This window comes from Camarhynchus parvulus, chromosome 5, assembly GCF_901933205.1.
Source record: "Camarhynchus parvulus chromosome 5, STF_HiC, whole genome shotgun sequence".
Taxonomy (NCBI): Eukaryota; Metazoa; Chordata; class Aves; order Passeriformes; family Thraupidae; genus Camarhynchus; species Camarhynchus parvulus.
Window position 1 is genome coordinate 5,985,666 of NC_044575.1, and position 144,179 is coordinate 6,129,844.

General features: G+C 42.8%; 2 protein-coding genes across 4 annotated transcripts in view; one reads left to right on the plus strand and one right to left on the minus strand.

Annotated features, from left to right (window-relative positions):
- Positions 1-14,514: 14,514 nt before the first annotated feature.
- Positions 14,515-94,759, minus strand: MICAL2 (microtubule associated monooxygenase, calponin and LIM domain containing 2). 3 transcript variants are annotated; one of them, XM_030950193.1, is made up of 27 exons: positions 94,681-94,759; positions 69,405-69,756; positions 49,900-50,107; positions 49,158-49,274; positions 48,106-48,207; positions 46,145-46,300; positions 44,810-44,910; positions 42,393-42,650; positions 41,475-41,590; positions 40,297-40,423; positions 40,018-40,108; positions 39,777-39,924; positions 37,176-37,375; positions 35,594-35,706; positions 32,367-32,438; positions 31,665-31,814; positions 30,436-30,540; positions 29,007-29,225; positions 28,694-28,795; positions 27,967-28,095; positions 22,350-22,448; positions 21,868-21,948; positions 20,336-20,522; positions 19,190-19,278; positions 18,766-18,865; positions 15,866-15,923; positions 14,515-15,099 (listed from the first exon to the last, which is right to left on the minus strand). In XM_030950193.1, the coding sequence occupies exons 2-26, from the start codon at positions 69,666-69,668 to the stop codon at positions 15,883-15,885; spliced, it is 3,375 nt and encodes a 1,124-aa protein (XP_030806053.1). In that variant the 5' UTR covers positions 69,669-69,756; positions 94,681-94,759; the 3' UTR covers positions 14,515-15,099; positions 15,866-15,882. The 3 variants fall into 3 exon arrangements, with proteins under 3 accessions (XP_030806053.1, XP_030806052.1, XP_030806054.1); XM_030950192.1 differs by lacking the exons at positions 14,515-15,099; positions 15,866-15,923; positions 21,868-21,948; positions 22,350-22,448 and having other exon boundaries at positions 16,644-18,865; XM_030950194.1 differs by lacking the exons at positions 14,515-15,099; positions 15,866-15,923; positions 21,868-21,948; ... (3 more) ...; positions 29,007-29,225; positions 30,436-30,540 and having other exon boundaries at positions 16,644-18,865.
- A 39,760-nt stretch (positions 94,760-134,519) lies between these two features.
- The window catches only part of DKK3 (dickkopf WNT signaling pathway inhibitor 3), a 26,031-nt gene continuing 16,371 nt past the window's right edge, over positions 134,520-144,179 (plus strand). Inside the window, exons 1-3 of the mRNA XM_030948538.1 lie at positions 134,520-134,826; positions 136,381-136,518; positions 137,021-137,104. Coding sequence (XP_030804398.1) covers positions 134,668-134,826; positions 136,381-136,518; positions 137,021-137,104 — 381 coding nt within the window. The 5' untranslated portion in view covers positions 134,520-134,667. The remainder of the gene's footprint in view (positions 134,827-136,380; positions 136,519-137,020; positions 137,105-144,179) is intronic.

Sequence of the window (144,179 nt, forward strand, 5' to 3'; positions counted from 1 at the left end):
GCTAGCATCACTGGTGACCATGACGCGAACAGCCAGGAGGTTGTGCTCGGCCATCTCCTCCTCGGGGATGCCCCAAGGAGAAAAGCAAACTGCTCTTGTAGGTTTAGTTGTGTTTGAGGTACCTGCTAGCATCACTGGTGACCATGACGCGAACAGCCAGGAGGTTGTGCTCGGCCATCTCCTCGTCGGGGATGACCCTGACGATGGCCCACTCGGGGGAAGGGGGGCACAACCAGCGCTCCAGCTCCTGCTCTTCAGGGATGCTCCTCGCCTTCTTGGGGGAGCTGGGCTCATCAGCCACGGGCAGCCAGCAGCCTGGAAGGCACAAAGGGGACAGCAGGCTGTTAGGGGAGGAGGGAGTCCATGGGGCACCTCATCCCTGCACTTGAGTGGTCCTTGGCTGGTTTCTGCCTGGGGTCCTGCACTGTCCCCAAAGGCACAGGCAAGGTGTGTGCACTGACAGCCTGGCATGGCAGAAACACCCCTCCAGCCCAGCACAGCCCTGTCTGGGCTCCTCAGCTTGGATCCAGAGAGAAGGAACCTTCAGGAGCAGCCTCAGCTTCAGCTGCAGGCCCTTTTTGTATTTGCTGGGACCCTCGTGGCAGGGAGGAATGATGGACCTGACTCCTTGTTCTCAGAAGGCTAATTTATTATTTTATGACACTATATTATATTAAATAATACTACACTAAACTACACTAAAGAATACAGAAAGGATACTTACAGGAGGCTAAAAAGATAATAATGAAAACTCCTGACTCTTTCCAGAGCCCCGACACAGCTTGGCCCTGATTGGTCATTGAGTCAAAACAACTCATATGAATCCAATGAAACAATCACCTGTGGGTAAACAATCCCCAAACACATTCCACATGAGCACAACACAGGAGAAGCAAATGAGATAATTATTGTTTTCCTTTTTCTCTGAGGCTTCTCAGCTTCCCAGGAGAAAAATCCTGGGTGAAGGGATTTTTCAGAGAATGTGAATGTGACAGGTCCTGGCGCTGCTCAGTGGGGTGGACATCAGCCTGGAGCCTGGTGGCAGCAGTGCCACACATGCCAGACACACAAGTAGGGATTTATGGGCTTTTTCCCAATCTCTTATGGATCTGTGTGTGCGGCAGGAGGCAGATGAACCAGCCTTGCTTGGATGGCTGAACCTTCAGCCTCACCCTGCAAGTTTAGGTCAGTTTAGGACAGCAGGAATGAGAAGAATAAACACAGACCCCCTCAGGTTATTTTTCATTGGGTACAGCAAATACAGAGCCTGGTTTGTAAAAAGAAGCAGCACATTCAGGCAGGGGAAATAAAGAATAAAGCCATGTTTCCCTCGCTCCCCCCAAGTGGTTAAGACAGGAGATAATTTCTCCCTGTGAAATCCTTCACTTCTGAGCAACTTTATCTACCCACAATCTCCCACCCAAGCAGATACAAACATATCAGCTGCAAAGTTCCCTGGGGCTGGGTGCAGAAGGGACAAATGAAAAGCTCCAGGAGAGCAGCTGTGCTTGGTTCACTGCCCATGTGTGGTGCTTTACCTGCATCCAATTCAACACTGGTGCTTCTAATGACTGAGGCAAAAATACCAAACTTGGGACATGGCTTATTTTCAGATCTACTGGAGCAAACCATCTAGTTAACATCAATTAAACTCCTATTTAACTTGCAGTGCCTCCATTTATTGCAGGAGTGCACTCACTCCATCCTTCTCTTTGCAGGAGTTTTTCGCTTGAACATGCTCAGGCCCTGCATCCAGCTCAATAGCACCACAGCAGCCACGTGTTTCTAGACTGCAGAGGTTTCATTTCCTCTGGGAGATGGGAGGAAATTCATACCTCTCTGATTTTTATGTCTGACTTCTAGTTCAGTCCAACCAGGCCACCCACCCAAGGATGCTGTGGGTTCCAGCAGCTAAGTAAAATTCAGTGTTTTGAGCCAATTTGTAAACCCCAAATCCTCCAACTCAACTTTCTCCTTAAAAGATGGTGCATTTTACATGAAAATCAGAGCAAGCAAATGCAAATAATATTTTGCCAGCTCTTTCTCTAAATTCTGCATCCATGCTGGCAATAAACACTGCCCAAGGTCAAGAAAGTCAGTTTTGCCATTGGCTCGCACACTCATGTGTTCCTTCCCACCCCACTCACTATCCTTTCCCTGCCACACCACCAGGAAAGAGGAGAAAACATGTTTATGACTAACAGACACACAGCTGGAGACCATCAAAACCCACAGACAGACAAACAGACAGACAGACTACCTCCAGTGATTCCTAGCACGGTTCCTGAATGTGAACACATTTCCAGTCAACATGTCCCTCTGCAATAGCTTGCTGCACATCCAGCTTCCCACCATTAGGGACATGTAACAGTCAGAGCTGGTGAAGGACCTCAGGGTGCCACCCAGGACACCGGATGACAGCGATGGATGGCACCATTACCTCTCTGAAGAGGTAAATTTCTGTGCTTGCTTTTTTTTCTGTTGCATTCTTCCCTGTTTTTTGTAAATTTCTTTCTAGCATCACAACGTCTCCGCTTCTTGAACTCTGCACCCAGGAGCTGACCCTCCCAGAAGGCTGCTGAAACAGCAAAGTCCTTTCTGAGCAAGTTAAGTTTACATCCACAGTGATGCCAAGCAGGTTCTAGACCAGCACCCCTGCCCATGGCAGGGGGCTTGAACAAGTCCTCTGTAGATCCCTTCCCACTCAAACCACTCTAGGATTTGAAAGCAAACCCACTCCTTACTAACATATTTCAGTATTTGTAGTGAGACATATAAATTGAATAAATTATGTTGCACTCAGCTCCACCAAAGCAGAGACTGGACCACCTTGGTGTTTCAGTGCATGGGACACCCACATGGGCACATGAACTCCAACACTGGCTTACACATCCTGCAGGGCATTTGGAAAGTTTCATGTCAGAACCTCTGTCCCTCATCACAGGGCTGCACCTTGGCTAAGAGGCTCAAACAGAAAGCAGAGATGTCCCAGATGTCCCACATCCCTGGGGGTTTTTGCAGGCTCTGAGGACGAAGCAGGAGAGTTTTCAAAGGGCTCCGCAGCGAGGTCAGGCAGCAGGGACGCGCTGCTGCCAGCTCGTGTAAGCACCATGGGGGACAGTGTGGCCAATCCAAACAAAAGCCCAGAGCTCCCCAGGCCTGGATCCCAGCTGGCAGTGATTCCCTGCTCGCCCTCAGCCGTGCAGGCACATCCAGGCAGCCACCACTGCCCCTGTGCCACGGGCCAGCGCCGCCACTCGCGTGTGAGGAGGGTCCAAAAGCAGAAGTTATGTTCTGATACAAACAAAGCATTCAAAAAGAAATCTGGGACTTCTTTACAGCTCTTATTATGCACAGTTAGAGAAGAAGGGCTACGTGAACTAATTTCTGCTGAATCAGCCCAGAGGCTGAGTACTTACACAAAGGTGAGGCACGCATTTTTGCTGCTGGACACATGTTAGGCTAAATTAGAAGCAGGTCATTCAGAAAGTTCCAGCCTCACTCCAGCTGGAGTTCCAGCTCCAGTTCTCCCTGAATCCTGAACAGCCACCCATCCTTGCAGCACCACCAAGCTCCTCAGTGAGATGTCAGCACAGCAAGGCTGAGCAGCAGGACCCTGATTTTCTGGAATTCTGACTTCAGGGTGGAAAGCAGGCTGTAAACCTCAGTGCCCTGATTCCCATCATAGTGCAGGTTGAGACTGCCAGGACCTCAGAATGCTAGTGAAGCACTTCAGGCTGCTGCTGCTTGAGTCCTTTCCTAAGTCTGTGCCTGGCTCTTGAGTATCTCCAGTGAGGGACACTCCACACCCTCCCTGGGCAACCTGTTCCTCTGCACAGCCACTGCACAGTACACAAGTTCTTCCTCATGGTCAGGTGGAACCTCCCGTGCACCAGTTTCTGTCCATTGCCTCTTGTCCTAGTGCTCAGCACCACTGAGCAGAGCCTGGCTCTGCCCTCTTTTCACCCTCCCTTCAGATACTGATAGACTTTGATTAAGTCCCTCTCAGTCGTCTGTTCTCAAGGCTCAAATCTCTCAGCCTGTCCTCATGACAGAGATGCTCCAGCACCCTAATCATTTCCTCCACAGGAGAGGAGATTTTTGACTAGAAGCCAAGAGACTGAGTCAGAGGAACTGAGCTTTATCTGCAGTAAAAGCTGCAGAGGGACGCCGCGTGCAGGGTGGGAAAGGCACAGCCCTGTTTCCTGCCTGTGCACAGGGGTGCCATGCCATGACCTCTGCACGGCAGCACGGGGCCTCGCCAGAGGAAGCCCCAGGCCTCAGGAAACAGTCCCTCCAAATAGCATTTGTGTAAGGTCTTACTCCATTTCCACCGTGCTCAGCCCACACTTCCCACTCCCTGTGCCTCAGCATCCTACAGACTTCCAGCAGGGAATTTGCCTGCTCCACAGCACACTTTGGGCTGCAGGCCCTGCTAATCCTTGGCCTAAACACCCAACTGACCCAGGGAAGGGGGCTTGTAATAGATGATATGTATAAATTCGTGCTGAGGCTACAGCAATCTCACCTGATGAAAATCCTGGCATACCAAAGGAGGATTCTGGGGAAATTCCCTCTGATGAGATTACAGCGATGTGCACCAAAATCCTAGCCTGAATAGTCATCTCCAGAAATGGTGATTCCAGAGGCTTATTCATCTGACCAAGCCCCAGCAATATGCATTGGATATGCATCATCAGTAAGATAAATATGTGTCTCCTAGCATGTATATTGCAGGAGATTTTCCTCTAACAAGGTGAATTATTTACCAGTTTCAGGAAAATCTTACCAAGAGCGACAGCAAGGAAGGAAAAACTACATGAATATGCTAAAAGGATAAGACCAACATAAGAAAGCAAGAAACCCTTCCCAGCAACCCTCAGAGCTTGGAAATGTATAAAAAAGACCTTGTGAGAGCTGTCTCTCTGTGATCCACAGAGGAGAGGAGCCAGAGTGTCCCCCTGTCTCACCCAACGCTGTGAGCCTGGGTCAGTGCTGATCTGAGCTTTGCTTGTGGCCTTTTTTCCACTGTATTTTAATTATGGACTAAATTCTCCTTATTAATCAAACTGCCTAACGTGACAGTGGTCACAATGGTTTTCAGGATGAGGGAAGAGACATAGACCTGACTCTGTGATCAGAAGGCTTGATTTATTATTTTATGATATATATATATTACATTATAACTATACTACAAAGAAAAGGAAGGAAAAGTTTCCAGAAGCTGCTAAGCTAAGAATAGAAAGGAAAGAATGATAACAAAAGCCGCTCTCTCGGACTCTGTCTGAGAGAGCTCAGTCTTAGATTGGCCATTAATTATAAACATCCAAGCTGGGCTAATCTAGATGGACCTGTTGCATTCCACAGCAGCAGATAACCTATTGGTTACGTCTGCTTCTGAGGCTACAGCTTCTCAGAAGGAAAAACCTTAAAGAAAGGTTTTTTCACAAAGAGATGTCTGCGACAGCCTAACACCTTTATAGCAGGCTGTAGGAGCAGGACAAGGCGCTGTGGGAAGGTGTGAGTGCTGTGCCACGGTCAGGGCAGGTCTGTCACAGCCGCACACCCCTGCAGAGCCCTCAGCAGCCGCTCAAGGGGAAACCTTGGCCACGACTGCTGTGCCCTTCATGGGTGCTGCAGCTCCCAGAGCCAGTGTGCTCATCCCAAACCCTGCCTGTGCTTCGGGGCACGGCTGAGGGCAGCCTTGGCTCTGCCTGGCCAGGAGCTGCAGGTGCTGCAGCCAGCACAGCTCGGGGTGGTCGTGCTGCTTTAGGGTCTGCGTGCACACAGCTCCAACTTGCTGATAGGATTAAAGGAATTTATGTTTTCCATTCCTTCAGCTGTTGTTAACTTCCTCCTGACTCTGCTGTCACCCACATATGATGATCCTTCTCATCCATAACCCTGCCCCAGTCTTTGGCTGACTTGCATTTAGAGCAAAGAACATGGGTTTAGAGTTTGTGGGTTTTTTTTGTTTGTTTGCTTGTTTGGTGGTTGGGGTTTTTTATTTTGTTTTTAATGCAAGCAGTGAAGCTTAGCTGCCTTCAGCTACTTAAGAGCAGCAACACAGCCAGTGATTTGAAAAGAACAATCACATATTCATCTGGCCTTCCCACTCAAACACGATGAAAAATGTGGATAAAAACAATTTCTCCTTTGTCTGCATTTCAAAACTCACCTCACCCTCCTCACATGGGCAGAGAAACGACTGTTTTCCTTACAGGGCAAGGATTTAGCCAAGCCCTGTGGTAACTGAGAAGTTTTCCTAAGGCTTCAGCTTGCAGGATTTGTACCTGGGCTGGCTCTCACCCAGAGGTCAGGGCCAGTCAAAACTGACTCCAATCCATGGGCTTGGCCAAAGAGCCCCTGCAGACCCCAAGGACAGACAGAGATACAAACCCCTTCCCTTTAAAACATAGTTTTTCTCTCCATTAAGTGTCATGCCAAGTGTTTTAATTCAATGTCGTGCCAGCTCATCTTTGCATTAGAGACAGAAATGTCTGCACCAGGCCTTGAATTAGTCAGAGATGCAGCAGTCAGGGACAAAGATCTTATAAAAGACCTTTTTCTCCATCTCTCTGGAGATGCTTTCCCTGGCTGAGCCCTTCAGGAAGCTCATGGGCTCAAGGCATTGTCTTGCTCACCAAAAGCAGGCAAATTCAGCACAGCTCTTCTGCTTGCTCAAAGTTCAGTGCAACCCCGATTCTCTCAATGACAGGCTTGTAAAATTCACATAGCTTACAGAGTGATTATCCACCATAACCTAAAAAGCATTTTTACCTTTCTTCTTTTTTTTAAATAACTTTTTGTAATGGCAACCTCAGTCTGGATGCATTTCAGCATCTAACAGGGCCTTCATGCAGCATCATTGTCCTGCAAAGGCTCGAGGTGCCCGAGGCAGGAACATGGCAATGAAACCTGATGTCCCCACAGTTGTTGCCCTTCCTAATGGAAATTCTTCCAAAACCGTGCCTTGGATCAACCCATTTGGAGAGCCAAAGTCATCCCAAGGCCCAGAAACAACAACAGAGAAATCTCCTGGGATGTGGGGTCAGGAACTCTGGCATCTCAAGAGGTTTTGCTAATACTTTGGGTTGCCTTTCTTCCCTGGGTACGAGGGCAAAGCTGGCAGTGCAGCACAGCAGTGGAGACACCTGTACTGTCTGTATTGTGCTGCCTGTTACAGACACAGCTACACGGATACTTTTACAGCCCTGAAAGCTTGCGGGGACACCCTGCTCGGAGGTGAGATCACAGTGGGCTTTGCCGAGCTGATGAAAACACCCTGGGAGTCCCTGGCGTGGATCCCCTTCAGAAACACGCCCAGCAGCAGTGTGCCACTGCAGCTGTGCCAAAGAAGCTGCCCTTTCCAAAGGGGCTCAGCTCTACCCACCCAGGACACCTTCTCTGATTCCCATGTGCAGGGCCTTGATCCCTGCAGCATCCCAGTGCCCCCAGTGCCAGGGCTGGCACCAGGCATGAGCAGGAGCTGCTGTGTGTGCTGCCCCACAAGGCAGCCTGACTCCAGCCCTGTTGGGGAAGATCAAACAGGAAAGTCTTATAGATATGATTGCTGGGCAAAAGATTTTGAGAAATATGGAAACTATAAATGAGATTGAAATGAAAGCAAGCTTTGAGATACCTCAGTTACTGAACACCTGGAAAACAATGGCATGGCTGGCTGAAGGTAATCCCCTTTTGATTAAACAACACCCTCTGCTTGCAGGCAGCTCCAAGGGTCAGAGCAGACCCTGCTAGCTTGGCAGAAGGGGCTCAAAGAGGAGTTTTTAGGGTTTAAAATGTAACACAGTATGGTAATGAAGTGATTCTTATAGGCTGTATGCAAATGCTATAGGATTTGTATCTTGTACTAGATTGGTTAGTGAGAATTAGAATATTCAACACAGAAGAAGATTTATTGTATTGTAATGGGAACCTCACTCTCTTACCCTCTCATCCTCTCTACCCCTCTCTTCTCTCAATCCTGCTCTGAGCTGTGGCTGGCAGCTCCCAGCAGGGCCCTGCACGCAGGCCCTTTGCAATAAACCCCAAGTTCCACGACCTGGCTGCAGAGATCTCTCATCTCCGTCCATCCCGTCCGTCCCCCGATGCCCCTACACAGCCTGGCTGCTGCTGCTGCTCCTGAGTCATCTGCCAAGGCAGATCACACTGCTGTGACCTGGCACGGAGGTGACACAGCCCTGGGCACCTGCCAGCTTCGGGCAGAGCCAAGCTCCTGCTGGGGCAGCTGGACCGGGTCAGCCGCTTCCTGCCCGCCTCAGGCAGAGCACGTGCTGCCCACAATGGCACAAAGCCTGGGCTCTGCCAAAAACCATTCCTCTCCCTGCCAGCAGCCAAGCAGCTCGGACACCAGCTGGCCCAGGGCAGCTGGCTTTGATCAGCTCCTCTCAGGAGTGGCTGCTCCCCACGTGCCTCTCTCCAGCACGGACAAAAATGGTCAAAGATGCTCCAGTGAAAATCCCCAACCAAGGCAGCTGCAGCCAGCTCCCCGTCAAGTGGATGCTGCTGGGCCACAAACAGCAGGAGGTGTTCCCATTTCTCCTCCCTCCTCCTCTTTAGTTGGCTCTAAGTCATGTGAGGGGAATTAGTTTTGAAGCAAATCCTGTGGGATTTCTTGGCTAAAATGAGTCAGACCAAATGGGAGCCCCACATAAGAGGAAAGGGGCAGTGAACCTCACCAAGTCAACCAAAGTATGAAAGCTCACACAAACCCAGAGAATATCCCTGAAGGCAGAAGAAAAGCATGAACAGAGCAGGAAACAACAAATTTTAAAATTATATCTACCTTTCTTCTTTGGCCTACAACACACCCAAGGTACTGATGGTCAGGAACAAAGTATTTATGGGGAGGGTGGTCCAGAAAACAACTCCAAGAACTCCTGATCTGCCCAGGCTGGGGGTCCCTACACACCAAACACAAGGTCTGGGGGAGATGCCCCGGCAGGGCCCTCAGAGGGGACAAGAAATTATCCCTCCCTGCTGCTGGCAGGGAAAGGGGACCCTGCCACAGCTGCCCTGAGGGCAGACAGCTCCACCCCTGCTCCACAGCTGTGGAAAAGCAGACAAGAAACAATTCCTTGTGGGCCTCGTTTGGGGGATAGGGAGGAAGAATTAAACCTCCTGAATTGGTTGTCCCAGCCTGAAGTGGGGATGTGACGTTCACATGAGGGCTGTGCAGCAGGAACAGTACAACAGTACTTACCCAAACAGCCCCAGCCACCCATCAGTGGCACAGGGCTTTCTGCTCCTCAGCCAAAAGGCACCACCAAAACGCAGAGCGCTGCTCTGCTCAGCAGGGTGTGGGTGCCTGGCACCCAGGGCTGGCAGAGGGCTCACCCTCCCTGCTGTGCAGCTGCCCCACACAGCACAGGGCCCCCAGCCCAGGCTCCAGCCTCGCTGGCATCCTGCGTTCCCCGCTGGCAAGCCCGAGGCTCCTGGCCTGCCATTGCACTGTGTCACCTCATCACTCATCCCCAGGGCAAGTGCACCCTGCCTGGCCTTGTATGGAGCTGCTGACTCAGGCACTGACAGCAGTGGGCAGCTCTCAAGCGGAGTTACTCACAAACGTGGGCAGCGCTGATGGTGAAAGCAAACACCAGCTGGCATCAAACACCGGCATTAGGGAACTCAGTCAGCAGACCACAAATTGATCTGTAGCACACCCAGCCCGCTTTACTGCCTGACTTCTTACTGTGCAATAAACCAAAAAAGCAATCTGAGTCCAGCTTACAAAACAGCAGTGCTTCAGGAGAGCTGTGGGGACAGAAGGAAGGTGTGGCAACAGCAGAGCTGTGCAAGCACAGCTGAAATGAACCCGGTGAGCTCAGGGGCAAGATCCTGAGCAGGAAGCACTGTCCAGGAAAGCACAGCCCACGTGGGACTGGCAGAGGGAATGGGAAAACAACTCCAGCTTGGTTAGACCTTGGTGTTGCTGAAATACAGGGCTCAGCAGCCCACATGAGTGAAACCCAAGCTCAGAGCTGTCAGAGCTTCAGCTGCATCCTGCAGCCTGAGCTCAAAACATGCAAGGCTGCATGGGAGCACTGACTGCGTCAGAGCTGGAAACTCTGAAAGATGACATCCCTCTGAGGTATCCCCCAGATCTGCCTTAGGAGGCTGTCAGGCTTCCAGCAGCATTCCCAAACTGATGTCCTGTCCCAACTTCGACTTTTCATCTCACCTGAGATACCACCAAGTAGGTTTTTGCCCTTGGAAAAGGATTCCTACAAAAGGTATGATGGCTAACATTTCACAGATTTCAGTTCTTGCCATATCTCCTCTTCTTCCTCCTCACACTTCTAACAGAAGCAATTTCCTCCACTTTGTTGTGGCCAACACGTGGCGAAGAGTGAAGGGAACTGCTGCTCCCATTATCTGTCGCAGACATCTCTTTATGAAAAATCCTTTCTTAGGATTTTTCCTGCTGAAGCTGAGAAATTTCAGCAACGAGATGTAAACAATGGTTATCTGCTGCTGTGGAATGCAACAGGTCCGTCTGGATTGGCCCATCTTGGATGTTTATAATTAATGGCCAATCAAGGACCGAGCTATCTCGGACAGAGTCTGAGAGAGCTGCTTTTGTTATCATTCTTTTCTATTCTATTCTTAGCTTAGCAGCTTCTGAGGAAACCTTTTCTTCCTTTTCTTTTTAGTATAGTTATAATGTAATATATATATATATCATAAAATAATAAATCAAGCCTTCTGAACATAGAGTCAACATTCTTGTCTCTTCCCTCAACCAAGAACCCCTGTGACCACTGTCACACATTATCCATGGGGTGGCACTGAGCGCCAGCTCACCTGCCTGCCTTCCAAGCTCCACTGCCTACAGAGGCTTTCCTGCCACCTCTTCTCCATCCCTGATGCAGGGATGAGCCCCCTCCTCCTGTCCCCATGCCAGGAGACCATCTCCTCCCACTCTCCTGTGAGCCCATGCCAGCACCTACACAAGTTCCTCAGCAGCAAAACACTTTCTCCAAGTCTCCATCACCTACCTGGTAAACAAACACTTCTGAATTCTGGCACAAAATAAAACCATGGGATTTGGAGCTCTAAGAGCCAGCCATGATTTTTAATGCATCTGAGGGGACAGTGCACATTTATGTGCTAATACAAACTGAACAAAAATTAACAAAGGAGAAAAAAAAGAAACTTAGAGGAAATCTATTAGATATACCGAATATGTGTCTTTAAGAAAATTGATTCTCAAACAAAACCTGCTATGATAGCACACTACTTCTATCATTTTAAGAGTAAATATATATTTAATTAGAGCAATCTGTGTTAGTCTGGTATATTAAGGCATTAATTATGAATTTGGAGTGCAGCAGCAACACTTTCAGCTTCCAGTGTCCATCAAAATAGTATTTTTGGACACAGATTCAAAGCACTAAAAACCTTAAAACAAAGATATGAATGAATGAATGAATGAATACCTGCAGAACAAATGCTGAAAGGGCAAATTCAATACTATAGCAACACAGAAATTTCATCATTTCACATTTCAAAAAAACAGTTCCGAAATTCCATCCATTTCAAACAAGTTTGGAGCCCACCACCTGATGAGATTAAAGCCTCCCTTCTTTTTATGTGAGCACAGTGCATGAAGAAAAGGAAAGAGACTTGGGGAAATATTTACATGACTAATATGTATACCTGCATCAGGCATTAATACATAATGTCTTCTTATCTTCAGTGACATGATCTTTCAGACAAAAAAAAAATCAAGTCATCTGATTGAAAGACACATCATGTCCTTGAAAACATAAATATTAATGCAGAACTCAGTGCATTTCAAAACTCAATGTTTTGATTGGAATGTGAGGAATGAGTGAGCCAGAAGTGAATTAAAGCCAATTATAGTAACTAATTGCCATAATGCTGTGGAAAAATGCAGATCATAGTTTTTGCTTGAGGTTGGAAGACACACAGAAGCAACTTTTACTGGCGTTTTACAGCTGTAGCAATTTAGAAGAAACTCAAGAGGAGCAGAAATTACTCTTCTTGGCAGAGTTAATGAAAGGCTGGTGTTTGAATTTGAGCAATTTTCAGAAGTTTTGTCTGTATTCTTCTATTCAAATCAAGTATGTTTAAAACCTGCAAGATCTTTTTAATTTTAAAGGCTTAGCATAATTATAATAAAGGTGGGTTACCTTTAGTGAATGCTGTCATGTTTGATTTTCATTAACAGACACCTAGGCAGTCAATGCTGCTTGGCTTTGAGGATGAAAGGTTAGCCTGGCTTTTCAAAAAACAGAAATTTAATAAAGAAAATAGGCACATCTCTGTACTTATTTTCAATCCAAATGGCCCTTGTGGCAACCAGAACCCATTTGAAGCAGTGTAAAGCTCAGAACCCATTTGAAGCAGTGTAAAGAGGAGGAAAGAGAGCAGTTCCTGAGCCTGCCGGCGTCACCTCTGCCCTTTTCATGCTGGAATGGCATCTGTGCCATCAGGTCTCAGAGGGCATTAACTGGGCCAAGAGGCATTGGTGTTGCCTGCTCCCAAACCAGGGGTTTTGGGGAGGCCCCCAGTGCCAGGGCAGGGCGAGCCCCGAGGAGCAGCCTGCCTGCCTCTCATGTAAACACCTGAGCTCTGCCAAGGGACACAGCAGCCCAGCCCTGGGGCACTGCTGCCAGCCCTGGGGCTGGGAGCACCCCAGGCTCTGCAGGGAACTCCAGGGCACAGCAGCAGGAAGATCCAGGTCTCCTGCTCACACGGCAAGAGGAGTCCCAAAGCAGCTGGTTCCATTCACACAGCCCTTAACCCACCAGGCTCTCCCTCTTCAGCAGCACCACCAGCAGCAAAACAGGGAGTCTGTGGTTTTATTGTGTAATAATTTTGACCAAGAGCGAGGGAATCAACACAATCTTCCTCCTCTCATGCTGATCATTTTGTCTGTTTTATTTCTTATCCATACACTGTGTCCTGCCTTGCCCACCAGTGCATGGGCTGTCTTCTGCAAGGGAATCCCCCTGCTGACAGGACTGCCAAGTGATGTGACTGCCTGGGCCTTCTGCACCTCTGGGAGAAACAAACCCAGGCTCTAACAAACCCAGGCTTTAACGTTACCCCAGTTCCAAGTTATTGCACTGATATTTTAGCAGGAATGAGTGAAACTTTAGGAGAACAGCATGAACAGCTGATGCCTCTCAACACCTCAGTGCCACACAAATCATCCCCTTCTGCAGGCAAAAATGCTCTTCTGACGTTTCCCTGTCACTGCCTCGGCCTAAAACTGTAAACTGTGCAAAGAGCAAATTCGGTTTTACCCCAATTGCTTTGTCTGCTACAATTAAGTGCCAAGCATTGTCCTCAGTGGTATTGGTTGCCCCATGTTTTCATAATGGATATCATCTTCCCCTCGGACAGCAAACTTTTAACTGTGCCTGGTGGCTTTTCCTTTGGCAGGGAAGATGGAATAGTTCATTGAGAATAACATTTGCTCTTCTTTGGCAATGATGTTGTGTTTAGCAACAATTTTTAAAAAATCGTTTCTGTCATTCAAACAACCCCAGTGAGGTTTAGTTTTAATTCACTTAAAAAAAATCACACAATCTTTCCATTAAACTCTTGGGACTATTCTTTCTGGGATTTGTTTGGGTTTTTTTCTTGAAATGCAAAGGAAGAGATTATAGCTTAAGAATTGCAGAGTAAACAAAAGAAAGAAAATGAAGGGGATGGAAGACTTAGGAAAGCTCTTTTGGAGAACCTGCTGTTTAAAAAGAATTCCACCAGCAGCTTAAAATACAAAAATTAAAATAAAATTTTCAAAGAGCAATTAAATAAAGCAAGGCAACTGTTAACAGGCAATGGGTCACCACCAGCTTCAGCTTCCAGGGGTCCAGCAGGTACTGGGAAGAGCACTCCAGAGCAAGTAGCAAAGGTAAAGATTTATCCTGGGTTATTACCTGCTTTTCCTGAACACAACAAAAAATCCAAACACATTAACTTATTACCTTTATGACATTTGTTAATATGTAAAATAACAGTGTAAGGAAAGGTAGCAGAGGCCAAAGAGAGGAGGACAGTGCTGTTTGTGTGTGCCCCATGCCCACCAACACCAGCTCCTCATCCCCAGGAAGGGTAAATCCCAGCACCCGTCACCCTGGACAACTCCTCGGGGACCTTGATGTGCATCACAAGGGACACACATGCAATGACACCACCACAGTGAAACTCTGGGGCCTCTGCTCGGGCCACAAGCAGGGTGACACCACAGCATCCACCACAAGAGGAAGGTGCAAAACCAGCGTGAAGTCACTACCAAGTCTCTGTACCCAGGAAATCTTTATAAAAGGAAGAGATGAAACAAGGAGACTTATAAAGAACTACATTTATTTTTGTTTACAGCAGATATCATAAATAAAGCTAAAACAATTTTCACCATGTGCAAAATACAGAATTTCCATGTGAAAATTTAAATACAGAGTTAAAAACTATTTAATAAAAATATTCAGTTAAGATTATAAAGTAAAATGAAGACAGAAGATTTAGGAGGAGAAGGACAGAATCCTCACTGAGCAGGAAGAGCAAGGAAGACTCTGCAACAGAGAGTAAAAAACACAGCAATAGGAAGTGGTTTGAAATGGCAGACCTTTATGTCATGACCTTCATATTAAAGCATGCTGAGCTTTGTAACAACACACTGCAGCCCTGAAATACACTGGGAGTCACATCCCAGCCATTTGTGCACAAAATGACGTTTGAAACACTGAGAGATTCTGTGTGTGCACAGCGTGGGGACCTTCAGAGCCATCAAGTCATTTTAGGATACCCACACAAATCAATACAAGTGGCTGAGTCGTGCAAATGTACGGAGCAGCAAGATAAGGGCTCTGGCCCTGCTGCCTTCCACATTCCTGGCTGAGGTGTGTGAAATGGAGCGGATGGCAGAGGATGTTTGGCCCCTCCTAAAACTGCTCCTAAGATCCATTCCCAAAGGGATCCCTTTGAGAGGGGTCCTCAGTAGGGACAGCTGGGTTATGACCACATCAGCCAGACCCTCAGTGTACTTGCTGGTCAGCCTGAGCCCTTGGTTCTTGCTGGGATTCACTTCCCCTTCTAGATTGTCACCTAGTGATTATACAAACCGGACCTTGTGTAAAAAATACATACAAAACAATGGTGGGAGTTGGTCATGGAGAGGGGGGCAGCAAAAGAAACCCAATCACCAGAGTGCCAGGCAAGGCCCAGGCAATAAAACCACCCAAACCAAAGCTCTCTGGCATGTTGATAGTTCAGCCTGAGAGCCACATGCACTTTTAACTTATTACCTTTGTGACATATGTTAATATGTAAAATAACAGTCAATTTTAGGCCTGTCTACAATGTCACTTGGGGTGGAAGACTAGAACTTGCACAGTTTAGGCTGCTTTGCCTACAGAACCTTTTACACCACACTTTTCCAGTAGGAAAGCAGGGAAGTGCTCAGGCACTGCTTGCTCATTGGGTGTGTGAGCTCAGTGCAAATAGGTGCTCATGTTAACCTGGAGAATCAGCTGGGCAATCACACCCTGACCTTATTTTAGATCTTTCCTGCAGTTCTTTGAAAGAAATAAGGCTTTAACAAGTTCTTTCAAGAAACCCTTTACTGCCTAACTTACCTTAAAGGCACAGGGAAGCGCACATGCACAGACACAGAGAGAAAAACATTACTTTTTCTAGAACTGTGAACTCAGCAACAGGTTAAATAATCATGCCAAAGCTCCATTAATATACCAGACACACAGATTGCTCCAACAGTTAAAAAAAAAAAAAAACAAACCAAGAACACACAATGAAATGCTTTCAAACAACAGGGTTAGTCATGTAATTTTGGAACTGGGAAAAAAAAAATCACCTGAGAGCAGAAAGGCTTCAGCCAGTGAGCGGGTGCAGCACCGGAATGTTGAATTGGACTAAAAGCAATGAGGGAGATGGGCAGAGAAGACAGCAGGGAAGAAAACACAGAACTTCACTTGGTTATGTAGGAAAGCATCAGGAAGATTACATCGGTACAAAGAATAACTGGCCAAAATGGAACTGCCCTTTTCATTCAATTATCAATGAGGACAAGCAGGTATGAGTATTACTAGCAGAACAGTAAGATGAAGAAGTCAAAAAATCGACCAATTGGAGTAATACCAATAAAATAACCCTCCCAACAGAATCACCTGCAAAATCCCAGTAGAATATACACAGTAATTAAGATTCCTCAGGAAAACATTTTCAGTACACAAGTTCCTGAAATCTGTTGTGGAAATGTAGGGATTTATGCCCCATTATATAAATCTATATATAATCAATACCATACTTTAATTTATTTTTTTAAATCTTTTTTTTACACTTTCTACTAGTAAGATTCATTTGGTTTAAGTTGATTGGCCAGAGATTTCCAAGTTTCTTGGAAATCTTCTACATCTTCTTGTACATCACCATTTTCCCTACATTTACCATTATGCTCTCTCTGCCATAGCAAACAGCAGGAGAAAACTTTAGGAAGAAGTGTTCCTAAAGACTCTCCTATTGACAAACTGAAACCAAAATTGATGGCAGCCCAAATTTGGAAACTCGACTGCCTAGCAGTTTGCTGTGTTGCAGGAGTAACTACACTGCAGACTGCCTCCTTTTTGGGGTGAAACAGTTTCTATCATTAGAAAATAATTAAAAATAGTACAGTGTTTCCAGGTCAGGTTTTTAAATGCTTTAAGAAAGGTACAGATACATTACATATATACAGATGGCCACCATGTAACTGTAATTACTGCTGTGTCCACTCAATGTCATAGTAAAGTTTGGCTGAATACATGTTTGAGCATTAAAGGCAATTTTTGTCAATGGAATGCTACCTTATATCTAACAATTTTCTTCAAGCACTTTTTCAAGTTCTGTGCATAAAAATAACATTTTTTCCCTAAAATACATAACCACTCTAAAATGTGGAAAGTTTATCCTCATAGTTTAAAGAAAGTCAAACTATCTAGAAGGAAGATCCAGTTTGTCATTTATTTTAAACAGCAGACATATTTCCTTTCCATATCTAAGAGGCAAAACAATTCAAATCATCTTTTCCCACATTATAGTAAATCAAATAAAATCAAAGCAAAACAACAAACCCCAAGGCCTGCCAGCCCATAGGCAGCACTGTCATTTGAGACCACTGGCAGGTGATTCTCAGTTTTGGTACTTACTGAATGCAACAGTATTTTCTATTGTTTATGCCACATTCTTCTGGCTACAAAGAAATGCTACAGATGCTTTTCATTTTAGGTTATACATATTGGATTTACCTATTTCCTGGTAAACTTCTGAATATAAATAAGTAATTGAAAGGCAGGGAGCATGCTTACCTCGCTAGCCAACTAGGCTGAAAGTAATGAGCATTGGGATGTCACTGTGTCCTTGCAGTTTAACAGATTAAGGGAGACCTTCTGATTAAGACTGAGGGACATCTGAAAGAAATTTACTCATCTGCTGCTCCAGATAATAGGATTTCACCTTTCTGCTACCAGCTGCACATGTTGAAATGAATTACCCAAGTAAGAAGTTATTGCCTAAGAATACATTTTTAGGTTTTTTATGTTTGTTCTAAACCTGCATTTTTAAAAAATTCCAAAAGAGACTGGGAGCAATGCCTGTCCAGAGGCACAACAGGAGTGACTTCAGTTATAGAGGAGTGCTCCATAAATTGATATGCCTCGTATCAGCCACCAAATGAGGAAGCCTTGACTTGAGGAATGTTTGGTCTCCTTCTTTCTACCAGTTTCTTTGACTTAAAATTTCAATCAAGCCTTCACTCAACTATGATTTGCTCTTCAAATTTATTGAAAAACTTCAAATAAATTAGTAGAACAGATAGTACCCACTATCAACAAAAGGTATCCATCACATGTAAAGCAATGTAAAAGGCATTTGACTTGGAACAATGTGAATTACGTACACTATTTTTTTGAAACATATTCATGCAAGTAAAAATCTCATAACCTAGAGCAAAGATGAAAGCAAGGAAAAAAAAGCTACGTGCTTTACTCAGGTTTCAAATCCCAGCCATTTGTCAGAAATATTCCTGAAAGAACACACATTTTTTCATGGTCTAACTGAAAAAAGAAAAAAATAAGCTGGGGAGAATAGAAAGAAAAATGGTTTCAAAATGTACCATCTTCTCCAATGGTCTGATCACAGAATAAAACAGGAGGGAAAATAATCTAGAAAATATCCTTCATCTGACTCCATGTTCTGGAAATGTGTTTGGACACTGTCCTTCATGCTCTAACATACAGTATATTTTGTGTTGAAAATTTCAATTGTACCTCGCTTCTATCAGAAGGAATCCACCATTCAATGAAGTCATGCGTCACATTGCACGAAGAGCAAAAACAAAGCCCTCCAAACCAAAAATTCCCCTCGAGAAAATAGCCAGGCTGTTAATTTCGAAAATTTGAAAGGCACAACTGAGCAAGACACACGGAAAGATTCAAACCCTACAGAATCTTTTCACCCATTCAAGCACGTTTTCAAGTGACAGCTCTGCTTCCTGGTACATGTGAGTGAGTACCTCTAGGAGAGCACAGAGGAATGGCACCCCAAGGCTCAGGAGTTCGTACAGGTAGGTATAGTTATATGCATTGTCCCTGAAATGGAGGTGGGTAGCGTGCAGGAAACCATGCATCCAGTTAGACAGGCGGCTGGGAATGTCAAGCAGATCCCTGGTCACCCGCAGGGGCCAGCTTAGCGTGCCCCCTAAGAAGGAAGTCAGGATACCTGGGGACCTGTCCTCTGGACTGCTAGCAGTGGACAAACTGCTTTCTGTGGTGATCTCTGTGGGTTTGGCTTCCACCTTCTTCCATGCGTCTATCGCCTCCTTAGGAAAAGCATTAAAAAATAAAAAGTGTTAAATATGTTTCTAAAGTATGTAATTCCAGTTTCTGCTACTGTCTTCAAGACTTTACATTTCCAGTTGCTCCTAAGTTCAACTTTACTTTGCATAGAAAAGCTAAATTCCATTGAGAACCAGATTATTATTAGATATGCCAAACTCACAGAAGGAGGAAGTTTGTATTTTAGCACTGATTTTACTGCATATGAGGCAGAAAACATCCACACACACACACACACACACACGTATTTCACCCTGCCCCAGATAAAGGTGCCTCAGTATTGCATTGGGAATAAAATCTCTCCATACCTTTCCATGGATCTGTATTGTTGCCCTTCTCTTTCTGTGTTTCGTACTCATTTTGCAGTGCGTAAAATGAGGTTTACAGTAAAATTTACCTACAAAAAGAAAAAAATCATCAGTTACAGGATATGTTATCTATACATATATGGAGTGAAAAATCACTGTTGCATCTATTCAAAAAATGAAACCAGGATAATGAACAGTTGGGCAGCAAAAGGAAAGGGAAACCTGGCACTGATTCTGACTAACAGCTCTGAATAGTTTTCTTTTACAGATTTGTACATTAGTTCAGTAACACAAGGTCATTTATCTACCTCTCAGGTGTAAGATTAATAAACAGCAAAAAAACAACATCCCATAAATACAAAGTTACAAACCAACACAAGATATCAAGCAGAAAAAAAAAGGTCAATAATCTGCTCAAAAGACATCTTTTCAGAATCTCCACACTGAAAAAGAACCACTTTGACCTTGAATCTTTAGTATTTTTGCAGAGGGAGATCAGGTTAATACTCTGATCTACTCAAATACTTTGGAAGAGACAAGGGAATTTCAATTCAGTTTGACAATTCCATTCCAAACTTAAAAAAAAAAAAAGAAAAAAGGAAGGAAACCCCCAGGATTTAGGTGGGATGAAGCACCCAAGATCTGAACCTCTTGTTCTGCAGCAGCCTGGAGCCTGGAATAAATCACACTGTGCTTGGTCAGTCCGACTGCTTTCAACTCCTGACCATAACATTGTAACAGAAATAACCTACATTCTCTGCATCCATGTAAATCTGCCACTGTTATGGCTTGTCCTTATAGATCATGTTATTTAATGGCCAGTTTTAAATGGAGATAAGAATAACTTTATATTATTGGATAAATCTCATCCCTTACTCTGACCTGTGATTCGAAAAAGTGCATTTTGGTCACTCAACTTATTTTCCACTGAGGATTTCTTCATTTACAGCTCAGGTCTGTCATAACTCAACTCTTCTGAAAAACTAGGACTGCATGTACAAGGACTCAAAGATCAGCAGGAACACATACAGCACACTTGGCAGACCTCCTCCTGACCATGCTACTGGGACAGATCTTTCTCCTTAGCTCCAGCAAGAGCACCAATCTCAGACATTTCAAAATACTCCTAAATAGCTCCCCCATTACCTTCTTCAACATCAAAGGCATAAATTCCTAAGCGGAGTGTTGTGGAACAGATTTCACACTTGAAGCACTCCCTGTGAAAGAAGTGGCCCTCTGCACTCAGCCTCTCCATGACATAGACCCGTTTCTTGCAGAAATAGCAGATGTCACTGCCCCCAATGGACTTGGGGAATTCTTTTCGCAGAGAACCCTGTTCAAAGATAAAAACAGAACATAAAGCTGTGGCTCCACACCCAGATATAAATCCTTATGAAGGGGGCAGCTGCTTTAGCTTCTTGAAGGGTTGCACAGCACCCTCCAAGCAAAATTACAGCGGGCATCAGTCAGATTTTTAATTACTCATTATTGCAATTCTGTAGGTTTATACAGAAATTAATAAATCAGACATCACAAGGACTTAAAAGGGGTGACTTTGATGCTGGACTTGCATCCAGTTTCCCTCTGGGAGTTCACCAACATTTTGATTACTCAGGTCCAAGAGCAGCATCATCCCTGAGTGCTCCCTTATCACCCTGCACCGTCCTGGCTCCAGGACTCGTGTCTCTCTCAGAAGGTGAGGACACACCTCACCAGCCTCAAACAGCAGACTTGTATCTGTAGCCAAGCAAAAAAACACCCTGAACTCAGTTCAGACACAATCTGGAGGAAAATGCAGGCTTGTGCTTTAAGTTCCAGGAGGAAAAGAAGTCTTCAAAGGCTCCACCCTTCCCATCATCACAGCCGTGCCTCCCCTCTCAGCCGTGCTCCTCCTGAGACCACAGCCCAACCTGGGACTTGGTTAGCTTTAAAAACCACTTGGTTTCCTACCATACACATTCAGAACATTTTTAATGTATTCAAAATACAGTCCATATTAACCACATGAAACTATTTTGAAAGTCTGCTGCAATTAGGCTGGTAATGAACATTCTTTAATTGCCACAAATTTCATCCTGTCTTACATACACATGCAAAAGGTACAGAAAAGTGAACTAGAAATTGATTAGATGCCACTGGACTTCCCTTTTCTTATTAGAGGCAGGTATGAGGGTGTTACTTTGCATTACTGTATCATGGTTGGGTACAGGTCAGTGTGCTGTGCCTGCCACGTCCATCACCATCTCCCTCCCCTTCCCCTATCCCTGCTGCCACAGGAGAGGTACCACACATGGCATGGAGGAGGAAAAGTTCAAGGCACATTCAGACAGTGACACACAGTCCACACAACTCATCTTCCATATGTGAGCAAAAGGCAGCCTTGGAACCATTTTTTAATGTTAAGTAGAACTCACAGTTGTCATTGTCATGTAGTCTTGTGCTTAAAAAGTATTCCAGATCTGCCATTAGTAATCCATTTTGCTCTGATGGATCATTTTAGAGCATGAATCTTTCCAAAGAAACAACCATGCAAATGGAAAACCACACAGATGTGCTTTTAAAACCATGGTGTTAATAGATCAGATCGTTACAGTGAAGCTGAAACAACTGAGTTTAGTGCTGGCTGGTAAGTAAAGTGTCATCAGCATAACACAACACCTTACTTGGCTTCCCAGTACCTGACAGCCCTGAGTGGTGGAGGCAGCAGATGGAAAGTGAGGAATGGGGCAAGAACCTGCAGCTTTGTCCAGAGACGGCTTCTGAATTCAACACAGAACAGTGTCAGAGTTGAGAAACAGCCCTCTTCAAAAGGAGGCACAGTGATTCAGCACTCGAGTGTTAAAAATAACTACATAAGCATGTACTGCACAAAACTTTCTTTAGAAGCCACCCTGAGTAATAATTGTCTTCTGTTACTAATTCTACAGTAATTACATTTAATAAAAGCCTCCTGAAGTTTTAATTCAGTAACAGAAATAGAAATAGAAGACGTGGAGAGCAACATTTCCATCAGCACATTGTGCTGATGTGCACTTGATTCTTTCGTAAAGTGTGAGACCTTTCATAAGGCTTCAAGTGCTCCACATCTGTGTCTTAAGTCAGGATGGCATTCTGGGAACATTTAAGTCAAGTTACTGTTTCTTTGTGGGTTTAGTCTTACCAGTTCAAGCTGTGGCTTGGGTCTGTGATCATTCACATACAGATTTACAAGAACTTCAGCCACAGCTCCAATTGCACGTGAGACCTTTCCTACAGTCATCTAACCAGGAAAGGGAGGAAGATGAAGAATAGAAGGAAGAGCTTTAGTTATCCTTGAAAGAGAATTTAAAGACAAAAAAGGACAAGAGTGATTTGGGCACATGCAAGCATCAATACAGGGAGGCAGGAGAAAGAGCAGAGGGGAAGCCCAGCAGAGCACAGGCATGTTCATGCGTGACCAGTGTGGGGCACGGAAGGCTTCTGTGCAGCCCACAGACTTTTCCCTGAGGATCACTGAGAAGATCCTGATGGGAGCAAATGCTTCTCCTCAAGGCTTCCTGCTGTGTCAATGAAAGGCTGAGCTGGGAGCCACTGCCTGGAGATCTGAGCAGGACATTCTGACATTAAGAAAACCCCTATTGTTCACTTCAACTTCTCTGGGACTTGGTTGTAACATTTCAGAACAGGGGGTGGGATTGAACTCCATATTAACACTCCCCAAACTGTGACATTTCAGGGAACATTCTGTGAAAATATATGAGCCAAGTCCCACACAGAAATGTTTTGTTGGTGCTCACAGGGCAACCATTTGCCCTCTCCCCCGTGACTCATGGCAATGCCAGAGAGAACTGGAGAAACCACGCTTGTGAGAGGGAAACTTCTCCTTTAATCTGCTTCATCACACTGCTGCAGCCATGAAAATTAGGCTGGTTTTAACCAACTGTATCAATCAGGCCTGCAAGGAGGCAGCAGTGGCTCAGGCTGTGGCTCCAAATGCACAGTAGACAGACTGATGGTCTGTGCTTCCCTGCCCAAACCCCTGGCACCGGAACAGGGGAAAAGTGTCTGTGCATGAGTGTGCAAGTGGCAGCAAGCAGGCACTCTCCTCCTGGAAAATAGACAGTAAAGGCTTCACAGATTTACAGAAATATCTTCTACTCTAAATCAAATTTCCTGTATTGATTGGGATTTCAGCTTTCTAGTCAATGTAAGATCCCACAGCCTCTCTGGCAGCAAATGCAGCAAGGGCCATCCTGGTCTGGCCAGGGGTCTGGTACTCTGCTTCTGAACTCAAGGCACTGCTTTTTTCCATGAGGACAGATACATGATATCGTATCTAACACTCCATTTGCCTCTCACAGAGCCCAAATCTCAAGGAAGTCACCCTCTTCTGAGTGAAATAATTTGTCTACTGCCACCACACCAAGTCCTGCTAATTGAAGATTTTAAAATACCAGATCGTTACCATGAAGAAAGGGAAAAAGATAAATGCAATGGTATTTGGAATACTTTAAAACGATTTTAAAGCATTTTATATCAAGTTTAAAAACACTTACAATGCACTGTGGGTGTGTTTTCAAAAATTATTATGGATTAAAAAATTCAAGGCAGTATGTCCAACCCTTTACAGCTCCCCTTATCTTTTGAGAGTTATCTCATAATTAACTTGATATCCAGGCAGGTACAAAATATACACATTAAGACTACAAAGGCCATTTAAGGGACAAATTTCTTTCCTGTTTGGTTTTATTTAGTACAAAAAGACTTTAAAATATTATTCAAAATCTGGATGACTTGTGGGTAACAACTGCAAAGTGAACTGCTAATTACATACCACAACACTGTCCCAAGTGGCACACCAATTTATAAACCCCTACAAGAAGTACTACTTGCTACTACAGGAAAACTATGTTCCTCTGATTTTTTTAAGAACATGGAACAAAAAAAAATTTCCTCCCCAAATTCTGCACCTCTGAATATCCTGAGCCATTTCCAGGCCATGTTGTACACGTACAAGTAATGTACATGTAAATGTACAAGTTCTTGTCCACAAGATCCAAGTTAAAAGAAAGTGTTCAAAGTCAATTGAAGCAGAAAGTTTTCCTTGAACTAGATAAATACTGGAGCAATCAGTTAAATAACAAGGCTGTGCTTAAAGTGCAAGAAGTTGAATTTCAGGAAAAGTATCCTTGAGCCTGAACTACACCTTGAAATTCATCAGGTTGGCTGATTTCTGTTCTTCATCCATTGGAACAACCTATGTCAACATTAAAGTAGTCAAAACAAATAAAATGCATGTTTATACACACTTTAAAAATGCTATTAAAAGGAAATGTTCCTATAACAAATGTGAATTGACATTCCAAGTAAAAGCAAGTGAGATTTCACTTTAATTTAGCAACAATGCCCTTAAAACCATGCTTTGACTTTTGGTCAGCCCTGACTTGGTCAGGCAAGAGATGCTTGTTGTACATCCCTTCCAAGAGAACTATTCTGTTCTGCTCCAGTGCCACTCAGTGATCAAAGAGAAGCATCAGGACAGGATGAGGATCCACCAGGGCAGCCCCAAGAGCACCTGCCACCCTCAGAGACACCAGAGAATGTCCTCAGTGCCCCTCAGGCTGCCCCTCTACTGAAGTCACACACAGCTTTGTAATGCTGGGGCTGCTGTCTGCATGGAACAGGCTCCTGCTCACAGCTCAGGCAGCTTTATGCCAGCAGCTTCAAAGCCTTGGCTGAACACGAATCCTAAAGAGTGAATTTCGGGGAACAAGCAGAAAACACTTAACAATCCCAAGAGTTTGTGATTTCCTCAGACTGTTGAGCTGTCAGTGGCATGCTGCTTTTCAGCAGGTTGACCAGGGTGGTTATTGCCATAGGAAGAGAAAGCTGCCTTCTGTATTTCCCTGTGTTATTATTCAGAACTGCACAGCCAGCCAAGTAAGCCTCAGTAGCATTCTCATAAAACAAAGGAACTATGCTCTCTGCCTCCAAAAGCATACAATGCTTTCCCTTTGTTCTTTCATATCCTTAATGATTTTCCTGGTCTTATTTTGCTTTGAGGGTGATTTATTTACTTTGTGTACAAGCTGCTACGTTTATTTTCCCTCTGAGATAAACAACATTTGAGTAATAAGTTACTGTGTGTAGGAAACACCCCAGCCCTGCTTACTGCTGGCAATTAGAGTCACGTCGCTGAAGGGAAGTTGTTGGTCCAAGCTCTGCAGGGAGTAAATTGATTGCAAAAACTCCCCAGTTCTTACGACACACGGTGTGGACTCACTCATGCAAAGCTCAGATGAACAGAGTTTTCTGAAGGTCAATCCAACCTTGAGCAGAAAACAGGAATAACCAAAGCCCAGCCTGTAATATAATATATGCTAACTCATTATTCTGGCTAGGTGAATTTTGACAGCTGATTGAAGTTAGAAGGTACTTTTGATTATTATTGACATATTGCACACAGAAGGTAATTCTTACTAAGCTGTAATGACTGCATGTCTTGAAAGAAACAATACATTCCCACAGCCTTCTTTTCAAGTGCTGTGGACTTAGACTTAATAACAAGTTTCTGTAATTAGACAGTATGATTTCATAGCCACCCTTTTCAATAACTGTGTCCCCATAACTAACACTGTTCCAAGCAAAACTGAACAGGTGCAATGGTTTGTCATGTCTGGTAACAACCTCAGAACTCACCTGAAATTAAAATGACAGCACTAGCTATTTAAAACCATGGGAGGGTGCTGATATTTATAGGTCATATATCATGAAGCCTTACAGAACTCAAAACACTTCTATTACCTTCTGTTTGTCTGCTGGGGAAAAAGCAGAAACACTGACAGCAACACACAGCAGCTCTTCCTGTTGGTTTATCAATCCTAAAACACTTTCTGATACTGAAGTCTACACTCAGCTAATGATAATTCTCAGAACAGCGAACAGAAATTCAAATTTTGAGACCCATAATCCCCCTCAAGATAATGGAGACATAGGCAGCTCCTGGCATATTCACAGCAGAGGTCCAAACATATTGTTGAACAGCACTTCAAAATGCACACTGGGCATCTGAAATACTGTTGAATTTTGGCTTATATAGCACTGCATATTTAGTCAGGGTTTTATAGAGCAGGATAAAATTTTCACATTCTGAAAAGTGTGCAATCTGTAAGGATAAAACACAGGGACAACAATTTGACCGTGAAAGGGCAGGGACAGATTCTATTACCACCTGTGCCCCTGACAGGAGGAGCAAAGATCACCTGGTCATTACCAGACCTGCTGTTTAAAAATTCTCCAAAATGCCACACAAAATGCACCACATTTACACCTATGAAATGCATAGTGTACAAGAGGCTGGCAGCCTGTACAACGCGTGGAGCTGGGTATGCAGGCATCAAAATGCTCATGCATGTAGATCTGCCAAAGTGTAAATGTAGTCCTACTTAACCAGCCAAATATTTACCCACTGAGATGAACATGTATTTACTGTGCTGGTGACAGAACTCGATTTTCTTGCTTCAGCTGAGCTGCATTCTGCCAGGATCTCTAGAGAGAGCACTTTTCAGCTGAAGTAAGCCCAGCCTGAGTGAAACCACGTAACAACAAACTATTGCCACACCATTTAGATACAAAGGCAAACCAATCAAGGCTGGCAGCGCACTTTAAACAAAATCCAGTTTTTAAAATATCCAGAAAAAAAGATTGGTCAGGACAAAGGTTCTCCAAGAAGTGATGTTAAAATCCCAATGAAATTATTTCTCATCGAGTTCCCATACGATTAAAAGCCTAGTTCTCATATCCTAAAAGGTTTTTCAGATAGCTTGGGTTTGGGTTTTGGGTTTTTTTTTATTCTCTTTGCAGAGTCACAACAGTCCTCCAAATCAAATGAACATCAGCCCCCAATCTTTTGGAAACCATGACTCAGCTTAAAACCCATCACATGCTATACCTCTTAGCTCATAAAAAGTAAGAGGTAAATCCAGGCAAAGGAATTACTTTGAAGCTGAATGAAGGGAATTAGGGGATTACTGCAGCAAGGCACCTGCTGAGCTCACAGTGTCCTTGAAGGGCTGTGTCCCCTGGATTTCCCAGGGGACTGGGAGCCAGGCAGTCCCTGCAACACAGCCCATTAGCATCAGCCTCAGTAATAAGAACTGAGTATCTCTGCCCCAAGTGTCACCTCCTTCTTTCCAAGTATGGATGTTTCCAGAAGTTCTGCTGCTACAAGGAACTGTATGCTACCTATTCACATGCAGAAGCAAGTTTAAAGTAATAATAATTAAACAAACAACAATAAATGTCTGTATTGGTAAATGCTCATACAATTCTAAGACATGTCCATTCTAAGACGTGGTTAAAACAGCCATCATTTTTCCAGGTTTTCCCCTGCAGAGTAAATGGATATTCTTATAAAAAGAAACATCAATTCTACCCAAGAAAACTAACCAACCTCACAGCAGACAGTTTGCTTTATAATGTGAAGCTTTCTTCAGCATGCCTGTGGTATCATCCTACAGCAGATAATTTAAAATAAGCAGCAACACAAAATTTTCAGAATTGAAGTAAAAAACGTTAACCATTTGCTTTGTTATTCAGCTTTTACCTGAGCCATATCTGATGATGACATTTCTCTTACAAACATGCAGAACTAACAACAGCAAAAAAGGAAAGTTTGATTTAAATGTGAATTACAACCTATACAACAGGTCTGCTGGCAGCACCTTCCATCCAAGCCATTTCTCAAGCAGCTTGAGTACAAGTTTGGGTTTTACATGAAAAATCTCTTAATAGAGTACCTGTTGAGAAGAAACAGCAGAGGAAGCTGAACCAACAGATGATGAAGTAGCAACAGCTGAATGATGAGGCGGAGGGCAAGAGGGAGCTGGGGGCTGAGAATGGGGCAAGCCTTTAGTAGGTAGCTTATTCTGTGTAGAGCAGAAACAGGAGAGTTATCCAAGAGACAGTGACATCAACACAGGTTAAGTTCACAGTCATGCATCAAGAAAACCAGAAACATAACAATGACAGATCTACTCTTCTTGCTACCTCTGCACAGTAAGGGCCCATGGAAATCATCATGGCATCTTCATGGTAAATGGTATTATTGTACTATTTCTTTAATAGAAATATTCACAGTGGGCAGTAAGGTAAGACAGTACTGGGAGAGAGCATAATGAAATCCAGCAAAAACCAGAGTGCACCAAGTACCACTGCTCAGCAACTGATTAGAAACTGTGAGCCAGCAGTGTGTGCTTAAGCACAAGACATAGTTTATTTGAACACATTTCTCTCCTGCTAAAGCACTCTGATTAGCTTTAGGATTCAGATTGTTTCACCTCAATTAAACTATGCAATAATATTTAAGCAACACTTTTACTAGTTTCAGTGGAATCCACATTATTTTTCAGATCCACACAGAATGAAAGGAAGTTAAAACCAAAATCACTGCAATTTCTTTCCCTTCATGAATTCTTATACACCTTCCAACTCAGCAGTTCTTCAGGTGCAAAACTTAAAATTCACCTTTGGAAACTCCATGTATCCAAACATTGAGGCGAGATGTGCTGCTTTCTCTTTAATGTTCTTTTTATGGAATTCCCTATTTGCTATGTTCTGAGCTCTTTTCTGCAGTGACAGCCACGGAAAGACAGCCAAGAAAAGAAAGAGAGAGATTTCAGTTAAAACCACATCCATCAACGAAACACAGAAGTTTGTAGAAAGACTTCTTATTGTCTTAATACAACCTACAGTCAACAGAGAACAAGCCAGCAAAACCACAGTACACAGATTATCACAGGCATTGAAGAGACAGAAAGGAAAAGAAGTTGCTTGTCACCTGTTTCATTTTTTCCTCCAGGTGCTGAAGACGCTCAAGCACTCCAGAAAGTACAAATGCAGCAGAACAGGCAGAGGCGAGATTTTCAGAGGTTTCTGACAGACTGGGCTGGGGATCTGTTTTGTGCACAGTCTTTGCTCTCCTGGCCATATGATCAGAACCATTTAAAGACTGTTTGGGTTCCCTGACCTCGTGTTCACTCCTAGCTACCACCTGAAACTGGGAAACACTTGAAGTGAACAAAACTCTGCTTTCTGCACTACCATGCAGGATATGCAGCTTTTAAGGATGCTTCCGAAAGAACGGCACAGTCATGCACATAACTGGAAATAAAACGTTCTCACATCACTCTTTGCACACTGTCTACTGCACTTCTGGTGCTTGTGCACATGCACTGAAATAAATCAGTCCTACACAACTTGTGCAGGCCTTGACATCCTTCTCTATGCTTCTGAGATTTTGTGAGTAACCTCAGACAGCAGCAGTGCAGAAGAATATCTTCCTCGAGGGTTTACAGCAAAGGTGGGTTGGGGTTTTTTAGCAGCACATCTGCATGAAACTAAGCTTGCAATTATATTTATGAGGATTTCAACAGTAATTCTTGTCATAGTTCTAGATCTAGTCTGACCCAAATCAGCATATAATGTATTTCAGATTTAAGGCATTTTCTGAGGAGTTCAGAACACATCTCTGAATTTGAGTTTTAATATAAAATAGCTTCTGGTCTGCCGATTTCCACATGCAATACAGATCTCATTTCACTGCAGACTGCTCTTGAAGTGCCATTACAGGATGTTTACTTCAATTTAAAACTCTGATGAAAAGTGAGTATCAATACTGTTTGACATGAGATTGCTTTCAGTCAAAGTACTAAGAGAAAAATTTAGACTACATTTTTCCCCATATATGTGATGCTGCAAAAGAGCTTTCAGCAGAAATTCTTATCACAAGTTCTACTTATAGGAATAGAATACCTGGGCACCAATATCAGCTTTTCCATGCTCAAGTTTTTATCTTAGATATTTTTTGCCAGGTTTCTCTCTTAGCCTTATCATTACAATAACCCAAAGCACTGGGTATATGCACAAATTTTTGGGTACTGCTGTACTTTTCTCACATGTTAAAAGCAGCTGTGAAATTACATTCATACAATTTGGAGTCTAGATATGGTAACACAGAAATCAACACTTATGTTTTCAGGGTTTTTCCACACTTTCAGAGAGTTTTCTCATCTGACAAAGCAGGTGTAAAATAGCCTTTACTTTCTACTGGTGTTTTCACAATTCTCAGCTAAATGTGTCTGTGAACTCTGCAGTTTCCATCCAAATATTGCTTTGTATCTCATGTAGCTCTGCAATAGCAGCAAGATCCCAGCAGTGAGAGAAATGCTGTGCCTGCCAGGTGTTTGTTACCCATAGGAGCTTCCTACCTGCCTTTTTGGTTGAGGTGGAAGAAGGCTTGGATCCATAGGTTTAGCAAAGCGAGGATTAACTGGAGGGTCAGAGGAGAGCAGGGCTGGTCTATCTGTTAGCTCCTTGTAAAGCATTTTTAAAATTGCAAAGACAGGGTGAAGGAGAAGAAAAAAAAAGGAAGACAGTAAATAGGATTCAAAGAATTTCTGAGGCAGAAAGAAATAAAAGCTTCTTTTAAAGATGCATTACTATGAAGCTTAACAATACATTTTGCATATTTTTGCCACCTACTCATTTTATTAGCAACTTCTACCATCAAAGATATACTTCAAGTTGAATACGTTCAGTACTTTTTAACAGAGTTTATGATCAAAATAACTCCCTTTAGCATGGCCAAGGAAATCTCTGGCCACTTACCACACACTGAAAGCTCAGGGCATTGACAAGTAGCCAGGCAGTGTGCAAACAACTTTGGTTCAAGGATAGACAAAGTCACTGGACATCTATAAAGCCTACACTACTGGAGGACCTAAGTATTTAAATAAACAAACGGATACAAGGATGAAGAATTAGGAATGCCACAATTTTTGTCAAAACATCCACACCTTGCTCATCCTTCTTTCAGGTCTTTCAGATGACAGGTCTAAACTCTGCTAATTCCAACTATTTCTGGCTGAAGTGCGATTTTAAGCTTCTCCCCTCTACCTTGGCAGCATGGGATTGCTTTTAAAATACCTCTAGTCACAATAACAACAAACCATGAAAATGCTGTACAATGCACAAATGTATTCCACTCTGCCTAGTTTTGGAATGGCAATGGCAGCCAGACATATCTTGCAAGAGATTAGGTTTCCTTTTAACACTTCCTAGATTTTCCATAAAAACAGACTCCACAGGATATGCAGTGTCCTTTATTTGAAAAACACAGGCCACAACAGGCCTTCTGCAATACTGGATGCAGCCACCTTAGACTTCCAAATAACACAAATTCCACAAATTCCATGACATTTCTAGGCACTATAACACAGCAATATGTTATTGTTAGATGCATTAGTCAATCTATATGACTTGTATTTGTTTACCAAGTATTGAGAGAAATTCTTTAAATTTGCATAAAGTATTAAAAAAGACAGCCCACTCCAAACACCTAAGAGATTCCTGTCTTCCCTGGGAAATCTGCATCACTTTCACAAAGAGGGACTACAGTTCAATTTCAGAGATGCTTTCATGTTCATCTCTGACCTACCTGTCTCCTCAGAACTGTATTTGAAGCATTCTCTTCGAACTTTGCCAGCAGCTGAGTTGCCATTGATTTGACTTTGTTCTGGTTCATTCCTTCTCTGCATTCACTCTGTTCTTTCCCATTGTTTGTTCCCTGGCTTGGAAAGCCTGAAGTCTGCAAGGAAACAACAAACTGTGTTTTTCTTGTGTTTCCTACAACACTCATGAAGGGAGAGGAGGAAAGAGGTAACATCCTTTTCAGCAAAGGGTGAAAGGAAATGCAGTCTGCAGCATACTAAAATGACATGTTTAGCATGCAAAAGTTACCAAAAAATAGTTTCTTGGGTCCCAGAGTACAGTAAAAGGGAACATAAATCAGTGCTGCTATTCATAAAGCAGAGTCACAAAGGTGACTAATCAGAAAAGGGCTAGAAACCAAGCTGCAATGCAAACTCTTCAAATAAAAAACTGTCTAAATAGACAATTAGGAAAAGGAAAAACAAACCAATACCTTAAATGTTCCTGTGTCGGAACAAAAACTAGTGCAATTTAGTTAATGCTCTACTCCCTCCCAAATGATTAAAATTAATTTAGCTCTTCTTGAGTGCATTTCAAGGGAGAAGTTTTTTCCATGCCATGCTCCAAAGGCCAAACCCTGGCCCCCCAGCTCCCACTGCTTCCTCAGCTCTGATGCCCATCAAGGAGCTGGGTACCACTGAACACCAACCTGCTCAAAGACGCCGAAGAGGCCCTTCCGACGCCTCTTGTTCGTCTCATTTTCTTCTGTTTTCCCTTCAGCCTGAAAGGGCAAAGCCAAAACAAGTGCCATGGGTTACTGCAGCAATTCCCAAGTTTACCCCAGCAGCTCCTCCCAGGAGAAGTTCCATCCCCAGGCAGGTGAGGTCTGGGCTGTGCTCAGCCAGGCACACACAGGGGGAGCAGTGCCAGCATCAGGGGGTCTCGCTGCCCCCCTGTCAGACCCCCCAGCTCACAGGACTGCTCCTTGAACAGGTATCAGGGCAGTAAAAGCTGTCACACAGCCCCTGACTGGGAGCTCTCACTGCACTCCAGTGCATGAGAACACATGCTTGTACACTGTGCTGAACAGGCCCTACAACTTGGTGTTCATCTTTCCCTCTTTCAGTACTGAGTTTACAATTCATAAAGTATTAACACATCCTTGAAGAAAAAGGTTTTACAGCATGAGTTATTCTGTGAATTTTCAGCTAGACTGCACTGTTTTCCAGAGAAGTAATAAAATCCAGAAACCCCTCAGTCTTTTACTGTAACCCCCAAATCTCTCTTGAACCATCTGTCTGCATGCAGATCATGAATTCATGGCACAGTCATACCTCCATTTTTGAGCAATTACTGGCTGCCTTAAAGGTCTGGCTCCCTCATAAGGTTCACCTCCCTGACTATGGCTGAACATTACAATACTTAAGCAACCAAACTGCTTCTTTTGTCCTTGAGCCATCCAAATATTTCATTATTTTACTCAACTAGAGATTACACAAATCAGTAATACTTCAGACTCAGTCTGCACAAACTTGAAAAGTAGTCAATGCTGGCAAATTTTTATCACTTCTTGTAACATTCAGTTGTGATGACTTGATATGGTGATAACTTATGACTAATAAACTATATTCCACTTATTGGCATTTGCCCATGCTGTAATTTAGTGCCTGCTCAGCCAACTTAAAAAACAAATAAAAGGAGTAAAAGGAATTCCTTAAAAAGAAATAAAGAAAGATCAAAGAATGCAGGCTTCCTTTTTTGTAAAAGACTGTATATTATATATATTATATAATATATATAATATTATATATATATATATATAATATAATATTATATATTATATAATATATATATATATTATAGACTGTAATAAATCATTATGCAATGAAGACGAGTAATCCCAAACAACTTGTGGGCAAACACCAAAGGAATCAGATGACAATATTTCAATTACTTTGCTTTACTACGTTGTCTTTCAAGCAGCAGCTCAGTAAAACCCAGCTTTGCACTACCTACAGTCATCAGTCTACCCAGAAAGGGTGAACACAGAGCAGCACAATGTATTCTGCATAATAGCCTGGGCCACATAAAAGCAGATTTTGCTTGAGTGAATGGAGCAAAGCAAGATGCTGCCTTTCAGAGATCGGGCAGAAAGGACTCTCATTAACATGCTGACAAAGAAGTGAAAGACAAAGCAATTTAATTGCTGAGCAGGACTCCAAAAGGGCTGCGCCCTGCATTGTGTAAACACCTCCCTTCATTTATTAGTCTGGAGCACAGGAAATCTCAGTTCCTCTCCAGCCGGGCTGACACTCCGAGGAGAATGGAAAACATGATCCAGCTCAGCACAGGCTGCCAGAACAGCCACAGCCACCCCAGCTCCAGGTCCCGCTTCCTGGTCTCTCACAGCCCTCGCTCAGATAAAGATCCCTCCTCCAGCCCAATCCAAGAACAAACTGCATGCCATGGAAGTTCAGTTAAGCAACACTCTCTGCTCTGCTAAAGCCTGGACAGAACATTTGATATATATACACCTTGATAATGCTCAGCACCACTTTCTGCCTGGGAAAGAACCCTAAAACTGAAGCCACAGCCAAACCCCAAACTCAAACAATTGCTTCCCAAGGAGCTTAATTTCCCAGCTAGTTTCAACTGGTTATGGCACTCCCAAGTCTGTCCTAATCCAAGAACCCAAACCCACCTTGCTTGGTTTTACAGCCCATCCGTGACAGAGCTGCAAAACCTTGCACACAATGCCTTGTTTCCCAAGCTGATTTGGGAAATAATACTTCCACTTCTCATTTCCAACGAGCTCCCATGGTGTGAAACCAGAGGGGCCCTTCAAGCAATCACCTTGTGCTTTCATGTACTGCCAAGAACTCCAGCTCCTGCTTTGACAGAAGGCTTATTTCATGACAGGAGGTTAATCAGAGGCTCTATGGCTCAGTAATGGAAAGCTCTCCACACTGCTAAAAGTCTGTTTACTTCTGCAAACAACTCATTGAAAAACAACACTGTGGTCATGATAAAGGTTTTCCTTCTAAAGAAGTCACCCACAAAAAAAAAGCAGAGTTTATTCTGCCTATTTGGTTTCTCACAGCTTGGCTATCTGGGAACCATGTCACTTAGTTTTGTGTATATGTGGGTGGCAGGAGAAAATCATCTCCTAACAAGGATATTTTCAGTTACTGGACAATTGACTGTCCACAGGTTTTGAAAAAGAGTTTGCAGGATGGAAAATATTCAAGACAAAAGTCAGTGTAGGAAGTATCTGGAAATTCTGCAGTAATTCTTCAGGTGAAAAAAACAGAAATCACATTTCTACAAGACAAGAGAGCAACAAATTTAAAAAGCAGTATATTAAAATACTGAGAAATGCAGTAGATGTGTACATGTGTTAACTCAGGCCTCTGCAAAGCTTCAAGGCTCTGTAGTCCTTAATCACAGCATGTATGGGCATGGATTATTTTACAATAAGGATATAACAGGGCCTGTCAGTAAGTTTTCATTAATAAGTAACCAAGAGAGAAAAGTACAGAGGTATGACTAAGAGATTGTTATCCCAAAGCTGCTGATCAACCTGCCCACTGTTGGTCACCACTGCAGGTTTCCTCTGTAGGAGTTGGATAGCTTCTCTTCAGAACCCTGACAGCATCCACAGACTGTGCAAATCACTGCTTTTTTCAAAAAGCAGCACTCCCTCCCAATCAATAAACAGTCTAGCATAGCACTGATTATTTGAACTGGTATATAATAAAATGGCTGTATATTTAAATCCAGGAATACAGAGCTACAGGACTCTTTTTCTTACAGATAGAAATAGCTCAGAAAATTATAGCAGTGTATATATAAACCCCTTATTTCTGAGCCTGAAAGTTTATTTTCAACTTTTCAGAAAAAAAATATTCATAGGGCAAGTCTTGCTTCACAACTCACCTTTGGTACTCGTTTTCTTGGTAAAGTTAAATTGATATAATTATTAAAGATGAAATTTGATGATTTTGATGAACCAGGATCATTATTTTCTCCATTTTGCTTCTCAGCAGCATCTGTTGAAAAAACAACTGCTTAGGATATTTACTTAGATTAGTTTATAAATTATTCTAAGCGAAAGCTTTCCAGTTGAGTGCTGGTAGCAATTATACATAAGAAACACAGACAAATAAAAGTAAATACATACAATGTAGGGTGGCTTTTTAAAAAAGGAAGGAGAGAAACACAAGCATGAATGTGTTACCAGGGAATCACACCAACAACTTGATACATGCCCTCCATGATGTCAAGCAGCTGCTCCTACTCCCTGAAACCACCAAGGACCCACAAAACCTTGGTCTTCAATCAAATTCTCCCCCGTTTCCTGTGTTAAGCCTGAGGTAACTGTTGCAGGCCAGAAGGGCTCTGCTGGTCATTTGTTGGAGCAAACAAACTCCACAACTTTTGTGGAAGTTGTAAAGCTGCTATGTTTATTACAGTGCTGGATGTGGGGATCATTCCCCTAACATGACATGCGTGCCTCTGGGAACTCCAGATCCTTTTTTATCTCCTTCTCAAACATATATGAATGCAATGTCACAATAAGTTCATACATATTCATTTTACTGATTTCATGTGACATTTGCTGCTAATTCTTCTTTATCATAAAGAACTCCTGGCTCATTTTGACCCTGCTCTCTCTGTCTGCCCCCTCCTTATCTCTGTCCTTCAGCTGAAGCAGTTTCTCTCAGCATAGGTTTTTGGGAGAACACGCAGTCAGACTAAACAGCCATGTTTGCAAACTACAGACTCAACTCAAAGATGCGCATTTCACCTAAATCAAAATGGATTTCTGTAGCAGACTCCGTAGAATTGTCTAAGACTCCATGGAGGGCTGAGGCTCAACAGTAGGAATGGCTGAGTCATGATGAGATAGCAAAACAAGCTCCTGTCTTCCGCCTCTCGGACCCCAGCTTATCTCTGTAACCCCATAGGTCACTTTCCCCTAACCCCTACTATTGGACAAGTTTGGATCCCTCTGTACCCTATAAAAAGGGGCTGGTTTAGCCCATTTGGCAGAAGAAGAGCCGTCGCTGGAACCCTTCATAGACCCCTCAATAAATCATCGCTGTGGAACCCCCAGGACGATTTCTTCTTCTCATCTCTCACGTCTGCTTCTTCCCCTAGCCCACAGGCACTTTAGCAAGCAAGAGCTGAAATCCTAAGAGAGTTGATAATCACTAAAGAGCTGAAATCCACTAAGCTTGCTTAAGGTAGCCACAGCTGTGAGCGGCCCGGGTATTTGGACACTCTGAGCTATCTGGATAGGACTGCCTTGCTCAGGGGCAAAGCCAGCTCTGCAGGCAGGGGACCTTTGGATTTCTACTCTTCAAAGACGTACATTTCACCTAAACCAATATGGATTTCCACTCTGGAAAATTTCTACTCTGCCTCACTGGGAAAAGCCTCTTGGCTGGAGAGCAGTGCCCATCAGCAGCCTGGATGAAGGCTGCCCCTTTCCCCCTGCCCTGCTCGGGTGCCTCACCGACTGCGCGCAGAGGGGTGCCGCGGAACAGCTCGTAGAACTTGGACAGGTAGAGCACCATGCTGAGCTTGTCGGGCTCCCCGGCCGAGCCCAGCTCCTGGCCCGTGGTCACCGGGGGGATCCCGAACTCCCGCTCGGCCACGTCGAAGGCCAGCTGGTTGTTCCTCACCACATCCTCTTCGTTCAGGGCCTCGAAGTCGCTGTGGGGACAGACAGACAGAGGCATCGCTCGTTCCCTGCTCCCCTCGGGAACGCACCGTGCTCCCGTGGCACAGCAGCAGCAGCATCTCACTGGGTCAAAGCTACAAGAGCCTCACACAAATCCCATTATTGCAAATACTAACTTTGCCAGAAATCCAATTTAAAAGCTTTTTCACTGAACTGGACCTTGATATGGTCCCACAAAAAATATTTTTATTTATTGGAGAGATGCAATTCTTCCTCATAAGTGCTAACAAACCTATTGTAAATCAAAGGTGACTCTGATGAAGGGGAGAGAGAACGATGCATCTGACTCCATCATCAGAAGGCTAAATAATTACTTTACTATACTATACTATGTACACTGTATCTAAACTGAATCTGCCATGTACTCCCTCTGCTCACAACTGCACAGAACTGCACTCATCTCTGATTCTCTCGTGACTGTCGCCTGACAGTCCAACACACACTTCTGGGCCTGACAGGCCAAGGGAACCAAACATCCTCACTTCGGGTAAAACAATCTCCATATTGCATTCTACTTCAGCACAACACAGGCACAGCAAGCGAGATAAGAATTGTGTTTTCCTTCTTCTCTGCTTGTCTCACAGCTTCTCTCTGTTCAGAAGACATGTGAATACCATACAAACCTTTTCCTTCTCCAAATACAGCTGAACTACTACAGACTTCATCCATTAGCAAGAGATTACTTAGGTTCAATTAGTTTTATAAATTATCAAAGCCAGGTGGAAGAAATTTAGGACAGCATTCTATGGAAGTAGCATATTATGTGTGTGCATACACATGCACAGGCACTACCTTTCCTTTTTTAATGTGTTACACGCACGGTTTGAGCAGGGACCTCCTGCCCAGGTCATAACTGAATTTAGCAGTGCACTAAGTAAGTGCATCACACATCTGGAACTCTGTTATCCACTCTCTGATCCATTTTCTATGAGACCTATTCTAAGACTCTGATCTTTTGAACAGCTTCCAAAATTCATGATTAAAATAAACATGTGAATAAATTACAAAGCTCCAGGCAGGGTAGTTTCTTTCTCCTCACAGTGGAATGTGAGTTTTTGAATTCCCAAAGAATTTCTCCTCTTCTCTCACCCACCCACTGCCCATTTCTGGAGCTGGGAGCTGTCACTGGCAGCCACCTCTCCTGCCTGCCTAGCTTTCATCCAGCCAAGTCCTTCTGCAGGCTCATTGAATACAAGAAGCCAACAAGATCCAAACACAACATTAATTGAACAGCAGGAGGTCTGTTAGCTCAGGAAGATAAATTTATCGACCTTGTAGAGAGCAGTGTACAGAACGTGTTTTCCACAGGCAGCAAAGATTACTTTGCTTTCTGTATCCTCTCTCCCAAAAACATCCAGAATTCTAATTCTTTTAAACCAACCCAAGGCCAAAAAAAATTCCTATTCTTAAAATCTCAGCTCTTCCTCTGGCAAAACTGTACAAACAACCACTCTAGGTACCACACCTATTTTTTTCCAATTTATCACACCTCATAAAAAAGTTCAATCATTCCTTTCATTTATCCACAATAAAGGGAAGTTGACAGTAATTCATGTGTGACTCCTAAGGCTCTGTAGGAAGATAAGAGAATGCATGCACTGCATTTTGGAGACTGGTGAGAAGAGAGTCACCCCACTGACTGCATCCAGCAGTGCCAGCAATTGCTATTTCCTGACATCTGTTACACACTGACCTTCTTGTATCTAACTATGGGACATTACAAAACATTCAGATGCATGGAGTTGGGGCATGCAGCACTAGGACCCCAGAAACTGTGCCAAAAGGGGAATGCTGGCTTACACTATACCCCTAGGGCAGTTCATTTTCAAGGCCTTGCTTTGGCCACATGAAAGGACTCTGTGCTCTCCTGGACAGAGTTGTGCAAAACCTCCATCTCCACGGACCAACATTTCCCTCTTTGACTGTCACAGCAACCAGTACAACACATGGAGGATGGCTCCTTCAGGCTCACCCAGCATTTCTGTAACTCAGGATTGTGCTTCATGGTTGTGGTTTCAGACAGACACCAAAACCTGTCTCCAGGGATCTGGGAATGCAGCTCTACACATTCCCCCAGAACTGCAAATTTCATTTTAAATAGACACATGACTCCCACAACACGATAAATCATCGGGTTCAAAACCCTCCTAGCTCTTTGAAAGCACATCTATTTCATTCTAAACAGCGTGCAAGGACATACAGAAGAAACACAGCAAACCCAACCCACCCCTTCCCCCCTCCACACCTGGCCATGGTGTGCACTTCCTCACAGAAACCAGCCACAGAAGGGGACTGCAGAGTGTCAGGGCTGCTCTGGTCTTACACTGCACTTTGCAAATGCCTCAGCCGAGGAGGTCCCCAGCTGCCACTTACATGAGGTCAGGCCTGAAGCGATGGATGATGGCACACAGAGCAAGGCCACTCCTCCAGGAGCTGGTCAGGTCAGTGACATGGACGTTTCGGTATCCCTCCGTCTGCTTCTGGCACCACGTCAAAAGCTTGTTAGGCCGAATATCTGACTCTGCAGAAAGGGGAAAGCAAACCTTTCAGTCAGCTTCTGCATGCTCACAAGGCCACAAATGTTAAGCCACAGCAAACAGGAGATGCCACTTACCCTGTCTTGTGAGGTTCACTGATCTTCTAATGGAGCTCACTCTTTCAAGAGGACACTGCTGTAGCTCATTAGTAACATATAATTGTCTCACCTACAAGGAAAAGCAATCACCAGCATAACATCAGACAAAAAAACAGTTTTGTTTCCAGGTTAACTTTATCAGCAGCTGGTTCTAAATTCAGGAGTCTCCTGAAGATTTTGTTTACACACTCCTTGCAGCTCTATTTACCCTTGATAAAAAAAGAACTGATTTCACAAGCAAGCCTTTTAAGTACTGACCTGGTGAGGTCGAACACAGCTCGAGTTCAAGTTCGGGTATCTTGTTCCCGGGTCAATGGTGTACTGGTCAAAGTTCTTATTAATGTTTTCAGGGGTCGTCTGAGGTAAGAGTCGATAAATGCTCTCCCTTGGAGAGAAAAAAGATGCAAGATTTATGTATTAAAATAAATATTTATTTATAAGAGATCAGGGTTTTTTTGCAGCTGCCTAAACTTCATTTTGGCTCTGCCAGGACAAGTGTTACGGACCAAATGCATAATGCATCCATCCCATTCCTTATCCCCACTCAACGGAAGGATGCCAGACAGAAAAAGGATAAGACGGACACTTAGAGCTCATGCCCATATTTTCCTGAGGCAGGAAGTGAGCAAGAAAAAGGAGGAAAAAAAAAAAAAGAAGGTTACATCATCTAGTCATCTGGTTTTGCTTTAACATCTACTCAAGAAGTAACTTTTTTACCACATAATAGCACTAAATCCTGTCATCATGCAATTCCTATAACCACCACAGCTTTTTTTACTATGCTGCTCAATTTTCCATTTGGGATTAGGCCGTGTTTGAGTCATCCCACAGGCTTCTACCTTAAAAATTCTCAAAGTGCAGTAGTTAGTAAAGCTCCTGCTTGCATTCCCACAACCACGACTCTTCCTATTACGTATCTGCCCCAAAACAGCCTGGGCAGCTGTAGGAGAGCAGGGTGGCTGCCAGCAGGATCTAAGTCATCAACTTCAACCATTAGACCATGGTGACACCAAGACTGCTGCTGTACTTAGCAACAGATTTTCTTTCTCCAGTCAAAAAAAGTTTCTGGTGCAGCATTATAATAATTCTCCACATATTTATCAGCCTAAAGAGAGCACCACTACGCCAAAATGCAGAGTTAAAATCACACAGACCAACTCTGAAAGCTGTTACTGTTGAAGAATTTATTTAGACTCCTTTCAGGATTTTTTTTTCATTTTTATGATAAAAAAACAGGTGAGATGCCTGGAGGTTCGGGGTTTTTTGATACAAGGTCTCTTTGGTCTATTTCTTTAAGGATCACACTTTAGCGCCATAAATCAGTGATTTAAACCCTAATACTATTTCTCCTGGTAGCATTCTGGAATCCACTGCCTTGTAGCCCTGCTGGGGCTCTTTAAAAGGCTGGAAATGCTGGGGAGCAGAGCAGCACTCACCGTTCAGCCAGGATCTCCAGCGGGGGCTTCCCCTGCGCCCAGCCCCGCACCATCCACGCCGTGTCAAAGGCAGCCAAGAAGCCTCTTGCACAGCCAGTGCCCATCGGCCAGAAGGGCTGCAAGGAGCAGGTACACTTTAGTTCTCTGCATTTCTTAACCTCTTACTACAACAGCAACTTTCAATGCGAATTTGGAGTCCGGAGTTTCATACTGTCTTGGAAAAATAGCCCAGAAAGAGTCAAAATGCAACACAGGCAACACTTGCAGGTTTTAAACATGCCTCTCCTTTAAATCTTAGGCAGGGGAAGAAGATTACTTTTTTCACTTTTTTTTTAACTTCTATATCAGATTTTTTAGCCCCAAAAGATACAGGCTAAGAAAAAAAAAAAGACTCAAGAATTATTAAAGGAAAAAAAAAAAAGATGCACTTTTCACCTCTTAAATTTGCTTTGGACTGCTCTTTTCAAATGCCTCAGGCTGTCAGCATGAATTAAAAAAAAAAAACTTGCAGCATACACTTTTCACTTCAGAAAGAAAAAAAAAGGGAACATACTAAGGCAAAGGGACTGCAATAATAATTTGGATCAAGTTTTTGTCTACGATGGAATTCAGTAAAATTATGCCATGCACCCAAGCTGAGGACACGGAGCTCACAGTTTTCAGACAGAAACACAACTTGCATAAAGCAAAATGGGATCTCAGCCACAGGCTGCCAGCCAAGCATTAGCTATGACAAACTATGTCATAATAAAGGAGAAAAGAAAAAAGGGGAAAAATCTATTCCAAACAAGGTACCACTGTTTCAGGACATTTAGAAGAGAACATTTTATTCTGGAGGCTAGATTGAATGGTTGGATTAAGGAAGTTAAGTGTAAAAAAACCCTGAAAATACTACTTGGAAGGCATTCCAAGATATACCTCAAGCAAACTATCTCCAACAAGAGCCACCAGGACCTGATGTCTGTGCCTCTCTCTCACCAGCGCAGCGTTTTCAGATGCATACATGGAGGTAAAATCAAACATTGCTACATCTGGTTGGCCATAATGATTAATTGCAAAATCCAAGGAAGGCAGCTGGTAGTTGGTTGCAAAGTCAGCAGCTTCTCTGGCGTAGGACAGCAAATTGCTCTGGTTCACATTTTCCCCACAGAGCAGCAGCTCGGTATCAACGGAGTCCTGCAAGGAGAGAAGGATGTGGGATGAGAGACTCCAATATCCTCTCTGAACTGGAATATTGCAGTCTCACAGCAGGACTGGGAGCCCCACACCTCACAGCAACAAGAAACGAGTGACATTTGTAATCTCCAAAAAGCCAATGCACAAGCACAGGTACTGCCCCAAACAGAAACTTTCCTTGCCCACACTGAACGAGCAGCTTTGTTTGCAATAGAAAATTATAGCTCCTCCCAGTTCCTTGGTGATGTGATCTTTTCAGAACATTACTTCCCTCACATCAAAAGATGTCATCCACATCACTGCAATGCTTTTCTGCACTCGTGGACCCCCCATTTGAAACCACAGGAGAGCAGAAGTACTGATGCTGTGACATGGGGACTCAGCCTCAAGGTTTGCCTCGACATCTCAGTAAGAACACCACACTCAAACCTGGACCGTAGCAGCTCTTCTGTTCATTTTTGGGCCAGGTTTTTCCTTGGGCAGAGTGGTAAAGGACCCTGCCTTTACAGGTCATCCTACTTAAAGGCAGTGATTATTAATGAGGCAGGTTCTATTTCCAGCCTAATCGTGGATGAGACCCCTAATCACAGATGATACCACAGAACCGCTATTAGCCCAGTTGCACCAGACACACTGGGGTGGTTGATTTTTTTTTCCACTCAGAGCTGAGTAGGTCAGGAAAACAGCTCTGATGAGCCACAGCTGCTGCTCCTCTGCTCCAAACTCCCCACAGATCCCCTGGGACTGCCCTCACCTACAAACACTAGCCCCACAATCTCAGGGCCTACACATATCAGTAGTGATGAATCATCTTGAAAACATCATCTTAAACAGACACCTATGTATGGAAATAGACACAAAATCACTGAAAGGAAAGAGGATTTCAGAAAATTGCTTGAAATGAAAAATACACATTTGATATTAGTCCCTCCATTTCCAAGCTGTTATAACTTCAAGTGGGGTTGAAATAATCTAGTGAGCCTGCAAGAAACAGAACTCAATGTCATAGGTGATCTTTTACAGTACCATAAGTATGTTAAAAATGCCACGGGGCTTTTATTTACTTACTTTATTTTATTTTGTGTTACTTGATGCATTTACTGTACAGTTGAAGTTACTTGCACTTAATAGAAAAGAAAAAGAAAAAAGAAAGAATAAAGAGGAAAAAAAATTGCCTATGTTTGAACAAAGCTTGAGGCTGATGAACTCTAGGAGGTAGAAGATAGTGGGTTTGATTTATCAAAACCCATTAACTACAGTTTAAGTTAGAATGCATAAAAACTTTATATAATATTTCCTCAACACCATCCCTCGCAAACTCTAGTGGCATTGCATTTAGACCAAGGGGTTTGACCCTTCCTCTCTCCCACCCTGGTTGGTCATGGACAGCAGCTCTGCCCTGGGAGCCCCTGGCCTCCAAAAGGGCAGGGAATCATGGCACTGAGCTGAGTGGTCCTATCAGAAAGCCAAAAGCCCTTCTGACAGTTCCCCACAAGTACTTCCTTCAGGAAATTACACTTGGCTGTTTTGGCACTGCTTTACTTTCCAAGAAAAATTGAACTCTTTTGGGTTTCCAGAAAGGGAAATTTAAGTGGTGCCATAACACTTCCTAGAAACAAAAGAAAATAAACCCTATATTTTACAGAAGAAGAAAAAAAAGAAGAAAGAAAAAAAAATACCTCAAAATCACACATACCCCTGAAAGGTCAGGGCATCATGTTTATAGCCTTCTTCTATCATGTTTCACCCACTTTAGAGAATTTGCAATTTAACCTAGGGTAGGTTTTTACACTTCCTTACTTGCCTGATAAAACTGAATATAGCTGTGCTAAGTTCACCCTTAAATAACTGAGGTTTTTATTTTCTGCTGTGACAATCCCACCATGTATTTCCAAGGCAAGTCAAGATCCCATTTCAGCCAGTTTCAAAATTGATTAATTTAGGAAGTATTGTTTTCAGTTCTCTATTGAAACTTTGAGCTGACTGAAGGGAAAAAGCAAATCCTAAAAATGTCAGAGTAAGATCCAAGTGGCCTGAGCTTGAATGAAGTGATTAAGTCTATAAACACCCTGTCTAACATCCAGCAACGTTTATGCAGATGTTCACGCTTACTCTGTGCCAAGTAAATAAAATAGGGTTTAACCAGCATTTTTACATACGTTAATAATCACTCCTTTGTCCAGAAGACTCTGCTTTTTTGCTGTCATCACAAAATAATGCGTGCTGTCTTTGTAGTAAACGATATTCTCCAGGTCAATCCCTGAAAAGAGAGACAGACACATTTGTCACTGAACGCAGCGCCCTGCCCGTGTCATTCACCAACAGCGCGGGATTGATCCCGGCAGGTGCCTTTCCTTCTTGGGCTGCATCCCCTCTCCCAGCTGGGATGAAGGATTAGTGGGCAGAATGCTGTGAAACAAAACAAGAGAGGACAGTGGTCTCACCCCGTCACTACAGGACATGAAATAACACGATGCGGACACGCAGCTCTTCCAAGGCGAAAAGAGAATTTTTAATTTCTGACTCCAACATTTATAGATTTCCAGAAGTGACAGTGGATTGGAGGGTGACAGTGCCACCTCTCCAATGACACTGGACAAACCAACAGTCCATCAAATTTCTCCTCCTCCATAAAAGAATGCAAAACAGTAAATTATTTACATAAAGTGAATGAGAAAATTTGTTACAAGAATCAGAAGGCTTAGAAAAACTTAAAAAATCAGGGTGACATCACACAACAGCAGTTTTTCTCAGCACAGTTTAAAGTTATTCAGCATTCTTTCAGGGAACAGCTAGTTAACTACAGCATTAACAGCTCCTGAGGTAGAACTGGGTGCCAAGGGAGCAAAGTGTTTTTCAGGTTGCTAGGGCTCTGGCATTGGGTCTAACCAGGGGGTTTGGTTTCAATTACAATAGTAATTTTTTTAAAAATCAGCTGTAAATCAAGAATAGAGTTGATTGTACTGACAGTGAATGCAACTATCCTGAAACTCCTTTCCATTAAGATGTTTTTCACAGTTTTTATTTTTAGTATTTATGGCAGATTCTAGGTCTTCTCAGTTTATCAGCTCCACACATCAAAAAGCAAGAATGAACTCCTCCCAGAAGGGCAGAGACTTTTTCAAAGGGTTTAAGCTGTTCAGCATGTGAACAGATAGAAACAAAATAAATCATGTCTTAAGGGAAAATCTCTGGGCCCTGAAAATGCTCTTCCAAATTTGTTCAACATAGCAGACATTTTTGCAGTTGAGAAAAATTTAAACACTAAAACAAGCCATGATGTGGCAGCACCCAAGCTAAAAAATTATCCCACTGTACCATAAATGGACACCTCCATCTGCAAGCTTCTGACATCAACAATATTTTATCACTTGGAAATTTTTTACACAGATTATTCAAAACTGATGTTACCAGTAACAAGAGGGTGGCCTGGCACATAGAGTTCCCCTGCTGCCTCTTGTATTTGGTAGTGGAAAAAATGAGGATGCACTCACCCGTTTCCTCCTTCAGGTCCTGGAAGAACTTCTGATTGAAGATGAAAGCAACCCCACTGATTTCTTCTACCTTGGCTTCTGCAGTTGTATTTCTGTTTATAAAATTGGCAGTGATTGCTATAGCCAGCTTTCCACGAAATTCCTTCCTCCTGAAGCCTGCGGAGCAAAGACAGGAATTAAAACCACTGCAAATTTCAGACTGGACTTTCAAGGAGGGTCAGCTCAAGGCAGCTCAATGTCTTTCCTACACTTCATCAAACAACATGCCATCAGTAGATTCCACCGTGGCTCCAAAATTCCTTTGAATGTAAAGAGTCTTTTCTCCCCATTTTCAGCTGCAAAACTAGAGCTGCACTGCATTCAAGATAAAGTCTCATTGAAAAATGGTTGGGTGGGGAACTAAGGGAAGAACTTCAGGAAAAACTATGACTAAAGAAAAACGTGGAAAAAATTTTTTTACATGTCTGGGAGTATAACAGGTCAATTTCAGTGGAGGAGGACATTTTTAACATGCTAAATGGCAAGTTAGGTATCTCTTATATAGGTAGTAAACAGCTCCTGAAAAAAATATGCAAGAGATCAGCAGTCAAAAAAGCAGCAGAGAATGATGTGAAAAATAGAAACCTACACACTACTAGCTAATGAGATTTTCCACAGGTATTTGGAATTGAAAAATATTCACTGGGTTAACTGTTATATTACCAAGATGAGACCAACTGAGAAGCTCCTTGCTCCATCTTTGCTTTCACTTTTCACTGATAAAAGGCCCCCTGAGCCACAATCTTGCAATCACACATTGAAGTTTTTCCATCTGTAACTAAATTATGAAGTAGGACAGAGGATCCTTAGTGTATTTTTGGCCCACTGCAGATGACATCATATGAATATGTTATTTTATAGCAAGAAATAAATTGGTTATGGATTTTTGTCTCTGTGCTTCTTGATAAGCTCTCATTATTTCATTGGGATAGATCTGATAAGACAACACCAGCTTCTGTACATATCTTCAGTGCACCAATCACTCCCCTAGATGCTGGTATGATGATAAACACTAACCTCTTGATAGAGTCTGCAGGTGAGGTAAGAATAATTAGGTTTTGATGGTACCTGACTATTTAAACAGTGTTTTATGGGGAGCAGCCAGACAACAGTGTAGGGACATTTCCAGTACAGCATTATAAGGAATTAACTGTAAGCACATTGTAGTTGGCAGATAAAAGAATACGCAGTCAAACTATGAAGCCAATTAAAAAAAAAAGGAAAAAGTGTACTTAGAGAATGGAAACTAGCTTGGATATAATTAGAGTTAAAAGGGAAATACATAATTAAGTAAAAGGTTTGCTCCTGTGATGCAGGAGCAGCTTAGCCAGTGTCTCTCTAAGAAACACAGCTAAGGTGGTCTGAATTTTCAGCAGCGACTCAAGTTCAAGAAACATTTACACCCTCTACTCCCACAAACCTTAGAGCTATTTATTAACTTTTGCTATTGTTTCTAAAGGAGTTGCTTCTGAAGTTCAGACTCATTTACAAAGAAGCAAAGCCTCTGTTGCCTTCATTAAATACCTGTCAGTCACCTTTTGGTCATGAGTTCAAGCACACAGGGCAAATTCACAGCACAACAGCAAAGGCTATGCCATTCCTGACCTATATCTTGTCAGCTTCCTTCAAGTTAAATCATCATATAATTACTTAACCTTGAAGCAAGCCCAATGGCACCACAATGCACTCTGTAGGCAGTGCAAATACACAGAGCTCAGAAGCAGTAATGACATTAAATGTCTTTTACTTTGAGCTATGACTTAACAACAAAACCAAAAGGTACCACATAAAATAACAGCTTTCACAGACTTCTGTAGATTGAAAAGTAACCTGCTGCTTTGTTTCTTTCTTTGCTCTGACTTTCAGATCTTTCAAGGTACCCTACAGACCAGTAGCAAGGCTAAAAACACACATTCACCCACCTTCCAATGTGTTCCTGCGGCCATCTGCACCAATGATAACATCAAATTCATACTCTGACAAAGGGTGATCCATGGGGAGAAACTCAGCTCTCCAACCCATCTCTGAAAACACAGATAATATTTATTAATTCTTCAGTATTACAACAGAGAAGTGATTTCAGAGTCTGAGGAAAGGGCACTGAGATAAAGGGAGCATTTCTCATTGTCTGGATCACCCAATGCAGTAGCTTCCTCAGAGCCACATCACGAGAAGAAGCTCAAGCACTTGATTCTCACAGAAATAACCCCCCAGCCACCTTACAGGGTAGTACATACATGTGGTTACTGCAAGGAAGAACTGGCTACTAAAAGAGCAAAAATAGCATTCCATCATCAGTGCTTTTGTCTTCTACATAGAAATTAAATGGAAGCATATTCACAAAGCTAAATTCATTCTTTTTACAAAGCTGATTATGTGAAAGTGTTTGTACTGTCCATGTTTTAAAATTATATATACTTTACTTCAACTAATATACTTGTTCTGCTGTCACTATGTGACCCTTTGAAGAGATACCACAGAGGTTTAATTAAAAATTTTAAAATATTTTAGTGATACTACATCCAAAAAACTAATATTTAATAAAAATTAGAGAACTAGAAATCTTTTTCTATTGTTTAAAAATCTTGCATAAGAATGCTGATAAGACTGTGTGTGCCAGTGGGAGTTATATCAAATGTGAATGCAAAAACAAGGTCCTGGGCACTTCATCCATCCTCAATATTTATATTATCAAGATCCTGAGAAGCCACACCAGACTCCCTACAAAGCCTCAAACACATGCCAGAAGGCATAGTGCAAAACCAGAGCTTCTCAGCCTGGGTTGTGTTTTAAGATTTATCAGTCACACTGATACTTATCACACCTGTAACTGCACAGAACAAGGCTGCCTGAGTGAGAAAGGCAAAAAACTCTTTATTTCTGTAAACAGTGTTCGACTGCCTTGTACAACTTCATGTAACACCTGGCAAAAAAAGAAGTTGCTGTGAATAGAATGTATTATGATAAATAATACTTTGGTTTTCTTGATCTTCAGGAGGCTCCAGGACTTTCACGAATTCCAGGTTCACGTGAATTTCCACTCCAAGGATAAGTGCAACTTTGAAGAGGATGAGTTGAAGCTGTCGAATACCTGTGGAGAGCAAGTGACAAAGATGAGTTTGATAAGTAAGCAACTCCAGCTGCCACCAGCCTGCTAGAGAACTGAAATTCATTGTTAACACAAGTGTGTAGCATTTCTATTTCCTATACTGTAATGAATGCAAACACAGCAACCACCAAAGGATGTTGTTCTCTTCCACCTCCTTTTCCTCTTACAGCACAATCTTGTTGGCAAAACTCATTTGAGTTTCTTAGAATAATTTTGTAGAGGTTTGCCTCTTGATATTTAAAAGATCTGCTAACCAGCGTATTCTAGAATACAAAATTTTACAGCATATTTCCCTGAAAATAGTCCACTCTGTTATTTGTGTCTACCTTCAACATACTGGAATAAATATCAATATTCTTCATACCTCATAATCAAAACGTGTTGTTTAACCATACCTGACTAACAAGAAAATTTGCTCCATAAGACTGTAACTTGTTCTATTTCCACCTTGCTTAAACAAGACCATTTTTCTTCCTCCCTGTGTGCACACATGCACTGGCACATGGTTAATGCAGATGAACTTTCCGCCAAACCAAGAATGTCTCCACTAATCTTTTGATCCGGGTAACCCCTTATCCAAACAGTGCCCATGCCCTCAGATACTTACTGATGTGATCAATAGATCCTGCACAGAACTTGCCATAAAATTTCTTTGCTCCCAGTCCCCGAAGGTCGTGGATGGTAAAGGGCCAGAGATGCAGCACATTGTTCCTGGAGAAAGTGTCCCGCTTCTCCACAACGACAACCTTGGCTCCCAGGAAGGCAAGTTCTATGGCAGTCCGCAGGCCACAGGGGCCACCTCCAATAATTAAACACTGGCAGAGAAAAGGAGGGGTGTGACACAGGGTTTTGTATTACTTCCACACAGTTCCCAACTTACTCTGTTGGTATGACTTGAAATACAACTGGACTTGCACTACTGAGAGCACAAACAAGTAATTTACTTAAATCAATGGAATTTTTCTTGCATGTGGCGTTCAGCCTATGTAAAAAAGAGGATAAACTGTGCTTAATGCAGACACAAAAGCATCTGATGAAGAGAAGTAAGAGAAAAAAAAAGAGCAAAAAGCAGAACATTTTTGAGCATCTGCTTGCACATTTCTAACCCTCATTTAACGTTTCTCAAGTGCTTGCAGCTGTTTCTCAACAGCATTACAGTTGTGTAAAAGGGAGGGGAGAGGAAATAAGTGGTCTTAGTGTAGGCTTTTTTTATTTTAAAGAGGAAATGGGTGTACATTTACTAGATTTGTTGAACAAACCTACGATAAGCCAGTAGCCTTACACTATTAGCTACTCTTTTTCAAGTGAGGGTGGATGTAACAGCCTGGCTCACCTACTGATGTAAGGAGGACATGCCAAGGGCACTCAGCAGACTTGCCCTCTGCCAGGGCTGGGGAACTCATCGTGTCCTATTCCACTTCACCCAGTGCTAAACATCCTCACTTTCAGGAAAATCACAATTCAGAAGCTTAAGTCTACGTTTGGGCACCCTTGGAAGAATCTCTTCCAAAACAATTACAGAGGATTCCTGCCCAAATTTTAGTTGACAGCTGTAATTTCTCACAGACCAACAAGGAAAGGATTTCCAGAAAGCAAACTAATTAAACCCCAAGCATATCTAGTGCTTACATTTCCTTGACTGATTACTAAAAACTGATTAGAAACAATCTTATAGCTGGACAATGCTGTTGTTCCGTATCTCCTACGAACCCCTTCCACTCCTCCAAACCCCCCCAGATATCACAAAATCCCTGCTGTGAGTTCCAGCTGTGCCGTGGCTGGAGCTGGGACAGCTAAGGTGGGTCTGGGAGGATGGGAGAGCTGCAGCACAGCCAAGCTGGGCCATGCTGCCAATCCAAGACCTTTGTGTCAGAGGCCAGACACGCTGCTGTGTGTCCCACACACAGAGGCAGGCACTGACTGCAGTTTCAAAGCAAGCACGGGCTCTGTCTGCAGGCTCGCTGGATTCCAGTCTGGTTCCCATTACATTGCAATTGCAGAAAGTAGAGTCATTTATTTATTTTGGTTTGGTCATCATTTGTTTTCAGATCTAACAACTTGAGCAAAAGTATCTGGTGCTGACTTCTGTCCAACCCAAATCACAGAAGTGCAAAAATGTCTTTTTTCAATTTAATAAATAATTCTAATAAATTCCCATTGAAAGAAAAACTCCTGTGAGGTGCTTTGGCTTCCCTTTAGGCAAGTGTTTTGTTAACCAGAGATATTAAAGTTAGGCTGTTGCCTTAGCCACTTGGCTTTGTTCCTTTTAAAAGAACATTTAATTCACAATTTCAGAAGAACACTCCTCACTGCATGATGAATATTAAAAAAAAATCAACAGATGTAACAATATAAAGGAAGAATAATAGAGGGCACACATAGCCTAGCTGAAGAGCATCACTGCTGGATCTGGGTCAGACTTTTTGCACATGCTTCTTGTGATTAGCATGGGAACTCTGAGCTCTGACAAGTGAGTGACTCAACTGAGCCTTCACAGCTTCCAGTCATGTTGAGCAGGCAGTCAGAAACATTCTACAAAGCAAGCCCATACATGGTCTGATAAGGTGAGGCCGGTTTTTTTCACTTACAAGCTGTATTATACATAAATAAATGCAACTTTAAAGAAAATAAAAAATAAAAAGAAACAGCAGTCTTTGGAGATTTAGTCATAGCAGACCCTGCCAAGTAACAAAACCCGCACAGAAAACCCTTCATTCCTCCTGGTGCTTTGCAACACACTATGTTAGCATTTTAAGGAGGATTCTGCCCTCTTCCCTCCTCCTATCACATTGACAAAGTATCTTCATAATTGCATAGAGACACCATGAAAAATGGTTGTATGTTTGCCACCACCCGTGGTTACCTCCAGAAACACATTTATCTACATCTCAGAGCTATTTGTTCTAAGATTTATTGAGGACGCTTCCTGCTGGTGTAGAATTTACTCTTGGCACTTCCTCATCTAATTTTGAAACTTCTGGGGTCAAAACCAGTACAAAATCCTTGCAAAAGTAATTCCTACTACATTTGTGTTCCTAACTTTATTAAGCAAGGGAAGGGCCCATGCCACTCCCTGGCGGTCTGCTTGCCAACAGACTCCCAGAAGAAACCTTCCTGCAGCCAGACTAGAAGGAACTTTGAATGGCATCCTATTTTCCCCTCCTGTTATCCCAGTCTCCTGGCTCGTCAGGGCCTGCTTTTGGAACTAATTTCTTGCAATGTAACACAAATCATGACAGCTGGCATCACACTGGGAGTCTCAAACAATCAATCCTGAACGAACAAATGCCAAGGGCTTCTTGACATCCCCATCACCATTAACACATCAACTGCCTTTTAACAGTGCCAGATCATCCCCCACAAAGCTAAAGGACAACTTGACTTTTCAAAGCATCTCCCACAAATTATCCCAAGTAACAGTTGCTGAAAAGAACAAAGAGCTTTTGCATATTTCTTGTTCAAGCTGGAAACGAAGGGAGAAAGTCTTGTTTAGTTTCATAGGGCAGCTTATGAAAGAATAAGATCATGACCAGACTTCTATGACCTGCCTGAAGAATCAGTAACATGTTGGATGTTACATCTTGTTTTACTACTGAGATAATAATACTGAGAGAAGACATTTTTCTTGGTGAAAACCTCCTAGTGCAAATGGCTGATCTTCTCCCTGCAGATGTGCATGAATATTTTCTGTCAAAAGAGAAGCTTCATTGAATTTAACATATTTCCCAAGAACAGCACCTATGTTAAGGCAAAATTACAGAAAGAATATGGGTTACAAAATTCCCACTGAATGAAACTAATGTAAGTTTCCAGGCAAATAATAATTGCCTAGTGACTAACTTAGGACTATTTCAGTTTAAATTCATACTTAATAAGTAAAGCATGGACATTTTTGCACTTCACAATAAAACACTAATAAGCCCATGCATATTTTATAAAAGTTGTTTATCCAAGTTGCTGAGTAAATAGTCTGTTTCTATGATACTGTTAAAAAGTATTGTACTCTTCCCTAAAAGATGATTGTTTCTGTATAAATCTTGTCCCACACTACAACCAAGCGCAGTACACAATGCATTATTTATCTTCAGACAGAAATGGAACAGAACTTCACTGATTTCTTTCTTGTGCAATTTAAATGTATCAGAAATTTTCACTTATATTTACTAATATAAATACACACAGCATGTGGTAAGCTTGATTCCACTCAAGGGTCAGTCTGACTCTAAAAGATGCTGCTTTCTCTCTCTATGTTTAGGAATAGCAGTGCCTTGAAAATCTCCAGGAAATATTCCCAGTGCTGAGCTAAATGGCAGAACAAGTCACCCCTCCAATAGCAGAATGTCTTCTGTGCCAGGCACAGGATTCTGATATGATCTCCTGTAGATAATGTACAAATATATGACTCAAAATAGGAGGGAAGGGAGAGGGATACAATAGAGGCCTCTTGCAATCCCTCCTTTCCCCTGCTATTAAATCAGCAGCCTGTGAATCCAGGCACCTGCATCCCCTTGTGGAAAAACCATATGCAGTTAAACAGCTGAACACCACCGTTGTGTTTAACAAAAAACACCCAAACAAACAAACAACAAACCAAAAAAAAACCCAAACCAACAAACAAAAAATCACCACAACACCAACAAAAACTAGAAAAAAACCTTACCTCAAAATAACACTCCACAATAACCTAGTCACAAAAATCTCATCCACTATAACTGAAAGGCTGAATCTATTCATTGACCTTGAAAAATTAAAAAAAACATTAGCTCTCAGCATTTAGATGCTCAAGGAATCTACCAGTTGGTAGTAGCATGGGGGTGGGAGATGCAACAAACAGCATCTCTTGGCATAGCTAAGAGCAGACAAATCCTGTTGTGGCCCAGGGCATTATCCCACTGCTGTCATCCCACTCTAAACCCCTCACTCCTCTCCTGCCCAAGGTACCCAAGTATTAAATTCATCTTGGAAAATAAGGGGGTGTTAAATGATGATCCACTCCCCGTATGTCCTTGGGATGAAGACAGAAGCTTCAATAACTCCAGGAATCCAAGATTTCCTCATTTCTGCCTTTCAGCTGTTTTGGAGGTGGAAAAAAGGGGATTATTTTTAGCCTCCAGCTCCACAACAGCTGGACAGACACAGGCACACCCTTCGTTGTCTAATGGCATGCCAAGCCAGAAGCATCACTGCTACTCTCCAGTGGAAATGGTGAAAAAACAGCAAAACCCATCTGCCCAAGTTACTGAACTGCCTTTAGCCAAACCATCAGATGGAAGTTGAACTACAGGCATGGATCATGCTCCCAGAAAGGAGCAGAAAGGGGTGGCTTTCCCCACAAGCCTCAAAGCCCCCTGATCCTCACAACCACAGGCGTCCTCAGCAGCTGTGGGCCTCCCCACCCAGTGACAGGAGGCTCTGCCTGTAGGACACAGAGGGACAGTTGTTGGGAAGGATGAAAGTTTGACAAGAAAGTCTCACAGATACGTATGCTTAGCAGAAAGATTTTTAAATGTAGAGTCTGATGAAAGAATAGAGATGAAAGCAAGTTTTGATATAGAAGAAAATAATTGCTCAGCCAGTCTTACTGGCTAACCAAGGAGGCAAAGGGTCTGTTTGTTAGTTAGAAGGGGTTTTTATGACTTAGAAAGGATAAACCCACCTCAAACAAGATGTTTTTACCAAGCAGAAAGATAGCACAGGCACACAAGGCAGCAAATGTTGCAGTAGAAAAAAGGTCTCAGAATTTTCCACTGCAAGAAAACTGAGAAGCATCTTCTACCTTGAACCGTAATGTACTGACTTTTAGTGATTGGAGAATAGTGACATGAATATGGTAATTATAGTAGTTATGATAGGCTATAGATAATAGTTAAGGTATAGATTGGTTCTACTGTATTAAGATGCTCAGCAAAGAAAAATATAGAATGCATTGTAACCAAAACCAAGGGTGCAGCTGGAGCTCACAGCTGTAGGCACAGGCTCTGCCACCCATGACCCCGGACTGCTGTAACCTCTTGGATGGAATAAACTGCATTTTGGGGAGCCCCTGGAGTCCCGCATCCCTCATTTTGGCTCTTACAGACAGTGCTTTGCTCTTCCATGGCAAACATTCATTTCCATAGTCAGCAGGTCTGGCACCATGAGAGAAGATAACTCTCACACCAGCCCAGGCCTTTGTGCAACACCCAGAGTGACAGGGGTGCACCAAGGACTAATTTGGCTGATTCCAGAGGGACACATCCTACATGGATTTGGACAAATGCTTATTGGTGATGGGGCTTAATGTGCTGCAACACGCGACAGGCACGAAACAACACATTTTCTGGAACAGCGGCGCCCGTTCCCCTGGAAAGGCTCCAGACAAAAACAGCTGCATAAGCGGCTAAGGCAGAGGCCACCAGGAGCTTTCTCCACCACGATGCTTTCCAGGCCATCCCCTTTATTAGATATGAAAATGCTTCTGGCAAAAATAGGACTGCTCAGCGGGACATTCCTGAGTTACTGACTTACAGTTCATCTCCCATTTGCAGCCCCAGATTTTAGCACATAAATCCACTGACAGCCACCAGATACAACACTGCAGCCAAATGCACCCTGAACCCACCGAACAATCAATTTAAAGCTTGAAACATCATCATGGAAGACACTGAAAAATGAAAATCTATATGCCACTTCAGACAACATTAAAAATGTCACAGGCTGAAGCTTTATTTTTAATAAAAATCAATTCTTCCATCTTCTCCCCCAAGAAAGGGGGAGAGAAGGCCTAGGAGTAATTAAACTTGACTACAAAGATTATGTAATCTTTAAAAGTGTTTTTTTTCTCTGTTGTACTGTTTTATGAGCTCCTTATAGAATTAGCAAGGTTAAAAAATATGTCATTTGACAAAAATAATATTCACTCAGATGTATTTTAATGAGAAATCCTAACTCTCCAAAGGGTTAAGTGGACACTTCTTAAACACACTACAGATAGGTCTAAAAATCTACCTTAAAATACTATTAAGACTAGTTGGATCTTGCTGAACAGGCATTTTTGGAGAGTGAACACCACATAAATACCACTGCTGGGGAAGTTCAGAGGTACCTGGGAACAGCAAGGCTCACACACCCCTAATTGCAACAAAACTTTGCGTTGATGCATGAATTCAATGCCTCACTAGGAGTCCACTTCTGCTTTAAACCCCTCCAGTATCTTACCCTTTGTAGTCCCAGCTGAGTACCTCAGAAATGTGCAGTTTTGTCCTCTCCCAGATCAGTGATTGGCATAAATGGAGCCACAGCTTTATTTTATTTTCCCCTCTAAGAGTGTACCATGGATCTGAGGCCATCCAACCCAGGGTGACTTTGGCCACAGCTCTTTCCCAGCCCCGTGCCCAGCAGCTGCTGCACTCGCAGCTGGACGCAGCACAATCCAGGGATCAGAGGATCTATCTTTACTGCCCTCCTGTTTTATTGAGTCAAAATGCCAGAAGTGAAACATTAGTACATTTATTGCATTCATCTGGCTCATCTTTACTGGGATTTTTTTCTCTTTTTTGGAAGATAAGCTTCAGCACGGAAAAAAGTACGTGCCTTCATTTTTCCTGGAGGTATTTGGACACACTTGTCCATCCATCCTCTCTGTCACATGGATATATGTACTAATATTAGACCTGTGTATTAAAAAAAAAAAAGCTCTTTCCATAGTTTGAAATTAAAACAATGGCATGAACAACGTCTGTAACTCATATTCTGCTATGCCACACATTAAAGAGGGGCTGTGTGCACTCATGGTGTTAGAAAGTCAAGAGTGCCTTCCATGATGCATCAGAGCTGCCAGGACTTTGGAGCTTTTCTGAAGAAATCAGGTGGCATTTGTTTTATTTAAATCTGGTGACTTGATCTCAGATCTTTTAGAAGAATATGCAAAAATACTTCTTGAAAAAATTGCAACTGACAGTCATAATACAGCAAGCATGCCTGGAAACTTTCCGTTGCCCTGCACCAGTTACAGTTATCCAGAAATCCTAGACATTACTAACAAAAAAATGTTACACTCATTTCAGTAAACATATCCACCAGAAACCTGGCAAGCGCTTTAATCCAAAAATCTCCTCAAAAAAAGCACAAAATAAGCCCTCCAACATCCTTTGGAATTAAGTGTGTTTGCTGTTTTCTTACCCGCCTTTCATTGTAATCAAAACACAGGGAAGAAAAAAAGAACAAGCCCACACCCAAAATCCAGAAGAGATTGCTTTCTTTTCTTTTTTTGGCCAGCTGCTTAAACAATCAAAACGAAAACAAGATAAACCTTGCAGAAAGAATGTTGCCTGACTATCCCAGCCATGAACATGGCTGGCAGCATGTAAGTACCTGGCCTGTCACACTGAGATAGTGCTCTGAGGCTACACTAAAAACTTAGCAAAAAAAAAAACAAAACTACAAAACAAAGAATTCATCCAGAAATAAAAACTGATGGAGAGAGATAAAGGCATCAAGAGCCTCACCTCTGAGCATAGCAGAGACCAAGCCATGAGTCTGGGGAGCTTTGTGAGCAGTGACAGAGAGAAAATGGTTAATCCCCCTCCATGGTTTCCAGGGGCAGGGGCTTTGCTGGGCAGCCAGCAAAGGAGGGAAGGATTTCTCATGCTCTATGGCATCTAAAGCATGCAGGCAGGTTGGTCAACAAGCATAGCTTGATTTCAGCAAGAGCCTGGTAACATGCTTTAAAAATACACCCCTGCTGCTCCAGTCTGGCCCATCTACAGAGAAACCTGGAACTTTTAACCAAACATCACAACAACCTAATAAACGAGCTGAGCTTCCACTTGGAAATTGGCTTTTTCAACTAAGTGGGGCGTTAACTTACTTTGAGGGTATCTCACAGAATATTTTAAAATACATTCTAAAATTAACTTTTCTATTAAGTGAATTGTTAACCAACACCCATTTAAGACATGGCTTTTGGAAGCCAGTCCTGAGTAAATGAGCTCATATAGATATAGACATCAAATCTGAGTCAGAATCCACATCTTTAAAAATAAATAAAATTTTAAGATCTTAATCATTTAATACCATCATTCCTAACTCTCCTAAGCAGAATGACTGTACAGCAGGGTACATCAGCTATGGATGAGCTCAAAGTGCAATACAATACCAGAAGGCAACAGTTCTGGGCTCTTGGAGTCCTTTTTTTTCCCAGCTCATCATGCAGCCTTCAAAGCCACTGCATTTCTACTGCTGACATTCACAGATCTTTAACTAGTAAATCTAAATACAGGTCCAAAAAGAGTGATAATCTGATTTTTTTTCTAGTTTACCTGGTCACTTGCACAAACCAGTTTACCATAGATAGACAATGCCTTTACTTTTGACACTTTTTCTTACAATTTGAGAACACTAGGAATTACTAACCAGCACTTCTTAGTAAGACAACATCCAAAAGTGCCAGCAAGCAAGATGGACTTGAATTGTTCAAACAACCAGAATTAAAAATATTTACCTTTAGCACAGTTTTAAAAAGGCTTCTGATAGCGGAGAAAGTTAACAGCACTCACAGAACCCACAAACCAAGCTGCTGGCATATCACACAGTGAAAGTTAAATTTCAGCACTTCTAGTTCTTATTTACAAAACCTTTTTTGGCTGAAAACAAGGGTAGTATATAACCCTTATTACTAAGCAAAAGAGTCTCAAAAAATAAATACAAAATGGTGAAAAAATATAAAAAGAAGCATGCTTCAAAAAGAGGGGCAGAGAGCTGGAAACATAAACTTTGGCAGCAAATTGCACATCACAAGGTGCAATACTCCCTTCTGCACCAACATCCGACACAACAGAAAGGAGATAAACATACACCAGTGTTTATTTACACGTATTAATGAGTCTGTTTTCACATTCCAGGCTGGGTGAGATGCAGATGGAGGCACCAGCCTCAAGAGCACCAGCCATGCTTGTTCTGCCACTATCAAGGCTGTATCTGGGCTGCCAGGCAGTGAACTTCCTAGCCCAGGTGCCTCCAGGCAGGCAGGGCATGCAGAACCATGGCAGCAGCCCCACCAGCCAGGAATGGCTTCCTACCCTATCCCACTGTTTCCTATGTTGCTAAAGCACAAGTAAGAGAAAAGGCAGGGAGAAGAAACCTGAGAGAAATGTCTTTGCCTTCCACCGGGTGCTTGCTGATCTGCATAACTTGTTATTACTGCTCTGGGTGTGTAGTCCTTGGCAGGAAGCTCACTGCCATCTCCTGCCATGTCTTCTAATCTGAGCTGCAATTTACCCCGGAGCAGTTGTTTTATCTGAACTGTAAATCTGCAAGGATGGCAGGCAGAGTGCAGGCAGGACAGGACCAGGAGGAAGGAGCACTTGCTGTTACATAGATCCTTTCAGAGCTGCTCTCATAAACCTTTCAAAGGGGCAGGAGAAGGAAGCTGCACAAGGCTAACTCCCAGCGTGGCAGAAGCACATGGTTTCTGCTCAGACAGCATCTCAGTCAGATGAACAAATCCAGAGAGTGGTGCAAGACAAGGCAGGCAGTGTCTCTTGGCTGGTTTGTCAATTAGAAATAGTGTGCCCTTGGAAAAACACGAGCTGCTCTTCAGGAGCAGCAAACATCCCGGGCAAAAGGCAAACTTTGAAAAGCTAATCAGAACTTGATCTATCAGCATCAGCAAGATGACAAGAGGCAGAAGGAGAAATGTCACAGCAGCTCTGTGTGGCTTGGCACTTCAAACAATCCCATGGCGCTCCCCTTGGTCCTTCCCTAGCACTGATTAGGTGAAGGTATTGAAGCCTCTTCTGCTGGTCACATTCTGCAGAGCTCTTATCATTCCTCCTGCTCTGCTCTGGACTTGCTCCAGTTTATCTATTCTAGCTGGGGTTTCATCTGCACTAAGGAGGTGGCTGGATGTGTGGGTCCTCATAAGCACCAGATAATTTTCTGCAGCATATTCCCAATTTTCTCAGAGTATTACACTCCTCTATGGGAAAGTTCATAATCTCCAAGTAGCTTCTAGCAATTTTACCCTGTTGATGCCAGGTTAAGACACAAATATCCCAGAGACCCGAGATGCAAACAGTTTGCAGAAACCTGGTTGCTAGTAGAAACAAATTATCTAAGTGCAAACTTGTGAGGGAATGTGGAAATTTCAAGAATCATCTGACAAAAATAACCCCTCTTTAAACAGTGTAGCAGAGAAAACAAAGCAAATTAAACCAAGGGCATTAAAAGGGAATTTCTACTTTTTCTTTTCAACAGACACCAGCTAAACTTCTTTTTTCACCATGAATGCCATCAATATCATGGCTTTTTAGAGAGAAAACACAAATAGAAATTTGTTTATGAAAATAATCTTCTACTAAAATATTTTACATTTTCTCTTCTTGTATAGCATCTCAGAACTGTGATATTTTGCATACTATGAAAAGAATATTCAAAGCTATCTGCACTGAGGCCTAAGCAGAAATTTGTTTGTCAGCAGAAAGAGAGCAACCACATCCCCAAACCCCCTGTTCTCAGGGCAGACATGGGAACCTCGGGAAGGACCTCAGCTGCAGGAGACAGGAAATTGCCTTATTGTCTGAAATCTGGGGTTTAGCAGCCAAGTGTTTAATCACTTCTTGGTAGCAAAAGTTATGTATTTCCTCACTTATCAGTACACAAACATTACCAGAGCGAAGCTGGAAGCGTAGCTAATAACAAACCCCTAACGACCACCTTTGGCACCAACCCCATGACAGCCACATGGGTCTCTTGGAAGGCAGGAGAAAGACCTGACCCAGCAAAGCATCCTGCCCTGGAGCTCCCCTTGCCCCCCACACCAGCCTTCCTGGTGGATGGACACAGCCCAGCCACTTCAAAGAACCAAACCCCAAAGCCCTACAGAGCCAGGGCCATGGGAATACACCCCGTGGTAACCTTTTGTTTCATTCAGACCTCACTAAGCCACTTGTGGTGACAATAGTGCTGGTTTGTGTGAAAGTAACTGTGTGTCACTCCCTGTGGGAATCTTCATAAAATATCTAGGAAATCAGGTCAGGGTGGGACAGTTTCCTTCTCTCGATTACTTGCAAAGCCATTAAATGAGGGACAGAGAAACAACACAGTTCTGCTAAAATACAGATGTAAAGCTACTGTTACCTTCCAAGCCAAAAAAAATTTAAATTCCACATGGCTAAAATGTCTTATCTAGCCTGTCTGATTGCTCTGCTTTGGCCAGGCTTCATTGCTTTTCATAACTGATAAAGCTGAAAAAACTGTGTGTTTGTGGAAGTGTCTCCAGGATAATGAAAATAAAGTGATTTCATTACCAAATCACATGCCAAACATTTGCTTTTGCTGATGTAATTTGGCCCAATCCCAGTTTAAAACACATCACAAAGAGTCAAATACTTTGTTTTGCTTTCAAAAAACTGTCTGCTGTGTGTCCTGTCATCACCCCAGCTTCTCCCTATCCCCTCTCTAAAAATCCCTGGAGAAATGAATGTGAATGCAGTGTTCAACAACTGTGCTTTCACTGCATGTTCATAGGTGATTTACTGCTTCTCCACTCATCTCAAGCAAACCTTCCCTGCCACTCATCCTCATTCGTCCTCATGTTTTCTAGAGCTTTGAAATAGAAGTTGCTTATTAAAATCCTTAAAAATAATTCTGCAATGGAAATCTGGAGCAAGGCTTTAGAATCCCTGTCCTAAAAGGCAAAAGCAAAGAAGCACCAATATCAAGATCAGCAGCTTGTGTTTCAAGTATACCAAACACACCTTAGGTGCCACTTAAAATGTCAGTAGAACACGTGGCCTTCAATATTCCCAAAAACCTCGACAGCTTCTGGATTCTACTATCCAAGCACTGTTTGTTTGTTTTTTTAAAAGAAAATACACACACACATACAAAGCAGCTGAATGCCTCTTTGTAAAAAGCCACAACCTTTCATTCACTCAGCTTCCTAACTTGGCAATCATCTTCTGGCTGACTAGTTCAAGTTTTGTGGACTTCACAGGAATGCTTTTTTATTAAAATAAGCAAGCTAGCAACACTATCTAGTATATCTGCAACAAGTTTGGTGTGTTCATTATAAACCCTGATTATCAGGTCTGGAAATCTCCCTATCCCAATAATTATTTTGAAGTAAATAGTAAATCTGGCAAAAGGGATGGATATTTACTCTTTATAAGATTAAAGAGGTTACAATTTTCATTATAATATGGATATTTTTTCTGTTGGACCATAACTGGCTTTGCCTTCTTTCATCTTACAATTCAATTACTCAATTAAAAACCAAATGTTTGTCTTGAGGGATGGAATCAGTCAGGTCAGTTGAACACTCAAACTCACTGGCTTCTGTACCAGTATGTAGAGCACTGCAGAAACCTGACTGAAAATCCCCTCTGCTGAACCTCTGAAGGATCAACAAATGCCAGCACATGGGGAGGAAATTTGGCCACATTACCTGCAGGTTCATACACGCTGGATGATTTGCTTCATTAAGAGACAAGTATTTGTTTAGCAGGACAGAGGAAGACATGTGGAACCCCAACCCACCTGATTTACCACGAGGGGCAAGGCTGCAGAATGGGATGTTTGTGAACAACTGAGGACTGGAAGGAAGGCCCTTTGTACCCAACAAGAAGCAGAGAGACCTGGCACCCTGTGCTCATCCTGCCGATCACCCTACGGCTACGGAACAGGGCAGCACCCAGACACACCAGGAGCTCCTTTCCCTTTCTCAGCTCTCTAGGAAGGACAGCACCAGTAAAGTAGGTTTGGTAACTCCCAAGGTACTAATTTGGCAGTCTTTAGAAATGGAGACAATGTGAAAAGGAGTGGAAGGGGTTTGCAGATAAAGGCCATCCCCCATTTTATTGCTCATAGGTACACCAGTGTGGTTCGAATAGGGAGACATGGCTCGGGTTCAGTCAGAAAACCTCCAACCCCAGCTGTGACCCAGGGCTCCTCCTCTGCTGACTCACACCCTGGCCCAGCTCCCCTGAAACCACAGGCTCTCTGTACTGCTGTGCTGGATAAAGCACCACCATGGAGCCCTCTCTGCAGCAGGGACACAGATGCCACCGGGTCCTGGTCACACTGACAGCACATGACAGTACCAAAAAGAGCCACTTCATCCTTATGTAAGTCCTGGAAACATGGTCAAAAACAATTTTAGAGTCATTCTCTTGCAGTAAGTCTCCCAACAGTAGTTTTTGGAAGGAAACCTCATCTATTGTAAAACAATATTTGAAAGGCTGAGTTCAGGAATGAGTAAAAGAGAGGCATCTAAGGGCCACGTTTAGTGGTGAACACAGTGGTGCTGGACTAACCAGCTGGACTCAATCTTAGAGGCCTTTTCCAACCTAAATGATTCTATTATTGAATTCAAGATCATTGAATTTGCTTTTTAGTGTTTTATACAATTCCATATACACGTATACCTACAAATGCACATATGTATGGTTTTAAATGCACAGCTTTCAAACTTCTTAGCTGATTTTATTTCCTTGCTTTATGCTAATATTGTTCAGCCTCAAAACAGCAGCTCAGACCGTACAAGTCTCCCACCCAGGAACTGTGCCCAAGGTAGGGTCCAAAATACAGACAATGCTCAGAAGACCAAAGCTGCACCCAGGAATTTGTCCCTCCTCCACTGGAGTTTTGTCCCAAAACTCAAACATCCAGAGAGAAATGCCAGAGTCTACCTGTCAGGACTCAGGACATGCCTCTGGCTGTCCTGAGCAGCCAAGACCCCTGCCAGGGGGCTCAGAGACCCTGGCACAGAGCCCAAGATGCCTGTGGGTTTGATTATGACCCGTGAAGCAAGTTACCAACCTTAGATCAAGATCTGCAAGCCATAACAAATTAAGTAGAATGATAGTGAATTTATCACAAGGTGAAAAAGTAGATTTTGGGGTTTTTAGAATGGGGGTTCAGGGGGCAAGGTGGAGGAATCTGGGCATGCCCAGCCTTTCTCCTTCTTCTTCTTGGCTTCCATCCTCCATCTTCTGCTGTGATGTTGGCACTTTCAGATTGGTTTAGAGTAGAAGTTCACTGTCTAACATAGGTGATAGGTATTGGGAAGTAACTGTAAACATTGTATATGTAGTTTTTAGTATAAAGACATAACACCGCCCCGGGGGAGGCAGAGTGCCTTGGGCTGTCTTGCTGAGCTGACCTCGGCAGGACAGGAGAAAGAATTTTATAGATAAGAAACAATAAACAACCTTGATACTGAGAAATGAAGAGCTCTGACTCCTTCTTCAAGCGCCAGGCTGGGAAAAGAGACTTTCTAACCCATCTCAGGGTCACTGTGACCAGCGAGAGATCCCAACGCTTGGCATTCCCTGGCTGGGCTCCAAGAGGGCACCCAGGTGGACAGTTGGCAAGCAGCCACGTCACCAGCCATCAGCCACTGAAACCCAGCCGGTGTTTGATCTGCAGGACTTTCCCTCTGGAGATCATGTCCATGGAATTCTCCAGTGTTCGTCATTCAGAAGAAAACTTCAGGCTCATGGAGACGGCTGCATGACCTCAGGAAGATCAACAAAGTCATCAAGGACATGGGACCACTTCAACAGGGACTTCCTTTGCTCTCAATGATTCCCAGAGATTGGCCACTTGTGATCATTGATCTCAAGGACTGTTTCCTCAGCATCCCGCTCCATCCAGATGATGCTCCTCAACTTGCATTCTCCGTCCCAGGCGTCAACAGGGAGGAGCCTCTGCAAAGGGACCAACACAACAGCAGCTGCAAGGCTCGTGACCGTGTGACTGCAGAGGTGCGAAAAGCGGGACTGGAAATCAGTGTTTCAAAAATTCAGGAGATTGCACTGTGGAAATACCTAGGGTGGAAGATCTTGGAGCAAACAATAAAACCACAGGCATTTTGGGCTCTGTGCCAGGGTCTCTGAGCCCCTGGCAGGGGTCTTGGCTGCTCAGGACAGCCAGAGTGATGTCCTGGGTCCTGACATCTACCAAGGCAGCTGATAATTACACAGTAGCACTTCAAGTAAAGTTTTCTTAGTTCACAAGTATAAGCATGTATTTTGCAAAAACAGCATGCACCTTTGAAGGGGAAGGCAACACCACATTTGCATGCTTCAGAGAACCTACACTCCCTCTCAGAGTAAGCCTGGGATGTTTCCATGTGCAGAAATTTCTGCTCCCCTGAAGCATGGGAGAGCCTGAATTTCAGGTGCACAGCATGAGCCAGGTGCTACCCCCTGATACATATTCATACCTATCTCAAACATCAGTGGGAGCCTCATTTATGTGTGCGTGCACATATTCCTATCATTTACACAGGTAAACTGAAAGTAAATGTAAATCAAGTGCAAGTAATGAATCTGCTCCATACAGAGAGGCAACATTCACAGATGTCTTGAAAAGGCTAATGAATATACTAACACTAGCTGGATATATTCTTGTTCATTATTGCATGATGTTTTGCATGTTCAAAAATTCAGACTGATAGTCAAACTGCTAACATAGGAAACAACATGCATTAAACCTTTAATGTTCTTTGATTGTCCAGCTTCATCCCCCAAAGAAACAAATAATCACGTCAGAGTCCAGCCATGCTCCCCTGCATTAATTAGTAGAAGATGAAAACCAGAGAAAAATTTTGTCAGCATAAAAATATTGTGCTTTTTCTGCACATATTTGCAAAAAATCACAGTGTGATATCTACAGTTTTGTCTGGTTAGTACAAACTTTTGTTTCTCTCTAATGCTGGTGAACTAGGCAGGTGCCAGCTCCAGAAACAAATTTTGAACAGGACTCATTCCCAACTTCGAAGTTCAAGACTGAAGGAAGTTTATGTTTTGTTAAGATTTAACACTCATACAGGCAGACTCCTATAGTTTCAGAAAGTTGATGTCTGCCCCAGTTCTGTTCATGTCTTTCTACAGCACTCTGGCTTTATTTTGGGGCAGGTTGTTTTGCTTTTTTTCCTACAAAGAATTCAGGGAAAATAATGCTCCCAATAAGAAAACTCTGAAATAGCAGTGGGTTTGAACTTCTTGAAAATTGCTCAACCAGCTTTATTCATCCAGCTTAAAACTGTACCATCGTAGAAACTTTGAAAGCCATATTTGGCAATGTTCTTCAAGAACAGTTAAGACACAGGATTATTGTTATTTAGCTGGAGTGGAACGTTCTGTATGTATAAAACTTGTGCATATTGCAATGAGTAACTCAAAGTGTGGCTGAAGAGTTTACAAGCACAAAAATCAACAAGTACAGCATTCAGCTCTTAAACACCATGCAAAAAAACCCCAAAACCCAGCAGTTTTGGGATGAGGCAGCAGATTTTCATTTTGTTTAAAAAAAACCAAAACCAAAAAAAACCCAAACAAACAAACAAACAAACAAAAAACACAAAAAAATCCAAAAAAACCCCCAAAACCAACCAACCAAACAAAAAAAACCCCAAAAACAACAACAACAAGAAAAAAACAAACACCAACAAACCTCCTATGAGTCATTTAGAACCCAAATGTATCTTCTCTGTCTCCTCCAAAGATTGGGAAGATTGCAAAGCCATATCTAAGAACCATGAGCTGCAGGCTCATCTCCAGCATTCAAGGCCACAACCTCTTTTAAAGCCTTGAAGTCATGTATTTTTTTTTAAAGTGATGCCTACTAGCAACCTTGGCTCTGTTTACAGAGCTGCAACTACAAAAATCCACTTAGCTCATTGCTCAAGTTGTGATCCTATTTGTTAAAGCAGGGTTTTTACTTTGGGCAGATGTGCCTCAAGCAGTCCCAGCCTTGAGCAGCCCATGGAGGTGAGCACTGGGCATGGCTGCCAGCACGCAGCTGTGAGCTCCTGTTCCACCACTGCAAACAGCACAGAGTAAGACCCAAAGCTAAAATCACCAGCTGCACTGGAGGTAAGGGTGCTGTGCATGCTGCAGCCTAACCTCTCTGCACTGGCTGGGCTGTCAGCATTTCTGAGAAACCCTTATCTGTGAGTGGGGCTGTCGGAGCCCACCACCACAGTCAGGGTCCATGCTCCTCTCCCAGCACAGCAGCCTCCCCTCCTGCAGGGCCAGGCACAGATAGGCTCTGCAGCAGCCTGTGATTCACACCCCAGGAATGTTTGGTAGATATCCCCACCGAGCCCGCTGACTGTGGCTGCTGCTCTCATTGCCAGCAATTTGAAGATTCATGTTTCTCTCGTTAAATCAGCAATGACACGCCGAAGTGCAGGTCTGGGCACGGGCCAGGCTCATGGTGAACATCTCCAAGTATTTCACAGAATATCTGTACCCACACCCTTGACATGCAGACATTCTACAGCCATTTGCACATTGGTCGTATGTACATCATAGAAATGTCCATTAATTTCTGCAAATACTTACACCATGCCACTAAAAATAAACCCTTCATCTCAAGGGGCAGTAATACCTTACTTTCAACACTGTGGAAGGTGTTGATTAGCTTCCTCCTTGGCAACCTTGTAAAGCATTACACAGCCTATATATTTTATGCACCAACCCATTTCCACAAAATCTTCTCACAAAATAAATATTAATCACTTTGCTTAGGAAGTTTGCAGAACAAAGCCTTGGCTTTGTAAGGTCACCACTTAAGAGAAGACTTAGCTTTTACATTTCAGATGGGTCTTAAAACTGCTTTTTTGTGTTGCAAACACTTCCCCAAACTTACCAACACAGAAATTTGGACCTGGGGCTGTATGTGTATGGTGAGGTGCATGTGGAATATTTCCTAAAATTTGTTAATCATCAGACACTTTCTCATTCCTTCCCTTTCCTGTCTGTTTTCATCACAACGATGCTCCATGACATATGTTCAAGGACTTTTCCAAAGAACAAAAAGGGAGGAAGGAAGCACAGGTCAAAAAGGGAAATAAAGGGAAAAAGGAGAGGAGAAAACCAGAGCCTGCCAGGAACACAGTCTAAATAGCTGTGATGACACTCCTTTACTATATAAAACTATATTAAGGACCCTTATGACCTTAAAAAACATTAATAATCATTGAGAGCTTATGAAAAGTGAGTAAAACCAGAGGACTCTCTATGTACTGAAGATAACTTGGTGTTCTTCTCACGCTTTTGAGACGTTTCAGTCAATGATGCAAACCAGAAGGAAGAGACTTTCAACACTACCTATCTACTGAGTCAATGAAAGAACACTTCAGTGATAGTTTTAATTAAAAAACCCTTCACATTTTGGTGTCTAGTTATACCCCAGTATGCCCCTCTCTGTTCTACCTCTATATAGTCAAGTAGTTTCTTAAAAGTTACCCTTCTTGGGGCAACATTTAGCCATCACTTGGCAGTAAATGAATGAATTGCTCTTGGGACAAAGCTAGTAGAAATATTCTGTGACAGCGAGATGAAACAACTGGCAGGAGTATTTTGTACAGTTTTGTTAGCAAGATTTACGTCAGCAAGATTTAGAGTGCTCATCGGTGCACTCTACCAAAACATGTAGTGCATGATCTGTGAAAAGATAATTTCCTGTCCTCTCCACAACCAAGCAGACCATCTCCCTCAGTAACCACCACAGAGCAATTACTCATATTCTGCTTGTGAAAAAAACACTACCAGGGAAGGCCTTCAATCCACAAATAGAGCAAGACTGTCTTCTGCTGTTGTACAGCAACTGGAGCCAATGCCAGATGACAGAGACAGATCCCCAGACCTCCAAGCAGCACCTTCAGAGAGCAGCTTAGGAACTGCTGCTGAAACACACTTGGCCAGCCCTGGTCTCTCACAGCATGCACCAAGCTGAGGAGCCTGAATATGTTAGTTTGTACCTTGCAAACCCATGTTTAATAAAGCAAGTAGTTCTTGAGAGTCTGTAATGAATGCAGCCTATTTCTTCAGAAGTTTGCATCTTACACCTATTTGGTGATGAGGTATAAAAATGACAAAGTCTGAGACAGACTGTAAAACGGGATGATTTAAGGCTCACTCATATATTGTGAGTTTCCACAGAACTTTCAGAAGAAAAACACTTTAAAATTTGTCCAAAACAGTCGATAACCAGTTTCAGCATATTAAAGGAAGGGTTACTGAACAGACACACTGTATGTGATGGTAGAAACCTTGCTACTGCAGAAAAACGAGTTTAAAAATTCCCAAGTTATGAAATCCAAAACTGAATTCTACTTACCTTAGTGTTCATACAAGACTTCCCACGTTTATACTCTTTGTGACTTGCTCTCTTATCAAGCTTGTTCCACAAAGCTTTGGCCTTCCATGTGGTCACTCTTGATTTCAGTTTGGTGTAAAAGTTTCTGTTGTCCAAAGGATCTAAGTCAAGTTGGCGAGTGAGAATATTGAAGGCCTGAATGGTGCCTTTGCATGTTGATGCTTGTACAAAGTTTTCAAATATCTGGCCAGCTTGATTGTATTTTTCATCATCATTTTCCTCCATGTTCTGAGAGCAGAGAATGATTAAGCTGGAGCTCTCGTGCTGGGGTACAGGTGATCAACAATTGCAAGTACTTCCATGCATGTTATTCCTAGAAAAGACAAACACAGGTCATATCCAAGCAAGTTCCGCATGATAAAATTAAATCCACAAACTGCACGTACAATATGAACATAAAATCCCAGCATACAGTGACTAGCCTGTTGGGAAGGATGAAAGTTTGACAAGAAAGTCTCACAGGTATGTATGCTTAGCAGAAAGATTTTTAAATGTAGAGTCTGATGAAAGAATAGAGATGGAAGCAAGTTTTGATATAGAAGAAAAGAATTGCTGAGCCACTCTTACTGGCTAACCAAGGAGGCAAAGGGTGTGTTAGTTAGAAGGGGTTTTTACAGCTTAGAGCAAAGGATAAACCCACCTCAAACAAGAAGATGTTGTTACCAAGCAGAAAGATAGCACAGGCACACAAGGCAGCAAATGCTGCAGTAGAAAAAGGGCCTCAGAATTTCCCACTGCAAGAAAACTGAAAAGCATCTTCTAGCTTAAACTGTAATGTACTAACTTTTAGTGATTGGAGAACAGTAACATGAATATGGTAATTATAGTAGTTATGATAGACTATAGATAAAAGTTAAGGTATAGATTGGTTCTACTGTATTAAGATGCTCAGCAAAGAAAAGTATAGAATGCATTGTAACCTAAACTAAGGGTGCAGCTGGAGCTGACAGCTGTAGGCACAGCTCTGTCCCCCATGACCCTGGACTGCTGTAACAATGGATACAATAAACTGCATTTTGGAGAGCCCCTGGAGTCCCACATCCGTCATTCAGGCTCTTACACTAGACAAGCAGGCACAAAAAGTTAGTAGTGATACTGTAGTGTCACAAACAAACATAAAACATTCATGCTGTCATGACTTATACTCACAAAGACTGTTATAAAAACCCTGCTAACTCAAGCCTACTGCTACAAGAAGAACCAGCTTCACTGAAAGCTTGATGATTTAAATTTTTTTTTTGTTCAGTCCTAGATAACTGATGTACAAACCCCAGAAGTCCAGATTTTTTTCCCCAAGCAGAATTTATATAAAAGCAAGTGATATTTTGGTCTTAAGAATTCATGGAAACCTGCAGCCAAAAGTCAACATGGTTTGATGGATTTTTTTTTTTTTGCTGTTGCACAAGTTAGGGCCAAGGGTGCAGCTTACCCAGAGCAATTTAGAATTGGCACAATCATTTGCCACAAGCGAATGTACATAACAGGCTAAGCAGAAACATCATCACGAGTTACACCAGAACTAAAGGAACCAGAAAACAAGTCATCACAGAGAGCCCCCCTTTTCTAAAACTCTTGCCAAAATGAGAAAGGGTTTGGTGCTCTAGCGCATAGAAAGGAATTTTATCTCCACGTCTCCACATGTTCCGTGCTGAAGTTATGTGTTTGGAGTCTCACCTTGTCATGTGCTGATGATATAAAGTAATGATGTTTGGCCTGTTAAGCCCCACTGGCTTTTCCTAGTAACATGATTACTGTCAGACTGTGCCTGATATTCCAGATAAATACCCTTACATTCTGCAAGAGCAATGCTATTCTAAATTAACACAAGTTTCAAAGAACTAAAATACTTTCATTGCGGCACTCCCTTATCCTTCTTTAACCTTGTTCTTCATCAATGGGGAGCATCTTAGAGTCAGCCAAGGTCCACAGAAAGTATCCAAGTGGCTTTCACATTTTCCAAGAATATTGTTACAGGTTATGTATAAACTTGTCCTCAGAAGAAGGTTTACCTGGACTCAAGTTCAGAAATTTAAGTCATGTATTCTTTTTCTTACTATTAAAGAATTATCTGCCAGTCCAAGAAACCAAAAACTAAATCAACTCTTGCCTAACTTCCCACATAATTAGTTATTTTACTTGGAACGTCATCTGTTGGCTGATAGTTTCAGAATAAATTGTTAGAAAGGCCTTTGAAGTCATGCTTCTCAGTCTAACACTGTTCACAAACTATTCATTCTCTGCTTGCATTTCCTTCAAAGAAAAAAAAAGAAAACATAACCAGCGTATTTAAGCAAAGAAGAGCCCCACCATGTCTGTCTTACCATCCTCTAATACAGAAAAATATTATGCAACTTATTAAAGAGATCCCACAGGGAGATATAAGGAAGCATTTGGAATACTCACATTCCCTGTCTGTGCTCAAAATAAATAACCTTTGTATGCACATCATCAGTCTGTTGTGGGTTTGTGGGTAAAATGAATTGGCAATGTTGAGAGTTTGTACATTTTCTAAGACCAAATGTCATGATTAAATGTTTGGTGCCAAGAACAATCAGGAAATTTTTGTTTTCCCCTCTGAATACTTCATTTATAGTGCGTTTCATGCCCTCTTCTACAGAGCTTTGTGAGGTAAAAGCACAAACGCTTTACATGCCCCGCCTTTCAGAAGATCTAATTTTTCAAGCAGCTGAGTGCCATGAACTCCCATTGCATTCCTGGGGCACTTTCCCGGGTTGAAGCACTCAATGATTAATGATCAAAGCCCCAAGAGCTGTGTGTCAGCAGGAGGGAGCCTGCCTTTGCCAGCCCAGGGCAGGTGTGTTACCATCATATTTTTTGAAAAATCCTCTTTGTTAGGACTTCTTCTCCTGGGAAGCTGAGAAGCCTCGGAGAAAAATGAAAACAATACTTATCTGATTTGCTACTCATGTGTTTTGCTGCTTTAGAATGTGGCTGGAGATTGCTTATCCAACATGCGAATTGTTTTTAGTTAATGACCAATCATGGTCCAGCTGTGTCAGGACTCTGGCGAGAGTCGTTTTATCACTAGTATCTTGTTAAGTCTTCTGTAAGTATCCCTTCACTATTCTTTAGTATAGTTTAGTATTCTTCAACATAATATAATACCACAAAATAATAAATTAGCCTTCTAAGAACATGGAGTCAGATTCATCATTTCCTTCCTGCCACGGAGGACCATAAAAATACCACACAGGTACGAGGGAGGCCTGGCCTTCCCCTCAATGGGGCCGCCTTTGGGAATGCAGAGCACACAAAGGGTTTAGGTCGGTCCAAAAAGGACCAACAGATCCAAAAGTTCCACAGGAAAGGCAGGGATCAACCATGAAACACAGCACAAGGTGTGTTTCATGAGGCTTGAACGGCTCGGTGTGCACACGCCTCAGGATTTGAGGCCCACTTAAAAAAATAATTAAAATCAAGGCTGAACACTTACTTTACCCAACATCTATACTTGCCTGAGATATTTCTCTAATAGAGAAGTATTCATTTTCCTTTTCTCTCAAAATAATTCCAAGTGGCTTCTCAGGGAGCAGCACACCCCACTGAGGCCACATTGCTGAGGGAGCGAGCAGCAGCCACACATGCTCTCCTCTGCTGTGCCATTCACATTCTCTGAAAAACCCCTTCACCCAGGATCTTTGCCTGGGAAGCTGAGAAGCCTCAGAGAAAAAGGAAAACAAATTCTTATCTCATTTGCTTGTCCTCTGCTGTGCCCACATGTGGAATGTGTTTGGATATCGCTTCCCCACAGGCGATTGTTTCATTGGATTCTGCTGTGAGTTGTTTTGACTCTTTGGCCAATCAGTGCCAAGCTGTGTCGGGGCTCTGGAAAGAGTCACGAGTTTTCATTATTATCTTTTTAGCTTTCTGTAAGTATCCTTTCTGTATTCTTTAGTATAGTTTAGTATAATATTTTTTAATATAATATAGTATCATAAAATAATAAATTAGCCTTCTGAGAACATGGAGTCAGATTCATCATTCCTTCCTGCCACGGGGCACACTCCAAATACAATACTCTGTCACCAGAAACTCACGTTCTGCTGCCTCCCTCACACCTACCAGAGGCTTTGCTGACACCACAGCTATGAAACAGTGCTTCCTCTCCACTGCTTTATTAGCTCACCCCAAGACGGTTGCGTCCGTAAAACACAAATATCTTTGAAAGGTAACTCTTGGCATAACTGGTTAGAGCATGTGATCACCAGCTCTTAACTCAGTGCCTTTTTCTGCTCCCAGAGACTGGAGTTTTATGGCCTCAGCTGTTGCCATCCAGCAGAGAAGTGGGGGAAGAGCAGTGCTAAGAGAGGAGAGCAGTATCTGAACCAAGCAAAGAAGAAAAGCAAGCATGAGGTAGTGCTGATAACAGCAGGGACAAGGCAGGACCCACTGCAGGCAAAGGGAAGGGACAAAATCATTTTTAGCATGGAGTGGAAGTAGGTGCTGCACACACACAAGCCTGGCCTAGCCTTCTTCTGCCTTTCCACTGGGGAGGACAGGCAGGACTATCTCCAGCCATAAAACCTCCCTTCTCCAACACCACTGAGACTATTTTTTCTGGGCACAAAATCTTCTCCTCAGGAACTTCCAACACACTCCCTTCTTGCCCATACTGAAAAACTGAGGAGTGGCATCTCAGTAGACATTTGCTCACTAGTGAAGCATTTCTCCTTGCTGTGTCAGAGGTCATATTCTCCAAAAACGTAACATTTTGTGGTCAAAAAAGCAGGATGAGACAGGAGACTCTGGTTACTAAGGTTTCTGGATTGCTGGAAACACCACTTAATTTCTCCTTTTTTTTTATTTTGGCATGAACACTGTGTTGACAGATGACAGAGCTGAAGATGGTGCTCTAAGTATATGCAGCTGATGGAAAAGTATGCATTTCTTTCTGAGGAGTCACTGGTATTTCACTGCAGTATTGCATATAACTCACTAGAAGCAATGCAATAAGGATAAGGAGTTCAACAGGGTCATTCTTGCCTATAATTATAAGTTTCCTGTTCTGTAAATGTCTCAAAGACTTAAGAGGCAATGCATTAACTGCTTACCTGTAGCAGAAAAATTAACAGTGTTTGGCAAAGTACTTGAGTTCTTAGAGTATTATAATTTATCCTTTTACTTCCTTCATCATATAGATCACTCTAGGGATGAAATATAGAGCCAAAAATCTCATCAAGGTGAGTATTGATGCTGAAACTGCAAACCATGCTTTTTAAAGTAACTTTTAAACTTCCTCTAGTAGCACAATCCAAAAATAAAATGCATTTTATTTTAAACTTCACTGAAGTGATGCAGAGCCCAATAAAAATTTGGGTCAGTGAAAGGAAAAGAATGAGAGAGCAAGAAATAGGCTGCACAAACAGTTCTTTTAAGTCAGAACTGAAGCATCTGTGGGTTAGACACAAGAATTGCCATTTTAGGTCCCCTGCATGATGCATTAAGCATACACAAGAACTTGGCCTTGCACACAGCTTCCCATGGCATTGCAGGAATCTCTGGAGGACACAAAGTACACTGGGAAGAAGAAGGGTTCCATTCCAATGGCCCCTCCACCGTCAGAAGTTATTCCTGCCTCCTTTGTGCCTCCAGCCAGGGCCAACAGGAATGTCAGATAAGGAAAGCTGAGAAGTGCTGCTCATGCCTGGTGGCTGCCCAAGAAGAAAGTGAAGATCTTGTTACAACTAAAAGGAAAGCAGGGCAAAAGAGGCAGGGAGAAAGCAGAAGTTACAGCAATGGCACATGCACACATGTATCCATAGGAAAACTAATGGCTCCAGTCCTGGCTGATATTTCCTGTCAGCAAAACAAGCTCTGCTACTGCACACGATCTTGAGAATACTGAAAAAAGCAGCTCCACTGTCAGGGCAATTCCACTAAGCATCTCTAGTAAGATGGATGTATGGAGCTGGTTTACATCTGCACATGGAGTCTCTCGGCAGCAAGCTGAGCAAGCAGTAAAGCTGACATATATCAGTCATTACAGGAAAATAACATAACTTTTTGACAGCAGCACCATGCAAATTGCTTGTCAGCAAGGTCTCAAGGTACTACCAACAAAAATTCAAACCCTCTTTTGGCTTATGTGTCCCACTGGAATGAGAACAACCCTAATTTAATTCAAAATTGAAGCACTTAAGTTCTTCCTTAGTCCCTTAATGCACTGCTTCTAATACTTGAGAACATGTTCCTTGGGGAGATCAAAAAAGGATTCAATTCCCAGCACTCAATACCACTAATCCTGATTCCACTTTCAATCCAACCCTAATTCTGCCATGTTTACCAAGAATAAATTCTTTTATTGAGACTCCAGTTTGGCATGCAGGATACAATACATTTATTGTTGGCTTAAGGTTAGAAACAACAACGACTGCAGCAATCACAGCAGTCATCTACTCCAGCCCTTTCTCATCATCAGTTTAAAGTAGAATATTTCTGCTGCCCCTTTCCCTGACAATACATCATTTTGTATGCAGCTTACTGTCTAAGAGATCAATACCATCATAAAATGTGAAGTTTGCAAGTGAAACTGGCTCTGTTACAAAACTTCCTGAGTCTTTCAGTTTAGTTTCTATTGTGATGCACTTTGTTTGTGTGGAGACCATTTTAAATGTAAACATTTCTATCTGGAGGAAACACAGCTTTTTGGTGGTTTGGTTTCTTTGCATGTTGTCCTAAAAATGACATAAAAGGAAAAAAGAATTGTATGTAATTCTGGTAACAAGTGAAGCTCTCATTTGCTTTGCTTATAAAAGTAGTTAAAAGCATGTTGGCCTGAAATACTAGTTTTGTGCTGGCTACAAACAGACAACCCATTCCTTCAGATGCACAGTCCTACCACAAACCAAACATCAGTGAAGGGAAGCTGCCTCTGAACAAAGCCTGACAAACTGTCTCTCTAATCAGCCAGATTACTCTTCTGTATTTTTATAAAAAGCCAACTTCCACGGAACCCCTGCAAAATAACTTTTCGGGCCAAGTATGGAATTCCAAACAGCTCCTGCTGAGACACTGTGTGCCTGTGAACTTACAAGGTTACCATGTGCGCTATCAGCTCGTTTTGCAGTGGTTATATGAGACATTTCAAACACAGGCCTTGCAGCAAGTGCTGCTGTGCCCGTTTAACCTGCTGCAGCTGGGAGCACCCACGATTAAACACAGCTAAAGTTTGGAAATGTGGAAAGAGCTGGAAATGTGCACAAGAGCACTACGGCTTGGCACTGGGTATTTTAGATTTGTTCACAGGAAGCATAAAATAAAATGACCTATCTGTAGGGTTTTATCTGCCACAACACAGACTGAGTCACATTCCACACATTTTAAAGCTGGAAGCTTTAAAAATAGTCGGGTTTGTTTCTTGATGTTACCAATCTGAGCTTTGCTGTGGGACTGCACTAAGACAAGGACAAGCAAAGTGAGATCAGCCCCGTAAGGCAGACAGCAGCTTGCATGTGTCCCCACTCACAGAAACGCACGGTGCTGGCAGGGGGAAAGCGTGGGAGGCTGCCCCAGGGGCCACATGTGCACCCCCAGACCCTCTGCTGGGCACAAGGACACAGCACTCGCCAGCTTTCAGATAAATCCCACAGAGGACTGGCAGCCACAGGCCTCTCACTGTTCTGATGCCTGCACAAGAAGCTCTGTCCTGTAAACATCACTAAAACCCTCAGATACTCATTTTGCAAAGCAAAGGCACAGATTTTTCAAATGAACGACAATACATCATTTTGTATGCAGCTTATACTCAAACTACTCATCTACTTATCAGTCATACCATAATTTCTGAAGAATGAATTCTAAAATAAAGAAATTTTCTTTTTATTTTTTATTTTAAAGCAATGTTGTTGTAGATACACCAGTGGAAATTATAACTCTAAACCTTCAAGTCCAATGGTTTTAAGGAGAAATGTCTCTAGCTCAATTCTTATTCTGTGCAGGTTACAGTAAGTACTTAAAAATTGTTTTTTACAGGCCTGCTAAAAGCTCTGCTGCAAAGTCCCAAGTTTCCATATAGTTTACATCTTCAAAGGTAACTGTAGATGATTCTACCACAGTCATTTGGGGTTAATGCTATGCATAAACAAGATATTAAAACCTGACTCTTGTTTAGACTGGTTATGAGGAAGAACATTTTTCAGCTCTGTTGTAGTAGATGAGAAACACAATATAAACAACAGTAGAAAGTTTATGCTGATGTTTTCCTAGGTTAGGATCACAAGAACAAAGGAAGACAGTATACCAGAAGGGTAACATCAGCCTACCTCTTAAGAAAAAGAAAGCATACTCTTAAGAAAAAGCACCTGTTATTTAAGCTAGAAAGATGTTATGGATGTAGTCTCAGTGAAAACAATTTAAGCTCTTTGAAACTCCTGCCTTTCTTTCTCTACAGTGACACTTATAATTTCAAGCTCACAAGCTAGAACATAGATAGTAATCGCAGAATAGGCAGTGCTGGTTGTCCTTTGATCAGCACAAGATTTTTTACTTTCAAAAGGATGTTTGGAACATTGAGCCAGACTAACTTGGAGAGCAAGTAATACCCTATTTTCCATTCCCAAAATCACAGCAGCAGGGAGATGGCAGGGCCAGACACACTGAGCAGGCATGGATGACACAAGAGGATGATGGAGAGGGAACTCTGGCACCACTCCTGCCCAGCTGCCAGTGGGAACTTCAACATCCCACTTCTCTCACAGCCCTGTGTCCTCCTCTCTGTTCCTCACCCTCAGGTCACAGGCAAAGCTTTGATGGCACAACTGTGACCATGAGGAAGACAAATAAAAGCATACCCTGCAGCTGACAGAGCCCTGTCAGCAAAATCTCTGCTATATATAAAGTTATACCAACAAAACTGAGCCACATTCGGCAGCAGTTCCTCTACTACAGCATTCCCTTTATGCATGGGGACATAATTACAGAGGTAAATGCACCACAAAAGAAAACAAACACATGAAGCAGTAAAAAGCAGACTCTCTTAGTCAGCAATCACAGAAATGATGCTGGTTTATGGCACTTGGAGAATAGGAATAATGCAGAAGGATGGGGCAGCATGACAGGCCATGAGCTGACACAGCAACGTGACACTGCCAGAGCCCAGGAGGGGCCACCTCATTTCTGGTGGACCCCAGCAGGGAGCAAGGGACAAAGAGTGTCACCAGCCTGGAATCCTTGAAGCCACCTGATGCCCATATACACCTGTCTGTCCCCTCACTGATCTCCCCCAACCCAGAAAGCAAAAAAGAGCAGCAATGCTGCTTCTCTGAGAGCTGCCCAAAAATATCTGCTGGAGACACCAGAAAGGGCCCTCAGAGAACACTGGATGCCAAAGCAAGGCTGTCCTTTGTTTCTCCTCAGGATTTCTGTGAGAAAGGAAATTAATATTTGTTCAGGGTCTTTTGAAGCAAAAATATGAAATTATGGCTGTGCTGAAGCAAACACTCCAGGTTATGTCTTGGGGCAGAAAGAACAGCACCAGCATTAGTTTTCATAGATTTCTGCCAAAAGCTCTCAGGAGTGTATTTCAGATCATCTCTCCAAGCATGGATCTGTAGATCTCTGCTCTCCAGGATGTGTCCCTCTGGTTACTGGGGCTGTGGCAATTACCCAAGAGGAATAAACAGCTGGCACTGGGGCTGCAAGACCCTGAGGGCTCCAGTCCACAGTAATTCATTTGGCAGAGCTGCCCTCATCTGTAGACATCAGACTTCCAGATCAGTAGCGAGGATTAATCCACTGAAAACACAGACAGGATTGCTTTGCCAATGATCAAAGAAATGAAACATTCTGGGCAATATTTCATATGCGTACACACACATTTTTAGGAATCAACACATTCCATTTTCCATTACTGTAATTTTATTCTTTTTTCAACACAAGGTATTACACAGTTCTTCCTGTGTTTTACTGGGGCATTAATGTTATCAGTCACACTGAAATCCATGGAAACCTCATAGTTAAAGAATCAAAGATGCCCAAAAGCAGTTTTGAGTTATAAATGAGGTTCCTTGGGTACAGAAATGCCAATTCCAAAAAACAAACACCAAAAACCAGCCATTGAATGGCAGTGGAGAACTGAGAAGCTGCATCCACACAAGTCAGCCAGAGGGTGATGGGAAACCAGAAGATTATGTTAAACACAAAACTCTGCTCCAAGGAGTATTTACATAAAAAGACAAAAACAGAAAGAAAGCTACTGTGTTAGTTTTGTATCTGTTCTATGTTTTTTGTCCTTGTAAACTGGACCCACAGTTACCATAAGAGATTGGAAAAGACATAGTTTCTGAAAGTAGAAACAGTATTTTTGGAAGAAAATGTGCAGGACAATTTCTACCCTCCCTCTGCCCAGACTTCCCGAAAAATGAAGAAAAACAAAGTATAAAAAAAACCCAAATGAAGATGCCAAGAGAGTTACAAAAACATAATCCATTTCTGCTGCAGAAAAATCCTCCTGGTCAAGCTATAAAATACATCCTAAAATATTAGTTTTGGGAGATCCACCAGAAAAAGAAAAAACAAAAAAGAGACCCATGGGAGTAATATGCTAGGAAGTAGTCCTATCAAGAAATTAAAAAAAAAAACAACTCTGAGGGCAGAACATCATTAACCAGCAACAGGAGGGATGGCAAATGCATCACTGTTTTCACAAGGCAAGCTGAGATACAGTCATGATTACATTATGATTCATCTTCTCCAGCACAGCAAAGTTTACTGGAAACTGTGAAATACCAAAAAAACCACTTCTTAATCGTAATTGTTCATCACACTGCCTAAAGATTTTCTCTACATAAGTCCTATCTGTATTGAAGGTCAGAGGTTGCACCTTCTCTATTGAAGTTTTTATGCAACAATGGCCATTTGCTTCCAGTCACCTCCCCAACTGAATGACCTGTGCTGTAATATGTAGATGTTATCATCATGCTCTTCATTAGTCATCCATTCATTTGGAAAACTTACTTTATCATGCACCTGTATTTCACTGCATGTAAGTGGGCAGACATTGTAGAATGCAAGAATGCACTTTTGAAGTGACAAGGCAACGGACAATGTGGATTGTTTTCTAAAAGGTTCCTTTTCTTACTGTCATCTAGTCCTAACATTCCTTTTACTGCACAGAAGAGCCAAAATCTCTCAGTGAAAGCATGCATCTGTGGCCAGCATCAACACACATACCTGACAGGCAACGTGAACAGGGCATTTAAAGAGCTGGGCCTGTGTAAGTGCAGAAACATCACAAGTATGCCACACAGACCCAGGAAGTTTTGAGGCAGCACTGCCACTTCATTCCCATTTATTGCCATGAGGTTATGTGGAGCAGCCACAGCTGACTGGGGATCCTGAAATGCTGCCATGTGTGACTGCACGGTGCTCACTTGAGCGTGGTGTTTTCAGGGCAGAGGAGATAAGAGGCATCACATTTCTCCCTACAGCTACAGGAAGACAGAGCTAAAGCTGCTTTGGTGCCCCAACTCTCAAAGAGCCTGTAATTTTCAAAAAGGGAAGGGATTAACTGGTTCTGGGTTCACAGAGTGCCCAGTACCCAAGGTGCTGATTAGAACTGGCTTTGTTAGAGAAAACAACAATTTAGGAAGGCAAGTGGTTCGCAGAAAACGTCTTGGGTCAAGTTGGTTTTGCTTTAGCTGATCCCCTGGGCATCACATTCCTCCCTCACTGTGCCTGCTCTGCCAAGAGCAGGGACTGGGGAATGGGGATGGTCAGAACATTGAAAGTTCTTATCCAACTGCTGATCAGGAAACACAGAATCCATTCATCCAATGTACCTACACAAAGCAGACCAACTGAAGACACCGAAGATGTTTCTTTATTACAGTTCCTTAATATATAGTTCAAAGAGCTTTAGTATTCCCCAATTTATAGAGACCAAGAAGGAGAACAGAGAACTGACCTTCAAAGAAAGGATGGAGGGAAAAATGTGTGAATCTAAACTATCCACACATAAGAAACACTGTTTAGTTCTCCACTTTACAAATATGATTTTTTTTTAAACATTTTGTTACTGAGCCCAAGACCTTATGTTGGCTCAGACTTCATTCTGTTTCTATATTAGTACAGATTTCTCCCTCTCTTCTGCATGCAGGTAAACAGTATTGCTTTTATTTCACTGAAATGTGTAACCAGATCTTTATCTATGCTCCAGTTATCAAGGTTTAGTTTACCAGGAATAAGGAGTTGGCTAATGCCCTAATACTGTATTCCCAGTATGATTAAATACCAACACGAGCAGTGCCCCAAAAGCCATATGCACAGAACAGGCTTTGTTGCAGTGTCTTTCAAAAGAAGGACATCCTTAGAGCTCACTACACGGGCTCTGAGGTCACAAACACATGAAAACAGCACAAAAACTCAGCTTTTCTACCCAGATAGGGATTTTTTAAATATATTTTATCCTCCCCAACAATTGCTTGGTACTGCTACTTGCAGTACCAAAGAGAACAAGTCAGTGATATACTGCATAAAAAAAAGTTTGGGACAGTTGGCACACCAGGTCCAAAAGGATACAATTTACATACTGTGAGCTCACCCGCACCAAGGGGAAAAAAAAAATTGAGTCAACAGAAAAACTAAATCTCAGGTGAAGATTAAAGGATATTAATATCAGCTCTAGAAACAAAATTTTCAAGAAACAGTGCTTTATTTTGTGTGCAAGTTACACCACAGGTATATACTACTTCAAAGAAAACGCTCACATCAGTAACCAGAGTAAAAAAAACAAAAAACAAAAAAAAAAGCTCATATGCCAGGTATTTCCATAATGCATTTCTAAATCAGAAAACCTTATGAAAGGAAGTCTGGAAGTGACTGCAACAGTCACTGAGTCAGCCCATTTCCTTAAGGTACAACATGAGAGGTTTTACCCCTGCCCTCATTGCTGCCAGCGCAGAGCACCATGAAGCACATCAAGTTCAAATCCTCCAGCACCTCCTGTGTGCAGCACAGACTATCCCAGCACAGGCTGGGAACACCCCTGTCCCCTTGGTGCTGCTCCTGGTGCAGCTGGGCAGGGCTCTCAGCCCTCCTGTTCCCACCAAAGCCAGACTGAGCACAACTGCTCCACGGATGCTATCAACTTCAGGCAATTCCTTCCAAACTGGGCCCATCATACAGAGCAGGCTGTGCCTGCGGGAAATGGGCTCCTCTCTAGGCAGATTAACCTGCTACCTCAAACTGCCTGTTTGAAACCACACACACACAGATCCAGGCAACATTACAGTGATTTGGCTTGGGAGCACATATTCCAGCGCTCCTGCTGCCACTAATGACGCGGAGCCTTCCACAGGAGAAACTTTTTCTGCATTTCATTTGATGGTTTATCTGTTCTCCATGATCAGAATTCTGCCTCCCTCCACCACACACAGCAGGGGCTCTTCCACCTCTGCCCTTTGCTGACCACCAATCCTACCAGAGAGCACAACCAGTGCCCTGCCTGGGGGAGCAGCACAAGGTAACACACAGAAAAACCTCAAAAGCCTTGGTAACCAAGGATTTGCTTACCAGATACCCCAATGCATAAGTCAACGACATCCAGAATAGTTTATTCCCAGCTTTCTGTGATTGACAGGACAAGCTATTAGTGCTAGAATCCTCTTTTCTTCACTGGAAAAAAAGATGCCATGGGTTGGCATAAAAGACTAAAAAAATTGCAGAGAGGTACAAGTTTGTTAAAAATAGGTTAAAAACTGTTGTAAAATAGCTGCTAGATTGCTAAGCATGTACTGTTAGTTTGGTTATTATATTGTAAAAGGGGTTAAAAGGGTAGTTATAAGAAATAGGGTACTCAATACACCTAAGTAAAGTGGACAGAACTGTAATGGGCCAATCAAGCGCCTTAAACCTTCATGCAAATGAAGGATCCAAAAAGAAACCAATCCAAAGGGACAAAAAACAGGATAAAAAGGGGCTTCTGACCCACTGAATGTGTGCTGCTTCATCTGGGACAGCGGGAAGTTACAAATGTTGAGTTGGCTGCTACAACCCACATGTTGCCCATGAATATATAAACAGAGTCTAAGGGAGATTGCTAGAAAAAAGTGCAGAAGGCAGCACTTCATTGGATTCCTAATATCCAGCATATCAACTAATTGTGAATCAACCTTTGCAGAGCCCATTCACCCAAGGCATCTTGGCAGGCAGGGTATGGCAAGACATGAACAGTTCACCTCGGTATTTTCAGGTCAGCGCAGCACCAGGCAGAGAGCATCCTTGCTTTCCAAAAACAGGAGTTGACAGCTTTGCACAGGCCCCTTCCAGCCCAAATTCTTGCTGCTGGGGCAGCTGCACTTAGGTGCTGGCTCCTTTACCTTGCCTGGCAGGGCCACCCTGTCTGGTCTGGCAGCTCTTAGGGCAGAGCTCTGATCATCTCCAGCAGGTTAAAAGGTCAGCTGAGTAAATCTGCTTAAGGCAGAGCCCGGCAGGCAGGGGCAAGGATCACAACAAGGACGTCCAGCACAGCCACTGCTGATGTGGCTTCACCACTGCGGGTCTGCAAGCGCTGGAGTGGGAGAGGAAACACCCTGGGCACCTCTGCTCACCTCTGTGGAGTTTAAATCTAAAATAGGTTTAGGCAAAATAAAACCTGAGTCTGGAAGAGGCACTGCATGTACCTGCTACAGCTGCTCAGAAAGGCAGATGTCTGAATTTTGTAGCAGATTAAACAACATGACGGTGGTGTGTTGTTAAAAATCAAACCCACCTGCCTTTTCATGCAGAAGCAACATGAAAGGCTCCATCTCAAAGGCAGTCCCTGCACACTAACCCTGACTGGTGCAGCAGTTTGGCTGCCAAACTGCCTTCATGTACCTGCAGCAGGACAGAGGGGTGTCAGGAAAGAGAACTGCTCTGGGTCAAAGAGAAAGGGCTCACCCATTTCCTTCTTATAAATTCTTGACTGGCAATTTGGTCTCTTTTTGTTCAGAGACTTGAAATTTTGCCTTTAAAACACCTGCTGGAAGAACATCCACTCCAATAATGACTCAGTTGGCATTTCTTACACATGTGCCCATAAGAGCATAGCCAATGTTGTGAGGAACAGTGATGAGGGGGAAGAGTGCACCCAGCTCTGACAGACTGTGACTGCACAGGCACGGACACTTCTGGGGTTAAATACAATAAATACAACATCCTTGCACTCCCAGACAGAAGACCCAGATTTTAGCAACAGCTACCTACACAAATCCCCTTTCTTGCCTACACCCTATTTTTCTGAACCCTGCAAGGCTGCACTCACCGGTGCATCCCACAGCTCAAAGCTGACAATTTTACTGCTGGAAATTTAGTCAACAGTGATAAGAACATAATCTAGAATACAGGCTTAGGGGAGAAAAGAAACAGGTAAAGGCAAAGAAACTGAAAGAGCAATTAAAGTAGAATTTTGGTGGAAGAACCTTTGGCCTAAGTCTCACTGCCACTCTGACACTTTCTGACAGAAGTTCACAACAGCCTTGTAAGTGACACTGACCAAAACCTTCAAAAGTCACAGCATCTTTAGTGAAATTTTCAAACGTGCTATACCAGCAAAAAGCTCAGCTGTCTCCACCTCTCCTGAGCATTGGCAAGGTTATCATTACAGTGTCACTGCTGTAAAACAAGCCCAGTCATCTGCAATTGCAGCAGGGAGAGGATGGCTCTGCTGAGAGCAGGGCAGGGACTGCCCCTGCCAGGGTGTGCCAAACGAAACTTGCCATCAGCACAGCCCATGACTAAGCACCTACTGGCTATGGCAATACCCAGCTGAAAGAAAGGGAATTTCTCCTCACCTCCCCCTCCCACAGACCAGTGAATATGGGTAAGCCAGAGCATTGCAAATGAAGCTTGAGAAACCTTATGAATAATAATAAAAAATAAAAAGCCCAACATATCACAAGATGCAAAACAAAAATAACTCTTCACACAGGACAGGGACTACAAATACTCTTTTTAAGATTAAACTTTATCAAGTAAGAAATATCAGAAATGTGGATTCCGTTGACAAAAATAGAAAGGAAATGCATATACACTTAACAGAGACTCACCATGGGAATATAAATCTGTTTGGTAATTAAATAATTAATGTAAATTTTACCTTTTTTTGCTTCATTCTAATTGTGTTGCCAATACTAGTTTCTAGTCATGAGGTTCAAAATAATCTATTAGTTTTCATTTTAAATTCCCCAGACCTGGCAGAAAAGAGACAAGCGCTCACTGCTCTGCATATTCTTCCTGAAGAAATCAGAATCACCATTATAATCATACTAGAATCATCAGCCAAAAGGAAGAAAACACTGCTTGACTTCACCTCCTCCTCCAAAATTAAAAGAAACACTTATTTCAGCCCTGTGACTGGCAAAATATCCCAGCTAAATATTTTACAACAGACAAAACCCAAAAGAAATGTAGAAAATTTGGACTGAAAACATGAGGTGTTCTTAGTATGACAAAGGTGCGTTTTTTGGTTTTTTTCTTTAGAGGAAACAGTTATTAAAACTAACGTAGTGATGGCTTCCATGAACTCACCAGAGGCTCTGATCACAACCTTACAATGCCTCATGAAACCTAGCAGGGAAGTTGGGCAAAGTCATTAACTAAGTTGGCTTTGTAGAAGTCCCACTAACTCTCTCTTGCCCACACTTTCAATAAATTTTGCATGAGGGTTGGCCTACTAGCTGGATAACAAATGATTAGGAAGAGAGGCAAGGAAAACCCTGCCATCCTTTGCTACTTCAGTAGGGCAAATCAAACTGAAAACTAGTGGTTCACATTCTCTGTTCACTAGAACTATTAAGGCAAAAAAACCCTCTGATATATCTGCATCAATATTTACCTCTAAATTAAATCTTGTGTGCAAATGTAAATCTGCTATACCATGTATGTCATTCCTGCATTTATCTTGGAAATTAATGGACTAAGAGAGACACTCAGATAATTACACAGCTGGTTTTCAGAAGCCAGTGGCTGTAGTTCTATTGGCTTGAGATTTCAAATGAGCCAAATAGCATCACGAACATGTATCCTATCAAGTTCTGGGTCAGAATCCACAAAACTTACAACAAAAGGCAGAAGTTTCATACTGACACTGTTCTGCAGAACACCTGACCACCATGAAGGATGCATACAGGTGCTGCCTTAGAAAAGGCTGAGCCAAGAAACTCTGCCAAACACAGCATTAAGTTATTCATGTGTTTTACTGAGTGTCAGGGAGAACCTTGGACCAACCTCTGTAAGGGAAGAGTATAGTGAACAACACACAAAAATATCTCACCTTGCTCTGGAACAGCCATATAGGTTTTTTTGGTCTCTATTAATGCCTGATAAACAAAATAATTGGGAGGCATGCTTTGATTCCATAACTGAGTTTCAAGATGCTTCTACACACAAGTTACTAATACCATCAATCATTAAGTCAGCTAGGAGCTGAACAAGTAGCTATAGACAGGTGGGGTGGTCTATATCTAAATGCATAAATAGGGCCTTAAGGTGTCAAGCTTCTGCAGTTGTCATGAAATTGCATCAGAAATTCTGCTGGAACCCTCTAAGTGCATGCACTCTGCAAATCCTGGAGCCCTCTGTGTGAACATATTCAGCAAACCATCACAACACTCCTTCCTCAGCCAAAAAGAAAACAGAGAGAGAGAAAATAACATTGCCTTCTGCATTTTTGCATAGGGAAGTGTGAAATAAAAACCTTGTGGCCCTCCTTTTCCACATAAATACACAGAGGTGAATGCTCCACTGTGACTTTTCACTCCCAGGTGGGAAGGAAGCCCAGAGGAAACCCTTCTCTCAGAGTGAGGATGCAGCACCCAGCTCTGCCAGGCCCCCAGCACCTGACACTGCTCCTGGTGCCTGTGCCAGCATCTCCCAAAGGCACACCTCCCTCCCAGGACACCCTAACTCTGCCCTGAAGCACAAACCTGCCCTGCCCAAGGTCAGCATCCCTCTGAGCCCCCTCCAGGGGAGAACTGATGCTCTGGGAGGAGTAGCACTGCTCTGTTCTGTTCTATCTTTAACCTGACATTGGTATGTGAAGTAGCCATCAGAATTACTCCACGGGGGATACCAAAGGCAGTCCTTTCCCCACGATGTGCACAAGGCTGGCCTGGTGCACATTAACCTATTTTCCTGTCTGCTTATCTAAGCATCCCAGCTACAAATGCGAAGTGGCTGAGCTGTGGCATTTGTGGTTGTGCCTCCCTGCAGAGTGCAGAGCAGCTCTGCAGTAGGTGCTGGGGAGTGCTGTGAAATAGGGGTCTCCTCGAGCCAGGTCTCATCAGCTCTCAGAGATCTATTTCTCACCCAAGATAGCTCAGCTACCTTAGAAGGCATAAAATCAGCAGGGTGGCTTCTGTGGTAGTGTTGGAAACAAAAAAGTTTAACAAAAGGCAAGATAACAAAACTCTTTATAAAGAAAAACCAAGCCAAGTGCAAAAAGTTCTTGCTTTTAGTAAAACACCTCATAAAAGCAATTAGTTTCTTTGTTCTCTTCTTTTTCTAGTAAATTGCTCAAGTAAGACTTTTTTGCCTCTGTCCAGTTGGCTATCCTTAAGTTTAAAGTGAAATCCCCCAAATCCTATGAAATGTCTTTTCACCTAATTAAAGACTTCTGAGCTCTTTTCTTTTTTGAAAAGACAAAAGCCAGTTTTGTCACTCCATCAACAAAGAGCCCGTTCCTACAGTGCTGTATTACCCATCACCGCTGTGCTGCTGCACTGATACCCACTGCCAGACAGATCCCAGGTAGCCAGGACAAGGCCAAGCACACCCGTGAACATTTGCACAGTTCTCTCTGCCACACCGGGTTATTTATCCACCGTGGCAGGGCAGCATCACACAGCGCTGTGTGCCAGCAGTGCAGGCAACAGATTCAATCCAATCCCTGCTCCTCGTCACTTTCACAAGGAAACAGGTCACAAACAGAGTGATACCTGCTTGCTGCACTTAAAAATGTGTGCTATTCACTTCCAGAAAATAAAATTAACCACCCTAACCCTTCTCCCCTCTCATACACAGCCCCCCAACAGAAAGATGGTTTCTTTTGTCTGAACAGGTTCACTGTCTTGTATTTTAGCTCTTTACACAAGCTTTGCTCTTCCTAATGCATTTTTGGGACACCTAATGTTGACTTGGTGCAAGGGCAAAGTTTCTGAGAGTAAGTACAGCAAGAGGTATTTGATTACATCCACAAACTCAGTTTTTGAATGCATTAATAGTTCATATCTATGGAGCTTGTGTCCAAGCCTTAACCATGTGCATGTTTCTGACATTCAGTCAAGCACACGAATGTTCTGAACACAAATATTGTACACAGGGGTGTCAGCTGTTACTTTTAAAAATCCATAGATAGAAACAGGAGGAACCTACACTCCGCACTCACACTCTGAAATCTTAAAAGTGGCTCCAAACTTCAATATTCTTCTGTCCCTACAGGAATGTAATTACTGAAACAATTTTCTGAACTGACAGAAACAGTTGGCTGCATTGGTGGCAACCATAGGAATTTGTAGCACTCAGTGAAAGGGGAAAATCAAATACCAAGCAGAAGGCCAGGAGATCAGATCTGAATGAGAACTCGTTCACATAAATTATCCAGGCCCAGATATCACATTCCATCAGAAGTTCTTTGAGTTCACCTAGGATGGAAATGAGACCTGGAGAAGTAAGCTCTTGTGTCAGCACGCTCACTCCTTTACTGCCTCTGCAAGGAGCAAAGCAATGGCAATTCAAGTGCACAAGCAGATCCTGTGTCTGACCCACAGCTGGGGTGAATGATGACATGGGGCTGATTAGCACTGACTGCATATTTACCACCATGAAGTCAAGTCCAACACAAGCCCATTTTTTCTTCTAACCAGCTCAGTTTACTATTTTAAATTATTCCCCAGATCAGCACAAGGTGCCATAAAGACAATCAATAAAAACCAACCGGATAACAAGCATATACAGAGGGTGAACCTGTATGAAAGGAGGTCAGACTATGAATGAGCAGAAACCAAAAAGTACCCAGTATCTTGTAAAGTTCTTTAGCCAGAGGGTTTCCTCAGCTAGAAAGGGTGTCAGCAGAGAACACTGCATTCCGTTCTGAATCCCTCCCTTTGCTTTTAGCAACTGCCTTCAGAGCCTGCACTTGCTTCTGTAAACCCTTCTGTGCTGCTCCCCATGTGCATGAGTTCAGAGGGCAAGCCTACTGCACATCCCTGACACCGCTAACAGATGGGGCTCAGCTCAGCCAATAACACAGATTATGGTCTTTGCAATACACTCTTATCCCATTACACACAAAAAAGAATTCCACTATCTGCCAAACACGAGTCTTCTCAAAGAGAGGGGAAAATTTGTCTTCTGCTCCACCTTCTGCTTTGCTGTTAACAAAATAGTTTTGTTTTTTTTCCCTGGACTCCATCATACATGATTTGCACGTCATAGGCTAGGAAAAAAAAATCTTGGAAGATTTAAAATCTTCCAGTTAGCTATGGGAGTCACCTATTCAGGTATGAAAATGATGAAATATGTTATCAGAATCAGGTATTTTAATGTCCTTAGTCTTCTAAAAGTAACACTATATAATAAAAATATCATGGTTCCAGTGTCTCACCACCCCCACAGCAAAGAATTTCTTCCTGATCGCTAATCTAATCCTGCCCTCTTTCAGTTTAAAGCCATCACCCCTCGTCCTATCAATACCTGCCCCTGTAAAAGGTCCCTCTCCAGCTCTCTTGTAGCCCCTTTTGGTACTGGAAGGCTGGTCTAAGGTCTGATGAATTACCACAGGACTATTTAAAGCTGATTACAAAGCATCCCTGCTTATTCCCAACAAAAATTTCGCATGGCTTTGGAAATTCTATTTTGATGCTTGGCGATGGCAGCAATAGAGAATTAATTATGAACTGTAGCACCCCTTTGGGCATTACTGAAGTCTAAACAGGCAATAAGCTGCAAGCTTAAAAGGTCTGAGAAGGATTTATAGTGGACTAACAGATCCAAAGAAACTGCTTTTGAGGAAGCTAAAACTCCACAACACACAATGCCAGGCCCAGTCATTTTAAAAACTGAATTGGTAATGTCCCCTTGGCTGAATGCAGCAATTGGAGAAACTGCTGCCATTATTTCTCCAAAGCACAGCAGAGGAGAGGCCAGAGCCAAGAACAAAAGTTTAAATCTAGTCCACGTAATTCCATCACACAATTCCATAAACCACCTGCCTCACCAGGTTTTGCCATCACAACTCTAGGGGGCCAAAAGCAAGAAAAAACAAACCCAAGTCGTCTCCTAATTTCATCAGTGTTACTGGGACATTGAAATAAGAACAATCAGAACTTAACTAAATATAAGCTACCACAGTAGTATCTTTCTAATTTGTGTTGTGGTACCACCTACCTTTCCTAACACAGAATGGGGTTGCTCTCGTTCCTCTCCCCACACAGTAAATTGCCCACAAAAATCTGGAGGAGATAAATAAAACCTCTAAAAACCAAACCCCCACTGAACACAGCGTTATCAACCCAGAGCAGAAAGAAGGCTTGACAGCACACACAGCTCAGATTTAGGGACAAATCTGAATTTTTTTCCTTTCATGGAACTAGGAGTCTAAAGATAATTTTGGGGAAGTTTTTGCTTGCTTGTAAACGTAACTATGCATACATGAAAGAGTTAGTCATCTTCTCCAGGTCAAAAATAAACACAGCAATTTTCAGAATGTGTCACAATACAATATTAACTGCGTATCTGCACAGTCACTGAATCAGTGGACACTTAATAGCCTTAATTTAGAATATCTATATTTTCCAGAATCAGACTAATGTACCCTGAACTACTAATACCACTTCTGAAAGAGTCAGTTTGCTGTACAAACACCTCTAAAACTGGTCCCAGTGATGAGAAACAAGCAGTGTGCCCTCCCTGCACAGCTGAGCTGCCAGACACAGAGAGGAGGCTGCACTTTTCAAGTTCATGGGCTCGTGACACAGAAAGAGCTTGAAGGGGAAAGGTGCAGCCAAGAATTTGCTCACACACAAAACTCACACCCCAAATTCCTATTATACAGGTACACAGCTATTCTAGAGATGCATGCAAGCCAGGCTGCCAGCACAGCCACAGAAAGCAACCCCTCAGCTTTTCTGTAGCTCCTTGACTCTGGATGCAACACGTGAGCAAGCTGAGAAAACAGAAGGACCATTGGGAGGCAGATCTCAGTTTCAGACACCTGAAATTGTCTTCATTTTAAGGGAATCAAAACACACCATGTCCTTAAGAAGCAAAGCCCCTTCCACTGGGAAAAGAGAGCTTTTCTGCTGACACCAGGGGAACCAGAGTGAGGCAAAGAAACAGACACAGGTTACCAAGCATTCACAACAAATGTCACAGCCACGTGGGAGAGTCCCATCTAGCATTTCAAAGTTTTCCCTTTTTTTCCCCTTTTCAAGGTACTAGTTATAAAATACCCAAGCAGTGAGACAGCTGGAGCAGATACAAGGTATGTGCTAAAAGAGGTGAAAGACTTCAAGCACACTCACGAAGAAACTGGAGAGCAATCACCTCTTCTGTTTTATGGTTTCTTACACTTAAAGAACATCTCCAACCAAAACATAGGCTCCTCAACCTCCACAAGGAATGGGATATCGACAGGAGACTAGAAAACCCTGCTTCAGTACATCTTAATAAAAACAAAACCTTTTCAGATCATCTGTCTAGATTCTAGGCGAAACTGAAGGAAATCTGATCTCCCCACAAACAGCACCACCCTGATGTCAGGGATCTGGGAATGCCATACAACTTCAGAGCAACATTGAGGCAATTAACTAGAAACAAGCAAAAAAGAAATTCAGAGTGAAAGGAGACGACTTCCCATTTTTACATGCTTTCCTTTATACTAATTTGTTGAAAAGTCACCTGATTTTACAGACAGGGCAGGCAAAGTCACATCACTTGTGGCAGACCACACGGCAAGAAGAAGTGGAATGAAGAATGCTTCAGTTTCCCTGCAGAACTTCATTCCTCCACCATGCACACACTCTTGAGATGCAGCAGCAGTATTTTTTCCTAGTACCATGAAAAGAACAGCACTAACAAACATCAAACAGCACTTTAAAAGGTATCAACGCTGGTTGATGAAGGTTCATCAAGGCTGTCAGGTATCAACGCTGCAGGTCCATTTAGCACGGGGAAGGACAATTCTGCGGCCACAATGGTGAAAAGGAGAAGTGAACCAAAGGGATGAGCGAAATGCCGTGTCACAAAGCAACCTCCCAGCACACAGACCCGCCCTACAGAGCAACCAAATGTAGGGAAAGGACTGGGAATTCTGCAACCCCAAGCTTTAGGTGAAAAAAACCCATGGCGCCGGTGCTGTTAAGGCAGGGTGCCCACTCACATCAGCTGTTTTATGAACACTGCTGATGTCTTCTGGTGTGTGTTAATGGGGACCCCATCATGCCAGAGCCCTGCTACTGCCACTGCAGGCTCTGCTATCTGCCCGAGGGGGAGGCAGCAGCGATAAGGAGGAGGTGGGGCAAGATTCAAGTCACGGGAGTAAAGTGGCTAATTACTCCTTTGAGCCGCAAGTAAAACGGTTAAAAAGATACATTTTATACTCTAAAGCTTGTATTTTCAAGCAAAGAACTGTAAAATTGTATGTTTTCTCTATTTCTAAAGAAGTAAAACACGACAAAAACGGAGACTATGGTAAGATTCAGGCGGAGTAAGATTTAAGATCAGGGACACGCTGAGAGTTGAGTCAACAGCTTTAATTCTTAAAACCTTTACTGACCTCATTAACACACAGAGAAAAAACTGTAGAGTTAGGAGCAAAAGTCTGTCGCTGCTTCAGTGCAATTTCTCATCCTCCAGAAAGGATAAACCCGGCTGTTTTTAGAGAAACACCGGACACCTCAAACTAAGCATAAGCGGGCACACACTCAGAGTGCCCGTGTCAATGATAACAGACATGGATTCCAGTTCGGTTGTCAGCCAATCTGTTTTCCACCCATGTAATATAATTAGCACCCAAAATAAAGTGGCGAAATGAGGGAAGCAAGATGCCCTCTTTTCTGCCAGATCAAGGCACTTCGTGAGCATCAATTAGATGTTAATGTCCCTGGGAGGCAAGCGTGACAAGTCTTATTAAGCCATTTTAAAGATTAGAACACTGAGTCACAGAGAGATTAAGAACTTCCTCAAAACCAAAAGCAGAGTCAGAGAGGGGGCAGCTACACCCCAGATGGGACTAGCAGCAGAGGACTGCACTGCTCCACCTTACTGAAAGGTTTGGAGTCTCTACAGAGAAAGAAAGGCGGGGGGGCAAAAAAAAGTTCACGCTGCCATGAAGTTTCCTGTCCATGCCAACGTTTTGACCTGCAAGGGACCATCTTTAGATACAAGAACGCAGTTCCATTTCCACGCTCAGATCTCATTTTGGCTGAAGGCACCAACAAGGTTGCCAATTGTAAACAGCTTTTAAAGACGACAGAGACCTCCAGATCTGTTTCAACAAACTTAAGAGAGAACTTAAAGCTTTTTGATACTGGCTCAACCTTACAGGCATAGGGGCAAATAAACGTACAATCACCACTCCACGGGGCAGCTATCTGAATTCCAGTCACATGCTGAATGAAAAATGGAGTGAACACGACAAGACAATCACAATTAACAAAAACTTCGAAGCGCAAAGGGAAACTAGGCAGATGCCATTCTCAATTAACCCAAAAGGTGAGCAGAGAAGGATGTTACGCTGATTAACACACTCATTAAGACGCGTCCAAACTAACAGCCCGCTCCAGCGTTGTAACACGCTGTAAGGCGCTCGGCTGCCTTCATCGCAGGCTACTCACAGAGCGAAAAGATTATTTTGACTTTTCCTGCGTGGCCGTCCGAGCCAGCGCGGTGCCACCATCCGGGAGGGCTCCGGGAGCGCCGCACCCGGACCCGCCGGTGGGGCGGGGCACGGCACGGCACGGCCCGGCCCGGCACGGCTCACCCCGGCACGGCTCGGCCCGGCACGGCTCAGCCCGTCACAGCCCGGCACAGCACAGCCCGGCTCGGCCCGGCACGGTTCAGCCCGGCACGGCTCAGCCCGGCACGGGCGGCCCCGAGCGCCACCGCCCGCGGAGCAGAGCCCGGCTCGGGGCGCTCCCTCCGTCCCTCCCGGCCGCCCGCGGAGGGACCCCCGTGCCCGGCGCCAGCCCACGGGTCCCGCTTCGTGCCCCGCTGCCCTCCCCGCCCGGCCCCGCCGCACCTGCTGCGCCTGTCCCGCGGACCCAGCGGCTGCAGCGGCGCCGCCGCTCCTCATGCTGCCGGCGCTGCCTCGGCACGGCTCGCCGGGCTCGGGGCGGGGCCCGCGGCCCGCCCGCCCCAGCCCTGGCCCGGCCCGGCCCCAGCCCCGGCAGAGTTGCGCAGGGCGCGCTGATCCCCGCGCAAGGTGCGCGTCCCCCGCCGCCCCGAGCGGGACTGTTTCCGTGGGGCAGTTTCCGTGGGGCTGTTTCTGGGGGCTGTTTCCGCGGGGGTGTTTCTGGGGGCAGTTTCTGGGGGCAGTTTCCGCGGGGGTGTTTCTGGGGGCAGTTTCTGGGAGCAGTTTCTGGGGGCAGTTTCGCGCAGCCGTCCCGGTGGTTTCGTGCCCCGAGCGGGACGAAGCGGCCCCACCTGCCATGGGGAAGCGCTGCGAGGACAGAGCGGCACGGGGAGCCCGGGGCGCTTCCTCTCGGCTGCTAAAGTTCTGGTTTTGAGGAAGCGTAAAGGTTGTCACGTATTCGGCAGGTTCAAGAAGGTTTCGGTCTGCAGGCAAACAGAAAACCACTGGGGAGAAAGTTCAAGATCAGCTAGCAGCGCTGGCGCTGTAACTCCCCGACTCCCATCGACAGTAACATCTTGCTGACGGCGGATGTGAAGTTGTATAAAAGAGGAACAAAGAAAAACAATCAGGAATTACTTGAAGTGCAGAAAGGGGAAATGAGCTGAAGCCCATATCTGCCAACCTAAAGGCTTGACAAAAGCCCCAGCAGGCCCACTTTATAGGTAACCTCAGTCATAAACATTTTGACGCGTGCCACACAGTCACTGCGCCTCAGAGGTGCTGCAGAAGGCTGTGGCAGGGCAAGGCAGCGGGACCCTTGGCCTGCTGTGACTTGAGCTCTGACCCTTTTCACACCTGAGCCAAATTTGAAACGGCTTTTGGATAACGGGGAGGGAAAACAAATGTGAATGTGGCCCTTTTCATCCGTGTACAGCTGAATGTAACAAACTCTCTAGTGACCCAAGTGGTTTAGCCAGCTCTCGAAAATAATTTGTCGATCTTAAGGCGAGAATTTAGTTGTGGAAAATCTCTCATTTGGGTTGAAATTTGTCTTCTAGTTTTTTGCATTGTGCTTGGCTGAGCCCAAGTTTTACTCAGTGATTAACTTTGAGTTGCAATATGTTTGTCTGTTGGTTTAACTTCAGGAGATTAACTGTACTTTTTCCTCCAAGTGATAAAAGCAAGAATATAGAAATAATGGTGCATACCATTTCCCTGTTATCTAAAAGACTATCATCTTTAGCAGCCTTGGGGAAGGCAAGAACAAGGAATGAGAAAATCCTCTTGGCAAACTTCCAGAAAAAAGTGATCTGTAGTTAGCAAAGGGGTATGTGTGTATAAAAGAAATAATATTTCTATTATTTTTACAAAGTCTTAATTGTTTCAGTCCACCACTGAGGGTCAGAGAACCCAGAAAGTATAAAGTCTGAAAGACTTTAGCCCCTACTGGGAAATATTCCAAAACCTCTTTCTTGAGGATAGCTGTTCCTTTCTGGTCAGGAAAGATGCTTGCAGCACTGGTCTCCCACCTGTCTTCACCTTCACAGGTGTCCTCTTCCTTCCATGCCTCTCAGAAAGAGTTAATAAGTCCGTAAAAAGATAACCCTTTCCTGCCAGGTTCTTCCAAAGCTTTTCTGCATCATCAGGGGCTGCATGAAGACCAGCAGGAATCTTGCTGTTTATTAACTATAATTAGTGTATTTACTCATTGTCCTTAACTGTTTGATCTTTGAAAGTGGCTGAAAGATGACTGTATCATTCACACTAAACTATTATCACAACCATCTTTAAAAATTATGTTTCATTAGATGTTACTTAACCAGAATTAAGAAATTCTTTATTCACAGTCACACCTACCTCTCTCCAAAGGAAAACATAACTGAGGTACTCAAACTGAGATAATCACTCTGGGCTAAGATGAACCCACATCAGTGAAAGATTAGATTAAAAATCATTAATCAGGAGCCACCAGTCTGGCATTACATGGGGCTCTGTGGGATATCCTAGCCCACCCTCCCTTCTTTGAGGTATGGGACACACCAGCACAAAGGGAAAGAGCAGCTTCCCCAGGTGCTGCACAGCCTCACCTTCCCAAGACCAAGTTCCTGACCCTTTTTTTAACATTGTGGCTGCTTTGTAATTTGTTTTGTTCAATCCTAGCCTGTTTTCCTGCATTGAAAGGAGAGGAAAAAGGAGTAAGAATGGTTCTTACAAAAAACAATCCAGCCTTATTAACTGGTATAAAGCTGTGCTTGCTAACTCTGCTGTAGGATATTGATCCCTCTCTGTGGCTGGTGATGTGCAGCACTCCCTTTCCTGAAGTGTGCAAGCCTGTCTATTCAAATTCTTGTAAATGGATTCTTATCTACATATCCAGCACAATAAAAGCCCTTTTTGTGGTATTCAAACAACTTGTCTGATCCTTTCTGATGAACTGTGGGTGTCTTCAAAGTTAACTGAATTTTTCATGCAAGAGAGGTGGCCTGGCTCTCAGGAGACCATGCTGAGCTCCCTCCTCAGTCATTTCTTTTCTTTATGACTTGGAGAATTCATCATGAATCAGTTTGTGATCTGTAGGGTGCAGGTAATAGCAGTCTATTCCTTCCTTCCCTTATGGGGGTTATGAGGATAAAACCTTCTTATGAGGCTGAAGCTTTGACATTCTGCTGCATCACGTGAAAGGCCACTATGGGTATTTTCCTGCTCTTGTTTTGAAGTTGCTCATCGTACTCATCTCTGGTGAGAATCAGTAGTTAAATACAAATTTTCGTGTTCTCTTCCTTCATTAATGCTTTTTGGTTTGTATCAACATAGAAAGCCATTAGGGTGGTTCTTTTAAAGGAATTTTGCTTTATAGAGTGAGGAAAAGAAAACAGATCTAAGCAAAGGAAGCTGGATTCTTTACGTGGGAGCATGTAATTTTCCTGGGGCCTGGAATAGCTGGATTTTCTTACCACATGTGCAGGAAATAGCCCTTCCTACCCAGTCCTGGGTGTATCAGATAATACCCTTGGCATATAAAGGAACTATTCCAGGGTGAGACACCTTCCAAACAACGTTTGTGTTCAAGTTTCCAAGCACATTAACACATTTATACAGGTCTATTGAGGCAGAGTTCAAAACACTTTGATTCATTAGAAGAAAAAGCAGACAGAAATACCTGTGAAGCACACACAGCTAATTTTCTAGCCTTTTTCCCACAGGAGGCTCCAAGTTCATTTGTTAGGGAAGTTTGGGGATGGGTCCTTCATCATCCTGCCTTCCTCCTGTGAGCAGTTTCTCACACACTCGGTGCTGCTGCTGCAGAAACAGGAGCAGGGCTCTCTTGGCTGCCAGGGTTTGTTTTTGCCCTGGGTTGCCTGTGTCCTTTGGGGGCTCTGACAAACCATCCCTCAGCACACCTGCTCAGTAACACACCCCCAGGCTGGTAGCACTAGTCCTTCTTCCCTCCATGCAAATATTCTTGTTTGGGTTTTCTAAGTGAACTTTGTCCACATGTGGGGGTGGGTTTAGTTTTCCACGTGTATTTTCTCTGCTTTTTTGACAAACAGGAGTTAGTGCTTGTTTGATGCATATTACTGACACAAATCTAGGAAATTTCACTCTTTGGGTCACATGTCTTTGCTGGCTAAATCTCCCTGAGGCTAAAAAGGGTGTGAAATTTTTAATAATGCACCAAATATGGGCACAGGATGATCTCTTGCTTCTGGTATCATTCAGCATTAATTGATTCATTTCCTAAGACACTTTGCTAAATGCAATTTCATAGAGAGACAGACCAGTTAGCCAGCACCAGCCTCTTCAAAATCTTCAGCTCATGAATCAAAAAAAAATCCTTCTTTGAAGGTAGAAGAAATTAATCTTAGAATCTCTAAGATAACTTTAATTTTAGTAAGGCATGAAATTATGTTCTCGTATTTATTCCTATAATGGAGTCATGTCTCAGTGTCATTTTACTTCATTAAGGGATAATGTCAGCTCTGGTGATGCTGTAATTACAAATCCTGGAAACATTTTTTGCCTTCTGAAAAGCAACAGTCGCAATCCTAAGAAGTTTTAAACCTCTCATGGGGCACATATAATCTTGTAAGGTGTATTTGAATTTTGAGAAGACTTGACAGATAATCAAATAAGGTGGACATTATGAGGGGTGGAATAAACGATTATGAAAAAGAGTTGCATCTTTTTCTTTCCTTCTTGTAGCCAGTCTTTTAGTCAGCTCTTAAAAGATTTAGTCTTTCATAAGGATATGTTTTTATTATTACCCTTAGGAGTACCACTAAAAGCCTTCATTTTATCAATGTTAAGTCATCAGAGTTTATTCCACAGATATTGAATATTTTCATTTCTGACACTTGGGTTTGTGTGCTCAAAAGAATAAAAAAGGAAGCTTTTGATTCTGCTTTGGTTTGCAGAAGTCAGTACTCAGAAATACATGAGAGATATCAAAGCCATGGAGCTGCTTCTGTTGAAATAAATGTCAACATCTCACTGACTTCAGAGAGAAAAGGATCAAGTAATTAAGTGTTGTTTTGCGTGGATTCCAGCAGGCTTTGGATCAGGCCTCATTTCCCCAGCCAGTGCTTGCAGCATTGCTGCTTTGGATTGTGCTGACAAATGACTCTCTGTAAAACTAACCCACCGAGCTCAGCAAAGCTGATAAGATTTCCTTCCTGCACTGCTGTGCTAACACCTTCCCTGAAAATGTGCTCTGACTTTGGCCATACTTGATTTCAGATTGAGGCTTTGCAGAGAAAAACAAAACTTTGATGTGATAAAGTGATAAAGGAATTTAAGTTAATGTACACTCTTCCAAGCCAAGTGATTCCAGGCTATGTGCAGCTGGGAAATAGATTCTGCCTTGCTGGGGTGCTAAAACACCTGCATGAGCCAGTAACTGCCAGCTGCTTGAGGGATTGTCACATTGCAAAACAGGCAGAGAGGGTTCAGATTGTATCAGGAGAAAAACACAGTGCTCTGTGAGAGACATGTTGGGGAAATTTTGTGAGAAAAGGAAAAAAAAAAACCCAAACCCAAACAATAGAAACAACTCGCACACCTGCGTGGAAACAGTTCCTAGAATGTGACTGTCAGTGAGTAAGGGGAACATTCTGTGAACATATTCTTAATACAAATTAACTTTTCTGTATGTGTTGTCAGCAAGAATCTAGATTATTTCTTGTCTGTGGGAAACCTTCTGTCAGAGACAAAGATCACTTTCCACATGCTTTGATCTTAGCATATTAAATCTTAGCAGAGACTTTATTTAATTAAATGTTATTTATGTTTTGTGGGTGTTACTGAACAAAGACTTCCCTGAGTGTCATTAATGGAAGAGTGACAGAGGGTTTGAACCAGGGAGGACCATCAGTCTGAATGCAGAGATGTTTTAGGGAAATCACCATTTCTCACTCAGCTGAACACTCAAACATACTTGCCTAACTCAAGATGAAACCACAACACTTCTCAGTGCCATCCTTCCAGTCTCACAGAGTCTTCATTTTGAAGTTAACCACTTGCAGTAGGTCTGTGCTGCTGAAATTGCTGCTTTAATTGCTGTGACTCCACACACATGAGCAAAGCTGTGTTACAAGGTCGGTGCTGAACCTTGGGGAAGGAGGTACTGAGGTGCTTTCTTTGGCAATGCCAGAGTTTACTTTGGGACATTCTGGTGACTGATCACTTACTGTGCTGCATTACACTGTGTTAGAGGAGAGGTGACCTCACTTCTCATGCTCAGCCAGGAAGGAATGGCCAGGAAGAAGATTTGTTCTTTTTTTAAAATCATCTAACACAAATGTTTCTGACCTGCTCTATGGAGATAATAGAAAACAACCAGCAACTGCTGGGCATGAGTTTTGTCTGTTATACATTATTGTCAGTCTTGACAGCATAAAATTAATAAACTACATGTATTCAAACCCCCTTTGTTTAAAAAATAAGGTTGCTAAGATACAAGAGTTATGCACATTTAATGCCATTTATGGTCAGAGGATCCTGTCAATAGGAGGGGAATAACTGGGGACCTATAGGTTCCACTTAAGTTTTGCTCATTATAGTTGAACATACTTCAGCAAGAAGTGCTGATAATGATAAAAATTTGGTTTACCTATAGGTTTGCATTTCAGAACGATTTAAATATGTTACAAATAATTGTATATGTAAACTTTGTCCAAAACTGATCAGTTGTCATGATCTAGGAGGTTAAGTGGGTATGCCCAGTGAAATGTGCATCTTGATATTTTTCACTACTGTTCTTATTGTTAAGAGAGAAAATTCATCCAGCCTCCTACATTTCACTGGAGTCAACGGTATGCTCATTTAAACCAGAAACCAACTTTTCCTCTTTTCCTCTGAACTTGCTCACTGCCAAAAAAGAGAAAAAAAAAAACAAAAGAAAGAAAATACAACAACAAATGGCAGCACAGCAACACAACTGCTAAACCTGAAGGTATTCCTTGCACTGTCAGGCTGCCCACAGTACAGACACAGAAGAGACTTTTCCCCAAATTTGGTGTTATAAAATTGAGAGCTAGAGGTCTCTAATCACTACCTTAAACTTAGGAAAATTATCCTCAAAAGATTGCGTTTCTTGCTGGGTAAAAATACAGCCATATTCTCAACCTGCTACTCAAGAATATGCTCTTCAAAGTTTAATTGCTTTTTAACTACTCACTGCAACTCCAGTCTTTTTTCTTTTTTAATTTTCTATCCAGTTATAGCAGCACTGAAATTTCTCTTTCTTATCTGATCACAGGGGAAGAAAAAAAAAAAAAAAAAAAAAAAAGAGCAGCTTATTCCTGCTTCCACCCTTTCATCCCTGGTTTCTTAAATGGGGCCTAAAGCCATTTACCTGTTTAACCTTGTGGGATAATTAAGTTATTCAAGCTTAGTCAACTTCAGTTTCCCAGTTAAACTGGCCCCCTGCCAGCATTGTCAATTTTCCATCACCCTGTGGGGGAGGTTTACTTAACATCCCAGCTCCCAGGGAAGCTCAGTGCTGCCTTGGTGATGTGCGCAGACATCAGCACTGCCAGAACCCCTCTGCCACATTCAGAGGGGCTCAGGAAGGGATTGTCACATTCACATTCTCTGAAAAATCTCTTGGCCCAGGGCTTTTCTCCTAGGAAGGTGAGAAGCCTCAGAGAAAAAGGAAAACAATTTTTATTTCATTTGCTTCTCCTGTGTTTTGCTCATGTGGAATGTGTTTGGAGATTGTTTACCCACAGGTGATTGTTTCATTGGATTTGTGTGAGTTGTTTTCACTCTTTGGCCAATCAGTGCCAAGCTGTGTCAGGGCTCTGGAAAGAGTCACGAGTTTTCATTATTATCTTTTTAGCCTTCTGTAAGTATCCTGTCTGTATTCTTTAGTTTAGTAGTTTAGTATAGCATTCTTTGATATAATATAGTATCATAAAATAATAATAATAAATTAGCCTTCTGAGAACATGGAGTCAGATTCCTCATTCCTTCCTGCCATGGGGGTCCCAGCAAATACAACGGGGACAATGCCCTTCAGCACTGCTAACAAGAGGAAAAGCCAGTGCCACAGCCCCCCTGGCACAGCCAGACAGGGGCTTTAGCAAGTGTTTGACAGCGTTGGGACCGTGTGTGGGATGAGGCCATGGCCATTCTCCCTGCTGCGGTTTTGGGGATGCCGAGGATGCTGCGGCTGCTGCCTCCCCAGGGATGCAGGACCACATCTCCTGCCAGCACTTGGCCGTTAGCTCAGTGCTTGGCAAAGCCATGCCAGCCCACAAGTTGTCACCCGCTGCCAGGGTGACAGCAGGGCTTGTTGGACAGCCTCCTTTCCCTTCCCTGGCTGTCTCAGTGCACACGATCACAGCACCAGCAATATTGTTCCTGACAACCTGCAAAATATTTCTATGAACTTCACCATTTAGTGTTTAAACATGTCATGGTGGCAACTTCAAACAAACAAGCAGAGCTTACGGAGAGACCTTTTCAGACTTGCACCATCTGCCAGTAGCTTTCTTGTGTCCGTGCCAGCATTAAAAAAAGGAGTATTCTCCAATTAAAAAAAAAAAAAATAGGTCTCGTGCATCTGCAAATTTGTCAGCAGGGCAGATGGCATCCCTTCCTGCTCCTTGACAGCCAGAGTTTGAAATAACAGCTCCCAGCTAGCGGAGGAAGAGCCTGAACACACTGAGAGCAGAACCACTTAGAAGTGCCTGGAAGGACAGCAGCAGCACCTGGGGAGGGAACAAAGCCTGGGCACAAGTACGTTCCCTCAGCCACTGAAATGCACGCTAACAACGCCACATTCCCAGGGCAAATCCTCTTCAGCAGAAACCCTGGCCATCAGCTGGCTGCAGGATTGTTCCTCTTTCCTCACAGAGCTGACATTTCTATGAGTGCCCTTCTTCTGGCAGTATTTGCAATTCCCATGTGGGAGTGGGACGGACCTGTGAAACAGCACAGCTCAAAAGTCCTTCTTTCTGCATGTGAGTGCTCCTTTTAGCTCCCTGTATTGCATCCTTGCAATCCCTTAAAGAGCAGCAATCATGCTGCTCTTTCGAGATACTCATCTGCCATCACCCATTCACCAACACACTGTGTAGCGATGTATAAGATAAAGAATAAAAGGCATTTTCAGAATTTTAAAAAAAGTCAGTTGGAAATATCTCCACTGGATTCCAATGGTTTATTTACTTCCTGGTGATCAAGAGATTCCAATGGTTCATTTACTTCCTGGTGGTCAAGAGATCACTGGCCTTTTACTTTCACTCTCCCAGGGACAAATATTTGTTATCAGACGGCAAACAAAACTTTAGTGGTACGTGGATGATTCATATTGAACTTCAATACAGTATGAATGCTATCCAAGACTGTTTCAGAGAATGGTTTCTTGAGAAACATCACAGACAAAACTTCCTTATTAAAAAAAAAAAGTTTTGCATTTTGAGCAGGCTCCCATTTTAATGAATTGAATTAAAGGGCTGTTTTCCTTCATGCCACTTCTCCTGTCATTTACTCCAGGCAGTGACAGAGCAGGACATTTTTCCTAGTGCACAGTGTTAGGATTTTTGCTGGGTGCTCACGGAGAGAAGATTTATATTTTTGTATTTTTTTATTTCACAACATATCCAGACTTTGGAAACTTGCCAGGTCTTGCCTTCAGTTTGGCTTAAAACATTAGTCTACAAAGCACCAATAAGGATGTGAAACTAAACTAATGTCTGCATGTCATTACTTATAAATGCGTAGGTGCTTGCCTGGAGGCAGAAGAGCCCCTGATACTGCTACCATTGACTGTTATTTATATGTATCCTTTTCTGGTTTAGTGTTTCTGCAGTATTTTTTGTTCCAGATTTTCATTTTGCCTGTCCCTGATACTGTGTGCAGCCCCACTTTCACCCTAATAGCTCTGGCCAAAAGGGGTCAGCTGAGAACAAGGCCTTGGAGCATCTCCCAGGGCCTGGCTGGGCTCTGTTACCAGCGCTTCTGAGCACAAAAATGCAAAGTTTAATGAAGTCAGTGGAAAGACTCCTGCTGGCTTTGGGTTAGCTTTGGATCCAGCTGTAAATTATGGGACTTGGATTTTATTTCCATTACTTGTCCACAATATACTTTGCCTGTGTTAACAACATAGCTCCTTTTTAAACAATGACAGAACTGATCTTTCCAGTCAAGTGATCCATTTGTCAGTAAATTACACTGCAATATGACCAGATAGGCATCCTAAGATTGCTGCTGGATGGCAAAGGGTGAAAAGCCTCTTTCTGGGTTTGTGGGCTGTCACTGGCTTCAGGGGAATCACCCAGTATCCTGTCATTCTTTGTATTCAGCATTCTGAAATGGAGGAATAGTTGCTATCCCACCTTTCCAGAAGAACAATGTTATCTTCTTTCTAGCAGATAAATCAGAGCTCTAGGAAATTATAGGAAAACTGCCCTCCTATGACTCCCTAGCTGGCCAATGGCAGAAGTTAAATAAACACAGGAATATCTAGCTCATGTCCCATTTCTGCTCTCTCTGTTCATGTGACATTTCCAGACTGTGTCACAGAAGAAAGCCCGTAGGAAGTGCACAGGAAATCAGGATTTTGTCAGTTTAACAAGTTTAAAGAAATACATGTTCTTGGAATTAAAAGCACAGGCCCTGAAAACAAAAAAAACCTGCTATGAAGGAAATTTATTTTTAATTATAAAGTGATTACTCTCCCTACACATTCATCTAAATACAATAAAGGTGTAAAGAAATAGTGTTAAGTAATTAAAGGGATCTAAATTAAAAAAAAAAACTAGGAAAATTTTCATTAAGAATGCTGGTGGTGTACAGCAGACAATATCTGTGCAGTCATGTAGCAAGAGACTTTGCTCCCTGAGTAACAATTTTCCCTCAGAACATGTTCTATTTATAACCCCTAAGCCTTTTCCAGTATGTTTCCTGTTCAGACAGCAGAAAATGACTCAGCCAATCAGTCCAGTCACTTCCCAAACATGGGATTCAAAGCTAGGGAGAAAATCATGAACATGCTCAAAACTTGACTGATGAGGCAAAATACTCTTTAAACTGATTCTTTTGGGTTTTGGGGGTTTTTTTGGTCGTTTTTTTTTTTTTGGTTCTAAAGGTACATGTTAGAAATTGTTCACCTTGTCATTTGGGAGCACTTAGGTGCTTGTTCTCCAAGAATGATAATATTTTGTTCATTTATTCACTGTGAAATGCTTTCTATCTCTGTAATTACTCTACCACTGTATTATATTTCAAAAGTAATGGCCAAAAACTGTGACATGGACAAGCCTCCCACTGTTCTTCTTTGGGCTGCGGTGGGCATTATTATGAAGAAGTAATTTATACTTATAGCTTGCATAAGAAACTATATTGGGGTTACAATTGGTTAAAATTGTGATTTTCAGCTTATTTACTAATTCACTACTGATTTTTAAGCTCTAGGATATGAGAGATGTTGCTACATTTTCCATGTACAAAAGTGAACACTATTTAAATAATCCATAAACCTCCTGCAGCACGTTAATCTGCAAAAAAACTGGAGATGGAACTGGAACACAGAGCAGAAGCATTCTCAATTCTCCTTTCAAGAGCAGGAGCATTATCAAAAACAGGATGGAGTTCCATCCTAAAGCAAGAACTGATGCATAGCTGCAATCTGCATGATTCATCATGGCCACAACCACAGAAATTCTTCCACACTCCACAGCTGAAAAAGAGAAGTGTTTCCTTTTGTCCGGATGTAAAAGCATCACATTTCTGGCATTTCAGCCATTTAGCTTAAAGAGAGCATCACCTGCAAGTCTTGTCCTAATCTAAAAAACCCCAGAATATTCCTGACCCTTTGGAACCTGAATCATGTCTCAGAGTTTGTGAGACCATGGCCTATTAAGCAGAAGAACACACATGATCCACAGCTAGAAAATTACCTTCATTTGATACCTACTTCAATTTATTTAGGTTTGCTTTTTTCAGAGAGACTAAACAGCCTTTCTCTAATGCCACTGTGGTTTTTTTTCAAGCAGATCCTTAAAACAGGTTGGAAGTGGCAGAGGAATGTGGTAAACAGCTACAAATGAGAGAGGGGTTTTGAAATGAAACTTTTTCCACATTGAGGTTTTGAAATTAAACCTTTTCCCCAATGGGGTTTTGAAATTAAGCGTTTTCCACATTAACTGAGCTCAATTCATATTGAGAGTGTTCACAGGCCATTTGTGGGCATATGGCTGGCATGGCCGTGGGTGCCCCATCCTGCAGTGCCCTGATTTGGTGCCAGAAGCCGCGGGATAAATAAGGATGGGGTGTCGCTGTCGCCTGCCTGACAATGTCACTGTGATAAACGGCCCAGGGCACATTCCAGCCCTATCACCGCTGCTCTTTCATCTGCAGGCGCTGCTCTCACTGCCTCAGCCAGCACCAAAGCAGGGCTCCAGAGCACATGGAAAGCATGCAGGGATAACTACCATGGAAACATCGGGGGAAAATCAAAATACCGGCACTTTTTCAGCTGCAAGTGCAGTTTCTGATGTGTTACCACGTATCTCTACTCCAAGCTTTGTCCCAAGCACCAACCTTTCTAAGTCACTGCAGGTTCACTGGCGGTTCAGGATGCAAAACTGACATGTGTGAGCAATGAACTTGCTCTTAAAAAGTGTGTGTCTCACTGTCTTCAGGATGCTGTGGCTTCTCCTGTCTCTTCTTGGCCTTTCAGATTCCAGTTTTCTGCCTCAGATACCCAGTGATATTTTTATGGCAATAATGAAACTGCTCATTAACCCTAGACATGCTTTGCTAAGTCTTTTCTTTTAATCAGGAAAAAATATATTTCTTAGGTAATATATACCCATTTTCCCTCTTTTTTCCAAGCCCAAGTTCTTTCAACTGGTCCTATATGGGACAAGGTCACCTTGACTTCCTCTGAAAAATAACTTTTTTATAGCTTGACATGGTGCACATATTTACTGGGAGTGGACAGAGAGATGGGTCTGCAACACCATCAGAAGTTTTGCTGCTGATCCAGGGCAAGCACACGTGACCCTTGCCCTATAGCTGCAAGAAGCTTTGATTTAAAATTTTGTTTTAAAATAGATTTGGACAGCTGCCCAAGTCTGAATGCCTGTGCTGCATTCTGCAACAGAGAGGAAAGAGGCAAAGAAGGTGAAAAGAGGGAGGAAATTGGATTAAAAGAAAACTCCCCAAGTAAACATAGGTGAAATAATTAAAGAGAGACCTTGGAAAACTCCATCTACTTTAGAATTCTTAGAAAATAAGGATTTGGAAATACAAGCCAAAGTCAGCCAAAGTATAATTAAACAGTTCAACAGTGTGCCTTTTATTTAACAAAAAGTCATTATACAACTGCATTTTTCAGATTAGATGGAGCAAAATAAGTTGTGTGCAGAACAAAAAGTAACACTGGGCATCAGTGTTACTTTCCAAGGCCCCGTTTCTCTTGTGTTCTTAAAAAGTCCTTCACTCTCTTCTGTGCAGGGTAACTTGTCTAGTTTCTCCTTTGCACTTTCCCCATGCCCTGATATGATGAGTTTGGCTGTGGATGCAAAGAGCAAACCTGCCTGAGTTCAGCTTGGTCACATCCCCTCCACAGGGAATTCTGTGCACCTTTCCTGGGACATCACAGAAGCAAACTTCATTGGGACCAGCCAAAGTAAGAACTGCTGTTGATATAAATATTTCCTGTCAGACAGAACAATTAAACCCCTCACCAAGGAGCAAGATATCAGCTGGCCTTCAGTTAAGAAGTGCTTAAGAAGCAAGGATCTGTCAATTATGCCAGAAATCATTCCAAAAGGAGAACAAACGCCACAGGAGAAGAGGCCTTCACTGAGGTAGTGACAATTCAGATTAAAACCTTGTGTCTAACTTGCCCTGAAAGATCCTCACTGTCCCCTGACCTGCAGGGATGCAGCCTGAGCACGTTTTTACACACATAAAAAGTTCACTAAGACTAATTAACAACCATTTAGCCCCACGCCGCTTCACTGCTGCAGGATCAGCTCTGCATCTAGGTGATGAGAAAATGACTTCTTTTCTTACAACAAATTGGGACCATGTTCTTCAGTGCCCTTTGGGAAGCTGGTCACACATGACAAAAAGGTGAGGCTGCAGAGAGGACAGGCTGAATGATTTCTGAGCTCAGTTATGGCGCTTTGGCTGGGGGCTGCTGCTGCCCCACGTGCAGCACCTTATCCAACAGCAATGCAATTGTCATGCAAAGTAAAGGGAGCATCTTAAGCCATGCTGTTTGCTGAAACTGGACATTAAAATACTCAGAGTAATGGATTATTTTAAAATAATTCGCTACCTTACCAGTCCTGATAAAGTTCTATGTGAATTGTTTTATGTATGTGTGTGAGACAGCAAATAACAGGAATGGAGCCATGTCTTCTACCAGTTCAATACAGGTTGAATATACCCCTGATAGCAGAGATTAGTGATAATCAGAAGGAAAATAGGACTCAAAGGAAGATACATACATAAGTGAGTACCTGAGGAACTTTGTCTTAGTTTGATTTCCTATCTAACGCCAGTTGTTAATTTTTAACTATGTTCTTTCTGTAGATAGCATTATAGTACACCTTTTAGAAGTGTTTTTGCCTTAATTTAAAAGGCTGGAATATTAAAGAAGATTCTGAAATTGCAGAAGAAGAAATTGCACCAAGAGCTAGCTTGCCTCAGAATAAAAAACTCCTGCTGCTGCAGGTTATTTGCAGCTTGAACATATCTAGTTCCTCCTTCCAAATTTAGGGTGTTTCTTCTGCTTGATTATGGAGCTGACAGTCACCTTGCCTTTACTGCCATTTAACCAGCTATTCAACATTACATTTCTCTCTCTCTCTCTCTCTTTTTTTTCAATTAGAATTTTCTAAGGAAAATTTAATAATATATTCTATAAACATAGGTGTGTTTATAAGCCACACTTACAAATACATGTTACATGTCCACTATGAAGCTCCATCACCCATAAAACTTTGTCAACTGATGCTGTTTATGGCACCATCAATTATTTATTTTCTTTTTGCAAACTGTCTCGAATTTGGTCTGGCTTTGCCTTTGGCAGTCTTAAAGTAACTATTCTGAAGTTCCTTTTCCCAGTTAAAATACTGGTATATCATCTGGGATTTGTCCATTTTATCCATTTTTACAATCCGGTAAAAATGCTACTTGGTCAAAAAATTCTTTAATCATCCCAGCTATACCTCTGAAGTACTGGACTACAATCAAAGCTGAAAATATGGTTTTGTGTGTAAAATGAATTACAAGAGGGACATGTCATCACACAGTGCAAAGAATCAATAATGAAGTGACTGGAAAATTAAAAAATATTATAAATTTCTGCTCTCACTGTGCTGACTGTAGTAAAACCTTCTAACAGCAGTGTCTCAGCAGGAAGTCTGGCAGGGCTCACAGTAATCCAGCCTGAGGTAAATAAAGGTGTGGGCAAGTTTCAAAACATCTCAGGTGCTGACAGGGTCAAAGCCTAGGACTCTCCTACAAGTGGCGAAAAGAAAATGTTCAAATGCTTGAAATACTGTTCCTCAATGGGAAAATTAAAAAATAGCGCAACAGCCTGAGTCCAAAAGGGTACAGTAGCTGAAAAGTAATTCCATATAAAGAAAAAAAAGAAAATCAGTAAATTCAGTAAATGGTTATATTTAGAAGGGCTCAGTGCCAGCTGGGTTTCTGGCAATGAATTGTTGCCAACCCTATTCCTTCTAAAGATATGTAATATCAAAGAGGCAGCTTTTGGTCACCAGAAACAAACATGAGGGTGATCAAGGCTTTGCAGAAGCAGATAGGGAAAGGCTGCACTGCATCATACACAGTAGCTATGCAGGGATCAAAACCTGATATTGTGGATTTCTGTGGCAGAGCTACATCTATCAGAAGAAATAATTTCATTCACGGGGTTGGCACTCTTGGTTCTCACACAGTAAGGCCACATTTACACTAAGCCCATTCACCCTTGAACAAAAATTAGTACAACACTAATCAGGGCAAAATCAGCACACAGAACATGACAAATAATGTTTGACTTTGAAAAGTCATAGTGGTATTTTATGTTTTTTGAAGAATTTAAATCTTCCAGTAACTTGCTGGTAATATTCTACAACCTTTTCTGAGTTAAGCTCTGTTCTTATCCCATTGATAGATTTTGTTTGTATAATTTACACAGAATGATTGAGTGGATTAGGGGTCACTGGTTATCCACATGGGAGAAGATTCTTCATCTAGTTAAGAGTTATTCTTGTTCCAAACACTGCTGGACAGATATGCCAGAACTGGTAATGCATATTGAACAAAGTCCAGCTTGTGGAGAAAGCTGTTTGTGGGAAACAAACAAACTATGTTCATTTTTGTGCAAATTCACAGAATCACTGGGTTGGAAGAGACCTTCGAGATCATCCAGTCCAACCCAGCCCCAAGACCTCAGCTAAACCCTGGTACCCAGTTGCCACATCCAGGCTTTGTTAAACACACCCAGGGATGGTGACTCCACCACCTCCCTGGGCAGCCATTCCAGAACTTTATCACCCTTTCTGTAAAATACTTTTTCCTAAAATCCAACCTGTATTTCCCTTGGCACATCTTGAGACTGTTTGATTACTTGGAACACAGAACAGAAGCTAAACACAGTCTGGGGCCTGATTCTTTTCAAGTCCACAACTCAACATTTAGGTTTATGTGTTTATAATTCAGAAGAAGTCATTTTAGCTGTTTTAAGGAATTAGTATCACCAGGCCAAGACAGCTGTGGTGACACACGTGACACGACGGAATGATGTCTCTGCACAGCAACAGAGCTGTGTCAGCTGGAGATCCTAAATTTAAACCCAGCAGCATCAGGTTTCAGATATGCACCAAAACCACCTACATGTCAATATTTATTTGGTCTTTTGGATCTGTAGATACATTTGAAAGGAAGAAAAATGTTCAAGGACAGCAGATGCACCAAGTTCTAATCCCAGTTCCTGTCTGAGTAAACTTGGCTTCTCTCATCTTCTACAGGATGTAAAAGTATTAAGAAATGTTTCTTCTCTGTGAGGAAGACTTTACTCATGTGATTAGTGGGTTAAGAGGTAAAGATTAATGATTGTAAAGCGCTTTGAAATCCAAGATGAAAGGTAAAGGTATTATGCAAGAATGATTATTTTATACCAGTTAATATAATTTGTTCCTTATGATGTAACACAATGAGGAAGGAAGAATTCTTAAACTAGACACCGAGGTCTGGCAAGGGAACTTGGATTCTGGCTGCCACAGAGTTTTCATGCCCATATGCTACACAGCTACATCACAGACCCTGACCACAAAAGAGAACTGATAAAAGGGTGTTTTTTTCCCTTAGTGTTCTTAGCAGAACTAATGTGTGTTTGTGATGGGTGTGAAAGTGCTTGGATACACATGCACAGCATGGAACACATCATAACAGGGCTATCATCAGATCAGACAAGACAACATTATTTCTGTGGGTCTGAAATAAGTGGCAAATCAGATGGGGAAAAAGAAATAGCTTTTTTTTCTGCACATAAAGTCTTTCAGTCTTGCATGTTGCTTTCCTTTTCTGGGCTTCTGTCACTACAGGACACAAAATAACACAATGTGGACATGCAGCTCTTCTAAGGCAAAAAGAGAATTTTTAATTTCTGACTCTATTATTTATAGATTTCTAAAAGTGACAGTGGATTAGAGGGTGACAATGTCACCTCTCCAATGACACTGGACAAACCAACAGTCCATCAAATTTCTCTTTTTCTAGAAAAGAATACAAAACAATAAGTTATTTACATAAAGTGTGTCAGAAAGTTCATTACAAGAATGTAAAGATCAGAAGGCTTAGAAAAACTTAAAAAATCAGGGCAACAGGCCTCCAGCCTTTCTGGTGCAATAGCAGATTTACAACACACCAAAAAGGGATTCACCACAAGAAAAAGAGATTTGGGAGGTTTTTTTGCCTAGTTTTCAATCACCAGGTTCTTGGACCTTCGGGGCACCCCTCTCTCACTGTTGGCTCTATCTCCTGCCATCAGGTGAAAGAAAAAAGAGCCAAATCTCTCCCTGTATCATTTCCCCAGTCCTGCTTGCCACACGTGTGAAAGGAGGGGGAGTTTCTCCTGACACAGGGAAGCAGGGAGGTGAAGTGAAAGGATGCAGGTGGATGGAGGTGATGCCCTCCCTGTCACTGCAGCAGGTGACCCACTTGTGTCACACAGGCACTGGCAAACCCCTGACACCTCTCCAAGACACAGCCTCACGCTCTGGATAAGCAAATCCATCTCTCTGTGTGTGCAGCCACAGAGAGGAAATATTTACACTGCTAAGCATTTGGATGATGGAAGCATAAACAAAGAGAAGGCTACTGGAGCCACTGGAACCCATCAGAGGGGTGCCAGCCCAGGCAGGGTGAGCTGCTCCACATAATGTGCTCTGGATGTGTCAGACATTGGACTGTGCTTTTAGGCCAACCTTACCTTCAGCAAGCACTGGCAGCATTTTAATCCCCTTAGTATGGCTCTGATACACTGATCACCAAAATCTAGGGCAGGCCTCTGAAGTAGCTGGATCAGGCTCTAATACTCCTTTAGATCATAATCCTGCAAAGATTTAGCGTTTGCAAATAATTTTATCATGTGAGTGGTTAAATGGGATGTTGGAGGACCTGGGTCAGAACTGGAAAATTCAACAAATTCCAACTTTGGTTATAGCTATCAAGCATACAGCAGAAACGAGGAAAAAGTCAGGGTGGCTGCTGAGAGAACCTGACTATTAGGAATATGCAGCATTTCAAGCCTTAGATATCAGATTAAATTCACCCACAAATATTCACTCCTATCAGCCTCAAAGGATTTTAATCAGCATGCAAAGCTAAGTAAATCTGCAAGAGATAGGGACTGGGCTACAGCAGTCTTTATTGTGACACAAATGTTCTGCACTTTGCCCTGACCCAATGCCTATTTTAGCGTTTTACCACTTTTGTTGCTAAGCTTCCATTTTTTCAACCTTCATGCTCCAAACTGGACACCTTGGACACCTCAGCATGCAAATGCTGTGAGGCTTTTACCTGCAACAGCCATCAAGATAACACTAGAAATAGGAGAGCTGAAAGAGAGAAGCTGCTCTCTAATTTGAAAGCTGAGCTACGAGTGTTTGCAGCTCTCAGCTGAGCTGCCTTGCCACCTGAAAAATTCTGGCTGTGGATTTGGCCTCTTGCCTTCTGTGTAAAGCACTGGAAGTTTAATTTAAGGGAAAATAGTTGCATTTGTTGAACAAGTTTTGTGTGGTTATGGGAGGGGGGTGGGAGGGAAGGGGAGGGAGGAGGAAACTGAGCAGAAGAAGGTGTCCAAACAAAATATATTCTAAAAACTTGGGCAGATTACAGATGTGTCAGGTAAGAAGCATTTTTTTGGTCATTGCTAGGTTTGATATTGGATAATTGAAAAATGTGTCGAATTTTCCATGAATATTTCTGCCTGGGGATCTGCTACAGCCCTGCTGTGTTTGGGCACGTGTTTGTCATTAGAAAGCCTCTGCCCTGTTTCTTACACATCTTCTCTCACAGGGAGAATAAACACTCACAGAAAAATTAAAAGTGTTCTGGAAACAAAATAGGAAGAAAACAACTTCTTGGACCTGGAATCTGGTTTATTCAATTTATGCATGAAGGATGAATGCCAATTATTACAAATTTTTTTTTTTACTTTTTTTCTGCAATAAAACTGAGACTAGGAAAAAAACCCAACAGTAATTAATGCTGGTTTTGTTGATCAGTGTGCAATTAAGATTCAGATACTAGAGGAAGAAAAACTGGGTAAGACCAGAGTATGAATAGTAAGTTCATAAATTCCTGCCTGTCAGAAAGCGATGTGTGACTGTTCAAGTACTGAACAGTGCAGTATCAAGGAACAAGCTTTAGCATGGAATTAAGCATCTAACTTAGTTCAGACTCTGGCCTTTCTTTATAAAATCAATCCATCTATTTTATAAATCACAAGGCAGACATACCTGCCCTGGTGAGGGAAACATTTGGGGCAGATGTTTCTGCAGAGGACATCACTTCCTGTTGTCCTTCTTAGCTCATTTCCAGTCCTTGTGTAATGAGCCAACTCTGCTTTTACAGGCTGCAGAGACACAGGGTTTGTAAAACCGAGCTCATGAAATCAAAACTGTTTTACAGCAGCATGTCCCTGCTCCCACAGCAGGTTCACAGCTAAATGTGTCCTCTGTGCTTGCTTGTGTATTGATTTCAGTCCTGATAAACAAATGAAATTGCCCCTCTTTCATTACAGGAGGTTTGGTGCAAAATTCAAGGTTTTGAACAAACCTTCACATCAAAGTAGCTTATTAAAAGCTTCGGTCCTAAGGTCTTGAAAAGATGCACAAGTCAGAAATACAGGAGGAGAGGCTAAAATCAAAAATGTCATAATATAATAAAAGAACTGACCTTGCTAAATTACATCTTAGAGTCTTCAAGTTCCCATATGTACTTAATTCCTTGCAGACTGAAATAGTCTATAGTGGTACATTCCCAGTCTGTCAAAAAAGTTTCTAAAATTTAGTTTAGACAAGTGAAAAACCAAGGCACTAATTGAAGTATCTTTCTATGCCTTCTGTCAGAAGAGAAGGATATGTTACCATTATTTACTGCGCAGAATTCTGTGTTAATTAGGTTAGAACTGAAAACTTGAGTGCAAAGTTATTTGTTTAAAAAAAAGGTGACAGGGTATAAAAATAGACTGCTGTTTTCAAGCCACAGAACGGTTTGGAAGAAAAAATTAAAACCCTTATCCAAGCAAAATCTTGAATTGTTGAGGGTTTTGTTACAATTCTATATCTAATAAATTTTTTTATTTTTAAAAAGCTATGCAAACCCTATTTTTTTCCAGTCATCCTTTAAAATACTGTGTTCATTGTAGGTGTTTCCTAGTAACTAAAGGCCACACTCATTAAGTAGGTCTGATATTCCTGGTTTAGGAAAACTCATAAGCAGGAGATTGTCTGACCAGCCCATAAATACATTTAATTTTTATAGTAATTGGCTAAATTATTAGTCACATTTCTAGATATGTTGAAAACTATCACGTGCCTAAGACAGCTCAGTCAGTAAGTATGTCTAAATAGTCATTAAATTCCTAATCCAGAATGTTTCAGTAATCCTATCTTGTTGCCTGCTTGCTAACAAACAACAAGAAAATATGTGCATTAAATATCATTGATCCCAAGCATTTGATAATCATGGCCCTAGTCTGAAGCTTTCTGACAATAAATATGCCTGTAATTTGCTTTTCACATAAAACTGAGCAGGTTATTAAGTGCTTTTCAACCACCAAAGCTTAATAGGTAAGGTATTTTCATATTTATTTTTAGGTTAAAAAATCCAGAAGCTGGAGCTCAAAAAAAAAAAAAACCACAAAAAATCATGACACTCCCATGACATTGTGAAAATCCATTGATGAGACATGGAAAAATGAACTGATGCAGGGGGTTTAAAAAAGCTGCTTATTTATTTTCATCCTGGCATGGCAAATAGACCTATCCAACAATTTTAGCAGGCATGATAAAAGGCTCTTTTATCAAAAGGAATTAAGGCAAGGCAGGCAGGGTATAAAACAGAGTCCTGAGACATCAAAAGGAAAAAAGGAAACTATTTGTTGGCCTGCAGGAAAAGGAAAAGGTCATTTAACTAAGCAGATGGGGAGCTTGAGAAGTTCCATCCGTGGTACAATTTTATCCTCTTGTGTGGAAACCCAGGGCACCACAGGGAATATTTCCCTGTCTGCTCTGGGTGCCCTTGACCCCAGGGCAGCACTGACTTTGACCCTCATTCATGGAGAAAGTTTCCCAGACTTCAAGATAGACTGGAATCCACAAAAGTGTGAAATAGATTATAGAGAGCAGTGTAGGTGTATCACTGGGTGAGAAATGTAGGTTTTGGGATTTTTAGTATGTGTGGATGGAAGCAAGATGGAGGGCACAGGGTGTCATCCTGGGTTTCTTCTTCATGCTGCTTCTTCCTTCTTCTTCTTGAGTTTGGGTGGCATTTTGTAATTGGGCAGAAGAGTCCCCATTGCAGCTCTTTGGGATCAGTTATTGGGTTAAAAGAGAAAATAATCCAGGTGTCAGTTAATAATTGGAGAGTTTAATCTTAAAAGACCTTGTAACGAGATTGTTGGCCATTTTGTGCCTTCTAATGAAAAGCTGCTGAACTCACAGTAGTGGGACTGCTTTACTGATAAGAAATAATAAACACCTGAGTCTGAACATGAATTACTGTCTCAGGTGCCTTCAATCCAGACCCAGAGAAACCAACAACTGGGACCCCCACACTCCTGGTTTCGTGGAAAGCTGTCTGGCTGGGCATGCACACGAGGACAGGCAGGCACCCTCTGCTCCCTGCTGCAGCCACACAGCCAAAGCAGAGCCAGAGCTGAGCCAGGCACCGCTCTTGTACCTCCCTGTCTATGTGGATCTGAGAGCCAGCAGTGTTCATCCTGGCTTTCTTCCTTGCTGCATCCCAGGCCATTGCTGTAAGACACATGCAAGGCTCTGTGCAGAGAAGAACAAGTGGTTCTGTGGGGATTTAAATGATCTGCCCAGTTCCCTGAAGAGCTGCTGTGAAGGTGAGCTGTGAGTGCTCATCCAGCTGTGCTCCAGCCCCATCCTCACACGTTCACCACAGCTGGATTTCACAAGAGCCCCTGGGGCAGAGTGCAGCCATTGGGTTTCAAAACACTTGCAGAATGTTTGGGCTTATTTCTTTGAGGAGGATTTAATTTTCTTAATGAGCCTGAGTAAAATCATTAGCTTTCAGAGTGGCTCAGGGAATACTTTGGGAGATTTTATGAGGTATGCTTCAGCACAGCACAACAACACAAAGTCACACCAGCTGGACACGTGATCTCAGGACAGAGCGAGCTGTTTTTCTAATATCTCTACTGCACAGTGTCTTTTAAAATACTGAGCAAACCAATCACACTGATTGATTTTACTGCACCAGAAATTATACACAATTTTTTTCTTTACTATGTAATTGATATTCCTTTTCATGTCATGATTTTACCGTAAAGACCCATACTGAAGTGTCTTCATCCCTGGAATCAAGTAAGGAATTATTTTGGAAAGTGGACAAGTGGGAATCTTATGCCTTTGGAGCCAAGTCCTTCTCAGTGTTCACTCACCACATACCATTTTCTTGCTCTGTTTCAGTGGCCAAAAATACAGAAGCTGCTCTCTGGAAAATGACTGTGCCCGCATGAACTGCATCGGCCACGAGTCCAGCACCTCTGGGCTCCAGGTGAAGGCAGCATGACTGGCTTGTGTCACTCTCCACATCACTCTCTGCCTGACTCACCCCTGTGACACTTTCCCTGCCCTGCCTGCTCACACTCACGCTGTGCCGCCTGCCTGGCCTGGCTCAGCAGAACGCGGCTTGTGCAAGCAGCAGGCTGCTGCAATCTCCCAGCGGGAAGCAGGAGCCCCATGGCACCCTGCAGAACAGGGCAAAGCAGTCCCTGAAACAACCCTGAGTATGACCTGCTGTAAGAACCAGCCCTCCTGCAGTTTATTCCTCATTGCCTCATGCCTGGCAGCAAAGAACACGACCCTTGCAAATCAGCCCCGACTTAGGTGGCAGGGAGCCACAGGAAGGGTAGCACTTCAGGCTAGCACTCCCTTCCCCCTGCTCTAACCCTTACCATCAAATATCAAAAAGAATGAAAACAAACTGTGGCTGCAGCCAATGGTGCATTACATTTTCTGTTCTCACCAGCACATTTTGTAGGTCACTGTTTGGCCAGTGAAACATAACACGGTGTTCCTTCACCACTTCCCCCTTGTGCCTCTTTTTAAATTTGAAAACAGGTATCTTCTTCCAAGCTAAATACTTCTAACTACTGAACTTCACAGAAAAAGAAGGTCACAAGCTGACTCATCAGCAGGCAGGACTCTTAAGGAGCCTGGACAGGACATCAGGGCACGTAAGTTATAAATGCCAGGTACAGAGATACTCGCCACCCAGGGAAACAGGTGTGTGTGTTCTTAAGGTTTCCTATGATTTATGAAGTAATAAACATATTATGCCAGGCCAAAATGTCCTGGGCCTGATTTTCCACTGCTTATGATCTTGTACATGTATTTGCATCTTCTACAGCCCATGCACGGAGTAAGCTTCCAAATAAATCAGAGTAGAAGGGGTCATCTCCCTTGGTGTGAGGCATAAACACACAACAGTTGACTTTTAGAAGCTGACCTGCTAAGTTCACTGTGAGTGAGAGGGACAGTTGCTAAGAAGAGTCTAAGACTTTATCCAAACAATTTGTATTCCAAGCATTCAAAATATAGAAAAAAATCTCCTTTGCAGTTACTATTTGGCACCACCAGCTGGATGCTCTAAGGAACTAAAATCGAGATTTTTTTTTTTGTACTGCTTAAAACTGGAAATATCAGCAGTGTGATCCTGTGGTTTCTAGTTCTGTACTTTATTTTGCCTTGCTGATAATGTATAAATAGCTGGTCCCTTCTGCACAAGAAGGGGACCCTGCAAGAAACAGAGGAAAAGATTCTGTTCAGACCCTGCAAGAACAGAGGAAAGCTGTTAGAAATCAAAGTATCAGCTCACAGGATTTTTTACAAAGGCCAAATTTGTATTTTTTTTACTTTTACAAGTACTTGGCATGTTTCATTTCTTTGGTGTAATATATAAGGTGAGCAAGGTAGGAGTAAAACACATCATTCAATTTCTTTCTGTAACAGGATGTACTAGAAGTGTGTGAGCTGAGGGATGCACAACCTCTGTCTTCAAAGAAGAACAGCACATCACGTGTTCATCATCAGTTGTCCAGCAGTGTTCTGCTGCCCTTGTCCCTCTGCCAGGGGTGATAAATGCCATGAAAGGAAATTAAAGTGACTTCCTGCAGATTCAGAACAGGTGTGGTGGTGGCAGGAGATTGCATCTCTCCTCCCAGTGCTGGAGCCAAAGCTCCTGCACACAAATGTCTGATTTGTCTGGAACCGGGTCCTCCTCTCTGCTTTGAAAGGTGGAGTGGTTCTGCTGCAAGCGCAGCAAGAGAGGGGTGAGCAGCTGCATGAGATGCCAAGTTTTATGTCCAGGGAGCTCAACATCACCATCCCTCCTCGCAGAGACTCTTGGTGTGACCCTGAAGTTTTCAGGATGATTTCCCCTGTCAAATTTGCAGGGCACCCCCGACCAAGGAAATGATGATGAGGACTCCATTGATATCAGAAGGCTAATTAATTACTTTATTATACTATATTATTCTATACTATGTTACATAACATTACATCTAAACTGAATCTGCCAAGCACTCACTCTGCTCACACTGCCCAGAATCTCGTGGCTGTCACCCACAGTCCCCACACACACACACCTGGTCCTGACAGGCCAAGGGAACAAAACCCCATCACTGTGGATAAACAATCTCCATATTGCATTCTGCTGTGGAACAAACACGGGCACAGATTCACAGAATCACAGAATAATGAGGTTGGAAGAGACCTCTAAGATCATCAAGTCCAACCTATGCCCTAACACCTCAACTAGACTATAGCACCAAGTGCCATGTCCAGTCTTTTTTCAAACACATCCAGAGATGGTGATTCTACCACCTCCCTGGGAAGAGCATCCCAGTACTTTATTATTCTTTTGGTGAAATTTTTTTCCTAATATCCAACCTGTACCTTCCCTGATGTAGCTTGAGACTGTGTCCTCAGCTTCTGTCAGAGACTGACCCCACCTGTCTGCAGCCTCCCTTCAGGAAGGTGTAGAGAGCAATGAGGTCTCCTCTAAGCCTCCTCCAGGCTAAACAGCCCCAGCTCCTTCAAACGTTCCTCATAGTGTTTGTGTTCCAAACCCCTCACCAGCCTTGTTGCCCTCCTCTTGACATGCTCACGCATCTCAAATGAGATAAGAATTGTTTTTCCTTTCTCTGAGGTTCAGAGAATGTGAAACCCAGAAATATCCTTGGGAAGGATTGTGCCTTGCTTTTCCCTATGAAGAGAAATGTGGCGACATTCCCCTCCTCAGGCTGAGCTGCAGTGTGTGGCAGGCATACACCCCGCTCTGCAGCCCTGAGGAAGCAGGTCAAGTGGCACTGTGACAAGGACTGGGGATGGAAAAGGATTAGAGAGGCTGAGTCAGTCATCATAAGCAATGATTAACTTCGGGGTTCTCTGCTTTTGGCATCCAGATCATGTAGAATCATGGGATTAGTGCAGTGCCAGCCAGCCTCGTGTCTGGGCCCTTCCCTTCATAGCAGGCTCCGAGGAGGAGACCTATCCAGCCAGCAGAGGAAGAGGTGAAAGCTGAAAATGCACAAAAGCTATTCACAATAACTTCTGCCTCACTGTAAGCACTGCTGTAGCTGTAAACAAATAAACGATAAAATTTGGCACAAGAAGGGCCCAGGACTGGAATAGCAGGAATGCTGCAGATCAAGATTAATGTGCGCTGGCAGAGCTACCCAGAGAAACATGCATGGCACCTGTCCCCATGGTGCCTGCCTTGAGCTAGGGACACTGATCCCTGCTTTCACAGCCACAGAGCTCAGACCTGCAGTTTAAAACAACACCTTGGGCATTGGAAACTGTTTTGAGGGAGATTTTGGTGAAAAGGAAAAACATGAGTAAGCAATATGTATTCATAAGTGTGTTTGTAGGGGAAGGATCTTACCTGTTCTTAGGAATATATATGTGTGTGTGTGTATAAAACTAGGTATGTTCTGTGTGTTGATAACAGGGTAAGCATTAAAAGATGTGACAAGAAAGATAAGGACTTTTTACAATTCCAGCCACCTGAGGGGCTACATGGTTCATTCCAGAGAACCTTCTCAATTTCTGCCTGGGGTGTGCTGCTGGATTTAGGGCAGAAATACCTAGCCTGGATGGGATGGTGGAGGACCTGAAGCCTTGCTGACAAATATCAGCAGCAGGCATCTGATTAGTTAGATGCCATCATTCAACCATTCTAAAATAGCTATGACACCATTGCAGCCACTAATCCTTTCTGAGAAAGACAAGTAAGAAAGCATTAATTGGGTAACCATTGCTGACTGTACTTTCTGTGGGACTGAATGTACTGCCGTTTTTGTCGTGCTCTTTTCCTTCCTGAAATATTCCTCACTAAGCCCTAACTCTATTAATGTCAAAACTCCTACTAATTTTAGTGGGTCTAGGAAAAAACCTTTTTTCCCCCCCATCAGCTAAGAACAACTCCCTCAAAAAATAGTAGAGGGAGTAGATGCAGAATTTTGTAGCTATGTTTCACATTAGGACAATAACTGTATTTTCATCTTTTCACATGAATTTGTCTTGAACACAGTAACAAGTAAGTACAAACATAGCAGCTCTCAAACCCTAATAAACTCCTTCCTGTCATGTAAAATATATTCTGAGAAAAGCATTAATTGTGGGCAGAGTATGTCAAGCCTGAAAACTTTTCAGTGTTTTTAATTTCTTTTAAAACGGATTCAGAAAATTTCTGGACAAAGAATCAGAGATATTTTTTGTGGGTTTTAGGGATAATGGACTCTGCGGTGAAAAAAGCAGAGCAGTCTGTAATGGAAACTCCACACTAACCCTTGCACGTGGTTTTGGAATGCCCATGTAAAATTGGAAACAGTATTACAGACAGTAGAAGGTTCCTAATTTCATTTCCCTTGAGGAAAATAACAGATACAGCAGAACTGCTGTAGAAGCAGTGTCCTGGTGTGTTTTCAGCCCCGGGACCCCACTAGATGGGGACATTTCCACAGGACACTCCCGGCAGGGCTCAGAGTGCTGCACCAGCTCACTCACCTCTCAGATTCTCCCCTTTTGGACTGGATCAAATTAATTCGTTATAAATACTAATTCAGGGCAGTAACTAATTCAGTTTGGGGCAGGCTTTCTGGTTAAAGAGCAGCCAATCCAAATAATTGTTTTTACATGAGACCAGATGAGCGCATGCCTGTGCACACACACACATATAAGTACACACACACTTGCACATGTAGGTGCATTCAAGAGCCTAAATGGAGTGAAAATCCCACTGCTCCTTAGTTGGAGTAAGTTCTACACCCGTTGAAAGTTAGACATCTCAGACATGTGAGACTTTGGGCATAGAGTGGTTTTTCAATGGCCTTCTGATTTTTGTTAAGACGAGATTTAAACTCAGTTTTACATTTCAGATGTATTCGCAGGATGCTCCTAAAAGGTGTGCTTGAAAATCAGAAATTTGCATTTTGTGTACGTGTAAATCCTTTTCTGCAGCCCAGTGTTTTCCAGTCTGTAATAATCTGGTCTCTGTGCAATGGGAAAAAGGCCTACATAGAGTAATCACTTATTCTGATAATAAGAAATTACAGAAATGTTGAGTTTTATAAGGTCCTTTTTCCTTCACAGGTGCTAGCATCAGAACATGGAAGTATACCTTGTTTTCACTCTATGTTGCACAGATTTGGGGATCTGCTAGAGATCACTTTGTCTTTGCAAGATTCATAGAACCATTTAGGCTGGAAAAGGCCTCTAAGATGGTCCATCTGTTAACCCAGCACTGGCAAATCCCACCAAGCCTTGTCTTTAAGTGCCACATCTACACATCCTCTAGATCCCTTCAGGGATGACAATTCCACCACTTCCAGTGTGGTCTGACCACCCTTCCAGTGAAGAATTGTTTCCTGATATCCCATCTAAACCTCCCTGGTGCAGCTTGAGGCCATTTCCTCTCCTCCTATCACCAGTTCGGAGGAGACGCTGATCCCAACCTGGCCACAGCCTCCTGTCAGGCAGTTCTAGAGAGTGATAAAATCACCCCTGAGCCTCCTTTTCTCCACACTGAGCACACATAGTCATGATTTTTAAAGATTTCTGTCTTCTTTTACCAGTATTTTATCTGTGCTGTGTGTTCCTAATGTGTCATACCCAAAATAACTGAAGAACAAATTGTTTGGTATTTCTTGAAATCACTTCCAATTAAAATGCTCCTTCTGTGACCCTCAGGGAAACCAGGTTGTGCATGAGCTCCACAGGTCCTGCATGAACTTCTCACACTCCACAACACAAAACAGATTCCAGAGACCTAGGAAGTCATCACAAATACCACTGAGCTGAATCACTGCTGAAATGTTCTCTTTGTTAACTATTTATTCCCTAAACGTTCTCTTTGTTAACTATTTATCACTCCCTCACACCTACGAAGTGGATAAGAGCACAGGAACCCACACCTTACTATCAACAGGGACACACTGCTTGGGTTTTTCGGTCTCACCTCTTTTCCATCACACTGATAACTGTGGGGTTTTGCCAGCTGCAAGTAGTTCTTGGCTGGCATTTGAGAAATAACTCAGCTGGTGACTGGGAAAAGTATGTAGCGATGATCCATCAGAACAAATTAACTCCTTGGTCTCTGCTGTATTTCTGTGACACAACTAGCTTTTCTTTTAGTATCAGCTGCAATTCAGATTCTCTGAAGTGCTTTCTTTTGTCCCCCTCTTAATTTGTTCTTTCAGAAGTATCTCAAATGGCAAATTGGAGGCATGCTTTAAGCTAGAGTATGTACAAAACCCCCAACTTACAACCCCATCTCCTTGCTTGTACACAGCACAAGTATGAAAACTGACAATGTAGCCACAGCCTGCAGTTTTGCTGAAATAAACCATCAGTCAGTAAGCCATGCAAGTTTAATTCTGGAAAACTTTCCAGCATTGGTAACATAACCCAGTGGAGCTGCCAGAAATCATTGTCCAAGACAACCTAAATGAAATTTTTATTTTAAAGCAAGGTGCTCTCTGTAACATCATGTTTTCAGTGAAGTGTTTGCCCAGTCTCTTTTTGTTTTTATCAGAAAATTGCTACTTCTTCAAACTGTAACATCCCATTACCTTAAAATAATTAACTTAAAACAGCAAGTGCTGGGGGGAGCATCTTATGCCTCAGTTTGACTACATACAATTGGAAAAAAAGAATCAGAAGCTCTGTTTTAAAGCTTTTCTTGATAATTATAATTAATATAATTAATTTTACTGATAATTACATGTTCTTTAAAAAAAACCAAAACAACTAAATTAACTTCATGCATGTGCAATGCTGAGGTCCCTTTTCCAATACATAAAGTGAATGACTCCCAGAGACCAAAACACCACGGGTGAAAGCCTGCAGGGAGGTAGGCAGAGGGTATGAGATACAAACTACAGAAGAGAACACCGTAATCAGAGTCCAGCAGCTGTGACCAAAGGGAGAAAAGGTCAGCCCAGGGGGAGAGGCAGGATGGCAGCACAGGCCCCAGCTCAGCAGCCTTTGCATTAAGGCAGGGATGAGTCTGTGGTGGTGCAGACGCCCTCTGGGACACACTCAGACATCAGGGAGCTCAGTTCTGCAGTTCAGCAGAGGTTACAGAACCCCCCAGATTAAAAACCACTTTTGTTTTCCAGCCCTGCAGAGCTGGAAAGAGAGTGGTGCACAGCAGCTGAGAGCTAGCCCAAAGCAGCACATTAATTATAGACAAGAGTAAAGACAATCATTTACAATGAGTCATTTTTAACACTGGCATTTACAAAAAAAATATTGCTCACTAGAAAATGCTTTTGTTACAGCTTTGCTGTGTTCCATGCTGCAAGTATGACCTTCTCTTATCTTTTTATGAAAAGGCTACCACTATCATGGTTTGTGCTGCTCAACAGCAAGTCTCATTCTCACAGCTCCTTATCACACCAGCACATCTTTATCCTTCCACGTCATTCCCACCATGGGAGAGAGGGAAACAGTTTTAATCAAACTTCTAACAGCCTACAAGAGTTTTGAATGTCATTTAGAAGCCATTCTCACCAGCTGAACAGCTGTAGAGACACCAGTGATGTCAGAGCAGACCCAGTTCTGAGCAGGCTTAGGCACAGCAGTGAGCTCGCTGTGGGGCATGGATCAGCCTTCAGCCCAACCCTCCCACCCTCATTTCAACTGTCCCAGAGGAAACCAGAGAGAGACTGTGACTGAAATGGGAAAAAAAAATCTGAATGGATTCAATATTACAGTGCTGCCAAAGTAGATAATTTGGGGTGAAACCCTTTTTCTTCCATGACTGACCCAGTCCATGCAGCAAATACACACAAATCCACCCACTTCTGTGAATTATGCTGGAAAGAAACATGTGTATCTTAAAATTCCATAGGAAAACCTGTCCTTTGAATAGCATATTATTTTACTAATAAAACCTTGAGATAGATGGCTTATTAAGCTATCTTTTAGTTTATCAAGCTATCTTTATTGCCCCAAATCATGGCAATATTGTAGCCTTCTGGGAAATGAGACACAAGTGTGTCTGTCCCTTGCTATTTCTGTACCACATATGCATCCCAGAAGGATGAAGGATATAGCAGGATCAGAAACTGGGCTTTGCTTTTGCAGGACTTGACAGGTCAGTGATGGTGAAAGTGTTGACTGGAGGCTTGGGAGCAGTCAGGCAAGGATATAAGCAAGGCTGCAGCCTTGTGAAACGGAGAAGCTGAAGTATTGAATGTTTTATTCCAGCTCAGTGAAGGTGACATATTCCCAGTCAGCTTCTGGCCACAGGTTGCCTGTCTGAGGCTCTGCCAGCCTAGGAAAAAAGCGAGGACTCAACTTGCAAATCACGAGCCTTGAGATATGGAAGGATGTAGAAATCAAAGATTCCTTGCATGCCCAGAGTACTTCTTGCTCTGATAAGGAGAAAACAGAATCTTGTGGCTACAGCATTTACTTTATCACTCATTTATTTCTGCAGCAAGATGTGTTTTCATGGCACAAATACAAGAGAATTGCCAGGTGATATAGCCCAGCTTAAAGATTACCAAAACCCAAATAAATGAAATCTCTTTTTATCTCCTTTCCAGATTTTGTTCCAGAGTACAGAGAATAGGAAAAAAAATACATTTCTACAGTTTTGCCCTTATTGTTTCTTATTGCATTGCAGGGATTGTTTTAGGGGTCTGTGGTGCTGTCAGCCCCTTTGCTGGTGCCAAACTCCTTGCTGGGTCAGGACAGGCTCTGTACAGTCAATATTCCATGTTGCAGCTGGAGGGGCAACTAAAACCTGCAGCATTCACTGCAGCAAGCACCAAACCTCGTGGTGAAATGCAAAGGTTTCACACAAGTGTAGGAAACTCTCCCATCAGCACATGAATACACCCCACAAGGGGCAAGGGTACAACCTATCATCTGTTGATGTTCAAAAACCCAGAATGATGCTCAAAGATGTTGAATTTAAAAGTGGGCTCTTGGAAGACTAACACACCTCCAAAGGCCAGGGAAGTCACACTACTCAAAACCAGAAAGGCTTCCTAGGTGAAAAGAATGTGCTTTGAAACGTGCCCAGAAAATGACTCGGTCACCTCAGTGCCATGAATCCCTCCTTGCTCTGTCCCTGAAGTTGTCTCACACCTGCTCTACACCTCTGATCTCATCTCCAGAAAGTTGCCATGGTTGATTTTGCTGCAGGCTGACAACTGTGCTGATTCATTGGTTTATTCTGAAGTATGACTGTGTTTAAATCAGTCACTGATTGCCTGGCTGGGTCAGACACATCATGTTCCCTCAGTTTCCCCAGATTCTCTCTTTTGAGAAAATGGTGATTTCTTTTACCCCTATATTCATTTTGGGCAAATCCTGGATGTTCCTTCCTCTCTTGAATAAGACAATAATAAAGTGGCCATTGATAATGCTTTTGAGATATTCTTGATGAATTTTCTTCTCTGATTAATTGCCTTCTCTCCACAACTTGTTCTTTTCCTCCCAGTTATTCCCTACAGCTAATGAGCATTCTGCTTTTCAGCAGGCATTGTGACTCTATTGACTTTAAATAAAGCCTAGCCCCGTCATCAGCCTTTCTTTTAATCTTTCTGAATATTCTTTTATTCTTTCTTTGTTTGTAACCACAAATCCCATGTTATGAAGCAAACTTTTCCTAACCATCCTTCTAACCATCCTTCCTCTTCCTGTGCTTGCACAAGGGTAAGATCAGCACCAGGAATGCATCTCCAGGCCTTGCAGCTCCCTGGCCAGCCCTGTCTTTGGGCTGCATCCTGGGTTGACTTTATGATGCTTTTATCCCCGTCTGTTCTGTTTATGCTGAATAATAAGTTTTGCACCTTTAAGCCTTGTTCCAGAGAGTGAAGGGGGAAGAGAAGAAGCTCAGTTTGTTTTCAGACACTGCATTCAGTCCTCCACATTCCTGCTCCTGCACTGTGTTGTTGCGGATGGACAGACAGCGGGACAGAGCTCTCCTTTGTTTTAGTTAGTTTAGCTAGCTGAGGCAAAGAAGTTCCCTGGACTGTGGTTTTTTCCCTTTTCTTTGGAGCTGTTTAAATCTGCTGTGGACTGAACACCCAGGGCAGCACCGGCAGCTGCACCTGTGGCCCTCCGGGCCGGGCCTGGCCTGCGACATTTCCAGCACTGAGGGACTGATCAGAGCCTGAGTGAGCTGAGCTGCAACCCGGGAAGGAGACTTTCTCAGTTTGTCATCTCTTTTGGAGCAGCAAGGGGTTTGATTGATTAATATTGTTTAGGTTTTATTGTTTAATAAATAGCTTTTTTCCACTTTTCTCCAAGGAGGTATTTTCTCCCAAACCAGTTGGGGGAGAGGCCGATTGAATCTGCTTTTCTAAAAAAAACCCTTTAAGAGTTCTCTCCCAAATTTGCCCTAAACCAAAACAAACACAGGCTGAATGCTTGTCAGTAAGGCTGTGCAGCAGCAGGTGATCCTGCTCAGCTGCAGCCACAGAGTTCTGATAACATTTATGGCCAATCCCTCCTGCCCCACCTGAGCTGCCTGCGTGTCCCTCCAGCTGCAGGGCTGCACCATCTGCTGCTGCCAAAGCCTCTCCTGCTGCTGCTTGTTTGCACTTTCTGATGATCATTCCTAGCAACATTTTAGGGTCAGTGACAACCTCCATGTTCCAGGAGCTTTGGCCAGATGGCTTTCATGGTATCGCTTGTTTATTTTCACAGTTCTTGCAGCAATTCTCGTTGCCATTGCTACCCACATGCCACTCCTCTAGCACATTTTATCCAGCACATTTGTCTCTACTTTGTGAAGTCAGTGTCACCTAGGAGGTTTTTTTTGCATGTGGTTGGCAGGCCCTGTTCCTTTAGTGTGACCACAAAAATTCACTCCACAGTAGCACTTTGGCCCACTTGCATCCAAGCATTTCAAAAGGATTTGTTTTAATTTTCATAGTTTTGTCTTTGCCTCTGCCCCTGATCCTTCCTGATTCTTAAACACAGGACTCCATTAAAAGTGGAACCTTCCCTTGTATTGAACTATGCAGAAGTATTTGATTTTTTAAAAAATCAGGATGCTTATGAAAACATTTTGCCCATGAATGACTCTGTTTCAATTATCTCAGTAGATTTATGGGGTTTTTTACATAAAAAATAAAAATTTCATGTCAAAAACTACAAAGGCTACCGCAGTCCATTACTTTCAATTTTTAAAAATCCTGTATTTAAAAGAAAATTGCTTAAAAATGTTTTTGTGCATAATAAACTGGTGTTAAAGTTAAAATGAATAACAGTTCCATTAGGTTGCAGATAATGTGAACTTACAGAGGGATGTTCTTCAGGATGTTTTTTGTAAAGATGATATTCCATATGGATTATGAACTTTGCCCTCCATATTTCAATAGGAACTTATGTAAGCATCTTGCCAGGAAAATACTGGGGGAAAAAAAAAAACTGGAAAAAGGAAGCCAAATTCACAGAGAAGTGCTAAAGTAAAAAAACATACTAATGCAAGAAAAATGGATTGTGTAATGATTCACAAACTCAAGCAGTCGAGATGGAGGGGGCACCTAGATTTCCTTAATGAAATGCATTTCTCTGTTCTGAACCACTGCCTGGCTTTTTCTTGTGTACTTTGACAAAGACCATGTGCAGGTTAAATATCAGCGTGGCAGTGACTTTGCACTGGCTCTTGCAGCTCTGGAGATTCACAGTCAGCCGAGAACACTGGCCCTGCCTTGAGCAGGGGGATTAGACCATCTTTGATTTATGGATTTTAAAAGTCAGATCTTTCCAAATGAAGGATTCATGTGTTTTTGTAGCCTCAGGGAAGCAGCCAGCTGTGAATGGCTAACCTTTATTGTGGGATTTCTGTTCTCTTTCATGTAAGACACAAACTTATTCACCATAACAACCATTAAAAACTGTGTGGCATGAAACAGTAAAAATAAAAAAAGGCAGCAATACCCACTCTTGAAGGAATATTAATTTAAGCCAGCTTCAATTCCATAATGGAAAGATGTACAAAATACTGTAATTCATAATGGCAGGCAATTTTAAACTGGAATTGTTGGAGCTGTTCCTCTTACGTGAGTATAAATAACGGCAAATCTGCTAAAACCTGTGAAAGTACAATGCCTATTCAGGCTTCTGTGAAATTAACAATGTGATGTTAGATACGCACAGGTGAAATAAGTTCGAAACATTTAAAATAGCAAATGGGAAATCAGAGTATATGAATGCTTTTTTACAAGGTTTTATCACTTTGTTTGCATTTTTCTTTATTTTGAAATGACAATGATATTAAACTAAGTTTTGACTATGTAATAAATGAGAAAATCTGAATAATAAAACTCACAGTGTATTAATTAGAAAGACCTATTTTTTTTAGGTCTTAATGAATTAAAACTTATGTTTTTGATGATTTAATATATAATTTTGTTTTCCTCTTAACTTCATAAATGTTTATGGTATTTGCTAAACATCAGGAGGTACAGCTTCTGTATTCCGCTCCCAGTTTTCTTAACCACAAAGTCTTAAAAGCATGAAATACTACCACAGTCCTCACGAGGGTGTTTGTGGCTGTGGATTGTCAGTTGACACTCTCTCCACTCTCCAGGAAAAACATGTGCACATTTGTGTAAAGAGAATTAACTTTTTCATTCATCAGACAATATTGTGCTTCCTGGGAAGTTGGAAACAAAATGGCATGCAGGAGTTTTAAGGCATGAACTGACTGTATAGAATCAGAGAACTGTTGGTAAGGGAAAAGATCCTTAAGGTCACTTAGAGACAGTGTCACTGTCCTATTTTCTGAAAAACCTCTTCACCAGGATTTCTTCTCGTGGGAAGCTGAGAAGCCTCAGAGAAAAATGAAAACAATAATTATCTGATTCACGTCTCCTGTGTTTTGCTTCTTTGGAATGTGGTTTAGAGATTGTTTACTAAGTAGTTATTGTTTCATTGGTTTCATGTGAATTGTTTTGACTTTATGACCAGTCACAGTCCAGCTGTGTTGAGGCTCTGGAAAGTCACAAGTTTTTCATTAGTGTCTTGTTAAACCTTCTGTAAGTATCCTTTCTCTATTCTTTATTATAGTTTTAGTACAGCATTCTTTTATAGAATAGAATAGAATAGAATAGAATAGAATAGAATAGAATAGAATAGAATAGAATAGATATCATAAAATAATAAATTAGCCTTCTAAGAACATGGAGTCAGATTCATCTTTTCTCCCCACAATGGGGGACCCCAGAAAACACCACAAGAGACCTTAACAACTGTTAACTTTCCACTGCCACCCCCAGCACTAAATCACATCCCTGAGTGCCACATCTGCATATCTGAATGCACGTGGACAATACATTTGAGAAGCAAAAATATTCCCATCTATTGCCATGGACTTATGCATTACATGTAAAAATAAATAAATAAATACTTTCTTAAAACTTTCAGAGCCTTTATGCCACACAACATTATTTTGAAATGGAAGCAATGTCTTGGAGAAGCATTTTAAGTGTTTAGGCCAGGTACTAGAGTGCAGCTGCTTGCCTGCATACATGATTTGCTCTTGTGACAGCAGAGGAGAGCCCTTACCAGGCTGTGCAGTCTGTGTAAGTCACAGCAAATTCAATGTGCTGTATTTCTCTGGGCTGGAAAGCAGATCCAGGTTAGAGGTTTCATCTGGTCTGCTGTTGTCACAGCTCTGATAAGGTCAGGTAGGTGACTCACTGCTCCATCTGCTCTGGTCATGAGGAACTGACACAATGCAGGGCACACTAAGGAAACAGCACTGGCCATTAGTTAGGTCTTCACCAGTTAAACCTGGAGTACCTTAAAAAGAAAATACAGTCCACAAACCAATAAAAATGAGGTCAAAGTCTGTTCCTGTTTCAGATGTATAGCTGCTACCTTGCTAAATAATGAGCCATTAAAAGTGAACAATATTTGTATTCGTGTAATGCTGTTTTTCCTGAGTAAAGTACAGCTGCCACATGAGGGCTGTGCCTGAGGAAACTACCAAGGGCATACTGTGTGCTGGTAGGTCAGTGTTTAATGACTCCCTGACATATAATAATCCAACTACTAGGAAATTTTACAATAATCCAGTAACTTAAAGTTCTTGTCCCAACATTTACAAGTTTCAATACTGCAAAACCTCATATGGGTGGAAAAGCATTCTTACGACATCTTGCTATTCCTTTTTTCTGCTGCTGACCAATTGATAGATTGTCCACAGTACAATTGTTGGAAAGGGAAGAGAGCTATTAAGTAAATTGGTAAATGGACATGCAAAACCCCAGATGTTTGAAACATGGAGAGCAGAATATAATATACTGTGTCTAAATGAATAAACAATGTGTGGGAAAAAAAGAAATCAAAGATGTACGACTCCCTACCCTGCTGCTCTCAGGAACGTGGTCTTTTGTCAGCAAGCTCATCCAAGCAGAAGGTGATTTCTATTCTCCAGAATCACTGATTCAGATGATGCCTTTGACAAGAGTGCATTCCCTGTGACAGGGGGCTGGTTTTGCCTCCAATCCATCTCAAGAGGGTTGTATTGACACTGACCTAAGTCTTACAAATTCCTTTCATGTAATAGCTCTGAAATGTGCTTTTTCTAACTATGTGTGTATATATTATAAGATTATTCTGGCTCATTATGTTCTTTCTAAATTAATAAATTATACCTTGGCAAAAAGATCATATGTGTTTTTATGTGATGTATATTTTTTGTGCTATATATGAGATGCTTTTTAGCTCTGTTAGTTTGCCTCAGAAAAAGTTTAGCTCTCTGGGCTGCACCTTAACTATAAAAGTTTGTTATAGTCCAAAACCTTCTCTGGCATCCATTACTTACCTAACATCATTTTGGACAAGACTTTGTTCCAGTCCAACATAAGAACCTACCATTCATTGTTTGCTTTTATACAGAAGCAGTATTTTCAATAAACATGACTTTTTTCCCATTGTAAAAAGCAGTATTTTCAATAAACATGACTTTTTTCCCATTGTAAAAAGTCGGTAGAGAGAGCCTGATTACAAAGGTTCCTTTATATTAAATACAGATGCGTTTGGCTTGTTGTTTTTGTTTGTTTTTTTTAATTGTAGAGTTTGTCTCTATTGCTTTAATCATTCAAGATAAAAACAGTAGAACAAATGACCAGAAGATGTGATCAATACTACAAACTCCTTCTGATCCTCAGTTATTCTGTTTAGAGTGTAAGTCCTTCTGGAACTTTTGGGAATCGAGGCCCAAATTCACAAAGATATTATAAAGAAGTATCTAGCTTCTAGTCTATTTCCTTGGAGTCTGATGACCTTTTGGAATTTGGGCCTCAGGCTTTTTTTTTTTTAATGACTTCATTGTCCCTAATCTAACATTCAGTTTCTGCTCAAAGCTGAGTTTAAATTCTAAATGTTACCTAAGTGTCACCTGTACATTGTCAATATTATTGAGCTGATTTGAGGCAGTGGATGAACTGGGAACCTAACTACAAAGGCAGAGGTGGAAAAGAGGAATACCTTGTCTAAATATTTCTCTGCTGACACAGTTTCATGTGCCGTGCTTCCTGCGATGTGATGGAACACAGCTGAACTCTTAATTGATTCCTGATAACTGCTAACATTCTTTATTCCTTACACTGTGTAGTCCAAGAGGTTTGCATCTAAAAAAAAAAGAAAAATCAGACTATTGCACCAGTAAGCTAAGATTCATGATGTGTCCAGAACGAGGCCTTTTGTGGCACTGGACAGAGGCATCATGTGTGGCTGCTGGGAGATGGAGGGAAGGCTTTCCCTGTGGGGACAGGCACATCCCCAGCTCTGCTGCATTTCTGCCGGCGTTCAGAGCTGCCTAAAGCTGCCAGGAGCACTGGAGTTATACTGGTGATTATTGGAATAATGCACTTGCAGGGAATTTTCAGAACTTTCATAGTTTACCCACCATTACCTCTCACCCAGGCTCCACAGCAAAATGAGACTTATAGGACAGTTCTATCCTGGCACTACAGTGTTGTCCTGGAGCTCTGAGCTGACTGCAGCAAAAAATGTCAGTGAAATTCTTGGGGTACAGCACAAGGAGGAAAAACAATGTGGAAACTGGGGAAGACACACACAGATACAAAATGATGATGCTCCCTTGTAGCCATGATATTTTCTGAAAAATCCTTTCCTTTGGATTTTTTCTCCTGAGAAGCTGAGAGGCCTCGGGAACAAAATGTAAACAATGATTATCTGCTGCTGTGGAATGCAACAGGTGCATCTGTGATTGGTCTCATGTGGTTGTTTCTAATTAATGGCCAATCACAGTCCAGCTGTCTGGACTGTCTCGGTCAGCCACAGGCCTTTGTTATCATTCCTTTTCTATTCTTAGCTAGCATTCTGATGAAATCCTTTCTCCTATTCTTTTAGTATAGTTTTAATATAATATATATCATACAATAATACATCAAGCCTTCTGAAACATGGAGTCAGATCCTTGCCCATGTTGGGGGTGCCTGCAAAACTCCCACACTGCCTGAATCTTTTTTAGAAAAAAATTGAAGGGAAATAGTCAGGCAGAAATGGGTTGGATAATTAAAGAGAGTGAGTCATGAAGTGAGCATGATAAAAAATCAGGGGCTGGGGTTTTGTTGAGGCATACCATTAAGGAGGGGGGAAACCCTCTTTCTTTAGCTTAAAAGGCTAATGTTGGTTCATAGCTTCTTAATGATTAGGATGATATTAGAGAAGATTAGCTTTCGAAGTTGGCGAGTGGGGTGGATTCTGTTACGATTCTACTACTGCCAGCCAGATGCAGGTCACCCCTCCGAGCCGAGAGCATCTCTCGAGAGCGTTCGCTGGAAAGCAAAGCACACGATGGAGGTGCCACGCAGCTCCCACCGTCCTCTTCCGATCAAACCTGTCCGAAACACCGAGAAGGTCTCGCCTCTGAGCGGGAAACTCGCGCTGCTCCTTTCCTTCGGCATCTCCCCCGTCTCTCAGCATCCTCGCAGGGCGAGGATGGCGGGGCGGGGGCTGCGGCTCCGCCCGCCCGGGCCGGGCCCGCCCGCCGGCGCTGAGCGCGGAGCGACCGCGGCGGCAGCGGAGGGACGGCGCGGGGAGCCGAGGGACAGCGGGGACAGCCGAGGGCCAGCGGAGGGACAGCAGGGCCAGCGGAGGGACAGCAGGGCCAGCGCGGGAGCCGAGGGCCATCGCGATGCGGCGCTGGGCGCTGCTGGCCGCGCTGGTGGCCGCGCTGTGCGGGCCCGCGGCGGGCGGCGGGCGGCGGCGGGCGGCCAGCCTGGGCGAGATGCTGCGGGAGGTGGAGGCGCTCATGGAGGACACGCAGCACAAGCTGCGCAACGCCGTGCAGGAGGTGAGGGGCGCCGGGGGCTCCCTCCTCCTCCCGCAGCTCCCCGGCCGGGCAGCATCCCCGCAGCGGCCCTGAGGGAGCGGCTGAGGGCAGCGCGGGTTCCCCGGCCCGGTGCCCGCCCGCCCTCGGGGCTCGCCCGGTGCGCATCCCGGGGTGGGATGATGGGATGGGATAACGGGATGGGATGGATAACGGGATGGGATGGGATCGATGGGATGGGCCGGGCCGGCGGGCAGAGGTGCGGGCCATGGTCCGGCTGCAGCCGGAGTGACAAAGGGACAGTGCGGGACGAGGGGAGGAGCGGAGGGAAGAGTTACGGGATGGTCTTTGTGCCGCGGGAGCTAAGGAGCACCAGGGTATCTCGAGCCAGCATTCAGGGCTGTAAGTGTCCTGGAAATGTGCGGAGGAGCAGCATGCCTATGGTGAAATTGCATGTCTTGGTATCAAATTGCTGGCCCAGAATTGCCCAGGATCTGTTTCAGAGCCAGAAATTGAGACCAGACCCCAAACCAGTGCGTCATATGGTTGTCCAAACACCTTGTCCCTGCACTCCCCTTTCTTGTGGGCTTTCCATTCCCCTACCTCTTAAGAATCTTCCTTTCAAGTTCTCTTTTCCTCTCATTCAAAAATGCAAAAACCTGTAACTGACAACCTGCTGCAGAAACAGACCTTGGTTTACTATAATTAAATTAATTTCGGGTCTTTTGCTGTCCTCTGGATGGTTTCTGAAATCTACCGCTGTTATCCACTTCATTTAGGCTGCAAATGCATCGAGACAAACCATTCTTTACAATGCTGAGAAGATGCTTAAGAGTGTAATCAGAATTTCTGTCTGTTTTTCTGTAGTCGGTTCTGGATTGCTGCCTGGGTGCAGTGCAAAGTGTGAATTGTTTGAGCAGAATCTTAGGAGATAAATGGTTTGCACTTAGAAAGATTTGCAGCTGTTATTTAAAATAAACAGACACACCAAAAGGAGAGATTTTGTCTTGGGAAAAATCCTGTTGTTCATCCTGGTTGAACTTTTGGCCTTCCAGCTCTGTTACAGTGGTTGCAAATAAAAGAACATGATTTATTCTTGTGTGTTTACAAGATTCACACCCTTCTTCATCCCACAAAGACAGTGGGAACTGAAACAGAGAATTAAATTCTGGATGTGTGCACCCTCATCTACAGGGTTGCCTTCAAGGGGCTTTTGTTTCTCTCTCTTGCCAGGATATTTTCTCTTCTTTGTCAGAAGGGAAAGTCTGCCTGAAGTTTTCAGCGGTTTTCTGCGAAGAGCAGAAAGCTGGGCTCTCCACTGACACCAGCCTGTGCAGATACCAACTTACCAGTGGTCTGCACACTTTTTTCCCTCCCAGGGACTGACTTTGGCTTCACCAGCCCAGATCTGAAGGGTTTAGCCCTGTTTTTCTGGCCCATGAAAAGAGCAGCTGCAGGCAGTGTCTGGAGCAGGTAGTGTCTGTCACTGGGGTCTGCACAGGAAGCATGGCTCGGCCTCTCTTGTGACATTTTTGCTAATTTCTGGTTGTTTTGTTATGTTTTTTTTTAATTTGGCAGATGGAAGCTGAAGAGGAAGGGGCAAAAAAGCTGTCAGAAGTCAGCTTTGAGGACTTACCTCCCAACTACCATAACGAGTCCAACACGGAAACCAGAGTGGGCAACAGAACTGTTCAGACCCATCAAGAAATTGATAAGGTATGAGAAAACTTGTATGTGGTGAGCTCTCCATTCTTAAACAGGTTTTCTTCAAACCTCCCCTGCCCCAGCCCAGTTTTACATGTTTGTTCACAAAATAATTTGGAGTGTAAATTTTCCTGATGATAATTACTTTGGGGTTCTTCTGTGCTTGGCTAGTCACGGTGTTAAGGACACCTGTCACGAAAGGTTAGTGTGAAATAGCAATTTATTTTGAAAAAGGGCCTGCTAAAAATAGGACACAGCTACAGCTATTACATGGGGAATGAAAACCCAACCATCTCCTGCTCAGTTGGCTCCTTTACAGTGTCATTTTTAAATAGACAGGGAGGTAGCTCTGTCATCTACTTTTCCCTTCTGATTATGGTTTATTAAGAGTGACAGCAAAATGGGAAAAAAAGAGGGAGTGGGAGTGGGTTAATGATTGCAGGATGTAGGGCTGAGACTAACAAAGGACTAATAAAAAACTGTAGTTTGATATTTTGTTCTTTTCTGGTATCAGGTTACAGATAACAAAACTGGATCAACAGTTTTTTCTGAGACAGTTATTACATCCATAAGAGATGGAGAAAACAAAAGGAATCATGTAAGTGAGCGCGTTTCTTTCTTTTTGAAAATCAAACAAAAACTTTGGGTTCCTTGTTCAGAAGACTGTGACAGAGTTCACCTAACAAAATTTTGAAATGTTTTGAAACACAAAACTATTGGGGTAAGCAGTCAAAAATGTCTGTGTTTTTTAATTGGTTTAACTTTAGAATATTATGACTTGGAAACAGAGTTCCAGTGTTGTGGTTAATAGAGATGTTTGACTATTTGTCTGTCAAATGTAAATGTTAAATAGCAAAGGTAGTTACACAGGTCTTTCCAGTGAGTGTGGATAAATCCTTAGTATAACAGTGATCTTGTCTTCCATTAAAAAAAATGTTTTATAGATTTACACAATTGAAAATGAATAACCCCAAATCATTAATTTATGAGGAATCTTTAGAACAACATATGGCTCTATTTGCTTTTCAAGCTTAACAAGTGATGGACAAGTGGTTCTGAAATGCCACTTTGAAGAGAAGGGAGAGAGATGGGACAATAAATCCCCCTCCCCTAAAAATGTGGTTGTTTAAGGACTCTCAAAGGAGTTTAAAAGATCACTAGTATTCTTTACATGAGTCTTGCAAGCACAGGTACATTTGTTAAACATCAGCAGTCACATGAGAAATTCAGCACATACCACTGCTTTAAAAAATTGGGTTTTCTTTGCTTATAGTCCTACTAAAGTGGAATATTTTTTGTGCTCTTACTAAGACTGGGCTTGCCAGGTTTCCTCTGAGAGCTGGCTTCATCTAACTGATAGTTTGTGATTTGATTTACTTCAACATACCCTGGCTTTTTTTAGAAGAGCTTACCTCCAGTTCTTTCACAGAAGCAGCTCTGTAACTATTTTATAAATATAATTATGGAAATCATTTTCTAAGTGTAATTATGGAAAAATTATGTCAGTAGTTCCGATTTTTAATGGATACAGAACCTGAAATTAGTGCCTCTTTTCTAAAGTTTTCCCTCTTGTAGGCTCATGTTTTTATAGTGCTATTTTAGCTTGAAAATGGCAAGTAGCAAAATGTAGCACACACAAGCAACTTTACTTTTTTTCTTTTTACTATTTTGCAAAGCTTGTAGCTCAAGTGAAAACTCAAGGTATAGAATAAATTTTAACTATTCTAAACTGCAGCTGATTCTATACAAAGTGCTAACATCCTACACAGTGCTTTTTAATAAGTAATGAACACAATCCAGTTTTTTTTTCCAAGCAAATGTGATCATCATCTTCAAACCCAGTGTACAAAGGCAAACTTTTTAACCTTCTTAGCACTGCAACACAACACTGGTGATTTTCATCATGTGTTTGGCTTGCCTGTGGTGGCTAATCATTCTTACAGCTGTAAAAATTATTTCTAAATGATCTTTCTCCAGGTTTCATACATGGTTCCTTATAAGCTTCATATATCAAGGTACAGCTGCATTTTCCATCTGGGAAGTTTGCCTCAGTGACCAAGCCAGTGCTGCATCCAGAGCTCTCCCAGTGCTCTCAGAGCTCCAGCTGAAGGATGTGAGGGCTGAATGCAGATTTTTGTCTGATTTCGTGCTGCCAGCTCCTCCTCACTGCCATCCTGCACCCCCAGTTCCCCAGCACCCCCCTGCAGGCTGCTGGAACAGAGCTCTTAATGCTCATTTCCCCCCTCACACTCATTCTGAACTTTTCAGCATGCCCAGGGTACAAACACCTTATTTAGAGGTTGCCAACTTGGAGGAAAAGCAGCCTCCAGATGTACTTGGTCCTTGGTTAAGGAGAGAGTGAAATTAATGTGACTAAGATGTGCCTAAAGGGAGCAAATCTGAAAATGCTTGCAAACTTTAGACATGAAAGGGGAATATGAATCACTTTTGCTATTACAAGGATAAAAAAATATTGTAGGAGTAATGCAATTAAGAATTGCAAGATTTGGGTTACAGCAAGGAGGGGAGTGGTGCTGTGGGGAGATCTGTGAAGCAGAAGAAAGATTTTGTCCAAATGAAAAGGCACTGTTGCTTAGGTCTGTAAACTTAAGGTAAAAGTACTGGGAAATGAGTTGCAGAAAACTTTGCACTGGACCCTTAGGTCACTTTTATGTACACAGATTTTCATACCTGAAGTTTTGTGTGACATGTCCTGGTCACTCTCCAGGCCACAGGCTTCACAGCCCACAGGTGGTGGAAGAGTCATTCCACTGGTTCCATAGGCTCAGTTTGCAGCCTTAACTTGTACAAGTTAAGGATTCCCACAGCTCCTGCTCTTTGCAAATTTGGTTGGTAGAAAGAAGAATTTTCCAAGCACTGTCACAAACCACATGCTCTGAAATTTAAACTCAGTGTCATTCATTACTGCAGTAATTTGTGGTAACTGGAACCCTACCCCTCCCCAGTTTACATTTATTTTCTGTGCTGAGTTAGAAGCCTCTGAAATCACGGAAAGCTTTTCATGTGACGTTTTTGGGCTTTGAGAGATGACACAAGAGCCTCACAAGAAGGCAAAGAAGTGTCTGCATTGCAATAATAAATCCACTTACTGGCTGGAATGAGAAATCCAGCACTGGAGAAGCAGCTCCATGGAAAACAGGTTGTGCCTGCATTTTAAGTCCCAGCGCTTGTCCTCCTGAAGCAGGTACCAATACACACACAAACAGAGCATATAAATAAATGTATATAAGCATGTACACATACATAAAGGGCAGACATGACCGAAACAAGAGGGAGAATCCTCCCCACACAGACTTTTCCTTTCAGACTATTTCTTCCTGGCTCTGCATCCCAGCAGCATTCTCCTCAAGCTGCTCTCTGTTAGTGGTGGCTCCTCTGGCAGGGCTTTTGTGGCTGGGGGTGTTTGGAGTCTCCACAAGTGGGGTTGGGCTCGTTGCCATTTCTGGCAGTGCACTGCAGTTCCTCAGAGGCACTGCATTTCTGGGAGGCCCCAAGTGCATTCCCAGACTCACATTCACTTTCTCAGATGTCACTGAGGGCTGGCAGTCACCCCTGTGGATGTCAGGCTTCAATCCAGCACTCTTGTGTCTCTATAGAGGCCAAACACAGGCAAGAGGTAGCTGGATGGGCATAAAGTCTGCGGAGGGCTTCGCATCCCTTTGTTCCTGGATTTAAGGCTCAAATACTCTGTATTTTGTTTCTTCAGGGAGCATTGGGTAGCTTGCAAATTAAGAAAGTATTTTCAGTCAAAAGTTCGAGCACAGAGCGCAGCAAGAAATAACACCATTCCTCATTATCCTATGAAAATCAAAATCTTTTCTAGCTTGTTGGCTAGGCCTGTATCAGGTGTGATATATTAGCCTAACGAAGGAAAGCAAGGATGAAAAATAAAAGGAAGCAAAACTGCTACTGGTAAGGTTTGCTACAGAAAGATTAGCTGCATTTCTTAATCACTTCCATTCAGAGCAGTAATTTACTCTCTTCTATTATAAGCTCTCTCTTGTAACTCAAAGCTAGTGTACCTGAGCTTTTTTCTTCTCTCTGGTAATATGATAAATAATAAAAAAAGCAATGTCTCTTTTTAGCTAGGTTGTTTTTGTGGGTTTGTTTGCAGTTGTTTTTTTTTTTTTTCAAATTTTAGTAGAAGTATATCTGTTAGCTTTCAATTCTCTTTTTTGAAAGAGATTTTTAATGATGCTGGTGTCTGGGGAGAGTGAAGCAGGGAACTGGAAGAATATGACACATTTCTCATTTCACTTTGGCACTGTGGAACAGATTCCTGCCATTTGCTTGCCCCTGGTGGCAGAGGCTGCTGAGGGCAGGGCTGTGCCTCCTCTCTGATTACACAGCACAGGTCAAAGTTTCCTTGTGGGACCACACCTTCTGCAAACACTGAGAGCAGCTGCTCTCTCCGGGATTTCAAACACCAGCCTGTCCTTAGGAGGAGAGCCTGGGATGCCCAGGCCTCCATTTCCATGGTGAAGGCACCCCTGGAGCTCTGGGCAGGGAGGTGTCACTGTGGAACACCTTTTCCAGGCTGACCTGGCAGGTTCTGGTCTATCTGTACAGGCAGAAAGGATGGCATCCCTTCTATAACAGCCTCATTTAAACCCTTTGTTCTGGTTTATCTGTACAGGCAGAAAGGATGGCATCCCTTCTATAACAACCTCATTTAAACCCTTTGTCAGCCCTTATCTTTACTCCAGCAGGAAAGTACTAAAGAGAAAGAAAACAGTTCAATTTCCCCCTTTTCTAGAGAAAAAGGGTGGTATAAATGGTTGAGCTGCAGCTCTTCAAGCTCCCAGTTCCCTGCCATATCCAGAATTGCCAAAGTAATCACTTGGTTCCTCTTTGGGCACCTTGTGTATGATTTCACCAGCCATGTTCTCAGCCACATGTACTGGAGCTGCTCTCTTTGAGGCTCATACTGCTCCAGGGAGAGGAGTTCCTACCAGTGCTCTGTAGAAAGGAAGCTTTGGAAATTGGGAAGGAAGAATCAATGGAATGGAAATGGCAGATTTTCCATCAGCAGCACCGCAGGAGAGGAGTCAATGGCAGAAGTTTGAAAATGCAGCATCTTGATGTTGACTTCTGCTCCCTAATATCTCAGGGAGGACACTTGTTTTGGGCAGTCTTATATTTGGGTCCAGTTTTTTTGTTGCTTTTTTCACAGAACTTTTAGTCCCTGGTGACTTGCACTCAACAACCTTAAACTATCAATAGACACAGTAAGTGCATTCCTGGGTTGAAATCCAGGTCTCTGTCTAGCCAAAAATCACGTAATATCTAAATCTGGTAGGTTTTGTGTATTTAATAATTTAATTCCCTGGTGCTCTGAGTCTGCTCTTCTGTTAGCTGTCCAGCCTGCTCTGCTCCATTAATCACTGGGCCAATGCAGGTCTGTTCTGCACAGCACCCACCCTTTAGGGATCCTTGGTGGAGGAGCAGATAAGGCAAATTGTCCTTGTTTTGGAGAGCCATGGCTTCTCAGACAGGCATGGTTAGACATCCTCAGCCAGTTCTTAATGTTTTACTGAACCCCCTTTTTCGTTTCCCTTTTCAGTTTTGGTCTTGGCAGTGTAGAATATGAAGTTTTGGGGCAAGTGGGGATAGTTCATGGGGACAAGTAGCCTGTGTTTGTTAGAGTAGAAAATGATGTGGAGAAGGGTGCACAGGGAAAGTGGATTTAGCTAAAGATGAGAAGAATTGTTCAATTAACATTCTGAGTTGCTCTTATTAATCTGGAGTGTTTTCAGGCTGTGAATCTTGTTGTAGAGAGGGGCTTATTCTTGTATGAAAGGGGTGATGGACTGTGTGCGTATCTCTGAGACTTCACAGGTAACTCCATAAGCAGCAAATGCTCCTTAGTGATGCAAAAGCTGTTAAGGGATTTAATTTAGGTCATGGATGAGAAGATGGCCTTATTGCCAGTCACAGAGTATCTAAACTCAGTGGTTTTGACAGTCATCTGATGTTCACTGGGCTGTGGCCAGAAACCAGTCTGAATGTTAGCCTCAGTGGCTGGAAAGAGCTGCCAGGAGGAGTTTGAAATACAAGTGTCAGGTCTGATCCTGCACAAAGAAACTTCTCTGAGGAGGAAGGTGGGAAATCCCTGTAATTACCAGCTGCCTGACACACTCCCCAGTGTCCTCATCTTTGTTTGCCAAGCTTGGTCCACCCTGAGCTGGTTTTCTCCCTGAGAAGGCTGTGTGGGAAGCTGTGGGGGCACACAGAGTGTACAGAGAGCACAGACATCAGGGGCTTGTGTGACCCTGCAGGGTGCAGGGGCCATAGTGTGAGCAGTGAGGCTCAGTTCAGCTCTGGGGCTCACTGACCCTCAGCAAAAAAGCAAAAAAGTGGGAGCAGCTGCCAGACCTTACCAGGGGCGGGAGAAACAAGGTGCCTTTTGCTGAGGGGCAAGCCAGGCAGGTGTTCTGGCTGAAAACACAACCAGCCATGTCAGAGAACACAGATCAGTATCTTTTTGGTTTTTTTTTCCCCCCTCTTAAATGGTGGCTTAGATTTCCAGACAAGCAAACTGATGGAACAGCAAAAGGGTTACTCCTAATTAAAGGTATCAAATCCTGCTCTTGTTTGTATCAGTGGGAGTCTGAATCAGTTTAGATAACTTTAGTAAATTTACTTACTTAGTAATAAAAAAAATACTAAAAGAGTGACTAGGATTTCTCTTATATTTCCTGTCAGTCTAGTTTAGTTTGTTTGTTTTCTGTCGAGTTAGGGAAACACAACTATGTAGTACTAATAGATACTCCAAAAGTCTTCATTAGCCATTCCAGTCTGTGCCTGTATTTGGAATTGTTAAGAAATTTGCCAGATCCTCGTGTGCTGTAATGTGGTATTTTTATTCCAGCTAAACCCCAAAGAAAAAGAATATTTTTATCAAGTTGTTTGGAGAGTCACCTCAGTGTTTTTCTCTCCCTGGACTGTTACCCTTTGAGTAGCTAAATACTGAGGAGAGAAGGCTCTTCTTGTGATAAATGTCTCCTCACCAAAAATGGCCTGTCGCTGTAATAGAGTGGCAGTGCCCAGAGCTGATTCAATGTTCTGAGCATGGTTAGTGAGAGAAGATTGGTAAACCAGTGAGTTCTCCTGAAGGGTACAAAACTCTCTCATCCAGCCAGTGCTCCAGCAGTGTCCATGCACCCCTCCTAAAGCTCTCAGCATTCCTGTTGGTTGTGGGAACAAATCCTGCCTTGTCTGAAGCTTTCCATGTCCAGGGAGGGATGCAGGTTCCTGCTGCTCCCTTGTTTGCACGCTGGTTGCCACAACTCCTCTGCCAACAAGCCATGAGTCAAAGGGAGGCTGTTTGCCTTCTCCCTGGGCTTGGTGCAGTTTTCCCACTCTCAGCACGCTGAGTTTGGGGATCCAGGGCTGTGCAATTGTATTTTATAGATCCTGCCCAAGTCGTAGGGAGATTTAAAAACAAATCACCATGAGTGATTTTGTTTTCTGCCTCTCCTAGATCAACCTGTTTATTCTAAGAGAAATGTTTGGGGTTCTCTTCTCGTTATGGTAACATCCATCCAGAAGAGTTAATCTTTTATGTGTGCTGGTGGCAATTTTGTGATCTAGTGACATCTGTTAAGAGATCATAGTATGGATTTTCTTTATTGAAGGCTCATCAGCAGTGT

Bases quoted from the DNA above. Each gene is read 5' to 3' on its own strand.
- MICAL2 (XM_030950192.1), bottom strand. From the start codon at position 69,668: ATGGAGGAAAATGATGATGAAAAATACAATCAAGCTGGCCAGATATTT. The intron at 42,651-44,809 runs GTATGTAAAAAT...CTCTCCTTGCAG, and splicing joins ACAAAGGAGTGATTATTAAC to GACTCCGTTGATACCGAGCT. The intron at 39,925-40,017 runs GTAAGTGGCATC...CCCTTTCTGCAG, and splicing joins AGTGAACCTCACAAGACAGG to AGTCAGATATTCGGCCTAAC.